Raw genomic sequence first — 140,982 nt, 5'->3', positions numbered from 1 at the left:
CAAAGGCCCCACCTGACATATACAGTCTACACAAACACAGTCACACACTCCCTCCCTCATGCTCACACATGCACATACAGCCAAAGACTTACAAAAATGCATGCCGGACACCCACTCATGCTCCCCATACACACCCTATTCACTCTGGTCCCGGTGCTGCTGCACATGTGACCCTTTCTGCTGGGGTGCTGATGAGCCGGCTCCCCTGCCCAACGCTGAGCATAGCAACCCACCACCCCAGACCCCAACCAGACGGCCAGGTCTCCCTCCTAGCCTCCAGCCCCAGGAAACCAAGCAACAACAGAGGTGTGCTAAGACCCCTAGTCTCCCTCTGACTGTTCCATTATAGTGTTGTGTGTTGATGAGGTGTAATCCTTGGCTGTGGTGAGCGGGCAATGTGGGCATTGTCTGGTCTATGCCAGCTGATGCCAACACACCACCCCACTTAAACCCACAGTCCTCGGTGTCTAAGTGCAGTTTAAAATTGGAAGTGGGCACCGGCACTCGGGAGGAGGCTGATAAATCCCCCTGCCAAGTGCCGTTGAATGTGCTCACTCCCAAGGCCCTAAGTGTGTGTTTGTGTGGAATGTCATCGGTGGAAGTGTTTAAGGTACAAATAAAATTGGGGGGCAGGTTGCTACAGGAATGCGGAAATGGGGTCCATACCTGCACTCCCTGACTTGTCCACCCCCCAAGGTCATATGTGTATGTCTGTGTGACGATGTGAGGGAGCAGGAGGAGAGAAATATGCGGGGATGGGGAGGACTGGCTGGTTGGGCTTAGCCCTCCAGGGAGCCAGCTCCCCCACTGGCCCCAATAGGCACCTCCGTTGTCAAATTGCCACCCAGGGCATAGAGACCCCAGCCCATCTTGCCAGGGCCCAAAGCAGCAGCATTACAGAGCCTCACGGAGTCCGGCACCAACCCAGCCCCACCCCAGCAGAACATCTATGCCCATCCCTGCATTTGCAAAACTTCCAGAATATATAAGACATAGGACATCCAGATAAGGTTGGGTCCTCCCCCTCCTGGACCTCCCCCTCCCCTGTGATGGAACAGCAGAGGAGCCAAGGTCTACCCGAGGCCCTTGAACCCAGGCCAGGCACTGCTGCATGTTCCTGCCTCCTTCCTGCCAACATACATGTCAGGACCCGACCCCCAAGGCCCCGCCCAGATCCCCACACGGGGCTGGCCACCCCCACACCCCGAGCCCCCACCCAGACCCACCCAGGGGCAATGCAGCTGCCAGGCAGTGACCTATGGCCGCCGCCAAGACCTCCAAGGGGCCCCACTCACAACCGCCAGTAGTCCACCCCCCGAGGCAACCCAAGCACCTCCAGAGGGGGGCAACGGCCCCCCAGTCCCAGACACCCCCCAGTGAACCCACCTCCAGGGAACATCTGGATACTCCAAACTCAGACCCCCCACCCCCCCACCCACATCATCCCGCAGGACAACATCAACGGTCCCCCATCATCGCTATGTGATGGAACCGATCAAAGGAGCACAGAGAGATTGATTTGAAGTGGAAGCAGAGGCTAAATCAAGTGCAATATGATCTAACAAAAGATTTCTATACTGGTTAATGCAGAGAGTTTCTCTATTTTTCCAATTCAAGAGGATAGTTTTCTTAGCGATGCATATGGCAGTCAGAACCACGTGAACCAAAAATGTTTCAATCGGGACATCGTCCAGGTTTCCCAGTAAACAAAGAGAGGGGGAAGTTGGGATATGACATTTCAGACATTTTGACAGATCCTCACGTACTCTACCCCAAAATTCCTGGACAGGACCACAGTGCGTGAATGTAATTGTCAGGAATGTTGTTTGTGCAGTGTGTACATGCGTCAGATGACACAAACCCCATCTTGAACATCGGATGACCTGTATAGTGTACTCTGTGTAGAATTTTGTACTGAATTAATTTTAAATTGGGGTGTCCGATCATTTTAAAAGTTTTTAAACAAGTTTGGGACCAGAAGTTCTGGTCAAAGCTAACTGATAGATCCACCTCCCATTTTTCAAAAGGGATTGCAATTTTATCATCTTTTTTGGACAGTGTGTCATATAATTTCAAGTGGTGCTCGCTGCAGAACCACAAAGGCGGAGCTGCACCAGAAGGTGGAGCTGCACCAGAATCAGCCCTGCCCATTCCATCAGAGTCAGTCCAATTCCTTCCAGTTGTCAGACTTGATAGCATTCTGGAACCAAAGAGGGTGTTATAGCTAAAAAATGCAAGATTGAGGATAGAGTTGAGAAGTTAATTGAACAGTTTTTGTAAAGGTTCCATATAATTGAAAATCTAACTTTGGAACTTTTAATCATGTTATATTGTCATTTCCTCATAAGAAGCATGCCAAAGCAATTTTTAGCCTCATTCATGCATTTTCCTCCCATCTCAGCTTCAATTTGGTCTCCTCCCCCGAAGTGGGTCTGGTCTTGGTTCTCAAATCTGGATATTCTGTGAATTTTCTGACAAATTATTTCTGAAATGACCTCTACTGAGACACCGCCGAAAAACCATACAACCCATCTCAGAGACACACTAGGCAGCACAATTAGATGTAACGCCGCATGAGTTGTAACAGATGTGGTGGTGTAGTGGTTATGGAGTCAGGTTTACATGCAGTTTTGTGCAGGTTCGCCTCCCATTATTGTAAGTTTTAGGTAGTGTACAACCTCTTTTCTTCATTTCTAGCTACACTTGCCAGTACTATGTTTACAACAATTTACTGGTATACAGTTTAACATATAATGACTAATGTGTTTTTTTATTTATTTATTCGTTTATTTAGCCAGTGTGAGTCCATTTGTGAGCAGAGTTTCAACTAAAATGCTGTTTAGGAACGACCAAATTCAAAGAACTTTTACAGACATAAATATTTTGCTGAAAATAAACATTACAACTAAAATATAAACAAATTAAATGTTTCAGCTGGCTAAATAGATTGCTGACGACCCCACCGAGAATCGAACTAGCATCAGCTGAGGGGAAAGCAAAACGTAACTGAGACGATCTCACCACTAGACTACCAAAGCCCATTCAAAAGTCTGTAATGCTGTTATACACCATTTCTGTTAGACCGGCTGTGGGCAGATATTTGCTGAAAGAAACCTTTTCATTTCGAGATATATTCAGTCTTTGTCATGTAGCAAGTTATATTTATCTTGTTTAATTGGAGCATAGAACATAGCATTAACGACTGTAAACTAGTAACAGCCGTAATTCATGTGGGTCAGGTCAGTTTGCGATAAAGTTGAAAACAAAAACGGAAGTCAGTGGGCTAGGCTGAGTTTGCGTGAATGGGCGGGGCTGACTCTGGTGCAGCTCCACCTTATGATGCAGCTCCGCCTTTGTGGTTCTGCAGCGAGCACCCTCTCTATAATTTAGACAGTAGTTTGGGGGGTTTGAGATTATAGAAGTCAAATACCCTTGGTGGTGTTTGTAATTCTATTTTATTGAGCTTAAATTTTTGTTTGACCACAGATTTAATTTGGTGATATTCTAAAAAGCTATTCTTATCTATTCCAAATTGGGAGACTATTCGATTAAATGGGATGGAGTCCAATCCTTCATATATATGTTCCAGTTATAGGATTCCTTTATTTTTCCAGTCCGCAAGGTTCATCATTTGGTTATTTTGCAAAATGTCAGGATTATTCCAGATAGGTGTACGTCTGCATGGTGCTAGTGAAGACTCTGTCATTTTTAGATACTCCCACCATGCTGTCAGAGAGGTGCTGATACTAATACTTTTGAAGCTTTCATGTTTTCTCATGCTTGAGCTAATAAATAGTAAGTCTGAAAGCTCTATCATATTGCAAAGTGTCTGTTCTATATCTAGCCAGGACTCACCTAGTGGGTTATCTTGCAACCATCTTGGTATATATTGCAGCCTGTTGGCTAAGAAATAATAATAAAAGTTGGGTAGATCCAGTCCTCTGTTTTTGGTCTTCTGAAGCATTTTTAAGCTAATTTGTGGAGGTTTATCCTGCCAAAGGAATTTAGTAATTGAGGAGTCCAGAGATTTAAACCAGTCAGCTGGTGGTTTGTTTGGGATCATCGAGAATAAGTAATTTATTCTGGGTAAAACCATCATTTTAATTGTAGCAACCCTCCCCATGAGCAATATCGGTAAGGATTTCCATCTTGCAAGATCATCCTCCACTTTCTTTAAAAGTGGGATGCAGTTTAGTTTGGTTAGATCTGCCAGCTTGGGAGAGAAATAAATTCCCAGGTATGTGATATTCCCTGACTCCAATTGTATATTAAGTAAATTGACAAAAGACAAATTAATTGGTAGAACTGTGGATATTAACCAGTTTATAGAGTAATCTGAAACTCTTGAAAAATAGTTTATCAGTTCTATTGAATGGGAGAGAGAGGATTGAGAATTCTGGAGAAAGAGTAAAACATCATCTGCATAAAGACTGATCTTATGTTCTATTTTCTTACACTCTATCCCTTTAATATCTGTTGTTTGCCTAATTGCTGCCACTAGTGGTTCGATAAAAATAGCAAACAGTGAGGGGGAGAGTGGGCATCCCTGCCTGGTCCCCCTCTGAAGACAGAAGCTAGCTGATATTTGGTTGTTTGTCCTGACATGCGCTGTTGGTGAACTGTATAATGTTTGTAGCCAGTTTATGAAGAAGTTCCTAAAACCAAATTTATGTAAAAATGCGAATAAGAACTTCCAGTTAACTCTATCAAAAGCCTTTTCTACATCTAGAGATACTAATTTCTATGTTTCTACTGTAAGAGAAATCTATCAAATTAAGTAATCTACGCGAGTTTGTGGATGACTGTCTAACCCTAATGAAACCAGTTTGGTCAGGGTGTATTATGAAGGGGGTTACCTTCTCTAATCTTTTTGCCAGGGCTTTACAAATTATTTTGAGATCAACATTAATAAGAGAAATTGGGCGATAGCTGATAGGAAATGCAGGGTCTTTGCCTGGTTTTAACAAGAGACTAATATTGGCTGAGTTCATGTTTGGCTGTAATCTGCCACTCTCTTCGATTTCCCTCGCCATTCTGAAAAATGTTGGAGCCAGAATGATCCAGAATTCTTTGTAGAACTCTGCTGGAAACCTGTCTGGACCTGGAGCTTTCCTATTAGTCATAGATTTAAGGGCTTCCTGGAACTCAGCTGATGTTAGTGGCGAGTCCAGGACTGTAGCTTGGCTGTCTGATAATTTGGGAAGTGTTATCCTGTCAAGGAACTCATTGATCTCGTTATCTGATGGGTTTATCTGTGGTGAGTACAAAGTTTGGTAAAAGTCTCTGAAGGTGTTGTTTATTCTTTCAGGGTCATTAACTATATTCCCGGTTGAGTCTTTAACAGCAGATATGGTAGTTTTCTCTTTATTTTTAATTGGCTAGCCAAAAATTTACCTGATTTATTACTATGTTCAAAGTTTTCTATTCGTAGTCTTTGTGCTAAAAATCGTGTCTTTTTGTCAACAATTCCAAGAAGTTCTAATTTAGCTTTACGTAATTTGCTCAGTAACTCTTCTTCTGTGGATGCCTTTAAAGACATAATGATTTCTTCTAACTCCTGATTACGTTTGTTTTCAGTTTTTTTCTTATGTGACGAGAAAGATTATTTTACATCTCATCAATGTCTTTCCTGCTTCCCAGAGAATAGATGCTGATGTTCCAGGCAAGTTACAGTATTATGTTCTCAATATAAAGCCCACTCCTTTAAAAAAAAATAAATTAATAAAACCTTCGTCTTTAAGCAGTGATGTATCAAACCTCCAGTTTTTGCTTGGTGGGATTGTCTTCTTGTTTGCCAGAGTTAATGAAACCGGGGCATGGCCGCTGACAGCTATGGGGTGTATCTCGGTGTCTGAAATGTCAGCCAACAATGAGCTGCTGACTAGAAAATAATCCAAACGTGAAGGAGAGTGATGGACATGTGAGAGAAAAGTAGACTCTCTACGGTTGGGATGAAGAGATCGCCATGCATCACAAAGCCCATAATCACTCATGTACTGTTTAACTATGTTAGTGGATTGCCAATTGCGCTGAGCCCCAGCTGTACTGAGCCTGTCTGTTAAAGTGTCCATCCAAAAATTAAAATCACCTCCAAGTATAAGTGGACAGTCCAAGTGTTCGGAGAGTACAGAGAAAAAAAATATGAAAGAATGGAGGGTCATCAATATTTGGACAGTATATGCTGACGATAAATAAGCTTTGGTTTTGTAAGAATATTTTTAACATTATAAATCTACCCTCTGGATCTGAAATTGTGTCCAATACTGTGAAATTGATGTTTTTGTGTATTAAAATAGCTACACCCCTTTGCCTAGAGTTATAGCATGCAGAGAACATGCTGGGAAACTCAGGTGTTTTGAGTTAATCTGCAGATATGGCAGATCTATGAGTCTCTTGTAATAATATTTCGTCTGCTTGCACTCTCTTTAGCTGATCAAAAAATTTTAATCTCTTCTCTCTAGAGCCAGCTTCATGTACGTTCCATGAGACAAACTTTAGTGCACCCATAGATGTTTGTGTGAGTAGCTATAATATGACACCTTCATGTGTATGAGATAAAATAAGTAATTAAACACATACATTAATCTTATAGTAAATAATAGAGTAAATAATAAGGGTATTATTATAATAATTATTATCATTTGCAACATTAAATATAATAAAAATAATAGTTGCAAAAAAACAATAATAATTTTTTTTATTATTGTTATTTTTTCCTACAAAATTAATATAAAAATCTTAATGCTGATAATGATAAAGTTTAAATAAATAATAATAAAAAACAAATAACATTATTATTATTATTAATAATAATAATAATAACAAGACAAGCCCAACAGTGTTTTGACTGTGCAATGAAACGCCTTAGGCTACTTATCCATGTGACTACGCATGGAGTCTGTGTGTGTGTGTGTGTGTGTGTGTGTGTGTGTGTGCGTGTGCGTGTGTGCGCGAGTTGTGTGCTGCAGTGTGGAAAGGGAAAAAAATTGTGCCATGCAGATGTAAAGACCCAGAAGCAGATAAAAAAGGGAAAGAAAGGAATTATAAAGGTTAAAAAGAGGAAAAAAGAAGAAAGAAAAGAAAGTGTTGTGGGTGTGAGGTGGTGAGGGAACAGGTGAACATTTCTAAAAGGATCTAGCAGCTATAAATCCTGACACGTTCAAACCCAGTGAGTGCTTTTAATAATAATAAAGTTGTACCTGAAGTTTGTCTAATAAAGCCGGTCTGTTACTCCTTGTTCTTTGGAGATCTTACCGTCAACAAACAGTTTATCCACGGAGATCACAGCCCGCTTCCCATCCTGGATGAACTTCTTGTGCAGCGGGAAGAGAACTCGGTGGCGATCCAGAATTTCTTTAGGAAACTGGTCGTTTACGCTGTAGTCTTCACCTTTAAGCTCTCTCCCGTGGCTTTTAACAAGATCTTTCTGCTTAAAGTGTTCAAATTTAGCCACAATGGGACGAGGTCTTCTGCTGTCTGTTCTTCTGGCTCCAAGGCGATGTACCCGATGAAAGGTGATGTTTTAAACCGTTTCCTCAGGTATCCATGTGGGTGTGGAGAAAGTTCTTGATGGTTTGTTCGCAATCCTCCGCTTCTCATCCGGTCTGCTCTGGAAGGTCTGCGAACACCAGGTTATCTCTCATGCTGCGTGATTAGAGATCCAGAACTGTCTTCTTTAGAACTTTGTTGTCCTGGGAGATCCGATCAGGGGCGGATTTAGCAATTTGGGGGCCCAAGGCGAACACAGACATGGGGCCCCTTACACTAAATTTTCAACAATCTTACCTTTAATTGGATTTGCAAAACTCTCCCCTCTTCTGACACGAGTTATTTTCACTTTTTATTAGTCCTCCTCTTTTTTCTTGTTTTTCTCTCCCTTTGAGTGCCTTCAATATTTGCTCTGCTTTCTTCTTCCTTTCAGTGATCTGCTCCTGTGCTTAACCTTAGTTTTTTTTTCTATTTTCCATTTTGGTCTGTTTTCCTCCCTTGAAACATTTTCCATTGTCTTTCCTTTCTGCTTCCTTTTGATGTTTACATCAAAAAACGACGTCACTTTCAGAAGTGAAAATAAAAGCTTTTATTAAGCATGATGCTTCTTTCTCTTATTGGAGCCACTAGGATAACTCCATTTCATGCTAAATGTTTTGACTATCGCTTTGAGTGTGTTACGAACGCCCCTGCCTCTCTTCTTCTTATTATTTGTGGTCTTATGGCACTTGGCAAACAACAATTTGGTGCATTACCGCCACCAACTGGATTGGAGTGGAATGACCACCAATCACTTCCTGTTTGTGCATCGCCGTCTTAATAACGCTCTTATGACCATAATTATAACAGGGCCGCCTGGTATGTTTTTAATCTTATGGTTGTAAAATTGCAATAAAAAGTGCAAAGTGTGTGTAACTCTTCTTTTTTCAGAACAACCTCAGCTTTTAGTGTATGGTTTGTATTTAGAATTTATTTATTTAAAATTCAGCTTAAAAGTGAAAAAAAGCAAAAAAATGGATTAGAATTTTTTACATTTATTACTGAACAGGAACTTCAAAATTACTGGGCAAACAATTTAAACTTTGAACTGTAATGCATCTAATCCTAAAAAAGTGTGAACCTTGGTATCTTTTTTAGCTGTTTTTAAGACCATTTATTTTTGTAAACTTTCAGACGTTTTTATTTGATGTGGTAGACCTTAAAGCAGTTTCTCTCCAGCTACAGGCAGAGTCCCACTCTGCACACCTCACACTGCCATGGGGTGCTTCTCTGGCACACCGTGCACTGCTATACCAAAAACTTTTGTTTTAGCAAAAAAAATTATTTATTGTAAAAAGATAAATAATGCTGGAATGAGGCTGAATCTTACAATTAGCAAATAGTTGAGGGTTGTTCAAATAAAAAAATAAAATATAAAGACGGAACAAACATTCATACCCTGGTTCACCGGAGATCTGTCCTTCTTCATGGTCACTGTCTTCAGATATAAGCCTTCTGGGACACCTAATAGATCGTGTTGATTTTCTTTGAGGCATTTCCATAATTTCATGCTGGTTTTTATGCTGATTAGCTTCCCCGTTCCGTTATCCGCTTTCACCGCGGTGCTGCGCTCCGTTTCAATCAGGCTGTACAGCAGGATTTCCCCTCATAGCGATATTTTCCCTAACTCTGATTGCTTCATGCTATAGATCGTTGGAAAGCTGCTTTTATGTACTTTTAGGAACCGTTAAAATTATTTGAATCTGGTCAGCCATTCAAAAGTTATAAAACAGAGCATTTTGGATGACAAACTCAGCACGTCTCTGAATCTGTGTTGTGATTCGTTGCGCTCAAGACAGGGAATCCCGGTGGCTACCATAATGTATTGTATATGCACAAAAAGCCCCATTTTTAATCTTTTCAGCACTTTTGGAATTTTAATGATATCTTGAATGGTTCAGGAATTATGATAATGAGATGTGCGCATGTCCAATCCCGTCTGCAGCCACAGGTTGGTAATAAGAATATTGTGGCATTAACAGAGGGGTGCGGGCGGTCAGGGCTAGGGGGCCCCCCAACACAAGGGGGCCCCAGGCAGCCGCCTACCTATGCCTAATGATAAAACCGCCTCTGGATCCGATCTAATCCTGCAGTCAAGGAGGAAACCGATTACCCTATTACATTTAAATTTCATGGTTAAACAGTACATGTTAAAATCTAAGCTCAGCTCGGCAGTGACCTAAAATACATAAATATAATTTTACTTACCGAAAAAAATGAAGTGGAGACTCCTTGGACGCTCTATTAGTGCAATTAATGCCACAGGAAGTCATTTTGTCCAACAATTGCACAAATAATATCCAAAAAAGAATACACAAACACAGAGACTCAAAATCCCGGAGCAGTTTCCAAGCCAGGCCGAGGCTCTACTGAGGCCTTTCCCCGGAGCTAGCTCTGCAGATTTGCTCGCTTCTGACACCAGCCCCTAGTGGATGAGGGTGGAACTGCAATTTTTGGTACTTCCGGGTTGGCCTCAATTTTTGAGCCACATTGTGGGAGCTTGAAGTCACTCCACACAAAGCTATAGAGACAAGTGTGTGTGTAAGTGTGTGTGTGTATATACACACTCAACAAAAATATAAACGCAACACCTTTGTTTCTGCTCTGATTTTTCATGAGATGGACTTAAAGATCTAAAATTCATTCCAGATACACAATTTTACCATTTCTCTCAAACATTGTTCACAAATCAGTCTAAATGTGTGATAGTGAGCACTTCTGCTTTGCTGAGATAATCCATCCCACCTCACAGGTGTGCCACATCAAGATGCTGATCCGACATGATGAGTAGTGCACAGGTGTACCTTATACTGCCTACAATAAAAGGCCACCCTGGAATGTGCTGTTTTGTCTCACAGCAAAATGCCACAGATGGCACAAGCATTGAGGGAGCGTGCAATTGGCATGCTGACAGCAGGAATGTCAACCAGATCTGTTACTCGTGCATTGAATGTCCATTTCTCCACCATAAGCCATCTCCAAAGGCATTTCAGAGAATATGGCGGGACATCCAACCGGCCTCACAACCGCAGACGACATGTAACCACACCAGCCCAGGACCTCCACTGTGCACTACTCATGATGTCAGACCAGCATTCTGATGTGGCACACCTGTGAGGTGGGATGGATTTTCTAAGCTAAGCAGAAGTGCTCACTATCACACATTTAGACTGATTTGTGAACAATGTTTGAGAGAAATGGTAATATTGTGTATCGGGAATGAATTATAGATCTTCAAGTCTGTCTCATGAAAAATTGCAGCAGAAACAAAGGTGTTGTGTTTATATTTTTGTTGAGTGTAGATACCAGCCTAAGTGCTGTAAAGACGTGATCATGGGCAACAAAATAGTTCACAATCAGTAAAAATCCCTGTTAAACAGTAAATACAATACATTCAATAACAAAAAATAACCATTACATTCAGCCACCCCACAGAAACAAAATCCAAACTAACTGAAGATGCTTAAACTGAAATGATTATTTCCGCTTTTGTGTTTCTCATCTTAAATATTTTGAGCAGGTTGAAGTTTTCAAAGGTTATTTGACTCACAAGGCAAGAATGTTGGTGAAGGTCCTCGGTCAACCACGTCATCTTGTCCAGTAACAAAAAGGCAAGTGGACTGTGGTGGGGGTTTTATTCTTCAGACATAGCAAAGATCCATTTCATGACATATCTTTAAATTATTATTTTTTTAATGATCAAAGACTGAAAAAATGTTATGGATTGTCAGAAGGTAAACAATGCTTTGAGTTTTTGGACTCCAAATAAAAAAAATGGAATCAAATGTAAAAATGCTAGTACAAACTGTTTTCCTTATTACACATGCAAAGACATATTCACACCAAGACAAAAACATGGCGTCATGTCTGCATCCCTGCCCCACCTTTATCCACAGCACCAAAGCATCTCTCTCTCTTTTTTTTATGTCTAATAGGCTGTCTCATAAACCATAAATACAGGTTCAGGTCTGAAATTTTCTAGCATGTACATGAAATATTACTCTGTGATTTGGTTGGATCAGATGGCATGGAAAAGACTAGGGCAGTGTTTTGTACTTATAAAGCTGCAGCTGTTAGTGTCTTACTCCCAGACCGAGGACATGTTGTGCAGCCGAATGGGAGATCCTGAGATCCCACAGCTGTCTAGGGATGGAGAAATTATACTGGCAGGATTCTTTTATTTCCACGTCAGTTGGAAGACCAAACAGAACACATACACACAGAAACCCTCGCCACTGGAATGCATCAGGTAACAAATACAAGAAACATGATCATTCACCTTTTTCTGTCTTGTGACTTAATGCTGTTTTATGAATTTGTTCCATGAATTATTACATCTGCATCAAAGTAAATTGTTTTTTTACTACAACGATTTATTTTTCTTTGACTAAAGCTTGAATTTGCGAGGGTTCCAGTATGCTCAGGCTATGCTTTTTGCCATTGAGGAGATTAACAACAGTACAGAGCTGCTGCCTGGTGTTTCTCTGGGATATCATGTTTATGATACTTGTGGGTCTGTTACCAGAAGCATAAAAATTGCACTTGCTTTGATCAATGGTAATGAAAATACATCTTCATTGTCAGATGAGTCATGCATCAGACCTGTCCAAGTACAGGCTATAGTGGGAGAAAGCTCTTCCTCTCCCAGTACAGCAGTAGCTACTGTTATTGGGCCATTACACATCCCACTGGTAGGTAGATTTGATTCAATCAAAACCATACCATAAAGTAATTAACAATGATCCACTAATATGAAATGACATGATTTATTGCACGTTTAAATGATTTATTTGGTATTTTAACTCATTTTGCAGATACAGATTAAGTGTGTTTCTTTCAGATCAGCCACTTTGCCACATGTGCTTGTCTCAGTGATAAATCCAAATTTCCATCCTTTTTAAGAGTGATACCCAGCGACTACTATCAGAGCAGAGCTCTGACCCATTTGGTTAAATATTTTGGTTGGACTTGGGTTGGAGCCATTAGAACCAATGATGATTATGGCAACAACGGCATGGCAACGTTCACAGAAGCTGCACAGCAGTTCGGCATCTGTCTGGAATATTCTGTTGCTTTCTTTCGAACAGACCCAAAGGAAAAACTACAAAAGATTATTGACACTATTAAAGCTTCAACTTCAACAGTGATTGTTGCTTTTCTCTCTCCTCGGGACATGGAAGTGCTTATCTATGAGTTGTCCCTTCAAAGCATTACAGGGTTCCAGTGGGTTGGAAGTGAAGCCTGGATGTTTGATTCTAAAATTGCAGCCCTGAATACGAATCACGTCTTGGATGGAGCCATTGGTCTTTCTCTTCCCAAAGCACATATCAATAATTTTAGGGAGTTCATGCTGGATGTGAAAACACTCAATTCCTCAAATGATAATTTGTTCACAGAGTTCTGGGAGGCTTTATTCAGCTGCAAGTTTAAACAATCCCAATCAGAAATAATCCAGAAAGAATGCACCGGACAAGAGGATGTGACCGGAGTGCAAAACAGCTTTCCTGACATGTCGCTGATGCCAATATTTAATAACATCTATAAAGGAGTGTATGCAGTGGCCCATGCTCTACATGTTATTCTTCAATGTAATAAAACATGTAACAACAATGTGAATCTAAATCCATTAACGGTGAACGCTGCTTTTATGACAAAATTGACATTTAAATAAAAGTTCTAATTATGAATAGAATTTAATATTGTATTTTTTATTTTAACATTTTTTTTAGATTTTGAAGCACATTCAGAAGATTCACTTTAAGACAAAAGAAGGAGAAGAGGTTTACTTTAATGAAAATGGAGATCCACCTGCAAAGTATGAGATCATCAACTGGCAGCCAAGAGAAAATGGCTCTGTGGATTTTGTGACCGTCGGTGTTTATGATGCATCGTTACCTGCAGACAATCAGCTGAAATTCCTAAACAAGCCTTTAGTTTGGACACACAATTCAACTCAGGTTGTTAGCAAATGTTTCACTTCAGAAATGAGTTTTTTATTTTATTTTTCAATGAAATAATTGTGACTTCACTGACATTTAAACGAAACCTGTAAAGATAACATAAACATCTTTTTAATGTTGCTTTTATTCATGTAGGTCCCCGCGTCAGTTTGCAGTGAGACGTGTCGACCAGGAACACAAAAGGTTCTGCAGAAAGGAAAACCTGTTTGCTGCTATGACTGTATAAGCTGTGCAGAAGGAGAAATAAGCAACATTACAGGTTAGGATGTATTGTAAATTTTAATCATAGTATTATTCAATATTGTAGTATGGCTGTAATGTTGATTTATTTTGTTACATGAAGTGTTTTTATTGTTTCTAAAGTATCATTTGATTATTCATCTCTGATTATTCATATCTAACTTAAATATGAAAACAGTATCTGAGAGAAAGTTATTGACTGATTTTAATATTTGGGAAATGTTTAATAATGTCTCACAACACCCGTTTATTTCCCATAAAGTACCTGAGTTGTCATGATGTCTGCAAAAAACTTTGTTGCATTTATACAAACTGAAAATAATTAAACATTTTATTAATTTGCAGATTCTGTCACTTGTATGAAATGTCCTCTTGAGTTCTGGTCAAATGAAAGAAGAGATGCTTGTGTGGTAAAGGAAGCCGAGTATCTGAAATTTGAAGAGATTATGGGAGCCCTGCTGACTGCAGCCTCCTTGTTTGGAACATGTCTGACTGCTGCTGTAGCTTTCATTTTCTTCAGATACAGAAAAACTCCTCTAGTCAGAGCAAACAACTCCGAGCTGAGCTTCCTGCTGCTCTTCTCCTTGACTCTGTGTTTCCTCTGCTCTCTGACCTTCATCGGACGTCCATCAGAGTGGTCCTGCATGCTTCGTCACACAGCTTTTGGCATCACCTTTGTCCTCTGCATCTCCTGTGTTCTGGGAAAAACCATGGTGGTTTTAATGGCCTTTAAAGCAACACTTCCAGGGAAAAACATCATGAAATGGTTTGGGCCTACTCAGCAGAGACTCAGTGTTCTGGGTTTAACTTTTATACAAGTGATCATATGTATCCTCTGGTTGACCATTTCTCCTCCGTTTCCATCACATAACTTTAAGGAGTTCAAAGATAAAATCATCTTGGAGTGTTCTCTGGGCTCAGCTGTGGGCTTCTGGTCTGTGCTCGGGTATATTGGTTTCCTGGCTGTGTTGTGTTTTATTTTTGCTTTTCTAGCACGAAAACTGCCTGATAATTTCAACGAAGCTAAATTTATCACCTTCAGCATGTTGATATTCTGTGCTGTATGGATCACTTTCATCCCAGCTTATGTCAGCTCTCCTGGAAAGTTCAGTGTTGCTGTAGAAATCTTTGCAATTCTGGCGTCAAGCTTTGGACTGTTGTTCTGTATCTTCATTCCAAAATGTTACATCATGTTGGTTAATCCAGAAAAAAACACCAAGAAAAATGTGATGGGGAAAGGAGCACCAAAATGATTTTATCCACAGGAATCCTTTATTTCATCAGTCAATAATGTGATCAATCATTTGAATAAAGTCTATCTATCTGTGCTTCTGTCTGTGAAATGTTTATGGTATAACCACACAGGCTTGTGTGTGTACGGGGGTCCCAAGTTAAAATAGAGCCATTATCTCTAATTCATAATGCTGTCATCACGTTTCACCTCATGGCCATGTGTTCCCACATGACTCAATAAATCTTTATACCTCTTTTATAAGACAGACCATCGCGTCATTACAGAGTGATACATCCGAATTTGTGGGTCTCGTAAATGTGGCAAGGAGCAAAGGGGAAAAGTGATAAAACTTGATTCTGATGCGCTTAGCCTCGTAGTAATATTGCCGCATGAGGCCCTCGCCTCTGACGGCTAAATGCGTGTCAGCCCTGCTAATCACTTTGGAGCGACTGTGGGAGGCCCCCCCGCAAAAGAGGGTGTTCGCGTTAGTGACGTATACTGCACGCCGAGTGCCAGCCAGAAGGTATAGAAACTAGTGGTGGGCATAGATTATTTTTTAATCTAGATTAATCTCACTGTAATCTTGGAATTAATCTAGATTAATCTAGATTAAAATGTCTCATTCAAATTCTGCCAAAGGCATATGTGTGTGCTACCTAGATAATGAATAAAAGCAAGTATTTGAGAATGGAGGCGTATTTCTTGTTTCAATAATGCATCACAGACTGATTAAGCAGTTTTACTACGATAACTGATGATGAAAATAAATAATGATCAATAAGTATTTGTGTTTAATAGCTGTTTATTCAGTTCAATAAATTCTGCACTGTAGGTCTACAGAATAGGTCATGATTAACCATTTGGTCAATCAGTCCAAGCTCTGTTTCTCCTTCTTCCACCAGTCACTCAAGCAGACCAGCTTGTTCACATTGTCTGGTGACAAACTAGATCTTCTCTTCTGCACAATATGGCCTGCTAAAGAAAAAAGTATATATATATATATATATATATATATATATATATATATATATATATATATATATATATACACACATACATACAAACATACATACATACACACACAAACTATCTGGCCTGGGGAGGGGGTTAAATTTCTGGGGTGCCCTTCCAATGCCCCCCTTTAGTTTGCATGTAGGATCGCCTCTGGTGAATTGGAGCGAGAGCTGGAAATGATGCCACAGCTCACCTGTATGAGCAGAAGTCAACTGTTGCTGTTGTTGTCTCTGAAAACGGCAAGGGGAGTTATACTAGCTCAACTTTTCTAAACAAATGTAAAAATTTCTGAGTAAAACGTTTATTATTACAGGTGAGTTTGAGTCGATGCCACATGAACAACGACCTGTAGAAACAATTGATCACTTCATCACAATAAACAGCTGCTAAAAGAGCTAAACTTAGTTGGAAACCGCACCTGTCTGAGAAAGTATTGTCTCGGTTTTCTTACATCCGAGCGGTGCTTCGGCCGCGGACAGTGAAGTGTGGCCCGGCTGGAAATGTCGGAGGTAAACAAAACAAAATAAAAAGAATGAAAGTCAGATTTATGGATTAAACTCTGGTGAAAGTACATAAATTATTTACTTGTCCCGCGCGATGAGAAGGGAGAAGCGCTGCTGGTGGCGAAGGTGCGACTGTTCGGCTGCATGGAGAACATTAAACTCCGCAAGCCTGGCGTCCATCCATACGTACAATGATCTGCGCCGAGTACACATCTGCGCCAACCAGGTATCCATCCGCGCAATGTGAAAGTCATCATAGCTTACTTAGTATAGACCCAGATCCCAACCCAACTTTGAGAATAGATAACCGGCGTCTTTTTTTTTATCGCGCGATAAGAGTCTGGCTTTGCCGCAGCGCGATAACGCCGATAACGGCCCACCCCTAATAGAAAAACATATAAACATGGCCTCTCACTAGGATCTTTCAACTACCTACAACGTGGCAAACTGGACGGACGCGGATACCATGGAGCTTTTGGCCGTGCGAGCACACGAACAGATTAGTCGCCTTTTTATGGGGACGGTGAGACAGCCAGCTGTTCGACAGAGTGGTGAAAACACTGGCTGAGCGGGGTGTCAAGCGAGAAAACAAGCAGGTGACATCAAAGCTAAAGATCCTGAAAAAGAAATTTCATCAATCTGTCTGACGCTGAATGCGCGACCCTGTACGTCACATGTGGGGGGGCCACCCAGTGACCTCCCTATATCCCGTCTTGGTTTGAGAGATGCCTGATGGCAGTATTGTCATGTTTTGGAGGGATGTTAAAACGCAAAATGCAGAACCCAGGATGACACGAGGCAGGAGTGGATACGAAGAAAAAAATCATTTTATTGTAGGATAAACAAAATTAAATCCAATTAAAGGCAGGGAGCCAAAATCCAAAAATCCAGAACATGAGAACCAAAGCCCACTTAGAGCACAAACTGGGGATGGGACAGGAAGCTCACACAGAGCACCAAAACAACGCTGAACAAACAACAATGGACCGACAAGACACTGAGGCAAGACAGGGCTTAAATAAACTGGGGCATGATGGGAGGCAGATGAGCTGCATGTGTGTGGGGAGAGGACCAGGTGTAAGCAATATTTAATCAGGGAGGGAACTCACATGACCTAAGAAAAAACCTAAAAACAAGAAAAGCAACCACATAACAAATATTCTAAAGGGAAGGAGAACTACAAAGACTGGTGGGACAAAACATATAAAAGAGACTAATAAAATGAAAGGCTTAAACTATAAACACTGCAGAGGGATGACTGGCTGCAGAGGGGTGACTGGAGAAGACCAAGGTCTGCTTTCCACAGGAGCCGTCAGCAGCACGTTACTGCAGCAGCACGTCTTGCTCACGTAAACTGCTGCTTGGCCCTTCCCACGAGACACAAAGCAGCAGGGGAAGCAGCTGTCACCGACAGAGCACAAAGTCACGCGACATTTGCAAAATCACGCGTGACGTCGTTAGTAAACACAACAACGGGCAGGAGAAAAGTACAACATGGCTCCAAAAGGTTTGTGTCTTACGTTCTGTCCATTTCATAGTCGCCAATATGTGTATGTTAAGTCAGGGAATATGCCAATCTGCTCAAAGTTCAACTGAATAATGTTAGTGGCGATCCGAGGTACTGTAGGAGACGTTTTAGGGCTGCTCCCTCCGAGCGTATTTCTGGTTTTGGAGTAGTTCATAGCGGGGGACTACAAACCCAGTCTAGAGCCATAATTAATAAATAATTAATCAGTTAATACAGTTGTACATGCCTAATAATTTTGTATTTAACTGACATGAGACTCATTTAAGTTCATTGTGTTTTACGTTTAAATTCTAGTGGCTTTCAGTAGAAGGAAAGTGCTTGCGCTTGCTGTCCTGCTTCCAAAATTGCAGAGAAGACGAAAGTGTAGGTTCTGGGTTCATCCCCTCAACCAGCGGAGGAGACAGCAGGGTGATTTCCATCATCTTGTTGAGGAGCTGAGGCTGGACAGCCAACGCCATCATCAGTACTTCAGAATGAGTGCAGCACAACTTGACAACATTCTGTCCATCATTGGCCCTGAACTGACAAGGCAATCAACGAACTACAGAGCTCCCATAGAGCCCAAACAGAGGTTGGCTGTTGCAGTGAGGTAAGAAAAGTAATCAAAGCACTTCTTTCTCACCAGTTTTTATTTTCTAATGAAAACCCAAAATTATTTCATAAAATCAAATAGAACTTGTATTATATAATAAAGTTACAAATATACAATGAACTTTGTTTCAAAATATCAAAGAACTTAAGAACCAAAGGCAAGAAAAGACAAAAAAAAAAAAAAGAAAGACAAAAAAAAAAAGACAAGAAAAAAATGAACAATTAACTCTGTATATTACAGGTGTGTAAAATGACCAGCACTAGTGCTTGGTCCTTCCATTTCTTCCTGGGCTTGAGTCAGCAGTTGTGTGTATGGTCCGACTGTTCTGTTAAATGTGGGTTGGGTACTCTGAAACTGTTGGAAACCTGAGGATCCAGGGGCGTGACTGTGGTGACATGTAATGTTGGACAGTATTGGAATTTGAGGGGGTCCTGTAAAATGGAGAGCAGTCTGTCACCTATGTCATCACATGTTTGCTGTGACATCCTGGGGGCGTTTAGCGCCTCGGTGAGCAAACATGGGCTCAGTGGGGCTTCGTGGCCTGGTGGACGTTCCTCTCTCTGTAGAAGTGAGTGGAACGGGATAAATGGATGTATTCGGCTCCTGGGACGTTGGTTGTGTGCAGACTGTCTCCTCAGCTTCAACCAATGATGGGGTGCTTTTCCGATCCTCCACAAAAAGAGGTGATGGTTGACGCATGCTGCCGATGGACCTACATCACATAAAACAGAAAAAGATCAAATAGGAAGATCAACAGAAAAACATCCTTGTTAGTAATAATTTCAAACATACTTTCTTGGCTGGAGGTGGGGTAACAGAAAGGGCATAGCCACACTGTAGTTCCATTCCTTCTGCGAACCTCCAGCTGATCCACTGGGCAGGGAACCCTTTTTCTTGCTTCTTACAAAAGAGTCCCTCAGCACTTTCCATCGCTGCTTGCAGCTGTCAACTAAAAGAAAAAGGAGAAAGATGTAAAAAGAACAACTTATTTTCACACCCAAATTCTATTTTCTTTTGTCTTCACAGGTTTTTGGCATCAGGGGACTCGATGACAAGTCTAGCATTTAGCTACAGACTTGGCCTAACCACTGTGTCAAACTCTGTCCACATGGTGTGTGCCGCGGTTGTGAAGCTAATGATGCCAAGATTCGTGCCCATCCCATCGGAGGAAACCTGGAAGGAGGTGGCTAAAGGCTTTTGGAACAAGTGGAATTTTCCAAACTGCCTAGGAGCTACCGATGGGAAACATGTCATGATACAGGCTCCACCACTGTCTGGAAGTCAATACTTCAACTACAATAAGACCTTCTCAATAGTGCTTCTTGCAGTGGTTGATGCTGACTACAGGTTCAGGATAATCCAGGTGGGGTATTCCGGAAGAACCAGCGATGATGGTGTGTTTGCCGGATCAGAAGTGGGAAAAGGAATGGAGAACGGAACCCTTCAGGTCCCAGCCAGTGCCACTCTACCGGGGGCGGCTCACCTGGGTGCTGTGCCATTCGCCATGGTGGGAGATGCAGCTTTACCCTTGAAGACCTATCTCATGTGACCTTACCCAGGGAAAAGTCTAAGTCATGAGAAAAGAATATTTAACTACAGACTCTCAAGAGCGAGAATGGTGGTGGAAAATGCCTTTGGCATTCTGGCCTCAAGGTGGAGGATATTTTATCGGAGGATTAACCTGTCTCCAGACCACGTTGACCCACTGGTTGTTACCGCTTGCATCCTCCACAACTTCCTACTTAACCCAGCAGACAACCAAATACTGCTGAATGAGGCAGAGCAGCAAGGGAGAGAGATGGCTGCAGTGCAAAACATGGGAGGAAACAGAGCCGGAAGAGCTGCGTGGGATGTCAGAGGAATCCTCACCACCTTCTTCAACTCCCCCGAAGGAAGTGTGCCATGGCAGGACAGGATGGTTTGAGGTGTTTAACCACAGCCTGCTGTATAATATGGCATTGTAATTATTATGAATACAGGAACCTTCCAGTGACCCTTTTGAGATGAAAAGTAATATTTTGTGACCATTTATGAGTTATAAATTGCTAGGACTGTAAACTTGTTAGTTGATTCTTTGTTGTATTTGGATACTTTTTCAGAAGAATGTGTTGAGTTTTTTTATTTTTATTAAAGAACATTTTTGTTGCAACGTTATGAAACATTGTGAAGTTTTAATCTATCTTTTATGGCTTTCTCTTCATTTCTAAGTGCCCTTGCAATGTTCTAGCACATGAATGAAGTAGCTTGTGAAACACAGTGTTGGCCTTGTCTTTAAACAAAGGCTGAAACGTCATGCTTCAATCACTTCTCCCAGGTTCCTAGGTCTGTGTTGGAGTTTTATAAATGGTTGAAACCTCAATTTACAAGTATCATACATGTTCTTACGGTACACAGGAATAGTTGGTTGAAATAATTAAGGTTAAACAGCTACAGCTACAAATATGACACTGATATAGAAAATAATAAGTACAAAAATATAGGCCTGGTGTTAATGGTGTATTAAAAATGACAAACAGTATTTATTTAGGTATTAGTTAATTGTAGTTTAATTAAAACGTCAAGACCCATATATTTTAGATAGCACGACTGACAGAGGTCCATAAAGAAAACAAATCACTTAATAATTAGCATAAACTCACCATCTTGCCCCAAAACTGCAGATATGTCACTCCATGCATTATCCTTCTTGACGTTGTCTTTATAAAAACTGTGACTGGGGTCAAACAGGATTGGGTACTTCTCCACTTCTGTAATCAACCTTTCGTCGTCCGTTATGGAAATACAAACGAGACCACTAACCAGGTGACAACTTCTCTTTTAAAGTAAAGCAACCGGAAGGTAGTACGTTACTTTATTCTGAAAATCTCGGGAGCTTCTCTCTATTTCCGCGTCCAATTTCCTGTCCTTCCTTCCCCCAAAATGTCGAACTTGACCCGTTTCAGAGGCGTCGCGCGTAGAAAATAGGCCCGGCGCGTAAAGGCCGCGACATGCTGCTCCTGAGATGCGGCCGACTCGCGCTGCTGACGGCTCCAGTGGAAAAGGTTCTGTTGACCACAGCGGTTCCTATCAGCAGCTATGACGTGCTGCTGCAGTAACGTGCTGCTGACGGCTCCTGTGGAAAGCCGGGGTCAAGGAACACAGGACCTGAGAGATATATTTGGAACGCTGAAGACCAGGGGACAAATGAGGAACACAAAGAGACACATAAATGAAACGCAGACAAAGGACACATGAGGGCGCTATGAAACACAAAAGGAGAACCTGGAGTGGGAACTGGAGGGGCTGGGGAACAAAGGGACACAGAACATGACAAGTAAATTCTAGCTTCAGCTTTGCTACTATAAATGCCAAAATCCTCCCCAGAGAGCTGCGGTAAATCCTGTTTTGCAAACGCTATGGTCCTGTAAAAACAGCTATTGTGTGTGTGAGAAGTGTGTCTGTGGTTTATTTATATAAACAGTTTTTGAAAAAAAAAAAGTTTTTGTGTATTTCTGTTTTTCTCAAGCACATCTCACAGTACAAAAATCAATGGAGAGCTCTTATACTGCACAAAGTATTCTTCTGCCCAACATATACTTTCTAAATCACACCTATTTTATCACCGCCTCATATTATATTGATTATCTTTGCTTACAACAGAAAAAAATGAACTGCTTCCCTTGAACCATTGTTGAAATGTCTGAACAATCAAGAACCCCTATATATGGTGAAAAACTCACTGGCTTCATAGAGCGAGATTTTTCTGTTTTATCAGGATGGGTTCTTAAAAAAAACACTTTCATGCATTGACTGGCAAATGAAATGGTAGCTAATAAGAGAAACACAGCACTACTAAATAACACTGTACAAAACAGTTTACTAGACTAATGCTCTCAGACTAAGAAAAGCTGAAACTCGTCTAAACCACAATCCCAATTCAATTTGAAACTGTTGTTTAAGTCACCCAAAAAAAAAAATTAATGAATCAATCAAATAATCTGAAAAGATAAAGATGTGACTCCAAGTTAGATAATACATGCCTCACTATACACAACTTAATCAATTTCCCTCTGGGATTAATAAAGTATTTTTGAATTGAATTGAATTTGAACTGCCCCCTGAGATTTGGTCCAGGATACAAAAAAACAAAAAACAAATGCAAGCTCATGAGAACTCCAACCTGCACTAGGAACAAGCTCAACATTCAAAACGATTTTCTAAAATCCTACTGCTGCCAAAGTACCAACTTCTTAAATTACTTTTGCAAACAGAACGGGTCATTGGGCAGCTAAGGTAGCTTCACTTTCTGTTTCGCTGCTCACTCCACAAAAAAGTTAGCTAGAAGTTGGTTGGTTGGTGATGAAAACAATTGTATAAATCTCCAAGTGCTTTCAAGTAGCATACGTTGAGAGAAGTAGTGCACAAACACACCAGTGGAGGACTTGGTAGTGATGTTGTACAGTCTGAGTAGTGACCAACGATGTGTGATATGTTTTTGAATCGGCCCAGGTACTTGTTACTAGTGGAAATACCTTAGAACCAGGCTGAACTGGGTAGGTTCTGATAGAAAAGATCCATTACTGAGCTGAAATAGTTTGGTTCAACAGAAAGCTTTTCAGTGTGCTATTTATCTCCAGCGGTCAATGGGCAACCAGGCGGGGTACACTCTGGACTGAGAGCCAGTCCATCGCAGAGTAACAACACATTTCAACACAAAAAACTACGCACATCTTGTGGTTTTGAGGTTAAAATTTTCTTATATGGCATAGTCCACATTTAGAAAAAGGAATTCTCAACCATTATTTTGAAGATTTAAATTTGAACCCTCCCACTGTCCTCAAGGGTGACCTTGCCAGGAAAGTTGACCATTGAGCAGGGTTGATGGTTTATCTCTTGAGGTCCACGTGGCAGGGTGGTGTCATGTAGACAAGGGTGACTTGTTCTGTCAGCATTGTAAGTTGGCACCACTGTCAGATTCAATCAAAGGTGTCACAAGTCACTGTTGTGCAAGTCACAAGAAAGTCACAAGTATTTCCAGTAAAGTTTCGAGTCTAGTCCAAGTCAAATACAACCAAGTCCAAGTCGAGTCCAAAGTCAATGATGTGGAAGTCCAAAAAACCAAGTCAAGTCCAAGTCCTTAACTTTGAAATTTCAAGTAATAATCAAGTCACCTGTCCACTTTCAATTTAATGGCAATGATGATAAATAAATTCCAGAAGTAAAGCTTCTCAAAGCTTAATTCATGTGCTCAAACAAGCAGGAAGTGCAACTGAAACAGATTATAAACAAAGTGCTGCTGCATTTAGCAGTACACCATCAAACCCAGAACGAAGAGTGATTCATGATTTTTATCCATGTCGTGCCACTCTTGTGCTAAAATATCAACAATGCTCAAGTCATCATCAAGTTAACAGATGCAAGTCGATTCAATTCAATTCAAGTTTATTTATATAGCGCCAAATCACGACAAGAGTCATCTCAAGGCACTTCACATAATAAACATTCCAATTTAGGAAAGTTCATTAAGCCAATCAGAAATAATGTTTCCTATATAAGGAACCCAGCAAATTGCATCAAGTCACTGACTAGTGTAGTGATTATACAGCAATCATCATACTAAGCAAGCATAAAGCGACAGTGGAGAGGAAAACTCCCTTTTAACAGGAAGAAACCTCCAGAGAATCCTGGCTCAGTATAAGCAGCCATCCTCCACGACTCACTGGGGATCGAGAAGACAGAGCAGAGACACACACGCAATGTGTGATTCAAGTCACAAGTCATTGGCGTTCAAGTCCAGGTCAAGTCATAAGTCTTTATAGATTTTATCAAGTCAAGTCAGAAGTTATTAAAATAATGACTCAAGTCTGACTCAAGTTCAAGTCATGTGACTTGAGTCCACACCTCTCTGGACTCAAGAATGCCACATGGGCAGTCTGGGCCTGGCAGTGGCGGAAGCTGTGGTGCTAGTTGAGTCTTTGTCCAGGTGCTGAAATAACCATTAGCACATGCTTTTAAGATAATTGTAGTGGGGCTTCATTACACAAGCATGGAACGGTGGGAGAGGATTAGGATTATGTCATGTCATTCCTCCTGCCCCACCTTGTAAATCTGCCCAGTAGTTTTATTAATAATTCATGACGTGATGGTAAAGTAATACCATTTCAAGTCTGCATGGTTGTTCAGGAGATGCAAGCCATTGCTCACTACCTGAGATGGCATAATGTCCTCACAGAAGCGGTCAGAGAAGAGAATTGTACTCTTACATCTACTGTTGATGATTTCTGTGTCTCAGTTTGAGGAGTCATGCAGACGGAGAGGAGATCCTGAGATCCCTCAGCTGTCTAAGGGTGGAGACATCGTGTTGGGGGGGATTTTCTATTTTCACAGCCGCTGGAATATCAAACAGAATTCCTACAAACAAAAACCCCAGCTACTGGAATGTATTAGGTAAAATGCAACACGTACTGTCTTGTTTTGAAATGAATGAATGCTTTTATTGAGCATTTTATTTGTTCTGTTTAAAAATGACAAATGCTGCTTTCATAACAGTATATTATGTTCTGATTCAAGTGTGAATTTCAGAGAGTTCCAGTTTGCTCAAGCTATGCTTTTTGCTATTGAGGAAATCAATAACAGTACCGAGCTACTTCCTGGGGTTTCTCTGGGATATCGTATTTATGATTCTTGTGGCTCTGTTGTCAGAAGCATAGCCGTTACACTTGCTTTGACCAATGATGACAACGTTGTTTCAGCCTCTGAAAAACCATGTAACCAGGCTGTGCACGCTATAGTGGGACAAAGCTCTTCCTCTCATAGCACAGCAGTAACTACTATTATTGGACCGTTGAATATCCCACTGGTGAGTCTATGCTGCATGTCTGAAAAACAGTAAACATCAAAAATACGTTTCAGCTGGCAAGTGCAAATGATTACCTTCTAATAGATACGATTGATTGTACATATATGGGTGCTGTATTATTTCCTTTCTTTCTTTTAGATCAGCCACTTTGCTACATGTGCTTGTCTCAGTGATAAATCCAAGTACCCATCGTTTTTCAGAACAGCACCCAGTGACTACTATCAGAGCAGAGCTCTGGCCCATTTGGTCAAACACTTTGGTTGGACTTGGGTTGGAGCTGTTAGATCAAATGATGATTATGGCAACAACGGCATGGCAACATTCACAGAAACTGCCCAGCAGCTCGGCATCTGTCTGGAATATTCAGTTTCTTTCTTTAGAACGGACCCAACAGCAAAAATCCAGAATATAATTAACATTATCAAGACTTCAACTTCAAAGGTGATTGTTGCTTTTCTCTCTCCCGGGGACTTAGAAGTATTTATACAGGAGTTGTCTTTACACAAACTGTCATGGTACCAGTGGGTCGGCAGTGAGTCCTGGATCTTCGATTCTCACATCGCCACACTGGATAAACGTCACATTCTTGATGGAGCCATAGGCCTTTCCATCCCCAAATCACAAGTCAGTGGCCTTAGAGAATTCATGCTGGATGTAAAACCACTGAATTCATCAAATAATAAATTGTTCGTAGAGTTCTGGGAGACATTGTTCAGCTGCAAATTCAAACAGTCGCAATCAGAAAAGATACAGAAAGAATGTACCGGACATGAGGATCTGACTGGAGTGGAAAACGGCTTCACTGACATGTCACTGATGCCCATATTTAATAACGTCTATAAAGGAGTGTACGCAGTGGCCCACGCTCTGCATGATATCCTCAGATGTAATAGAACATGCAACACCAGCGTGACGCTGGATCCGTTAACGGTGAGCATCACTTTTTAAAATATCAAAGTGAAACATAAATGTCGCAGATTGCATAATTCTTCATTTGTGAAAGATTTCACACAGCATGGTGTTCATTTATTGTAAATGAAGTTTTTTTCTTTTAGATTTTGCAGCACATTCAAAAGATTCACTTTAAGACAAAAGAAGGTGATGAAGTTTACTTCAATAAAAACGGAGATCCACCCGCAAAGTATGAGATTATAAACTGGCAGCCAAAACAAAATGGCTCAGTGGATTTTATAACAGTTGGTCTTTATGATGCATCGTTACCTGCAGAAAAACAGATGACTTTTCTAAATAAATCTTTAAATATGGCACAAAATGTACAGCAGGTAAAACACACTGCAGTCATTTCTAGTGTTTTTCCACACTTTTTCTTTTATCATTCAGCCTGTTTTTGTTTCTGCAGGTTCCTGTATCGGTTTGCAGCGAGAAGTGTCCACCTGGAACACATAAGTTTCTGCAGAAAGGAAGACCGGTTTGCTGCTATGAATGTATAAGGTGTGCAGAGGGAGAAATTAGCAACATTACAGGTTAGCATGTTCCAGAAAAGTAGGTTGACTTTTTGTAATATTTTAAAATAAGAACTTTTTGAAGTTGTAGAGTAGAGTTGAAAATCATCCATCTTTTATCTGCACCTCTTACATCCTCTTCAGTATCCTGGGAACTGGTACCTAGCTGTGATTGGTTGAGAGTAACAACATTTCCACATGAGAGAGGTCATGGATCCAATCCAATACACTTTAATCATAAGACACATTTTAAATTACAGGGCTGAAATAAAAATGCTGCACTGTCCACATAAAACCTAGACAAATAAAACAAACACAGCTGGCAAATGAAGTACAGGTGTGTTATGAAAATGACAGGAAAACATGTAAGATTTTTAAACCACAAGGACAATAGTTGTCCTATAATAATGTTTTATTCAATGGTATAGTGCAGGGGTCACCAACTCTGGTGCTTGATGGCTACCATCCTGCACATGTTAGCTGTTTGCTCCTACACACCTGATTGAAATGAATGAGTAATTAGAAAGCCTGTGCTGAGTTAAAAGATTAAATTACTCCATTCAGGTGTGGAAGAGCAGGAAACACAAAGAGCTAGCAGGATGGTAGTACCTTGAGGAGTGGAGCTTAGGAGCTGCTGCTCCAAAGCCACAAATTCCTCTGACCTTCCACCATGAAAAGCAGAAATAAAGAAGCTAAGGATGCCTTTTTAATTTGCAACCAGTTTTCAGACAGGAATTGTTAGTCACAGGGCATGAAAAACAAAAATAAAGATTTAGATGATGTGCACAATGACAGTTCACCATTAACTTGCAGATTCAACCACCTGTCTGAGATGTCCCCTTGAATCCTGGTCAAATGAGAAAAGAGACACCTGCATAATAAAGGAGGCTGAGTTTCTGACATACGAAGAAATGATGGGATCACTTCTTACTGGTGTCTCCTTACTTGGAACATGTCTGACTACTGTTGTAGCTTTCATTTTCTTCAGATACAGAAACACTCCTCTAGTCAGAGCAAACAACTCCGAACTGAGCTTCCTGCTGCTCTTCTCCTTGACTCTGTGTTTCCTCTGCTCTCTGACCTTCATCGGACGTCCATCAGCATGGTCCTGCATGCTTCGTTACACAGCTTTTGGCATCACCTTTGTCCTCTCCATCTCTTGTGTTCTGGGGAAAACCATTGTAGTTTTAATGGCCTTTAAAGCTACATTTCCAGGGAAAAGCATCATGAAACTGTTCGGGCCTACGCAGCAGAGACTCAGTGTTCTGGGCTTCACTCTGATACAAGTGATCATATGTGTCCTCTGGTTGGCCATTTCTCCTCCGTTCCCATCTCAGAACTTCAAGGAGTTTAAGAATAAAATCATCTTGGAGTGTTCTCTGGGCTCAGCAGTGGCCTTCTCAGCTGTACTCGGGTACATTGGACTTCTGGCCGTTTTCTGTTTCATTTTTGCTTTTTTGGCTCGAAAACTACCCGATAACTTCAACGAAGCTAAATTCATCACCTTCAGCATGTTGATATTCTGTGCCGTGTGGATCACTTTTATCCCAGCCTATGTTAGCTCTCCGGGAAAGTTTACTGTTGCTGTAGAAATCTTTGCTATTCTAGCTTCCAATTTTGGATTACTAATTTGTATCTTCATCCCAAAATGTTACATCATATTAGTGAGACCAGAAAAAAACACAAAGAAGAATATGATGGGGAAAGGAGCACAGACATCCTTTTGAGAAGATAAACCATCTGATATTTTACAATAACAGTAATTGAAAACCAAAATACACCATTATTTTCTAAATAATTGAACAACTAATGACAGAACAACATCATGCTAAGCCAAAGGTTTTTTGTGTATTGAATGATCATTAAAACAAATCATCAAAACATGTTTTCTGTGACAACTGATTCTGGTTCCCATGTCCTTCTGTTACTCCTGGACCTCTCTGCTGCCTTTGACACAGTGGACCATGACATCCTACTTAGGAGGTTGGAGATAAGTTAGGGGGTAACAGGGATCCCACTTCATTGGTTCAGATCATATTTGTCAGATAGACAATTTAGTGTTCACATTGACAGCTTTTCCTCTCCATCAACTCCACTTTGCTGGGGTGTGCCTCAGGGTTCGATTCTAGGGCCACTCCTATTCTCGATTTAGTTATTGCCATCGGGGATGATTCTGACTAACCTTGGAATAAGTTATCACCTTTACAATGATGATTGCCAGATTTATCTGGCTTTAAGTAAACTTGACTCAACACGCCTCCTTGTCAACTGTACTACTGCAGTTAAAGGCTGGCTGTCGGAGAACTTCCTTTGCCTTAACGAAAACAAGACCGACGCCATTCTTTTTAATACAATAAATCCAAAGCATGCACCTGGTGACTACCCTCTACCTTTTTTAAATCTTAAATCCTGTGTATCCAGTCTGGGAGTGAAATTTGACTCTGATCTGTTAATGATTTCACAAATTAACTCTACAGTCCGGTCCTGCTTTTTCCAACTACGTCGCATCTCGCGCTTAAAGTCAATAGTCAAACGACCTCAGCTGGAGTCTAATGTTCACGCCTTTGTAACTACACGTTTAGACTATGCCAACTCACTACTTGTTGGTGTCAGCGCCTCAGCAATCGAGCGTCTACAGAGAGTGCAAAATGTGGCGGCTAGGTTCCTGACAAACATCTCGAGACGCTGTCACATTCACCCATCCTTGCACGCTTGCACTGGCTGCCTGTTAAATACCGCATCCAATTTAAGGTTTTGACCGTTGTCTACAACATTCTGAATGGTCAAGCCCTGGCTTATCTTTCAGAACTGATAAGGCCTTATGCTCCAACCAGAAACCTGAGGTCTGCAGATCATTTGCTTTTGTGCGTCCCAAAAATGAGGTATAAATCTCGTGGAGAGCGGGCCTTTGCATTCAGTGCTCCTACACTCTGGAATGCCCTCCCCCTTAGTGTTTGACAGGCCCCAGAACTGGGTCGATTTGTCGGTACTGAAGGCCTTCTTCTATCATTTAGCTTTTATTAATTTATCTAGTTTTTAGTGTTTTTACATTTTATTGTGGCTCAGAATTTTATTGTTGTATGTTTCTTTTACAATTTTTTAGATTTTACCTCTTACCTCCTATATGACTTTTATCTGTTATCTTGGGGGTTTGTCCTTTTTACTGTACAGCACTTTGGTCAGCTGTCATGCTGTTTTTAAATGTGTTATATAAATAAACATGGTATGGTATGTTCTCTGTGGAGAAAATGTTATTCCTAACCCTAAATCTGATTCATCTTTACCTTTGTGTGATATGTATATATGTATATATATATATATATATATATATATATATATATATATATATATATATACATATATATATATATATATATATACATATATATATATATATATATATACATATATATATATATATATATATATATATATATATATATATATATATATATATATATATATATATATATATATATACATATATATATATATATATATATATATATACATATATATATATATATATACATATATATATATATATATACATATATATATATATACATATATATATATATATATACATATATATATATATATATATATATATATATATATATACAATTTGTATAGCCTTCACAAAATATGTATTTACTATGAAATTAATTTAAATGTGACCATAGAAAGTCATTCATACATTTGCAGTTTCAGTCACCCCATACCTTTAGTGCCTAAAATAAGAAACTCTGTGCCCTGGGTGTTTGTACTTTCCTCAGTTTTCTCATAGATGAGTTAATTTACTGAAGTACATTTTATAAACACAGGCTTATCACTGTGTCATTAAAATTAAACAATCCTTTGAATAGAAAACGTATGTGAATAATGTATTTTAATCTACATCTCTTAGATAAAAAACTACTTTTAGCTCACCCCTTCACACACACACACACACACACACACACACACACACACACACACACACGTGTTTTGTATGAACCTAAGAGCAAATAAAAAAATGTCAGTTTGGCTATATGGTGTGCTGTCCTTGTACTGAAATCTCATGGATTTCCAGTGAAGTGTAAAACAAGGACAAAAAAACATGTTAAAATTCACAGAAAAGGGCGATCAGTGTTCATTACTGCCCTCTGGTGGCCAACACTTCTTGGAGCATGCATTAAACAACTCAATGCACTATGTTATCATTTGGCCACAGTAAAATCAGATCAAATCAAACTTTATTTATATAGAAATTTTTATGCATAGGATGCTACACAAAGTGCCTACAATATTAAAATGACCCATATAATCCACATTCCCTCCCTTTCCCACACTTAAAACAATTGTGACAGTTTCACCCCCAATCCACAAACCATTCCTAGACACACACACACACACACACACACACACACACACACACACACACACACACACACACACACACACACACACACACACACACACACACACACACACACACACACGTCCACATAACACATTAAAAGACCACAGTAAACACTAGGCTGAGCTCAGATTGGACAGGTAATGAAAGACACGCCATCAAGGGAGCCATCTGCCTCAACAGCAGCAGATCGACGGCAGCAGCCAAGTCACCAATCCAGGGCGCCCGGGGAGGGAGTGTGGTAAATACCCTAGGAGCGCCCCAGCCGCCGCCACCGACCAACGGTCCCGAGGCAGAGGGCTCCTCAGAGGAAATACTGGAAGGATTAAAATACGTAACATGTAAAATAATAAGAGCTAATATGGGAAATATGTAAAATGCATGATGTAAAATATACAATAAAATGTGATTATACAAATAAAACAACATACATGTGTAACACAACAGTAACTAAAAATCAATAAATAAGTAAAACAAGCAATGCAATAAATAGTAATCAGTTAAAAGCTAAACTAAAAAGGTGGGTCTTGAGCCTGATCTTAAAAACATGAACGCTCTCTGCAACCCTGAGATCCTCCGGCATCCCGTTCCAGAGGCGAGGGCCGTAATAACTGAAAGATGCCTCGCCGTGAGTGTGTGTCCTGACTTTAGGAATGACAAGGAGACGGCTGGCAGAGGAGCGCAGGGACCGCAAGGGTTCTTATGGTAAAAGAAGTTGTGAGAGATAAGACAGGCCAATACCATTAAGACACTTAAAAGCCAGGCTCCTTTCCAGCAAGAGTTGGACTCCGCCAAGGCTGCCATAGGTCACTGATTTGGTTTATAAATGTTATGGGCAGGATTACTCGGCACAGCAAAGGTGCTAAAGGGATACATTTTGATTGCTTAATTATCAGGTTTTCTGCTGAATTTTTTTCAAAAAAATAGCTAAAGACCCTTAGATTTAAAGCTGCTTTTACCAAAACTTTTTATTTTCTTCTTTTTAACTCAAATTTTGAATCGTTCATCTGTTTATGAAATTTTATAATTTTATGACTTTATTTTTTCTGATGTTAATCTGATTCTGTTTTGAGAGCATTTTGATTTGATGATGTTAATCTATTTATGATTTTATGACTTTGTTTTAGTTTGTTTTGATCTATGAAGCGCTTTGTGATTTTATGTCTGTGATAACTGCTACATAAATAAAATTTATTTACTTACTTTTGCAGATGATGTAGTCCTATTGGCTTCATCAGAGTGTGATCTTCAGCTTTTGCTGGAACGGTTTGCTGCTGAGTGTGAAGTAGCTGGGATGAGAATCAGCTCCTCCAAATTTCGAGACCATGGTCTTCAGCCAAAAAAGGGTAGAATGCCTTCTTCGGGTCTGGGATGAGGTCCTGTCTCAAGTAGAGGAGATTAAGTGTCTCAGAGTCTCGTCCATGAATGAGGAAAGATGGAGCACAAGATAGACAGAGGGATTGGTGCTGCTTCTGCATTGAAACGGGCATTGTACCAGTCTGTCGTGGTGAAGAGAGGACTGAGCCGAAAGGTGAAGCTCTTGATTTATTGGTCGATCTACGTTCCTATTGTCATCTATGGTCACAAGCTTTGGGTAGTGACCGAAAGAATGAGATTGCAGATACAAGCAGCTGAATTTAGTTTTCTCGGCAGGGTGTCTGGCCTCTCCCTTAGAGAAAGGGTGAGAAGCTTGGTCATCCGGGAGAGGTTTGGAGCAGATCCGCTGCTCCTCCACACTGACAGGAGCCAGTTGAGGTGGCTCAGGCATCTGGTTAGGAAGCCTCCTGGAAACCTCCATGTGAGGTTTTCTGAGCATTTCCAACCACATGGAAGCACATCAGGACATGCTGGAAAGAATATATGTTTCAGTTCAACTGGAAATGCCTTGGGATTCCCTGGAGGAACTGGCCCAAGTGGGTTTGGACAGGTAAGTCTGGGCCTCTCTGTGTCATGGCCTGTGCTGAGTTGACTTCTGTTTTGTGCTGAGTCCTTCTGTGTGCAGGTGGGTGTGTCCGGAAAGCAGCTGCTGTAGATCTGCTCATCAGTGGTCAGGGGACTTAAGGAGTGTCAGGACAACTCATCAGTGCCGGATGATGACTCAGTATTGGGTAGTATTCTAGCCAGTACTTTGCCTGTCTCTAGCTCGTTTTGGTCTCCTGTGTACCTCGCTTCCCTCGCACCGACCTGCCCTGTTTCCTCCGACCTCCTCAGGTACCTCTCGTCCACCAGTCTACTTCCATCATCAAAGTAATAGACTCATCGGATCAACCCTGCCGGCCAGCCCCGTCGCTTGCCCCTGACCGCCTGCTCTCCAACCCTCACCTGCCAACCTGGACACCTTGGACTCCGGTGCTCAGCTCCCAGCCATTGCCTCTGCCTCTCACCCGACCAGCTCAGCCAGCCTTGACTTAACCTCCTCTCAAGCTCCCCCAACAACTAGGAAACCGTAAGCCAACTCTCATTACGCTTTGTGCCCGCTGATCTGCAACTACTCACTCTTGTTTCTGCTTCAGAACTCCATTGGAACCACCCGAACCCCGACTTTCATCTACACTTCCACCGAACAAAAATAAATATTTTTTTACTTACCTTCTGCCACTCGTGTAATTCTGCATGTCGTGGGTCAAAAAACTACAACCCAACATGACACTCTGTTTAGGCTACTGCCCCCAGATAAGTGGACAAAGATGGATGGATGAATTAATGAATGAATGAATAAATGATGGATGGATGGCCTATTCACCAGTGATTTGTAATTTCCTGCTTATAGGCTTATGTACAAAATATGGCACATGGTACAGTAATCCCTCGCTACTTCGCGGTTCGTTCATCGCGGATTCGCTGCTTCGCGGATTTTTTCTTTGGAGCATTTTTCAGGGGTAATTCGCAGATTTGCGGTATTTTTCATTGATTCGCGGTATTTTTCTATGCGAAATATCAAGAAATTCTTGTTTTTTTCCCATCAATTTCATCATAAAATGCACTTTTTGTAATAAAACTAAAAAAACCAAGTAAAAAAAAATTTTTTTCTTGAGTTTTACCCACAAAAAGAGAATGTGATCATACGATAATTCAATATAGTACTGTATGTCAGACAGGTCGGATGGATTCGGGAGTTGAGCTTGTAGGGAGCATGGTTTCACAGACGCGGAAGTGATAGCGTCGGTGAAACGCTGGCTCACGATTAATCTAAGAAACCCCCGAGCGTTCGAGCGTCAACAAAGCAACACGGAAATGCCGGGCTTTCCAGAAGTAAGTAAGATAACTTACTGTGAGCTGATAGTTCGTTGGATTGATCGGTAGGTTGGAAACTCTGATCATGAATCTGAAGAAACGATGACTGAGTGGTGAGCTGGAAAGGCGACTTCCGTTTATAGCCGCGGTTTGTGACGTAGGTGCGACGTGGAGGGAATCCCCGCGAGGGGCATGCTGGGAGTCCCTACTTCGCGGATTTTCACCTATCGCGGCCAGGTCTGGAATGCATCTACTGCGATAAACGAGGGATTACTGTACAATCTAAATCTGCATTGCTTAACTGAAAAATCAAAACCTGAACTGAAAATCAAATGTTTGTGAATAATAGTTAGAGAAAACTAAACAAACAAAAAAGTAAACATTATAGTATTTTATGAAGAAATGACAGAAGCGCCCTGTGATTTTTATCTTGAGAGGCGCTATATAAAAAATAGTTTATTCTTCTTCTTACATTTGGCTTGAAGTTCATCATTTAGCAGATATTTGAATTGTTTCACATCAGAAAATAGAACAAAAATAAAAAAAGAACAGGGTGTAAACTAATGGGAGAATCCCCCTGAAGCCTAATCTGACGACCATTTTTTTTTTCATTTAGTTTTATGAACATGTGATCTCATCCCACGTTTTTGGTCCACAGAGATGAAACATCCCTGTTTACCGTTGCACCCTTTGCTACATCAAGGTGCATATATTTCAGGGCAAGTCTTTCATCTCCATTAGGTTAGATGCCGTCATTCTTTTCAGCGCATCGACTCTTTCACTCAGCATGACATTCACACAGAGGTGGCCAGAGCAGGGATGGGCTCTGTTACAGTTGCTATTGGTGGCTTCTTTCTCTCAGGCTGAGGAAAACGAGTGCAGGCGTAGAGGAGACCCAGAAACCCCACAACTAGTTAAAAAAGGTGACATTATGTTGGGTGGACTCTTCTCTTTTCACACTAATTGGAAAGAAAGGCAAGATACTTACAAGAAAAATCCACAACCACTACAATGTATGAGGTAAAGGAAGCACATCGGTCTATTTGTAGTAAACAGGCTTGGTTTTCTTGATATTTCTTAAGTTTCATTCAGAATAGTTGTTTATGGAGCCTTCAAATGTTTTTACTTCCTAAGATATTCTTTAATTTTCAGTGACTGTGATGCTAATTATTGACCACTGTCCAAATCTAGTTTAAATTTCAGAGAATTCCAGCTAGCGCAGGCATTGCGTTTTGCCATCGAGGAGATAAATAATAGGACAGACCTGCTGCCGGATGTTTCTCTTGGTTACATCATTTATGATACCTGTGGCTCCATAGCCAGGAGTGTAAGAGTTGCATTGGCCTTGGTTAACGGTAATGAAGCTCTGGCCTCACCTTCTAAAGTGTGTCCAAGACCTGCACAAGTGCAGGCCATAATGGGAGAAACCTCTTCATCTCCAAGCTCGGCCATTGCTTCCGCCGTTGGACCACTTCACATCCCACTTGTGAGTATGACTACTGTAAATTACACGGATACATGATTTAAAATGTCATTTATACTATTGTGTCTGAAAACAGACATAGCTGATGATGTCTTGCATATTAAATTAAATATAACTTTGTGTTGTTTTTTTTTTGTGCAGATCAGCCACTTTCCACATGTGCTTGCCTCAGTGATAAAACTAAGTACCCCTCGTTTCTCAGAACCATACCCAGTGACTACTATCAGAGCAGAGCTCTGGCCCATTTGGTCAAACACTTTGGTTGGACTTGGATTGGAGCTGTTAGATCAAATGAAGATTATGGCAACAACGGCATGGCAACATTCATAGAAACCGCCCAGCAGCTCGGCATATGTCTGGAATATTCTGTGTCCTTCTTTAGAACGGACCCAGTAGACAAATTACAACACATTATCGATATTATTAGGACTTCAACCTCAAAAGTTATCGTCACATTCCTTTCACACATGGATTTAGATGTGTTGTTACATCTGCTGTCTAATCAGAACTTGTCAGGGTACCAGTGGGTCGGCACTGAGGCCTGGATCTTTGATTCTCAGACGGCTGCAGGGGATAAAAATCGCATCCTGGATGGAGCCATAGGCCTTTCTATCCCAAAAGCACAAGTCAGCGGCCTCAGAGAGTTCATGATGGATGTTCAGCCATTTAATTCATCAAATGATGGCTTATTCACAGAGTTCTGGGAGGCGTTATTCAGTTGTACGTTCAAGCTGTCACAATCAGAAGAGACTCAGAGAGAATGTACCGGACACGAGGTTCTGACTGGAGTGGAAAACGGCTTCACTGACATGTCACTGATGCCTATATTTAATAACGTCTATAAAGGAGTGTATGCAGTGGCCCACGCTCTGCACGATATCCTCAGATGTAATAATACATGTAACACCAGCGTGACGCTAAACCCATCAACGGTGAGCTAAAGGTTTAAAAGGCATTTATTACATATAATCCCAACATATTTATATAATTTAGAGTTATTCATTAGTTACTTTTTTGGGCCAAAAACTGCAATGTTTTCTGTCATAACTTTAAAAATCTTTGTCTTTTTTAGATATTACAAAATATTCAAGACATTTACTTTACCACAAAGCAAGGAGACGAGGTGTATTTCAATAAAAATGGAGATCCAGCTGCAAAATATGAGATTATTAACTGGCAACCGAGAGTAAACGGCCATGTGCAATTTGTTACAGTTGGCCTTTATGATGCATCGTTACCTGCAGACAAACAAATGAATTTGTATAATAAAACTTTAATCTGGACACAAAATTCACAGCAGGTTAAGCTAATATGATATTTAATGCTCTGTGTTTATTACTGTACAAACAATCATATTGATGTTTTTTTCTAATAAAATGTTTAGTAGAAGTTGTGTTGTTCATATTATATTATAATGTTTCATATTATCTTCTATTGTATTATAAGATATTTAGACATTTATTTAAAGAGGAGTAGCCTCATCATATCATAACATAGCATAACACAACATAACATATCATAACATATCATATTCTCTTGTCCATGCAGGTTCCCGTGTCAGTTTGCAGTGAGAAGTGTCCTCCAGGAACACTTAAGGTTCTGCAGAAAGGAAAACCAGTCTGCTGCTATGACTGTATAAGATGTGCAGAAGGAGCAATAAGCAATGTCACAGGTGCATTAGCATCCACACATATGTTAAATGTTGGTTTAGCAGAAAATTTATGTATTCTTAGAATGTGCAAATGTCAGGGTTATCTTTAAATAAAAACATTTAAATTATCTCTACAGGAAAACGGCAGATTTAAATGAGCAAATGATTTATGGGGCTTCTTGGAAGGAAAGAATAAATATTTAATGACAAGACAGCAGTTCTTTATGTTGTTTCTACATTCCACCCACCACTATTCCATAAATTTAATCCTTTCATCATGTCAGGAGCGTGTATCGAGTCTGGGCTGAAAAACAGTTTAATAAGGAAAAATAAAGAATTAAGAGTTAGTGTTAATGAGCCAAAAGTTGTTCATCACAGAATAATGAGCTGTTTAATTTTGAAAGAGCATCGTGAGTCTAAAGAAATCGGATTTTGTTTTTTTAAGGAACGTCTTAGGATGCAAAGGACTTGCAGCAAAGAAGCACAAACTGTAGAACGTAAAGATGTAAAGTCTCTGCCATCTATCTCTCTTGAAAAGCGAACCCATAATGTAGGCTACACGTTCCTTCATAAAGCATTCACTCAGAGTTGCAGTGCAAACAAATGTAAGCTTCTAGGCTAACGCTTGTTTTTATTTTTTGCAGATTCAGTCACCTGTCTGAGCTGTCCACTTGAATCCTGGTCAAATGAAAGAAGAGATGCATGTGTGACAAAAGAAGCAGAGTTTCTGTCATACGAAGGGATCATGGGATCACTTCTTACTGCAGCCTCCTTGTTTGGAGCATGTCTGACGGCTGCTGTAGCTTTCATTTTCTTCAGATACAGAAAAACTCCTCTAGTCAGAGCTAACAACTCCGAGCTGAGCTTCCTGCTGCTCTTCTCCTTGACTCTGTGTTTCCTCTGCTCTCTGACCTTCATCGGACGTCCATCAGAGTGGTCCTGCATGCTTCGTCACACAGCTTTTGGCATCACCTTCGTCCTCTGCATCTCCTGTGTTCTGGGGAAAACCATGGTGGTCCTAATGGCCTTTAAAGCTACACTTCCTGGGACAAATATTACAAAAATGTTTGGGCCTACTCAGCAGAGACTCAGTGTTCTGGGTTTCACTTTTATTCAACTCATCATATGTATCCTCTGGCTGACCGTTTCTCCTCCTTTTCCATCGAAAAACTTCAAGGAGTTCAAAGATAAAATCATCTTGGAGTGTTCTCTGGGCTCGGCTGTGGGCTTCTGGTCTGTGCTCGGGTACATTGGACTTCTGGCCACGTTGTGTTTTGTTTTTGCTTTTCTGGCTCGTAAACTGCCCGATAATTTCAACGAAGCTAAATTCATCACCTTCAGCATGTTGATATTCTGTGCCGTGTGGATCACTTTCATCCCAGCGTATGTCAGCTCTCCTGGAAAATATAGTGTTGCTGTAGAAATCTTTGCTATTCTAGCTTCTAGTTTTGGATTACTGATTTGCATTTTTATCCCAAAGTGTTACATCGTGTTACTCAGACCAGAAAGAAATACAAAAAAGAATATGATGGGGAGGGGGACACCAAAAGCATTTTGAAAATCATAAACACAATGAAGTGTAACTCCCAACAACACATGGTGGTATATGTGTTTTTTATTTTTATTTTATTTTTGTAATCTTTACAGAAATCTGTTAAACTCAATATCAACAAATACTGCTTTGCTTCATTCGAGTCAATAAACTTCATAATGAACCTCAGCAACTTAATGTTAATCCCATCATTTGTGTGTGTCTTTGTGCAATTGCCACTTTCTTTTTGAGCCAAACATGTTGGTGCATCCAGGAACAGCTTTTAAGTGAAAAACATCACATTTATTGATTTTATACGTGGAAAAATCATACACCATAAAAATGGGTAAGCATGCTATGTAGCTGCAGTGTAAACATGTTAAGGTTGTTGCAACAAGTCAGTAGAAAATACAAAGGGGGTCCCTGCTGAGTCTTTTGAGGGCAGCATTGCTGATTTGAGGAATTCCCTTATTTGGTAAGTTCGGAAGTCTGACTGTTGCACTGCTCTCGGGGGTACTGTTTTGCTAATCTCATTCAACTGTTAGCCAAACATTTAGAACATAAAAACAATCTTTAACAACTAAAAGAAACAAAAAATAGTTTAGAAAATAGTCTTAATTTAAAGAAGACATGTTAGGATTTTTTTAACCCTCCCTCTGTCGTTATGGGTGACCCTGTGAGGAAAGTTGACCATTGAGCAGGATTGATGGTTTATCCCTTGAGGTCCACGTGGCAGGGGTGAGGTGGTGCTCACTCCTCACCCCTGCCACATGGACCCAAGGAATAAACCATCAACCCTGCTCAATGGTCACCTTTCCTCATGGGGTCACACCCATTAGGACAGTGGGAGGGTTGTAGTTAGAATAGTTCTATGATCAATAAAAACATGTTAAATACATTCTTTGTATAAAATCACTCTCACGTGAAGTGATTTCAATAATTTTGTTCTGGACATTTTCAGTATCTTCCAGAAGGAGTCATTTCAGGCTTCTGCCACGGCTGGAGCTAGGCACTCCCACCCACCCCTCACTCAGAATGCTATAAGCCGAGAAGCTTAGATATCTGGGAGGGGCTCGGAGTAGAGCAGCTGCTCCTCCAGCAGCAGCTGCTATTCTCAATGTTATATGGGTTATATGGTAACTTTCCTGTTTGTGTTATCAAACTGGCACTTGTTGAAACGTTTAGTTTTATGCACATTGTTTATAAAACCAAACATTTACAGAAAAAAATTGGAAGTGTTTTTTTTTCCACATTTGGAGTGTTTAGAGGTAGTAGAGACACACACTCAATTAATCAATCAATCAAAGTTTATTTGTACAGCACTATAAATGCAACAATGTTGCCCAGAGTGCTTAACATAAAAAATGAAAAATACAATAAAATGACAACAGTCAATAAAAAAAACATAAAACAAATACAAAAATCAAAATCAGACAAAACGAGTCATAAAAACAAGACCATCCTGTCAGCCAAAGGTGTTAAAAGCTTTGGAGTAAAAATACGTTTTCAGTAACGTTTTCAAAATAGCAACAGATGATGCTTGCCTGGTGACTGGTAATATTATCCAAAGAGTAGGTCCCGCCACTGAGAAAGCCCTAAAACCTCTTCTCTGTAGCCTCCCCTCAGAGACATTCAATCCAAGTTGGTCAGCCAACCTCAGTCCATGAGATGGAACATAATGCACGAGAAGCTCAGATAGATAGACAGGTGCAAGGTCATTTAAACATTTATAAGCCAGAACCAAAACCTCCAATTGCACACGGAACCTAACTGGAACCCAGTGCAGAGACGCAAGAACTGGAGTGACACGATCCAATCTATAGGTGCCGGTCAAAAGACGGGCTGCAGCATTCTGAACTTGCTGCAACCTAACAATACACCTTTGGTTAATGCTGTGGTAAAGGCTATTGGCAGCACAAAAGGATGCAAAAAGGGTGTTCTGTATATGATGTTTCCTTTAAAGCTGCAATATGGAGTTTTCTCCTTTCAGGAATGACGTATGTTTTTTTTTTTAGAAATCTGTAAAAGTGATTGTGATATAATGTAGGCAATACATCTATTCTTTTTTCTTAAGCCTGCCCCCATCCTGTCTTGTAGAGCTCCATGCAAAATGAACTGAGCGCTGGTCAGCGTTAACCAATAGTGTTAGTTGGCAACATTTCTCATGGACAAGTAAGTCTTTAAAATATAAATAAATACAAACACAGCATAACATGAGCATTATAATTGAATATTTGTCAAATAATGTGTTTTAGCTTGGTTTTGTGAGCTGGAGGAGGGCATTTCTGTGCTTTTGGCCGGAGGTGAAAACCAAGGCTTGGTGTGATACTTTTGTCAGCCACTAGATGGCGCCATCCAATAAATGAAAGTAACCAGAGTTCTACTTTAAATAATTAGAAAAGAAGAGCAAAACTACACTGAAAACATTTAATCTGAATAATACTAAGATAACCAGAATAAAACGTTATTGTGCAAGAAGTCGGTGCCCATAAATGCCAAGTCTCAGAAGGATGTGACATGAAACAATATCTTTTATTTCTTTTTAGTTTTGCTAGGGTGGAAGCAATACACTTGCATACTCTGTAATAATAAATCTCTCTCTAAATGGCAAAGTTAACGAAAAGAGTGTTTTTGGACTCGTGTTTTCACAAGAGTAAGAAATCCCAGCCTGTCACCATGCAACTCCCCCTACCTCACCTTATGGCTCCACAGAGAAAAGAAAATAGCTGTTCCTTTAATATTAATAAGCTGCTCCAAAATAATAAATACCAGATCAAGCTTCTCATTTGCATACATGACATGCAGAGAGACTGCAGGCAGCATGACGTCCACACAGCGGTGGCCAGAGCAAGGTTGTGCCCTTTTACAGCTGCTGTTATTGGTTTCTTCTTCTCAGTCTGAAGACAAAACATGCAGGCGGAGAGGAGATCCTGAGATCCCTCAGCTGTCTAAGGAAGGAGATGTCATGTTGGGGGGAATCTTTTCTTTTCACAGCAGCTGGATGAACAAACAGAATCCTTACACAGAAAAGCCATTGCCACTGGAATGTATCAGGTAAAATAGATCACAGAAATATATTCTTAAATATGTTTGAATATCATTCACCTAGATAAAAATGTTTCATTTGTTTTTTAAGGGAACTGTTTTCATTTCTTGTTGTCTGAATCAAGTTTGAATTTCAGAGAGTTCCAGTTCGCCCAGGCTATGCTTTTTGCTATTGAGGAGATCAACAACAGCACAGAGCTACTTCCTGGTGTTTCTCTGGGATATCATATTTATGATTCTTGTGGTTCAATTGCCAGAAGTGTGAAAGTTGCTCTTGATTTAACCAACGGTAACGACAATGTGTCTTCCATCTCCGAGGGGCCGTGTACCAGACCTGTTCAAGTACAGGCTCTAATGGGAGAAACTTCTTCCTCCCCCAGTACAGCAATAGCCACTGTTATTGGACCGTTTCATATCCCACTGGTGAGTGATATGTGCTCATTCTGAAAGGTGATTATAAGAAGAATAAACATTTAAAGTGTTATTTTTGCAGGTAACCGTTTTCTCTCAACTGGATTATGGGTTATTCCTTTTTGTTTTCCTTCTTTTAGATCAGTCACTTTGCTACATGTGCCTGTCTCAGTGATGAATCCAAGTACCCGTCATTTCTCAGAACCGTACCCAGTGACTACTATCAGAGCAGGGCTCTGGCCCATTTGGTGAAACACTTTGGTTGGACTTGGGTTGGAGCTGTTAGAACAAACGATGATTATGGGAACAACGGCATGGCAACATTTACAGAAACTGCACAGCAGCTCGGCATTTGTCTGGAATATTCTGTTTCTTTCTTTAGAACGGACCCAAAAGAAAAAATACAAAAGATTATCGACATTATCAAAGCTTCAACATCAAATGTCATCATTGCTTTCCTCTCCCACATGGACATGGATGTGCTTATACGTGAATTGTCCCCGCATAACTTAACAGGGTACCAGTGGGTCGGCAGCGAGTCGTGGATTTTTGATTCACAAATTGCAGCAATGGATAAGAATCATATCCTAGATGGAGCCATAGGCCTTTCCATCTCCAAATCACAAGTCAGTGGTCTAAGAGAGTTCATGCTTGACGTGAGGCCATTAAAGTCATCAAACAACGGTTTGTTCAGAGAGTTTTGGGAGGCGTTATTCAGCTGCAAGTTCAAACAGTCACAATCGGAAAAGATACAGGGAGAATGTACCGGACATGAGGATCTGACTGGAGTGGAAAACGGCTTCACTGACATGTCACTGATGCCCATATTTAATAACGTCTATAAAGGAGTGTATGCAGTGGCCCACGCTCTGCACAATATTCTAGGTTGTAATAAAACATGCATCTACCAGAATAAACTAGATCCATACTTGGTGAGCCATTTTTAATGCAAAACACAATTCCAAAATATGCAAATTACCTTTTATGCAATGAAAATGTTTACTGTGCGATAAACTAACCAAAAGGTTTATCGTAGGTTTTGCAGCACATAAAGATGATTCACTTCCAAACAAGAGACGGAGATGTAGTTTACTTCAATAAACACGGAGATCCAGCTGCAAAGTATGAAATTATTAATTGGCAGCCAGGAGAAAAAACTAGTGTGAACTTTGTCACGGTTGGTCTTTATGACGCATCGTTAACCGAAGACAAACAGCCAAAATTTCTGAATAAATCACTAATTTGGGCAGGCAAGTCAGAAATGGTATGACCACTTTTCATTGTTTTATTTGTCAATACATCTGACTCATAAAGAAAACACTACACTGGACAACGATCTGCTGCTTTTCTCCATGCAGGTACCTGTATCAGTTTGCAGTGAGCAGTGTCCTCCAGGAACACAGAAGCTTCTACAGAAAGGAAAACCTGTTTGCTGTCATGATTGTATCAGATGTGCAGAAGGCGAAATGAGCAACATCACAGGTTTAAACACTTTCATTGAAGATTTGTAAATAAATCATTGATTAAACAAATCAGACTCATGGCACCTTTAAGAAAAGACATTTTCTAACTTATTGCTTTTTTTAGGCACATATAGTAAAGCCTTTTGATGTGCCTACCTACAACATCTGTGTTTCAGGTTGCCAGTCCTTTTAACCCTTTGATACATGAATTATGAAATCTTCAACCATGATTTTTTAAACAATTTTTTCATTCATCTTTAGGTGTGAGTGATACACATTTCATATTTACCTATTTTTTGTAACATTTAATTTACAAATAATTTATTACATGTCTACCTCAGTGGGCAGCGTGCATTCTGAACATGAAATATGTTGGCTTGACTTACTGAAGTACAAATGGAGGGGCTCAAATGCAATAAAGTCTTCAACAGCTGTGCTTAATAGCAAAAATAAATAAATAACAATTTTGAGTACCTGTCCACTGTAGTGACCATTATGCATCAAAGGGTTAAGAATAGTAGAGGTCTGATAGGTTTTTATAGGAAACAGAATTCTTACCCATCCGAACCATAATGAAAATGCATTATAACAATAACTTTCACCTCTGAATTCATGCAAGTTGGTTCAAAATAAATGTGCCTTTCAGCCCCGTGTGTTTATTTAGGCACATTGCAACAATATCTAATCGATAGATCGTTTTCAAATATTTAATTCTAGCCTAATTACATCACTCATTAATTAACATTTCTTTTTCATACATTCTGTTTTTGAAGAAAACATCTGTGTCTCACCTTTAAAAAGCATTAAAGTAAATGGATTGAAGCGAAATATAAGGTTAAAGATCTTGGAGGTATTGGGTGGTTTTTGGTTTGTCTCTAAGGACATCTGCATTTTTTTTCTGTTGTAAATGAGGTTGCTAATCATGTGCCGGTTTGATCCTTTAGGATTTCCTACAGCCATTGACTACATTTACATGCAGCCAATATCCGGGTTATGATCGGGTTAAGGTCGGTATTCGGGTTTCTGAGTTCATCAGAATAACCCGTTTACAAGCACAAATAGAAAGAGTTACCCCTAACTTGCATAACCCGATTTAAATGCGGACGTTGGGGTAGCGTCAGGACGTATGGACTACGTCCAGACGCAATATGCGTCATTTCCGGTTCTTCTTGTTCCGGTATCCGTGAAAACAACAACATGTTTCCCAGTTCGGAAGAGATAGCGACCGCGTTTGTTTGCGCTTTAGTTTCCTCGTCACTCCAAAAGTGTGGTGCTGTGCCGCGACTCCCCATGTTGCTCCCAACTTGTTGTTTACTTCCGATGTTCTGTCGCATACAAGATGTCTCGCTACTCAAAAGACCAAGATTTCTTGCGAAAAGAGCATGCGCAGAACACACACGTCGATGGGGATATCCCGATATGCGTTTACACGACCAAACATTCGGGTTAGAAAAGGGTTACCCCAGGTGTAGTAACCGGGTTTTTAAAAACCCGGTTATGAGCATATCCGGGTTTTTGGCAGTGTTTACATGGCCGTGCGGAACCGGGTTATTGTGAATATTCGGGTTTTAAAAGGGTTACTGGCTGCAAGTAAACGCACTGATTGATTGTGAACCTTGTATCTGTCTTTAATGAAGTTTCTTTGACTTTATTTAGAGATCAAGAATAGCTGCTTAAAATGTGGTGTCATAATTATCCATGTCCTGGTCAATTGAGGCCAGAGTTTCCACAGTCTGAATGCTAACCAACTGAAACCCCCACAAAGGAATGCAGACAGATGCTGTGAAAACCGACCCACCCCCACCCCCGCCTTCGGATTGGTGGACTTCAGCCTGGCGAGGTCATCAGCTGGAGGAGTCAATGTGCTCTTCGCTTCTCCCAAGATCTCCCTCCCATCTGTGACTGTACAGTAGATGAGCGCCTTAGATGGCTGCTCTCGCTGGGGGAAACAGGATCCCCCCCCCCTTCCTATTGGACACTTATGTTGTGTTGTCTGTTGCATTTATGTTTGAGGTGTTTTTTTGCAGTGCAAAGCTGCCCTCCCGGTGGAGGGTAACTCTGAAGTGCCTTTTTTCCCCTCCGCCTGAACCAATCCTCATGTAACCCTCTTATCTCTATTAAGGCAGCACGACTCAGGGTTGCGAATGACCACAGTCATCAATTCTTGTCATGTGTCTTGCCCATGTATGTCTGATCTCTGAATTGTGTGTAGTGAAACTCTAATTTCCCTTTGGGATCAATAAAGTATCTTTTATTGATAGATTGATTGAGATCAAAGGCATGCTAATTTCTAATGGCAATGTTGTGTCTCCAGTCAGCATCGTAGTAAGTATGAAGGGATTGTGCTACTTTCTCAGGGAGGGAGATCCAAATTGTAAGACAGTCTGAACCATGTAAAGCTGTGATTGTTTATTTCAATCAGCTGCCAGTTTTTGAGCTCTCGCTTGAATAATTAAATATTCCCAACACCGCCTAAGAGGGACGATGGTGGTAGAGGAGCAAGGTGTCCGCCTCGTAACCGGAGGGTTGCAGGCTCAAGCCCCACTCAGTCTGATGCTGTCGTTGTGTCCTTGGGCAAGACATTCCACATTGCATGCTGGTGGTGGTCGGAGGGGCCGGTGGCAGCAGTGTGCAGTAGCCTTGTTTCTGTCACTGTGCCCCTGGGCAGCTTTGGCCACAATGTAGCTCATCACCCCCAGTGTGTGAATGTGTGTGGGTAGATGAAGGATTGTGTTGTAAAGTGCCTTGGGGGGTTAGAACTCTTGAAAGCACTGTATCAAATACAGGCCATTTAGAGCAGACCTTATTAGAAGACGTAAGTTTACATCTGGCAGATCTATCTTAGGGTCACTTCTAATGTATGGCTCAATATTTATTTGCAGACTCCATCACTTGTGTGCGATGCCCCCCCGAATCCTGGTCTAATGAGAGGAGAGACGCTTGCATAAAAAAAGAAGCTGAATTCTTGTCATATAAAGACATTATGGGGATCCTCCTCACCACAGTCTCGTTATTTGGAACAAGTCTGACGGCTGCTGTAGCTTTCATTTTCTTCAGATACAGGAAAACTCCTCTAGTCAGAGCAAACAACTCTGAGCTGAGCTTCCTGCTGCTCCTGTCGTTGACTCTGTGTTTCCTCTGCTCTCTGACCTTTATTGGCCAGCCCTCGGAGTGGTCCTGCATGCTTCGTCACACAGCTTTTGGCATCACCTTCGTTCTGTGTCTCTCCTGTGTTCTGGGGAAAACCATGGTGGTTTTAATGGCCTTTAAAGCAACGTTACCTGGTGAAAATCTGATGAAATGGTTTGGACCTACACAGCAAAGACTCAGTGTTCTGGGCTTTACTCTTATACAAATTGTCATTTGCATACTCTGGTTAACACTTTCTCCTCCATTTCCAATTAAGAACTTTAAGGAATACAAAGATAAAATCATCTTGGAGTGTGCTCTGGGCTCAGCTGTGGGCTTCTGGTCTGTACTCGGGTACATTGGTTTCCTGGCCATGTTGTGTTTCGTTTTTGCTTTTCTAGCTCGAAAACTGCCCGATAACTTCAACGAAGCTAAATTCATCACCTTCAGCATGTTGATATTCTGTACTGTATGGATCACTTTTATCCCAGCGTATGTCAGCTCTCCTGGAAAATATAGTGTTGCTGTAGAAATATTTGCTATTCTAGCCTCTAGCTTTGGTTTACTAATTTGTATCTTCATCCCCAAATGTTACATCATGTTACTAAGGCCAGAAAATAACACAAAGAAGAACATGATGGGTAAAATGCCACAAAGGCCTTTTTAACAATTGGTTAGAGAAGTTCTTAATCTAACCATGCTTTTATATCATATTTTATTAAGAAGTCTTTGAGATAACATATTTCTTGTCACATCACAAGCATCAATAAATATTTAATCTCTAAACTGCACTGGCTGACACTGTGCTCTTTATGACTCATCACATGTTTTGGCCCTGCTTGGAAAAGGTATTTCATAGTGGGGGGAATAAAAAGGTATTTTTTGCAGCTACCAACTTTGCAAGTTAGTCTCTTTCCACAGTATTTCTCTTATTCGATGGCACCATCTAGTGGCTGACAAGCATATCACACAAAAAGTCTGTTGCTCTGTTTTTTTTAAGATGGCGACTTTACGTTTCTTGTTCTTCTGTATTCGACAAACCGCTAAAACACGTTGTTTTACAAGAATTATTCTCATGTCATGTTGTCTTTACATATATTTATTTTTTAAAGACTTTCTTGTCCGCGAAAAATTCATCAAGTCTGCATCAGCCGAGGTATTCCTTAAATTTGAAGCAGCTAAGCAGTAGTCTAACGCTATTAGTTAGTTCTGGTCGGCGATCAGTTTCCTATTGCACGGAGCTCTGCAGGGCAGGGCGTGTGCTTAGCAAAAAAATAAATAAATGAATAAAATTAAATAAAAGACATTTTGCTTACATTATATCACAGTACATGATAAGATAATCACTTTTACAGATTTCTGAAAAACCATACATTATTTCTGAAAGTAGAAAACTCCGGAAAGACACTTTAAAACAAAAGATAAATAAGTTGAATTGAATAAACACATATGTTTGTTTAAATTGTGTCTTTTGTTTTAAAATATGCATTATAATTTCTACTTAACTGAACAATATCTGTATATTTATAAATGTATCCACATATATCTATAAATTCTTCAAACTTACCAATTAATCACCCATTTAAAGTATTTTAATGAGATTTTAATGCAACCTACAAAGAATACTTTTAATAGACTTTTAATGAATACTAATTCATTCATAATCTTCAAAATTTTATTTTAAAGAGTTAGTTTTGTTGTACCTCTACGCCTATGCCTGGAAAACACACACCAAAAACACATCTCTGTTATTTATTTTTATTATTATTATTATTTTTTGGTTTCCTGATAAGCCCCTCCTTACACCAGCAGATGGAAACTTCAAAGCAAAATTAAAGAGTTTTCAACACTTTCAACTATTACTTTTAAACTGGTTTTAATGATTCTTGAGGTACCATCTTCAGAGTGGACAGCACTTTTCAACCGTCTGCTGACCAGAAAACCACACTTCACAGTTTTGTAGAATGGATAGAGTTGAAGAGTCTTTAGCCCAGGTGACACGCTTCTGACTTCTCCCACACTTCTCTTGTTCAAGAGTAACTGTGACAGGTGAAACCATGTCTTGCATACAACAGTGCATGGTGGTTCTTGAAGCATGCAGACTCCAGCTGCAGTCCACTCTTTGTGAATCTTCCCAAGTTTTTGAATAGGTTTTGTTTTACAATCCTCTCCACGGGTGCAGTTTTCTCTAATGCTTGTACACTTATTTCTACTACATATCTTCCTTCCCTTCAACTCTCTATCAATGTGCTTGGATACAGAGGTCTGTGAACAGTCAGCCGTCTTAAGCAATGACCTTTTGTGTCTTGCCCTCCTTGTGCAAGGTGTCAATGGTTGTCTTTTGGACGGCTGTCAAGTCAGCTGTCCTCCCCATGATTGTGTAGCCTACAGAACTAGACTGAGAGACCATTTAAAGGTTTTTGCAGTTGTTTTGCTTTAATTAGCTGATTACAGTGTGGCACCAGGGGGTCTTCAATATTGAACCTTTTCACAATATTCTAAAGGTCCGAAATACTGAATTTGGGATTTTAATTAATTGTGAGTTTTTACCAAAATTAAAGAAAAATCATTTGAAATGTATCAGTATGTGTGTACTGAATGCATCTAATATACAAGTTTCACTTTCTGAATGGAATTAATGAGATAAACAAACTATATCATGAAAATCAAATTTTATGACCAGCACCTGTATAATGAACTATTTTATATTCCCATGAGATCGAAACAAGAAAAGTAAGGACATACAAAAAAGAATGTTTTTATTTATTCAATTTTTTATTTTATTTTCTTAGGCAGTTTTTCATTACTAGACAATAATTTTGGCCTATTTGTCTTCCCTGGAAATAAAACAGATCCAGTCCACCATCATCGACAAATAAATATTGGACAATGGGTTTCCATAGACTCCAATAACACGTTTTGGAAGAGAAATGGGAGGTGGCCACCACCGCCATTTTGACCGTGTCACAGGTTCCATCAAGCCCAGACAATTCCATAAAAGGGAAAAGAGGTGGAGCTGAGGGTGGGGCTGTAAGGCTCGGATCAACTGACGACACCCGGTCGAACTAGCTACAAGCTAACCTGAAGCTTACGCGGAGGTGGGAGCTAAGCTAACGGAGATAGCATCCTAGCTACAACCGGAGTTAACTGTGCACAACACCAGAGCTTCTGAGTCAGAGATACGCCGGGCTTGCCGCTGGGGAGAACTGGGTGGAACACAGAGGTCTCCGAGAGCTCCACAAGCCGGCAGCCTCACAGCAGACAAGCGCCGCTGCGATTTGAGATGCGCAGAGCTGCCGCTGGGGAGAACCGGGTGGAAAGGTTTCCATCCAGAGCTCCACAAGCCAGCAGCCCGCGCAGCACACAGAAGATGCGCCGAGCTGCGGGGGAGGGGAGAAACGGGTGGAAAACATCGGTCTCCCGAGAGCTCCACAAGCCGATAGTCGGAACCCAGCTCCACCAACATGTTATATTTCAACCCATTTTCTAAAGTGCAGCATTATGTTAAATGCACTGGGGTTTTACCCAATTACATTTAAATTTCATGGTTAAACAGTACATGTTAAAATCTAAGCTCAGCTCGGCAGTGACCTAAAATACATGAATATAATTTTACCTACCAAAAAAATGAATTGGAGACTCCTTGGATGCTCTATTAGTTCACTTAATGCCACAGCAAGTCATTTTGTCCAACAATTGCACAAAAAATATCCAAAAAAGAACGCACAAACATTACTACAAATGGTCTAAGTTGAGAGACTGAAAATGACCGAACAGTTTTCAGGCGAGGCCGAGGCTCAGACTGAGGCCTTTCCCCGGAGCTAGCTCTGTGGTCACGTGGGTCTGATGCTCATTAATTATAAAGATTTTTAGGCTTTTAATACACTTTAAACAGAAGAGTGAGAAAAAAAATTCACCCCCCTCAGAGTTGTCATGAGTGTAAACTAGATCATTTAAACCAAAAACATGTTTTGGTACCAGGCTGTAAACATGTTTATTTCTGCTGTGAAATTGGTATTTTTAACATGGGAGTTAATGAGGATTTGCTCGCTTCTGACACCAGCCCCTAGTGGACGAGGGTGGAACTGCAATTTATTTCATTTCCGGGTTTGCTTCAATTTTTCACCCGCATTGTGGGGGCTTGTCCACCGTTGCTCCACCTTGTAGGTCCACAGAGAGAAAAAGACATTTGCTGCATTGAGGCTATGCCTCGTTTTCCTGAAAACATAAATCACTGTGCAAATGTTCTCCTTCTACATATCTGGTGCCACCCACAGAGTGACTCTCTCACTCAGCATGATGTTCACACATATGTGGCTAGGGCAGCGATGGGCACTTTTACATTTATTGTTGGTGATATCTGACTCTGTGGCTGAGGACTCTGAATGCAGGCAGACAGGATACGTTGAAAACCCTCAGCTATTTAAAGATGGAGACATGATGTTGGGTGGACTCTTTTCTTTTCATTCGAACTGGATAGAAATAGAGGAAAACTTCATGGAAAAACCAAAACAACTTCAGTGCATAAGGTAAACTATGCTGCAGTAATCTATTTATGACATAAATATCTTAAAATATTAAACTCCTGGGTGCAACAATACGATGAAAAATGTACATGAACTTAAAATAAACTGTTTATATTAATGATGTTATATGCTGCATGTCATTCTACTGCAATGTTTTTATTTTCTGAAGACCCCATTTATTGTACCAATTATTTGAAATTGTCTGAATGAAGTTTAAATTTCAGAGAATTCCAGTTAGCCCAGGCTATGCGTTTTGCTATTGAGGAGATAAATAATAGCTCAGATCTACTACCAGGGATTTCTCTGGGCTATAATGTGTATGATACCTGTGGCTCCAATGCCAGAAGCATAAAAGCTGCTCTGGCATTGATTAATGGTAATGAAAACGATCCTGCAACCCTAAAGGCATGTACCAAACCTGCACAAGTTCAGGCTATAATGGGAGAAGCCTCCTCCTCTCCGAGCATGGCGATATCCACCGTTATCGGACCTTTTCATATCCCACTGGTGGGTATCATGGAAACCGTATAGAAATGCATTATTTTGTTAGTCAAATGTGTGAAAAAGATCTTAAAATAATATATTTATTATATTTCAGATCAGCCACTATGCTACATGTGCTTGCCTCAGTGATAAATCGAAGTACCCATCGTTTCTCAGAACCATACCCAGTGATCACTATCAGAGCAGAGCTCTGGCCCACTTGGTCAAACACTTTGGTTGGACTTGGGTTGGAGCTATAAGATCAAATAATGATTATGGGAATAACGGCATGGCTATTTTCACTGAAACTGCCCTAGAAGTTGGAATTTGCTTGGAGTACTCTCTGCCTTTCTTTAGAACAGATTCATCAGAAAAAATACAAAAGATCATCGACATTATCAAGGCCTCAACGTCAAAAGTCATTGTGGCTTTTCTTGCAAACATGGACTTGGATGTCATTATTCACAAGCTGTCAGCCAACAACTTGACGGGTTACCAGTGGGTCGGTACTGAGGCATGGAATTTCGACTCTCAAACTGCAAAAGGGGATGCAAATCACATCTTGGATGGAGCGATAGGGCTTTACATCCCTAAAGCACATGTTAGTGGGCTTGCAGAATTCATGCTGGATGTGAAGCCACTTAATTCATCAAATGATGGTTTGTTCACAGAGTTCTGGGAGGCTTTATTTAGCTGTAAATTCAAACTTTCGCAGCCTGGAGAGCCTCAGAGAGAATGTACCGGTCATGAGGATCTGACTGGAGTGGAAAACATTTTTACTGACATGTCACACATGCCCATTTTTAACAATGTCTATAAAGGAGTGTATGCAGTGGCCCATGCTCTGCATAATATTCTTGAGTGTAAAGAAACATGTAACAACAGTGTGAAGCTAGAGCCACTCATGGTGAGCCTGATAATGTAGTTTCTTCACCAATTCTCATCTGCTGTGAGATGAATGTCATTTAGCCTCTCGCAGTTTGAATAAAACAGATAAATTATAAAAAAAAAAAATCGCCTTCATAAACATTTTCCAGAGACTTTAGAGAAAAAATATGAAATTATTTTAGACAAGTTTAAAAGTTTTTCAGACAGATTGACAACTTAAAATTGTAAGTTAGCCAAAAAATGTTTTGCTTTTATCATATTATTGAGCTAATATAATAATATTTTATTGTGTTATAATGCATTTTGATGCTTTTCAGATTCTACAGCAAATCCGAAAGGTTGCCTTTAAGACGAAGGAAGGAGATGAGGTGTACTTTAATGAGAACGGTGATCCAGTAGCTAAGTATGAGATTATCAACTGGCAGCCAAGAACAAACGGCCACGTGGACTTTGTCACAGTCGGTGTTTATGATGCATCTTTACCTGCAGAGAAACAAATGAATTTGCAAAATAAGTCTTTAATTTGGGCACAAAGGTCTCTTCAGGTAATCTGCACACTAAAAACAAATACTTTAGTCCATCGTTTTCATGGTTAATAATTCCAGAATTTGATTTATTGAAATGGAAAGACAACTTTTAGATGGACGATATTTATCACTGCATTATCTTTCTATATTTAAAATGTTCATGCAGGTTCCTGTATCAGTTTGCAGTGAACAGTGTCCTCCAGGAACAAGGAAAGTTCTGCAGAAAGGAAAACCTGTGTGTTGCCATGACTGCATTTTGTGTGCTGAGGGAGAAATAAGCAACATTACAGGTTTAATATTCTTTGTTTTACACTTTGATCCGGTTATACGTTAATGAATAAATGGGTTGTTTGTGCTCAGTTTTTTTTAAAGAAGGCTTTCACTTATGAAGAAAGATTTCAAATTCAAATGTTTCCTTAAAAAAATCACAAAAATGTAACAGCATGTGCATTATGTCGAGCTAAGTAAACAAATGTCAAATTTTGTAAATGGAAACTAATTTAGAAAATGCATTTTAACTGTTCGTACATTTAACAAGCAAAGAAAGTGATAATCGGTGCAATATTATTTCTTAGGTCTTTGATTTCCAAATTTTCCATTCTAGTTACTTTAGTTGTTGTAACTAAACTCAACAGATTACTAAAAACAGAGGGATTCCAATATTTATAGCATTCCTTAGCATTAAAGCCATACTATGCAACTTTTTCATATTTTTAAATCATTTTCTTTAGCGAGTTTGTGCTAAAATGAACCTTTACAGGGTTTATGACATTTCACTCAGATATATCACGCTTGCAACATCAGAGGGCCGGTCCGGTCCCTGTTGGAGCTGACATGGCACTGCTGTAGACTACGTCCAGTACGTTTCCTGCATGTTTTAGATCATGACCACAGCTGATTTGTTTGATTTAATAATAAATCACTCCTGTAGAATCTAATGAAGGCTGAGGAGACATGTTTGCCTTTTGATTTTACTAAACAGACACTAGGGGGTGCTAAAGCAAGCCAAATAGCAAAGTACCCATTTAAAGATGATTACGGTTGTTTTATATCCATCACAATATTTTGGTTAGATGATCTTGATTCAGGATCTCATGTTGCCATCTTGTAAAACATGCTATAGATCTATTGGGACCAGGACATATTTAATTTTAATGTTCCTGTTCTTAAGTTATTGACATAAACAACGTTGCTGTTTGTTTGTTCTTATTTTGAACTTTTTTTCAGATTCCATCTCTTGTGTGGGATGCCCCCCTGAGTTCTGGTCAAATGACAGAAGAGATGCTTGTGAAACAAAAGAGGCTGAATTTCTCTCATATGAAGAGATGATGGGATCACTTCTTACTGCCGCCTCCTTATTTGGAACATGTCTGACTGCTGCTGTAGCTTTCATTTTCTTCAGATACAGAAAAACTCCTCTAGTCAGAGCTAACAACTCCGAGCTGAGCTTCCTGCTGCTCTTCTCCTTGACTCTGTGTTTCCTCTGCTCTCTGACCTTCATCCGACGTCCATCAGAGTGGTCCTGCATGCTTCGCCACACAGCTTTCGGCATCACCTTCGTTCTCTGCATCTCCTGTGTTCTGGGGAAAACCATGGTGGTCCTAATGGCCTTTAAAGCTACACTTCCTGGAGAAAACATCATGAAATGGTTTGGGCCTACACAGCAGAGACTCAGTGTTCTGGGTTTAACTTTTATACAAGTGATCATATGTATCCTCTGGCTAGTCATTTCTCCTCCTTTTCCATCAACAAACTTAAAGGAATACAAAGATAAAATCATCTTGGAGTGTTCTCTGGGTTCAGCTGTGGGCTTCTGGTCTGTGCTCGGGTACATTGGACTTCTGGCCGTGTTGTGTTTCATTTTTGCTTTTCTGGCTCGTAAACTACCTGATAATTTTAACGAAGCTAAATTCATCACCTTCAGCATGTTGATATTCTGTGCTGTATGGATCACTTTCATCCCAGCCTATGTCAGCTCTCCTGGAAAGTTCAGTGTCGCTGTAGAAATCTTTGCTATTCTAGCTTCTAGCTTTGGTTTGCTAATTTGTATCTTTGTTCCAAAATGTTATATAATGTTGCTAAAACCAGAAAGAAATACAAAGAAGAACATGATGGGAAAGGGGACACCAAAATCCCCCTAGAGCAGAAAAGCGTGTTTTAGAAGGCATTTCAAATGTTCTTCATCTTTCTTTTCAGGAATCTGTCTTAAAATTAGTTTTTCATGAGTCATTGTAAATGTGCAGAGGAACTAGAGCTCTAGTTGCTTTTTTTCACTGACAAATATAAGTTTAAGGTATCAATATTTTTTTGTAGTGCATGCATTTTTTTATTTTTGACATATGGTTGAATGAGTTTATTTTCCTTGTATTACTTAATGCTGTCTGTACTGTAATCCATCCATCCATGGTGCCTATCTCCGCGGGTCAATGGCCAATCAGGCAGGGTGCACCCTGGACAAAGTGCCAGTCCATTGCAGGGCAACACAGAGACACACAGGACAAACAATTAACCTAACAGTCATGTTTTTGGACTGTGGGAGGAAGCCGGAATACCCGGAGAGAACCCACGCACGGACAGGGAGAACATGCAAACTCCATGCAGAAAGATCCCAAGCCGGGAAGCGAACCCAGGACCTTCTTGCTGCAAGGCAACAGCTCTAACCACTGCGCCACTGTGCAGCCCCTTTACTGTAATCATATGAGTTAAACACTTTCTTTAAATTAAAAAGTTGTCAAGATTTAGCTCTTCCAACAGAAAGCAAGAGCAAACAATGCATCCTAAAAATGTGTGTTCGGTTTGAGATGGTAATGTTCCATCTCATGTTTCATTTGATATCATAAAGAAGAAATTTATCTTATCTCAACATGTAATAAATGATGAATGACTTTAAAATATCATGTGTATGGTAAAATGCCCTGTGTTTTTATAGCGCTGGTCCAGCATGGGATGCTGGTGCTGGGGTGCTGGACCAGCATACTGGATCAGCTCTTGGGCCATTCCCATCTGTACCGGGTCGGCCCGGGCCGGGTAGCGTAGGTTGTTTACATATCTGGGTGGCCTGGTATTTTTCCGGGCCAACCAAGGCTCATTCTCAGCCCTCTTCTCGAGGGGGTCTGCTTCAGGCCGACCAGGGCCAACACACCCACTGCTGACGGCAAATTCACACCTTCCATTAGAGCAAGCCTCTGATTGGTGGGTAGAATCAGCCCACATGGGCTTAAGACAAGGATGTGTGGAATCAACCGGGCCAGGCTGGGGCCGACCGGGGCTACCCGGCCCGGGCCGACCCGGTACAGATGGGAATGGCCCAATTGTTTGCTGGTCCACCAGCTAAACCAGCATGAAAACACAACGTATGCTGGTCTCTGCTGGTTTTTCAGCAGGGCACAGAGTCACACCATTTCTGAGTAGGAGGAAACTATAGAGTTTCTGAGAGTGACAACTTGCCACAGTGCATTGAAACAAAAAGAAAACTACTAGGTCAGTTTTGGAAACTTTGAATTTAATTAAAAAATTTCAGTTACGAACTATGACCTTAACTTGTTCATTTTGAAAGGTTTAAACTGAACTTTGAACTAGTTAGTATAGAAAAGGAACTATCCAACACGTTCTCACACCCGAAGACGCTAAAACTAGCAAAAGGTGACCAAACGTTTGTTTCCGACGCGGTGGCAGCCCCAATGTGTCGGGAGGCGACGCGCTGTGCCACAGCGTCGCTTTTCGACGACCGCGGTAAAACGGAGATTTTACTGACATTTAACCTCTAACCTCCAGCGATTTAGCCTTCTCCTCGCCCCCATCCTAACCTTAACCCACTTGCACACGCAAAACTTTGTTTTTAGTTGTATCGTTTCTCTCAAACACGGTTAACGGGAAATTTAGAATGACAAACTGGGTTAAGGTTATGATGGGGGCGAGGGGAAGGTTTAATCGCTAAAGGTTTGAGGTTAAATGTCTGTGAAATCTCCGTTTTACCGCGGGTGTCGGAAAGCGACAAAAGAAAGTTTGGTGTTTTACTACAAAACTACCTTAGCTTTATAATTGGAATAAAACTGTATCTTAGACTTGTGTGCAGCCTTTATGTGTGATGCATGAAAAAAACAGTTGCGGACATCTTTAGTGTTCCTCCATCTTTACAGTCCAAAGATAAGGGACTATGCTTTTTTTTTACCTTTACCTTGTGCTACTACCAACAGTATAAATATGAGTGCATGTACACTGATACACCTGCGATGCCAGCCAGCGGTTTGACTCACTCAGCATGACGTTCACACAGAGGTGGCCAGAGCAGGGATGGGCACTGTTACATGTGTTGTTGGTGTCATCTGTTGCTGTAGCTGATGAACACACATGTAAACAGATAGGAGACATTGAAAACCCTCAACTACTTAAGGATGGCGACATTGTGCTGGGTGGACTCTTCTCTTTCCATACGAACTGGAAAGAAATTAAGGAAAACTTCATGGAAAAACCAAAGCCACTTCAGTGCATAAGGTAAACTACAATTCAGTTTTCTTTGAAGGCCGAAAATAATTTACAATATAGGTGCAAATAATATTACAAGATCTTTAGAAATATAGTTACTGTATGTCCACATTTAGACTATCAATTTCACTTTATTGTGTTTATTTCCAGAGGACAATGATTATTATGCAATTTGTTAATAATTGTCTGAATGAAGTTTAAATTTCAGAGAATTCCAGTTAGCCCAGGCTATGCGTTTTGCTATTGAGGAGATAAATAATAGCTCAGATCTACTACCAGGGATTTCTCTGGGCTATAATGTGTATGATACCTGTGGCTCCAATGCCAGAAGCATAAAAGCTGCTCTGGCCTTGATTAATGGTAATGAAAACGATCCTGCAACCCTAAAGGCATGTACCAAACCTGCACAAGTTCAGGCTATAATGGGAGAAGCCTCCTCCTCTCCGAGCATGGCGATATCCACCGTTATCGGACCTTTTCATATCCCACTGGTGGGTATCATGGAAACCTTATAGAAATGCATTATTTTGTTAGTCAAATGTGTGAAAAAGATCTTAAAATGATAAATTTATTATATTTTAGATCAGCCACTATGCTACATGTGCTTGCCTCAGTGATAAATCGAAGTACCCATCGTTTCTCAGAACCATACCCAGTGATCACTATCAGAGCAGAGCTCTGGCCCACTTGGTCAAACACTTTGGTTGGACTTGGGTTGGAGCTATAAGATCAAATGAAGATTATGGGAATAACGGCATGGCTATTTTCACTGAAACTGCCCTAGAAGTTGGAATTTGCTTGGAGTACTCTCTGCCTTTCTTTAGAACAGATTCATCAGAAAAAATACAAAAGATCATTGACATTATCAAGGCCTCAACGTCAAAAGTCATTGTGGCTTTTCTCTCTCACATGGATATGGAAGTAATTGTATACGAGTTGTCCAAAAACAACTTGACGGGTTACCAGTGGGTCGGTACTGAGGCATGGATCTTTGACTCTCAAACTGCAACAAGGGATAAAAATCACATCTTGGATGGAGCGATAGGGCTTTACATCCCTAAAGCACATGTTAGTGGGCTTGCAGAATTCATGCTGGATGTGAAGCCACTTAATTCATCAGATGATGGTTTGTTCACAGAGTTCTGGGAGGCTTTATTTAGCTGTAAATTCAAACTTTCGCAGGCTGGAGAGCCTCAGAGAGAATGTACCGGTCATGAGGATCTGACTGGAGTGGAAAACATTTTTACTGACATGTCACACATGCCCATTTTTAACAATGTCTATAAAGGAGTGTATGCAGTGGCCCATGCTTTGCATAATATTCTTGAGTGTAAAGAAACATGTAACAACAGTGTGAAGCTAGAGCCACTCATGGTGAGCCTGATGTTAACATGTTACTTATTTTCACCTGCTTTTAACATAAATGTGATTTAACTATCCAAAACACAAGCAAAGCACATTTTAGTAAATATTTTTGTCATTTTTCTGAGCTAATGTGATGTGATGTTTTAAATGGTATAATTTCTGATAAATCATAGGTTTTACAGCAAATCCGAAAGGTTGCCTTTAAGACGAAGGAAGGAGATGAGGTGTACTTTAATGAGAACGGTGATCCAGTAGCTAAGTATGAGATTATCAACTGGCAGCCAAAACCAAACGGCCACGTGGACTTTGTCACAGTCGGTGTTTATGATGCATCTTTACCTGCAGAGAAACAAATGAATTTGCTAAACAAGTCTTTGACTTGGGCACAACGGTCTCTTCAGGTAATCTCTCATCTCATACAACTGATTTTTCATTAGTGTTTTATTATGAAATCAAGGATTTAAAATTGTTGAAATAAGAAAGCGAAAAGCTAGGATGACAATTTTCATCATTCATTTTCTTCTTCTACTTTTTTTCACGCATGCAGGTTCCTACATCAATTTGCAGCGAGAACTGTCGTCCAGGAACACGAAAGGTTCTGCAGAAAGGAAAACCCGTTTGCTGCCATGACTGTGTATGGTGTGCAGAGGGAGAAATTAGCAACATCACAGGTTGGTGCTGTTTAGTTTATGCAATGTCTTTATGATCATAAAGAAATGAAGAGCAAATGTGTGTATCCAAAGTAGGGTTGTCACGGTGTGAACATTTAACCTCATGGTTATCGTGACGAAAATTATCACGGTTTTCGGTATTATCGCGGTATTTTTTTAAGCGTTTTACATTTTCAGACAACTAAATAAACTTGTATATCAGGAAAATATTGTCCTCAGTTTATGTCTACATTGTGCCTAAAATTTTTTATTTGATAATTATGTTGTTTATTTGTTTACATTTGTCCCCTTTAGTCTTTAAAATACAATATTTGCCCATAACTTATTTTTGTCTGTTTGATGTCATCATTTTAACAATATTAGATCAGATGATACTCGGTACTCAAGTAGCCTTCTAATCAGATACTTTTTTACCCTTACTTGAGTAATAAACCCTATATAAGGAAAATATTGTCCTCGGTTTGTGTCCTTCCAGTGAGAGTTGGGAAAATGTCATCAGGCAGTAATCATTGTTAAATTCATAATTATTCTCGGAGAGAGACCAACTCTTATCTGCCCCTGGGAGCCCCGTAATGCATAGCGTCATTTCAACATGGGGGTGTCCGCGACACGGTTTATATGCAGGTAGCAGCGCTGCGGCTGCTTTATATAGCGACTCGTTGTGTTCTCCCTCAACCCAAATCCTCGGATCACGCATTTTAGCTAAAATGCTAACGTTAACTTGCTTTGCGTTAACTGTAGAGTTGTGGGTGATGGTCACGCAGATGTGTCATGAGATTTGAAGCGTTGCTGCCTTTCACAGACACTTTTTCCTGCAAGTGCTGCAAACAGGATAGCCGTCTTCTATCAGCTGTCCCTCGGCATTCTTCAAATATCCAAAAGATGCCCGTACTTCCGACTTTGTCTTCTTTGATGGATAATGAATGTCTTGCACACTGCCATCTCCTCCTTTGGCCGTTATTTCAGCTTTAGCTTAAAAGTTTTGGTTGTAAACAACAAAGTACGCATGTGCCTTCGGCAACTTTAGCAGATGACACGGTGGCTGGTAAGGGTCACCGCGCCTACACCACAGCCACGGTAATCCACCGAGATAAAATATTTTTAAAAAAACAAGACGGTTATTATTATTGTCAACTTTTTTACCGGGGTTTACCGCTACACCGGTTACCGTGACAACCCTAATCCAAAGTTAGTTAAAAAATACGTAATTCAATTAACCACTTTGGGTTTGTGGAAAGGCTTTTAAGAGCATAGTTCGAAAACTTTATATGCATTCTGAAAGAGAAGTTCCACCAAAATGTAAAATGTTGTCTGTTGCCATATTCTCCATAGATAAGTAGGAAAAACAACTACTAACCAGCCCGGTCATTTTCTTAATCCATCAGTACTCTTTTAGCTTTAGCTTGGCATAAAACAGTGTAAGTGAATGGCACCGACTAGCCTTGAGTGTGAAAAAAAATCATTAAAATGACTCAACAGTGATTCTGCTTTGTGACCTCAATAATCATATTAACTGCAAGTAAATAAACTATGTAACACAAATTAAACACAGGCTTCATTTTAGTCTTAGACTTGGGACTACATTATGACAAAGCCCAGCTGTAAGCTTCTGCTGTCCTGTGGGGAATATGTCAACAGACAAAATGTTACTATTGGGTGGAATATCCCTTTAAGTCTGAAAACTTTGATTAAGTCATCCTGTTCTATAATAAAGAGGTTTCTTAATGGTAGGTTTTAAAACTTGTTTCGCCCGCTTTGTCAGACGCCATCACATGTGTGAGATGTCCCCCAGAATTCTGGTCAAATGAGGAAAGAGACACCTGTGTGATGAAGAAGACTGAGTTTCTGTCATATGAAGAGATTATGGGAGCTCTTCTCGCTGCAGCCACTGGATTTGGAACATGTCTGACTGCTGCTGTAGCTTTCATTTTCTTCAGATACAGAAACACTCCTCTAGTCAGAGCTAACAACTCAGAGCTGAGCTTCCTGCTGCTCTTCTCCTTGACTCTGTGTTTCCTCTGCTCTCTGACCTTCATCGGACGTCCATCAGAGTGGTCCTGCATGCTTCGTCACACAGCCTTTGGTATTGCCTTTGTCCTCTGCATCTCCTGTGTTCTGGGGAAAACCATGGTGGTCCTAATGGCATTTAAAGCAACACTTCCAGGGACAAACATCATGAGATGGTTTGGGCCTACTCAGCAGAGACTCAGTGTTCTGGGTTTCACTTTTATACAAGTGATCATATGTATCCTCTGGTTGACCATTTCTCCTCCGTTTCCATCTGAAAATTTGAAAGATTTTAAAGACAAAATCATCGTGGAGTGTTCTCTGGGCTCGGCTGTGGGCTTCTGGTCTGTGCTCGGGTACATTGGACTTCTGGCTGTGTTGTGTTTCATTTTTGCTTTTCTGGCTCGTAAACTGCCCGATAACTTCAACGAAGCTAAATTCATCACCTTCAGCATGTTGATATTCTGTGCCGTTTGGATCACTTTCATCCCAGCGTATGTCAGCTCCCCTGGAAAGTTCAGTGTTGCTGTTGAAATCTTTGCTATTCTAGCTTCTAGCTTAGGATTGTTAATTTGTATTTTCATCCCAAAGTGTTACATCATGTTGATGAAGCCAGAGAAAAACACAAAGAAGAACATGATGGGAAAGGGACTTCCTAAGGGTTCCTGATAATAGAAAGTGACACAATATTAAAGGTCTTTTTTTCACAATTTTCTTCTATTTATGAAATACATTATTGAACCTCCTTGAGTCATTATATTTGCTTCGTCTACTTCATCAACAAAGTCAAATTGTCATGTTCTGTGTCCCTTTTGGGCCATTTCCATCTGTACCGGGTTGGCCCGGGCCGGGTAGCCCCAGTCGGCCCCAGCCTGGCCTGGTTGATTCCACACATCCTTGCCTTAAGCCCATGTGGGCTGATTCTACCCACCAATCAGAGGCTTGCTCTAATGGAAGGTGTGAATTTGCTGTCAGCAGTGGGTGTGTTGGCCCTGGTTGGCCTGAAGCAGACCCCCTCGAGAAGAGGGCTGAGAATGAGCCTTGGTTGGCCCGGAAAAATACCAGGCCACCCAGATATGTAAACAACCTACGCTACCCGGCCCGACCCGGTACAGATGGGAATGGCCCATTTGTTCCCCAGCTCCTTCAGTTCCCACTCCTTGCTCTCCTTTTGTGTTCTCTTACCGCCCTCATGTGTCCCTTGTCTGCATCTCTGCTGTGTGTCTTAAGTTGTAGCTCCAGTCTCTTGTTCCCCAGTTCATTGTAAGTGTGTACGAGTTTGTTGTGTCAGTATGTGTATGTGTTTGTGTGAGTCCTTCTCTTAGCCTTTAGGTTTAGTTTTGTGTTTTATATAGTTTTAGGTTTTTCTGCCCTCCACTGGTTCTCTTCCCCATCCAGATAATTGTTGTCACCTGCCTTCCCTCCAGCCTCACTCCACACACCTGCTTCCTGTTTCCCTAATTGCTCCTCCCTGTCTATATAAGCCCTCCTTGTCTCATTGTTCTTGTCGGTCCATTGTTGTTTTATGTCAGCGTTGGTTTTGTCTCTCCCTCCTGGTCTCTGGGTCTCTGCTCATGAAGTGAGCTTTTGGATATTGGCTCCCCACCCCTTTGGATTTACTTGGTTTTTGGTTCACCTTAAAATAAAGGATTTTACTTTACATCATCTCCTGCCTCGTGTCATCCTGGGTTTCTGCAATTTGGTTTCTACCATCCCTCCAAAATGTGACACAAATGTCTTGAAAGATTTTGCATTGATTTCCAGTTTTCATGAATCTAAATATATTGTTGTCTTATTCAATTCAGTGTGCTAATCAGTCTGTGTTCTTACATTTTAAATGTGTTTGTGCACTTTATCATTGGCATCGTAAATACAGTTTATGTAACCCAAAAAACACCCGCTTAAGCCTACTTTATTTTGCAAATGAGAAATATATTGTATGGATTTACATTTTTATATTGTGCCTCTCAAGACAAAAACCACAAAGATTTCTCAAGGACAAAAAAATTACATGACTAAAGATATTTTTAAAATTGGAAAAGTAAAAAGTGTGATTAAAAAAGTGAGGTAAATGAAAAAAAATGAATGTAGAGAAGGTAGTGATGCAGAATCAATTGAAGTCCATGCAAAAGACACCTAAATACAATCACCGCAGGTGTTTAAATACATCTAGAACATCTGGAGAAGTCATGAAAATATTGAAGTGCTGCAACACCACCCTCATTACTGTAAACAAATCCCCGACTCATCTGTCCATCTCTTGCACCAAAAATTGGGGGAAAAAAATTAGAAGAAATACAAAAATGAATGAAAATATGTAAAATGGGATCCTGAGAAAGGCAGAGTTGTTAGAAACAGCAGCATAAAAAAGGTAGTGATGAAGAATCAACAGAAGGTCATACAAAAGCCTGTCTGAACAGATTCATTTCAGATGATTTTTAAAGGAGACCACTGAGTCCACTGATCTCAAGCTCAGGGGGAGAGGTCCAGAGTCTGGGAGCCACAGCAGCAAATTTGGTCTTTAGCCTGGTGCGCTGCACAACCATCACTTTAGGATGGGGAAGTGCCCAGGTGGGTCATAGCTCGGCTAGGCTGGGATGATACTGACATGTAGAGGAACTCGATTTTTCAACTTGAGTGCCTTAGCTTGATCAGGAGAAGGCCAGTTTGGGTTGACTTCTTCCAGACCATGGTGTATACATGCGCTTCAAAAGTCAGAATTTATTCTGACTGTGGCAATAATTTGGTTTTCTCTAGCTGCATGTTAACCCGCTTTGTGATGGGTTCATGTGCTTCAGCAGCAATGCTTCATGGATGAGAGTCTGAATAGTTTTATAATGGAGTGGTTGAAATGTGCCCAGTGATGGGGTGGTGACCTGTCCAAGTGTCACCAACTTCTCGCCTGATGGCCACTGGAGATATACAACCAGCTCCCTGCAACCCTGGTGAGGACGGAGGGATGATTTTTTTTCTTTATGTTGGAAAAAATGTAAAAAAATGAGAGAAATAAAAGCTTTAGCAAACCAATACCCCCCTCCCCCCCCCCAATAAATAAATAAAAGATACATAATTTTAAAAAGATGAGTTCTTTCCACAGTAGGCTACGTTCAACGAACTCAGTTTAAATCTATTTATTTATTTTTTGTTCTTTTGGGCCATCTTAGTAAACCAGGTCCACGGAGACTGACGTTTTTGTGTTATGTGCTTGCTGCTCCTAATTGCATAAATATCAGTGAACATTTGGAGCTTGCACTAATATTCCTGTGACGCCACCCAGCTGTTTGACGTTTCTGCTCAGCATGACATCTGCTAAACTAGCAGATCAGAGTTTGGGGCTCTTCTACCTGCTGCTGATGGTATCACTTACTCACAACGAAGAGCTTGACTGCAGACAGATTGGAGACACTGAAAAGCCCCAACTGGTCAAAGAGGGTGACATTATTTTGGGTGGACTTTTCTCCTTCCACAACAACTGGAAAGAGAAACGAGAAACATACTCATTTAAACCTCTGCCACTGCAATGTACAAGGTAAAATGTTTTCTTTTAAATCTGCTTTTAATGAAACATTCTCACATTTGTTGGAATAAATAAACTTTCTTATTACAATGCGTATTAACAATTTTCACTGCCTTTATTTCCAGAAGACACAAATTATTGTGCCATTTATTTATAATTGTCTGAATCAAGTTTGAATTTCAGAGAATTCCAGTTAGCCCAGGCAATGCGTTTTGCTATTGAGGAGATAAACAACAGCTCAGACCTTCTGCCGGAGATTTTTCTGGGCTACAAAATATATGATACTTGTGGCTCCAATGCCAGAAGTGTACAAGTTGCACTGGCATTGCTTAACAGTAATGAAAATGTGTCTGCTCCCTCCAAAGCCTGCTCAAGACCTGCACAAGTGCAGGCCATAATGGGAGAAGCGTCTTCATCTCCCAGTACAGCAATTGCTACCGCTATTGGTTCATTCTATATTCCACTGGTGAGCAGGACTGTTGAATATGACTCATGTTATTCTTTCTGATGTCATATTTTGTTTACTTTGATCCACTTTAAAAAATTCAGACATTTTTATCTGTGAACATTTATTATTTTTCAGATCAGCCACTTTGCTACCTGCGCTTGTCTCAGTGACAAGACTAAGTACCCCTCGTTTCTCAGAACCATACCCAGTGACCACTATCAAAGCAGAGCTCTGGCCCATTTGGTGAAACACTTTGATTGGACTTGGGTTGGAGCTGTTAGAACCAACGATGATTATGGCAACAACGGCATGGCAACGTTCATTGAAAATGCACAGCAGCTCGGCATCTGTCTGGAGTATTCTGTTGCTTTCTTTAGAACGGACCCAATAGAAAAAATACAAAATATAATTGACGTAATCAAGGCCTCAACCTCAAAGGTGATTGTTGCTTTCCTCTCTCAAGCTGACATGGATGTGATCATACATCATTTTTCCAAACACAACTTGACAGGGTACCAGTGGGTCGGTACTGAGGCCTGGATCTTTGATTTCCAAACCGCTGCAGGGGATAAGAATCACATTCTGGATGGAGCTATAGGTCTTTCTATTCCCAAAGCACATATCAGTGGTTTTAGAGAGTTCATGCTGGATGTGAAGCCTCTCAACGTTTCAAAGAGTGACTTCTTCACAGAGTTCTGGGAGGCGTTGTTCAGCTGTAAATTCAAGCAGTCAGGATCAGAGGAGATTCAGAAAGAATGTACCGGACACGAGGATCTGACTGGAGTTCAAAACACTTTCACTGACATGTCACTGATGCCCATATTTAATAATATGTATAAAGGAGTGTATGCAGTGGCCCATGCTCTGCACAACATCCTCAGATGTAATAAAACGTGTAACCTCAGCGTGCAGCTTGATCCAAAAACGGTACGTTTGAGGTAAACATTAACCCTTTGATGCTTAATGGTCACTACAGTGGACAGGTACTCAAAATTGTTATTTATTTATTTTGCTATTAAGCACAGCTGTTGAAGACTTTAATGCATGTGAGCCCCTCCATTTGGACTTCAGTAAGCCAAGCCAACATATTTCATGTTCAGAATGCACGCTGTCCACTGAAGTTGACATGTAATAAACTATGTGTAAATTAAATGTTACAAAAAATATGTAAATATGAAATTTATTTCATTCACACCTAAAGATGAATGAAAAAAATTGTTTAAAAAATCATGGTTGAAGATTTCATAATTCATGCATCAAAGGGTTAATAAAATTGTGAAAAAATTCTTAAAGAAAATCAAAGAAACAAAAATGTTTTCATGTTCTTACACTTGACTCAGTACATTTGTAAAGTATATGTTTGTTTCATAGATTTTACAGCACATGCAGCAAATCTACTTTAAAACAGAGAGGAGAGGAGGTTTACTTCAACGATCACGGGGAGCCACCAGCAAAGTATGAGATTATTAACTGGCAACCCAAAGAAAATGGTGTTGTGGAATTTGTCCCAGTTGGTCTTTACGATGCATCGCTACCTGCAGACAGACAAATGAACGTGCAAGCTGGGTCCTTAATTTGGGCACAAAAATCTCTGCAGGTGAAAACCGTGAAACAGTAAATGATGACGCATTGTGGAATTGTGCTGAAAACAAAACTCAATATGCATTTTAATCCTGCAGGTTCCTGTGTCGGTCTGCAGTGAGAGGTGCCCTCCAGGAACACGTAAAGTTCTGCAGAAAGGAAAACCCGTTTGCTGCTACGACTGTATAAGATGTGCAGAGGGAGAAATTAGCAACATCACAGGCTAGTATTTATAGTTCAGAGAAAAGGGGTTTGTGTTCTGATTTATGAAAACAGATGATCTATTAGGGAGAATTGGCAATCATTTAGTTTGTCTTTGACACTTTTTGATGCGTTATTCTAAGAACTAGGAAATAATCAGTTTCCAAAAATATGGGAGTCATAAGTTCCAAACCAGATTTGAATGTGTTTTAGGAAAGTGACACAAAGCTAAACCACAGTAAATTAAATTGAAAATTAACGTAAAAAAAAATTATAAAAAACAACACCTAGTTACATGCAGGGTAATTCACAATAAATCCAGCTAATGTGGATACATTCATATGGCTAAATAATTTAAGTAAGATGGCACAAAAACATCATCGATAATAGAAAATGACTTAGCAAGTCAACTTTTTAAAATTAATTTACAGATTCCATCACTTGTGTGAGATGCCCCCCTGAATTCTGGTCGAATGAAAGACGAGACACCTGTGTGACAAAAGAGAACATATTTCTGTCATATGAAGAGATTATGGGAGCTCTGCTCACAGCTGCTTCCTTGTTTGGAACATGTCTGACTGCTGCTGTAGCTTTCATTTTCATCAGACACAGAAAAACTCCTCTAGTCAGAGCAAACAACTCAGAGCTGAGCTTCCTGCTGCTCTTCTCCTTGACTCTGTGTTTCCTCTGCTCTCTGACCTTCATCGGACGTCCATCAGAGTGGTCCTGCATGCTTCGTCACACAGCTTTCGGCATCACCTTCGTCCTCTGCATCTCCTGTGTTCTGGGGAAAACCATGGTGGTCCTGATGGCCTTTAAAGCTACACTTCCAGGGAAAAATGTAATGAAATGGTTTGGGCCTACTCAGCAGAGACTCAGTGTTCTGGGTTTTACTCTGATACAAGTGATCATATGTATCCTCTGGCTAACAATTTCTCCTCCATTTCCATCAAAAAATTTTAAAGAATACAAAGATAAAATCATCTTGGAGTGTTCTCTGGGCTCAGCTGTGGGCTTCTGGTCTGTGCTCGGGTACATCGGACTTCTGGCTGTGTTTTGTTTCGTTTTTGCTTTTCTGGCTCGTAAACTGCCCGATAACTTCAACGAAGCTAAATTCATCACCTTCAGCATGTTGATATTCTGTGCCGTATGGATCACTTTCATCCCAGCGTATGTCAGCTCTCCTGGAAAATTTAGTGTCGCTGTTGAAATCTTTGCTATACTAGCTTCTAGCTTTGGATTACTGATTTGTATCTTTATACCAAAATGTTACATCATGTTGCTAAAGCCGGAGAACAATACAAAGAAGAACATGATGGGAAAGGGGACGCCTAAGTCATTCTAAAGCCTCATTTGCTCCGAGTGCCCAACGGATGCGGACAGGAATACGTGCGGCTTCCAGATGGTCTGCCATTTACACCAGATGCGGATCGCGAGCAGAACCCCTCTGCAGCACATTCCTGCAACTTTATACGGTAACAACTGTGTGTATTAAGAGGAGCTGGGTACACTGTCAACAGATATCCCTGTCATCAATATTAACTAAACAAGTCGGACAGAAGAATGCAACATGCAGGGTTTGAATTAGAGAGAAGCTAAAGGGATTGTTTTTTCTCCCATGACAAGGTGATGGGCTCCCTGGAAGGCCTCACATGACACACCAAGGGGGAACCTGAAAGATGATCCAGTTTCAACTTTTATTGCATTATATTTATGGAAACTCAGCGTACAGGGATTTATTTCAAACATACTATGTGTAACATCACCCCTCACCCGCCTTACGGGGCTAATACGGAGGCGATCTGACACAAGACACCACTGACCGAACAACCCCCCCCCCCCCCACCCCACCCCCCACCCCCACCCCCCTCTCTCTTATGGATTTTTTTTATGGAGGTGATCATGCGCTCTGCATGGATCCAGATCTATATCAGCTCCACACTCGGTGTAAATGAGGCTTAAAGCCGTTGGTCATGTTTTGGGCAAGGCTATTTTATTTCTCATTAATGAATCTAAGTTTCAGTCCTAATTTTCTTTATGACCAAACTTTCACCTCTATTGTAGTCTTTTTTGTAATAACCTATGATAAAAAAGGAATAAACGTGGCTAACAACTCGTGTTGTTTTGATCTTTATCCCTCACGGTTTTGTTCACTGAAGAATTAGACTAATAGTAAAAAATATGAAGTTAAATTGTGGAAGAGGCTTATTTTGTGTAGTTTGTAAAATCAGATTTCACCCATTTTTTAAACAACCAAGTGGCAAAAATCATTTAAAAATAAACAAAAAAAATTATATCTGAAGATTGAGGTTCACTGCATCGGTTTTTCACAGAGAGCAAACACTAAGTGGTGATATTATTTCTATTAGATCAGGCGGACAAATCTGTCAGTTGTTACACTTCCTCCTCAGGGGGCTAGTGGTGGGTTGTCCACCCTGCGACTGGGAGATCGGGGTTCAAATCCCAGTCAGGTCATACCAAATACCTTAAAAATGGGTTCCAATTTGCTTGACACTCAGCTTCAGGGGGTAGGATTGGGGGGGTCAAACCACCAAATACCTCCCGAGTGCAGCCACAGATCCCCACGGGGATGGTCGAATGCAGAGATGAATTTCACCAGTGTGATGATACCTAATGGAACTTTAACTTTTACCATCCCTTAGTCACATTTTTTTTAGCATATTTGTACACAAATTTCACAAACACTGATCAAAATGATAAAGGGTCCTGATTCTGTTCCAGCAACAGTCAAACAGGCAATTCCTCTTCACCTTTGTTGCTAGATCATTATAACTGACAACTGATGGTACACAACGTTAAATAAAAAACTAAATAAGTAATTTACAAAGGCTAGCGATTCCCAGTTTTATATGTGGTAACAGGACTTCCCTGATTAACAGTTCAACCACTGCTTCTCATAATGAGTGAAAAGGATTTACAATACATCAATGACAATACCCCCAATTAACACACACACACACACACACACACACACACACACACACACACACACACACACACACACACACACACACACACACACACACACACACACACACATCTTTACCAGTCAAACTACAGGTAAATCTGTGTTTAAATGAAATCACCAAATTCCAAATTTCAGCCCAATAAAAATGCTGCAGTGGTAAGCTAAAACTTTATGGAAATTATGCACAAATAAAATGAGATAAAACTACTAATGTCAAAAGATTTTTTTTGCCAGAGATTCACTGTCATGTGAGACACTAACAATAGCATAATATTGCCAGAAATATTGGGACGCCACTAAAGATTAGCAGTATTAATGGATTAGATTTATGTAAAGCTTTTCAATACACACAGACTGTTTTCAGGCAGGCTATTGTTCATTCACTCACACATTCACACGCTGCTGGTGATGTGATGGTAAACATATGTGTAAAGGACATTTACTGGCCTGCATTAAGTCCTGCAAGCTGGTTCTTCTTGCACAGCAACAGAGGCTGGCTGCATAAATGAGCTCCTAAAAAAACAATCAAACAATCCCATAACCACACTTCTGGAGCTTATGAAAACCATTTGGATAAAGAAGGGGATGGATAAAGCATGTTGACACCCATAGAGTTTGCCTATAATGGGCCATTCCCATCTGTACCGGGTCGACCCGGGCCGGGTAGCCCCAGTCGGCCCCAGCCTGGCCCGGTTGATTCCACACATCCTTGTCTTAAGCCCATGTGGGCTGATTCTACCCACCAATCAGAGGCTTGCTCTAATGGAAGGTGTGAATTTGCTGTCAGCAGTGGGTGTGTTGGCCCTGGTCGGCCTGAAGCAGACCCCCTCGAGAAGAGGGCTGAGAATGAGCCTTGGTTGGCCCGGAAAAATACCAGGCCACCCAGATATGTAAACAACCTACGCTACCCGGCCCGGGCCGACCCGGTACAGATGGGAATGGCCCATAAATATCCACGAGACCCACCTATACATGATGACTGAGGTCAATTTAGATTATGGCAAGAATACTCATGGGGAAAACCTGACCTTTGTCTTCTATAGCTGTTGTTTCTACGTTTGCTTTAAGAATTGTTTGGTATTCGGTGAGGGTGCATTTTAATACTTCTACACTTCGAGGCCAGGTGTGAAGCGGCCTGGATGAGAATCAGCACCTCCAAATCCAAGACTATGGTTGTGGGTTGGAAGAAGATCATTTTAATTCTCCGGGTCAGAGACAAGGTCCTGTCCAAAGTGGACGAGTTTAAGTGTTTTGGGGAAGTAAAAATGGAGTAAGAGATCAGTCGGTAGATTTGCGCTCCATCTGCGGTGATGCTGCTGCTGTACCAGTTGGTTGTGGCGAAGAGAAAACCGAGTTAAAATCTGTGGTCATAAGCTTCCGGTGGTGACCAGATAATACAGATCCTAGATATAAGTGGTCAAAGTGAGTTTTTCCTTTGTCTGGGCTCTCCCTTATAGTTAAGATGAGAAATCAGGTCACCTTAGGGTTCAAAGTTTCTGCTGCTCTTCCACATCGAGAGGAGCTCGTTGGGGTGGCTCGGACATCTGCTTAAGTCTCCTGGATGCCTCCCTGGTGAGGTTTTTTCTGGGCATGTCCAACCAGGAGATCTAATGGAAGACCCAGGGCACACTGAGCAGACCACCGTCTATTTCTCGACTGGTCTGGGAACACCTTCAGATTACTCTTAAGGCTCTTGCCCAAGTGTCTGACTTCACGACCCAACCTCAGATAAACGAAGGAAAATGGATAGATGGATGGATATTGTATTTACATTTCTTTAATTCTGAATCAAACAAATATCTTAGTCTAGATTGTACAAAATTAGAAAATATTCCTTTCAGTAAACACACAGAAGTATTTTCCTCTTCGTTTAGTCATTCCATTTGTCTTCCCCGCCCTGTAGGCTGAACCACGGCTGTTACAGCTCAAGCTAAAGCATTACGTATAAATGCTAGTGCGTGTGATCCTGGATTGACTCTTTCACTTTTCACCATGTCCACACAGAAGTGGCGGCACCAGGGATGGGCACTGTTACAGTTTTTGATGGTATGCGGCTCTCACACAGAGGAGCCAGCCTGCAAACAAACAGGGGATCATGAAAATCCCCAACTATTTAAGAATGGGGACATCATGTTGGGTGGAATCTTTTCGTTTCACAGCAGCTGGAAAAACAGTCAGGATGAGTATAACCAGAAACCACAGCAACTACAATGCACCAGGTAAATGACACTACTAGATAGATCAAACATTTATCATAGCTGTCTTGAAAGCCTCACTATTCTGTTTATGTAAATTAATGGTTTAATATCATGTTTAACATGTCTGAATTAAGTTTGCATTTCAGAGACTTCCAGTTTGCTCAGGCTATGCGTTTTGGAATAGAGGAGATCAATAACAGTACAGAGCTCCTGCCAGGCATCACTCTGGGCTACAATGTTTATGACACCTGCGGCTCCATTGCCAGAAGTGTAAAGGTTGCGCTGTCCTTGGTTAATGGTAACGAAGGTAAAGCGTCACCTTTAAAGGCATGCTCAAAACCTGCACAAGTCCAGGCTATAATAGGTGAAACGTCCTCCTCTCCAAGCACAGCTATCGCTGCTGTTCTTGGGCCATTTCACATACCAATAGTGGGTATTATTAGTGAAATCAAAATGTTGTGGGGTTATCAGGGAGAAACAGGCATTTTAATTGCAAGAATTTATGATTTTCTTTTCAGATCAGCCACTTTGCTACATGTGCTTGCCTCAGTGATAAATCCAAGTATCCATCGTTTCTCAGAACCATACCCAGTGACTACTATCAGAGCAGAGCTCTGGCCCATTTGGTTAAACACTTTGGTTGGACTTGGATTGGAGCTGTAAGATCAAATGATGATTATGGCAACAGCGGCATGGCAACGTTCACAGAAACAGCACAGCAGCTCGGCATCTGTCTGGAATATTCTGTTTCTTTCTTCAGAACGGACCCAACAGGAAAAATACAGAAAAGCATAGACATTATCAAGGCGTCAACCTCAAAGGTGATTGTTGCTTTCCTTTCTCCCATGGACTTAGATGTGCTACTGCGTGAGTTTTCTCAAAACAACTTGACAGGGTACCAGTGGGTTGGTACTGAAGGCTGGATCTTTGATTATCAGACAGCAACCATAGATGTGAATCACATCCTGGATGGAGCAGTAGGCCTTTCTATTCCCAAAGCACACATCAGTGGCTTTAGAGAGTTCATGCTGGATGTGAAGCCCCTCAATTCACCTAAAAATGACTTGTTCACAGAGTTCTGGGAGGCTTTATTTAGCTGTAAGCTCAAGCAGTCACAAACTGAAGAGATTCAGAGAGAATGTACCGGACACGAGGATCTGACTGGAGTGGAAAACGGCTTCACTGACATGTCACTGATGCCGATTGTAAATAACGTCTATAAAGGAGTGTACGCAGTGGCCCGTGCTCTGCACAATATTCTGAAATGTAATAAAACGTGTGACACCAGCGTGACGCTAGATCCCTCAACGGTGAGCCTAATATCGACAGAAACTGACTGTTGGGATAAAATAGAGAAATAAAACGTCTGATGGCTAAACAAGGTTTTAAACAGGGTGTGTCATAAAAAAGCTGAAATAATAATTATGTTTGTAGATTTTACAGCACATACAAAAGATTCAGTTTAAAACTAAAGAAGGAGATGAGGTCTATTTTAATGAAAATGGAGATCCGCCTGCAAAGTATGAAATTATCAACTGGCAGCCAAGAGAAAACAACACTGTGGAGTTTGTCTACGCTGGTCTTTACGATGTGTCGTTACCTGCAGACAAACAGCTGACTTTGCAGAATAAATCTTTAATTTGGACACAAAACTCGGTGCAGGTGAGCTGAAAAAAGAATGCTGCAGGAGTGAATGTAAAAACATGAACAGGGAAGACATGACTTGGCTCCGCTGTTCGTGCAGGTTCCTGTATCAGTGTGCAGCGAGAAGTGTCCACCAGGAACGCGAAAAATGCTGCAGAGAGGAAAACCTGTTTGCTGCTATGACTGTATGAGATGTGCAGAAGGAGAAATGAGCAACGTTACAGGTTTAGTATTATTCATGAACTGTTTGAATGTAAAAATAACTCCTCCAGATGTATAAAGCAACTTTTGAGTCCAAACAAATTTCTTCAAAATGCTTCAACAGCATGATTTTAAATCACATGCAATTCTTCTATTATGTATTGTATATGTGCTTCACCCACGCTTAATATTGAATCTCTAACCTCCCAGTTAGGAATCTTATTATTTATTTAACCTCCATTCTCCCCTAAATGGAAAACATGCAGGGGTTATTCAGTTATGGCTCTGGAAAGGCCATTGCTTTTGCATTTTTTAGTTGTTTCCCTGCTCCAACATACATGCCTCAACAGTTGGATCACCTGTTTATCGTGTCCTCAAGTTAATCACAAGCCTGTCATTCACCAGTTGATTCAAAGCAGGTGGGTTAGTCCAGGTAGGCATGAAAACCTACCTTTGAGGACCAGGATTAAATAGCGCTGCTCTACAAAATGTTTCCAAAAACAGTAACATCAGTCAGACTTTCACCCAGCAAGACACCAAATGCTTGCATTGAATCAGAAATGGTACAATAATTAAATAATAATAAAATGTCCACATTTACAGTGGGGCAAAAATGTATTTGGTCAGCCACCGATTGTGCAAGTTCTCCCACTTAAATTGATGACAGAGGTCAGTAATTTACATCATAGGTACACTTCAACAGTGAGAGACAGAATGTGAAAAGAAATCCATGAATTCACATGGCAGGATTTTTAAAGAATTTATTTGTAAATCAGGGTGGAAAATAAGTATTTGGTCACTTCAAACAAGGAAAATCTCTGGCTCTCACAGACCTGTAACGTCTTCTTTAAGAAGCTTTTCACACCGCCCGGGCAACAAAGGAGTGGCTCCGTAAGAAGTATTTGAAAGTCCTGGAGTGGCCTAGCCAGTCTCCAGACCTCAACCCCATAGAAAATCTGAGGAGGGAGTTGAAAGTCTGTGTTGCTTGGCGATAGCCCCAACACATCTCGAGAAGATCTGCATGGAGGAATGGGCCAAAATAGCAGCTACTGTGTGTGCAAACCTGGTAAAGGCCTATAGTAATCGTTTGACCTCTGTTATTGCCAACAAAGGTTATGTTACAAAGTACTGAGTTGAATTTTTGTTATTGACCAAATACTTATTTTCCACCCTGGTTTACAAATAAATTCTTTAAAAATCCTGACATGTGAATTCATGGATTCTTTTTCACATTCTGTCTCTCACAGTTGAAGTGTACCTATGATGTAAATTACTGACCTCTGTCATCATTTTAAGTGGGAGAACTTGCACAATCGGTGGCTGACTAAATACTTTCTTGCCCCACTGTATTCCTACAACTTGTGTTTTAATGTTAAAGGATGGGTTAACTTTATGACGTGTTTACATAGAAAGGTTTAAGGGTTAGGCAGGAAGTCTCTCAAAATTGAGAGAATTCAGAGCGAGCAAACTTCAATGATGAAAGATTTTTTTCCCCCTTTTTTCAGATTCTATAACGTGTGTGAAATGTCTTGCTGAATTCTGGTCGAATGAAAGAAGAGATGCCTGCGTAAAAAAGGAAGAGTTGTTTCTATCATATGAAGAAATTATGGGAGCTCTGTTCACTGCAGCCTCCTTGTTTGGAACATGTCTGACTGCTGCTGTAGCTTTCATTTTCTTCAGATACAGAAAAACTCCTCTAGTCAGAGCAAACAACTCAGAGCTGAGCTTCCTGCTGCTCTTCTCCTTGACTCTGTGTTTCCTCTGCTCTCTGACCTTCATCGGCCGTCCATCGGAGTGGTCCTGCATGCTTCGTCACACAGCTTTCGGCATCACCTTCGTCCTCTGCGTCTCCTGTGTTCTGGGGAAAACAGTGGTGGTCCTAATGGCCTTTAAAGCTCTGTCTCCAGGCAAAAGAGTCATTAAAATGTTTGGGCCTACACAGCAGAGACTCAGTGTTCTGGGCTTCACGTTTGTACAAGTGATCATATGTATCCTCTGGTTAACACTTTCGCCTCCATTTCCAATTAAAAATTTTAAAGAATACAAAGATAAAATCATCTTGGAGTGTTCTCTGGGCTCGGCTGTGGGCTTCTGGTCTGTGCTCGGGTACATTGGACTTCTGGCTGTGTTGTGTTTCATTTTTGCTTTTCTGGCTCGTAAACTGCCCGATAACTTCAACGAAGCTAAATTCATCACCTTCAGCATGTTGATATTCTGTGCCGTTTGGATCACTTTTATACCAGCCTATGTCAGCTCTCCTGGAAAGTTCAGTGTCGCTGTTGAAATCTTTTCAATTCTCGCTTCTAGTTTTGGACTGCTGATTTGTATCTTCATTCCTAAATGCTATATAATGCTACTAAGGCCAGAAAGTAATACAAAGAAGAGTATGATGGCCAAGAGGCCACCAAAGGCGTTCTAACAATTGTTTTGTCAGATTTTAGTAACGTATGTTGACCCTTTACATCTATGCTACCTGATCACAAGGGTCCACCATAGTGGACATCTACCATGAATTGCGGGAGTGTTAAATTGAGTGTTTTTGTTTTTATGTTGTGTTTTACTTTGCATCTGTACAGCACTTTGGTCGGCTGCCATTCCGTTTTTAAATGTGCTTTATAAATGAAGTTGGTATGGTGTGGTAACACATTCTCACGCCTGAAGCATTGAAAAATGACGCTGGGTGGATCAAGTGTTTGTTTCCGACCCGTTGGGACTTGTCAGGAGCTGGAGTGCTGCGCCAGAGCGTCGTTTTCCAACAGCCCTGGTAAAACGGAGATTTGACTGAATGTTGACCTTTACCCTCCTGATATTTAACCTTCACCTTACCCCCATCCTAACCTTAACCCTCTTGTGCATGCAGAACGTTGTATCTAGTTGTATTGTCCCACGGGAACTTTAGAATGAGCAACAGGGTTAGGGTTAGAGTGGGGGTGAGAGGGAGGTTAAATAGCAAGAGGTTAAATTTAGATGAAATGTGCATTTTGCCGGATTAGAAAGAAACACTTGGTCACCCAGCATCATTTTTTGATGCTTTGGGTGTGAGAATGTGTTGAATGGAGAGCAAAGGTGGCGATTGACTTTTTCCTTTGCTGGTGTAGCATGGCTTCGACTAGTTGAAGCTCAGTTTACTTGCGGGAAGGTTTAGCACACCCATGGGGCTCACAGAGAGTGCTATTGATATAGTTAGGTATTAGCTAGCTTACAAACGTTAGCTTACGTTCTCCCTGCTGCTGTTCAACAAATTATGGACGACCTTGCCAGAATTTGTCTCACTGGATTTATAACATTATGTTAAAAACTGTGTTTTACTTTATACTGAAGCAGATTGTAAAAAAAGGGGGGGGGGGGGGGGGGGGGCTCAGTTTTGTTGCTGGCTGGGCACCAGGTTCACCATCTTCTCTCACATCAGGGCTAGAAAAGATATCTCATAATGGCGAAGCTCATCATGCTAAATATACAACTTAATTTTCGCACACGTAACCCTACACGGGAATATTGTTATTACCATCAAGCAATTCACTATAGTTATGGTATTGCACGTCCTCCACGGTGACATCTATGATTATCAATACTAAATAAGTTTGCCCAGCCAAAAAAAAAAAGTCACACACTATTATTGAATTGGATCACCTTTAGCTTTGATTATGGCCCACATTCACTGTGGCATTGTTTTGATAATCTTCTGCAGTGTCACAAGATTTATTTCCATCCATTTTTGTCTTAATTTTTCACCAAGATCTTGCATTGATGATGGTGGAGTCCCATCGCTGCATAAAGATTTCTCCAGTACATCCCAAAGATTCTCAATGGGGTTATGGTCTGGACTCCTTTGATGGAATAACCTGGTCATCATTTGGTATATTCAGGTAGTCAGCTGACCTCATTCTTGGAGCACAGCCCTGTTGCTGAACCTAGACCTGACCAACTGCAGCAAGCCCAGATCATAGCACTGCCCCCGCAGTCTTGTACAGTAGGCACTAGGCATGATGGGTGCATCACTTCATCTGCCTCTCTTCTTACCCAGTTTTCAATAATACGTTGGACAGTTCTTAACGCAGTTTCAGTTGTTCCTGCAATCTAAAAGCAATATAAGGCCATAAAGTGGCTTGTTATAATTAACTTTGCAGGAATTTCAATGCCGTAAACTGTTTGTCTGCCGTCACTCATAGCTAAAAGGGCCGTCCCATCAGCGGTGTGATGTCATGTGCAAAGGGTCAATGTACAAACCAAGTTGTTTTTTTTACGTTCATATTTTGGCGAGAAGTTTAAGAATACATTTTTCATTTCTCACATCAGAAGTGTTGAGGAACTTTAATGTCTAAACTGCATTAAACGTATGCTCTTTATGAATTTCTTGTTTTTGCCATAGTCTGTTTGATTATTGTAGTTATTTAAACATTAATCAGCTGTGGACTTCTGTCTTTGCTGTTTTAATTTAGCTTTTCTAGTTTAAGAAATTACCTGATAAATTAAAGGAAGCTAAATGTGTCACCTATATCATGCCGATATCAGTTTGGATCACTTTTATTACAGCATATGTTGTCCTAACTGGTGAATTTAGGATTGCCATAGAGATTGTTACCATAATTCCCTTTATGTGTAGATTATTAATCAGTATTTTAATCCCAAAATGTTATATTATCTTACTGAAACCTAACAAAAAACTAAAATAAATATGATGGGAAATAGGAAACTTCAACCTTTTTCAAAATTGACAGTAATTGGGTGACATTTTAATGTCATTTTATCATTAAATAACAATGTTAGGCCAATAAGTAGCCATATTTGAATCCCTAATTTTAATATATTTCATATTTTAGTTCTTTTTAAAACACATAAAGGTTTTATTTACCTGCAACGTTTCGTTTGGGGCTGCAAACGTCGTCAGGCAGCCAGTCAGCCTGATGAAGTTTGCAGCCGCAAACGAAACATTGCAAGTAAATAAAACCTTTCTGTGTTTAAAAAAAAAACTAAAAGATGGAATTAGAATTTCAACACAGCAAGAACACACCAAAGATGTTTAATATATTTATTTTGTGTTATGTCTATTTCCAATATTCTATATTAACCGTATCCAAAAGACACATTTCTATTAAATATTGTATATTATAGAGTGAAACGGTTTTTGTTTCTTGTTTTGTACAAAATTAAATTAAAATGAAAAAAAAAACTGTGGGCCAAATCAAATCTTATTTGGTTGTTTATTCTGGTTGCCTGAGGTTATGTTTTGCTGAAACAAACACACCCAGCCCGGCGTGAATGCAGTATGTATAAAGTCCTGCTGTGACACGTCGGACTGTTGACTCGCTGAGGAGAACTATGTCACCGTTGGAGCTTTTCCTTATGGTTTTCCTGATGGGAAAAGGAAGGTCTGTATGTCGACTTCAGGGCTCGGCACAACAACCTGAACTAGCTCAGGATGGTGACCTCATTATTGGAGGCATTTTTTCATTTCGCACGGACCAGGATTATTCCACCAACTCATTTCAGTCTGTTCCAGAAATCAGAAAATGCAACAAGTAAGGCTGTCTGGTGTTTGACACTATTGCTGATCAATATCATTGTTAACTGATTTATCATGCCATGTATTCACACTGTTGAGCTGCAGATAACATTCTGTTGCTTTTATTTACAGTTTCAATTTGAGAGAACTCAAATTTGCTCAAACAATGATTTTTGCTATAAATGAAATCAACAAAAACCCTGAAATCCTGCCAGGTGTCAGACTTGGCTACAAGATTTACAACAACTGTGGGACAATGGACATACTGAGAGCTGCGCTGGCTCTTGTAAGTGGACTGAGAGGAGAAATAAATGATGATTTCTGCACAAAATCTGAAACAGTGCAAGCTATCATAGGGCACTCGGGATCAAGCCCAACTATTGCCTTTGCACAGGTCGTTGGAAGGTTTCAGATACCGGTGGTAAGTCCAAATTAAAGGGTCCATTAGCTTTTCCAGTCATTGTGCTTTGTAAGATTTCTGCACAAACAATTTAAACATCTTTTGACATGTTCTCATACACCTCAAATGAAATATTCAATATTTTATTATAGATCAGTCATTTTGCTACCTGTGCTTGCCTGAGCAATCGAAGGGAGTACCCTAGTTTTTTCAGAACCATCCCCAGCGATTACTACCAAAGCAAAGCTCTGGCAAAGCTGGTCAAATACTTTGGCTGGACCTGGGTCGGGGCAGTTGCTGTTAGTAATGAATACGGCATGAATGGCATCGCAGCATTCATCCAAGCTGCAGAGGATCATGGCGTGTGTATTGAGTACTCTGTGGCATTTTCCTCGTCGGATCCACCACATGTTCTAGACAGAGTAATACAGGTCATCAAGCGGTCCACTTCCAAGGTGATTATGGCTTTCATGACTCACAGGGAAATTAAACTACTGGCTGCTGAGTTGTACAAAGAGAACATAACAAGACTGCAGTGGATCGGCAGCGACGCCTGGATCACAGATCCCTCGCTGACAGACAGCGAAGGGTACGCCATCCTTCTGGGCTCGCTTGGCTTCACGGTTGCCAGAGCCAACATCCCAGGGCTGGAGCAGTATCTGATGCAGCTCCACCCCTCACAGTTCCCCAACAGCCCGTTTGTCAGAGATTTCTGGGAAGATGTGTTTGAATGCTCTCTGAACGGCACTGTGAACACAAAAAGAAAGCCATGCAGCAGCCTTGAGAGCTTGCAAACAATTAATTCACAGTTCACTGATTTTTCCGAGCAGAGATTTTCTAAAAATGTCTACAAGTCCGTCTACGCTGTGGCTCATGCTCTGGATAATCTGATGAAATGTGATGGTAGTGGGACACCCTCTAAAGGGAACTGTTATGATCCCAAACACACGCAGCCGTTGCCGGTGAGAAATTCCGTTTATTGTGATAAAATAAGATCAGGAATATTAATCACTTTTATTTCCTAGGTGCTGCAATATCTCGCCTCCGTGAATTTCACCACTGTGGATGGAGAAAGAGTTTATTTTGACAATAATGGTGACTCACCAGCAAGATACGAACTTGTTAATTTACAAATAACAAACAAAGGAACACTAAACGGAGAAACTGTTGGCATTTTTGATGCTTCGCTTCCAGATGATCATCAGTTTATTCTGAACAGCATCCCAGTCGTCTGGGGTAATGACTTGACTGAGGTAAACCAGAGAGAAATGCTTTTCTAACAATTGCATTAAAATGTATTGAGTTTCATTTATTTAGCATTTAGTTTTTTAGTAAAGCTTCTTTTATGCAGCTATCATGAGATTATTTTTGTGTGTATAAGGTACCGGTGTCAGTCTGCAGCGAGAAATGTCTCCCGGGAACATTTAAGGTCCTCCAGAAAGGAAAACCAGCCTGTTGTTACGACTGTGTTCTCTGTCCAGAGGGACAAATAACCAATTTAACTGGTGAATAAAATAAATAAATTCAGAAATCTGGAAAAAAAATCAATGATTTTCAGCCTGAGAAGTCCTAGTTCATTGTTACCATAACTTATTGTTTTAAATAATATTTCTAATTTTATGTTACAGAGTCACCACAGTGTTTGAAATGCCCTCCGGAGTACTGGTCTAACCAACACAGAGATGCCTGCATCCTAAAACCAACAGAGTTTCTGGCATATGAGGAAAAATTGGGGACCCTACTGGCACTGTTTGCTCTGCTGGGGATTTTTCTAACCATGATCACAACCCTAGTTTTCTACTGCCACATAGACACCCCACTAGTACGAGCAAACAACTCTGAGCTGAGCTTCCTGCTGCTCTTCTCCTTGACTCTGTGTTTCCTGTGTTCTCTGACCTTTATTGGCCGGCCCACAGATTGGTCCTGCATGCTGCGACACACGGCGTTTGGCATCACCTTTGTACTCTGCATCTCCTGTGTTCTGGGAAAGACTATTGTGGTTTTAATAGCCTTCAAGGCTACAATTCCAGGCAGTAATGTGATGAAATGGTTTGGGCTTGCACAGCAGAGGCTCGTCGTTCTGGCCTTAACCCTCATACAGGTTTTGATTAGCATACTTTGGCTAATCACAAGTCCGCCTTTCCCTTTTATGAACATGATGCTGTATAAAGACCGTGTCATCCTGCAGTGCGATCTTGGTACGGTCTTCGGGTTTGGCGCTGCGTTGGGTTACATTGGACTTCTAGCTGTGTTGTGCTTTGTACTTGCTTTTCTGGCTCGGAAGCTACCCGACAACTTCAACGAAGCTAAATTCATCACTTTCAGCATGCTGATATTCTGCACAGTGTGGCTCGCCTTCATCCCAGCATACGTCAGCTCTCCTGGGAAGTTTGCTGATGCTGTGGAGATATTTGCAATTCTGGCTTCAAGTTATGGACTCCTGTTTTGCATCTTTCTGCCCAAATGTTACATCATTCTGATTAAGCCAGAGCAAAACACTAAGAGACACATAATGGGAAAAGGCTCCCAATACTAATATATACCATAAAAACTCAGATTTCACTCATATTTCACATATGTAGTTAAAATGAGCATTTCATTTGTTTTACAATTGTTGCACTATTTGCATCACGATTAAATTACAGTTTGTTTTCTAAAATTGTTTACATTTCATGCTGTGACTAAAAGTCCAATAAACTGCTCATTTAGCACACATTTATCATTTTTGGCATTTTTATGAACATTATGAATCCAATACAGCGTCATTTCTCATTTTTTTGGTTGGAGGGAGATAATCTTCGCAATGGAGTCATATAAGCATGCATTCTTCTTCTGTGACTTTAGAATAGCCACGGAACTTGTTTGTTCTATAACTGTGGAAGAATGACAGAAAATCTTTTCAGGCATATCCCGCAGGAACATTCAAACTCCACTAGGAAAATGGAGGTGTGAATCCCGTCTAGGCTGCATGGTGGTACGGTTCACATTAGTGTTGCCTTATGGAAGGTTTCAAGCTCAACACAAAATGGGAACTTTCTGTGTAGCGTTTGCATGTCCACGCATGTCTGTTTCTATGGACCAAAAGTTCTTTAGCTAAACTGGCAACTCTTAATGCTAAATATTTGTTTACATGTGCGGCGCTACGACGGACCAGTGACTTATTCCCTGCAACACTAAACAAGAACAAGTTTCATTCTCTGTTCAACGCCGGCCCTCAGCCTCAGTCTGAACTCAGTTGGAAGGTTTTACGTAGTAAAGTGCCTTGAGACGACCCTTGCTGTGATCTGGCGCTATATAAATAAACTGAATTGAAAATAAATGAAAACTTGAATTTTACACGCTCTTTTTTTCTAAGGCTGTTGCATACATTTAGTTGGTTTTGGCCAGATAATGAACTAGGTAGGTTTCTACTTCCCTTTTAAACCGTTTAAAAATGAGATTAGACACATTTTCTTTTTTATATATTTATTTTAACAGCTCTATGAGTATAAGTTTAGCACCTCAAATGTTAGTGAGTATAAAAATGAATCATAGATTATGTACAAAACGTGTTCAATTAAATAGATCCATTTTATGGAATCAAATGAATGAGGAGAAGGGATTGGTTTATTTTTTCCCTCTAACAATCACTGATTAGCATGTTTGGCTTATCGTCGTCTTCCTCCGCTTATCCGGGTCCGGGTCCGGGTCGCGGGGGCAGCATCCCAACTAGGGAGCTCCAGACCGTCCTCTCCCTGGCCACCTCCACCAGCTCCTCCGGCAGGACCCCAAGGCATTCCCGGACCAGATTGGAGATGTAACCTCTCCAACGTGTTCTGGGTCGACCCGGGGGCCTCCTGCCGGCAGGACATGCCCGAAACACCTCCCCAGGGAGGCGTCCAGGAGGCATCCTGACCAGATGCCCAAACCACCTCAACTGACTTCTTTCGATCCGGAGGAGCAGCAGTTCTACTTCAAGTCCCTCCTGAATGTCCGAGCTCCTCACCCTATCTCTAAGGCTGAGCCCGGCCACCCTACGGAGGAAACTCAGTTCGGCCGCTTGTATCCGTGATCTCGTTCTTTCGGCCATTACCCAAAGCTCGTGACCATAGGTGAGGATTGGGACGTAGGTAAATCGAGAGCCTGGCTTTCTGGCTCAGCTCACCACGACAGATCGGCTCAGCGTCCGCATCACTGCAGACGCCGAACCAATCCGCCTGTCGATCTCCCGATCCCTCCTACCCTCACTCGTGAACAAGACCCCGAGATACTTAAACTCCTCCACTTGAGGTAGGACCTCTCTCCCAACCCGGAGTTGGCAAGCCACCCTTTTCCGGTCGAGAACCATGGTCTCAGATTTGGAGGTGCTGATCCTCATCCCATGTTTGGCTTACCCACACATTAATGAAATATATGATTATTGTGTTATTTACTTGTTTAACAAATTCAGTTGTATTTCACAGTCCAAATGTGATCATAGGAAGAAAAAAAGTTTACAAAACATCAATAAACCACACACACACACACACCATCATCATCATCATCATCATCATCATCATCATCATCATCATCACACAGAAAAAAAGAAAAGTAAAAAGGTCCCCATCTGTTACACACATGGCTTTATTACCCAGCGGAGAGTCCCCACTGGGACAGGCCAGCAGCAGCAGGATTACAAACAGTCTCTAGAGATGAAACATAGCAACATATTGCTATATCCTTCTACAAGACAATATGAATAACAGGTGGCATGTTCCTTCAAGCAGAAAAATTAGGGGAGTTTTAGTCAACAACCTTGTCATAACATGTTGATTCATTACAATGTTTTGATGTATCTTTTTCTTGTTGTCCTTTTTTTTTTTTTGCCATATAGCCTCAGAGCCACATCTGCTGTCTTTAGGCAATCTCATTAAACTGCTACGTTGTATGGCAAAAATAAATCAACAAAATCCACCAAAAAACAGAAATTCCACTCTGGGAGTTTTCATACTAAAAATAAGATCTCTCTTTCTAATTAATCGTGTTTCTGAAGTAGAACCGAATTCTCACTTTCAAGAATCGTGAACACCTTCCTGGTGGTCAAGCCATGACAGGAGAAACTAGAAATCAGGTATGAAGACAACACATTCACAAAATAACAGATTTCCTTAATCAGATGCCTCACTTTACAAATATCAGAATGGTCTATTGACCCCATTTTTATTGATTAGAACTTTAAAAAGCTACTTTTGAAGGAAATAATTCTAACAAACATGCAGATGCATCGCCTCATGACTTGTGAAAACACCTTAATTCAACAAAATTCACTCCTTGTCAGTAAGGAGCTACTGAAGAAACCCCTTCAGAGTTTATGGCCGCAGTTTGACTAAGAGGGGGCCGCAGGTGAGATGCACCTGGGACAAAGCTACCAGTCCACCACAAGGTGAACACATGCACAGTTGAGACAAACAGCTAAGCATTCACACATACATGCTCTCTCTCTCTTTCACACACTCACACACACACACACACACACACACACACACACACACACACACACACACACACACACACACACACTTATAAGGCCCATGTTGCTGGACTGTGGGGGTAACCAGCATATATATATATATATACGGTATATTAATCTTTTATTTCAGTCTAAATGTATAAAATAAACACAAACAAAAACAACATACATTAACATATTGAAAAAAAAGAAAAAAACATTTGAATGAAAAGGAGCAGATAGAAGAAAAAATCTTATAATTTCTGACCCTTTTTACGAAATAAAATTATCCGTCAAACAAACACAATATAACCTCAGTCACTTTAATAGTATCATGTCTAATCTTTGACATTATAATTCACCTTTTCATAATTACTAAATACATTAGATTTTATAAATTTTTTAAATATAGCAAGTGAAGTTGATTCTTCAAATTCCCTGTTGATGGCATTCCACAATCTTTCACCTTATACAGAAATGTTGCATTACATTATTCAGAAAAGCCAGGCAATGCCCTATGGGGTGCCATTTGTAAAGTCAAACAGTCATAATCTAACAGCAATATTTTTGGTTATTTAGCATATCATAAGAGAAAAATTTGGGAGTTCACTTTTTCAAAGTCATATTTTCACCATGTTATTTATACATTTATGAATGTTAAAGTTTCCAAATAAATATTTAGTTAGCAAGTTAAATATTTAATTTATAGTTAAATATTTATTTTGCAAACTAAATATTTAGGTCTGATCTAAATGTTTAGTTTGTAAAATAAATATTGAATTCACTAACTAAATATTTATTTTGGAACTAAATATTTAATTTGTAAAGTAAACATTTAATTTGTAAATTAAACATTTAATTTGTAAATTAAATATTTATTTTCCGAAAAAAATATTTAGATCCCAGCTAAATGTTTATTTTGGAGCAAAACATTTAGTTTGCAAAATCAGTATTTGGGAAGTAAATATTTAAGTCTGACCCAAAAATATAAAATATAGTGTGGAGCCAAATAACATCGTTAATAAACATTTAGCTGGTACTTAAACATTTAGCTAATATGCAAATTTGCTTACCAATAAGTGGAAGTTGGTTACCAAAATAAAAGCTGGATCTCTCTAACCTCTTTATAAACTCTTGCTCCGAACCAGAACTTGTTTTAACTCTGGTTCTATTCTTCTTCAGCCAACACGTCGGGCATGTTCAGAAGAATAGAACCGGAGATAAAACAAGTTCTGGTTCAGAGCAAGAGTTTGTAAAGAGGTTAGCGAGAACAAACATTATTCACATTCTGCTATGAAGAAAAAATGTATTATTATACAATTCAGACATTTTTTGAAATTTTTAAATACAATTTATTTACAAAGAAAACTAATCATTTGTAGCTCTGCAAAGTGATCTAAACAAACAACAAGACCACCATCTGCTACACAAATCCAATTTTCAATCTGCATCACACTAATTCCAGTGCAATTAATAATGACCTTTTGACCTCCGAGCTTGGATTTCCAGAATATATCATTCTTCAACACAAACATAATGTTTAAAGAGCAATTTTGGTTATGAAGAATGCCTCTAAAATATTAAACATTTATTTTAATGTTCATATTTTTAGCAGGAAAGTTGCTTTAATTTTGTTTATGTTTACTACACGCTATCAAGGCTGAATGTAGGCTACGTGCATTTCCTTTTCCTAACTCCACCAAGAGAATTAATGTCTCGACAGAAGTTTTCTGTGGAAAAACACACTCAAGCTCCTGTTTCAGGATGTAGAATTAATCATAAGTGTGTGTGTGTGTGTGTGTGTGTGTGTGTGTGTGTGTGTGTGTGTGTGTGTGTGTGTGTGTGTGTGTGCAGAGCTGCCAACTCTCACGCACTGAGCGTGAGACGCACGCATTTGACCCTCTTCACACGCTCTCACGCCACACCTCCAATCTCCCCAAACACATCACACACAGTGTGTAGGGCTTACGGAAAAAAACAGATGATATTAATTATAACATTAGCTACTGAACAACATGCACACAAAAAACGCTTAAGTAATAATTTCACTGGTGTTATTTCACACACAGAATCCCGTCTAAATAATCCAAGCCGATGTGTGTTTTCCGCTCTGGTTGTGAGACGGGCGGAGCGGCGGCGTCGCCAGCCGATGCTGACGGAGCTTCAGTCCCGAACATTTTTCTTTTGTTTTCACTCATCAGCCACAGATCGCTCGCTACTCTCGCTCACAGCCAGCTGGGCTTCCTACCGTGGTGGCTCACCCACACGTTCCCTCTCCAACATTAGTAGGTGACGCAGTGAATTAAAACATTAGGAATCCTAGTATTTTAATTCACCGCTTCACCAGTGCATTTTTCCTGTTTGTGAGTCGAACCCCTCCTCCATAACCAGGTTACTGGTATGGAAGCCTGGAAAGACCAAAATTTCTCAAACATTTTTCCTTACTGGCTGACATGCATTAATATAATAGAATAGAGTAAATGTTATTCGTCCCACAGTGGGGACATCCACTCATTACAGCAGCACACACACTTAGAGACACAGATTACAGGTAAAACTGATTCCAGCCATGTTTGCTTTGATAACTTCAATAACTTCATGCTGATGACCCAAATGAACACAATCCTCTATTTAGTGGATGCAATTATATCATGAAGTTAGCTTAACATGATAGATTATTTCTTGGCGGGAAATAATAACTGGTAATATTATTAATGACATGATATTTCCCACCCCTAGATGGAAATTTAAAACATTAAAATTAATTATAATTAAAAGTTCCTGTAACTCTTTACTGCTGATGATAGATAGATAGATAGATAGATAGATAGATAGATAGATAGATAGATAGATAGATAGATAGATAGATAGATAGATAGATAGATAGATAGATAGATGAATGATGTGAAGAAGTTCAGGAGAGTTGGATGTTAAATTGTCCTCACCAAAAGAAAATTTGTATTAAACAAAGGTCAGTTCCCTCTGTAAAGTCAGAGGTACGGAAGAGGATTAGGGCCACTGAAAAGAAAAAAAAGAAAAGAAAGAGAATTCTGACTTTTTTCCCCCTGAATTCCCTGTCAGAATTCCGAGATTAAAAGTCAGAATTCTTAGAAAAAAGTAAGAATTCTCCTTTTCTTTTATTTTCTTGTCAGTGGCTCTAATCCTCTTCCGTACAGAGTAGAAATAAATAAATAAATAAAATGCAGAGCACGAAAAGTCGCAATATTAATACCCCTAGCAGAAAATGGACAGATTTCGATTATTATTTCCTGATATTTGGACATTTTGCCTTGGATTGGCTAATAGAAACACAACTCTTCTAGGGACTCTGTTTGCTCTGCAACGTTGATGTTTTATCTCCGCAAATAACACAAGCCTGAAGAAGTTGTGCCGTGTTGTGGAGTTGCTAATGCTAGCGGTTAGCTTCTGCCAGCCAAGATGTATTCTTCTGTTTCCTGGATGATAAATCGTCAACAACTTCTCCAAGTGCAACATCAAGATGGCTAAGTCAATTTTTCAATGTGACATGAAATAGCTGACATCACCTCGCAAGTGCTGCCGGATGCTAATGCTAGACAAACAAACCAGTTGAAAAAACAGAGTGCTTGGACATGAAAAAAAAAAAATTGCCAAAGCACAAATGAAAATTGTAAGAATTTTCAACACACGATGCCAAACATGTTCATTAAGTCAATCATTTGATTCTATATGCAATGCGATTTGTAAGCCTCTGATAAACAGAAAAAAAAATGTTCCACTGAGAACCATCCACCAAGGTGCCTCCTACACCTCAGGTGCAGAAGAAGATATAAAGCCACATCCTTAATGGGAAGGTGTCCACCAAGGGCAAAGCTCTGCAATGACAGCAGCGACATTAGTCTTCTTTACTCTGCTCACATGGATCTTGTCATCTGGCCCTTGGCTTAGCCTGGACCTGTGTACAGCAAATCCTCAGAAGCAACAAAATGAAGAAACATGTAAAAGTTTGGTCACTTATAAAAGTGACAAAGCAAAACAAACACTCACATGTGAAAGGTGAGTATACGGCTGCTAGATACTCATTTTGTTCTTCTTTTTTGTCACATTTTCTTCATGTAACTCACTTATTTACGTGCTCTGCTATGTTGGTGATCCCCGTGTGGCTTTTCAGGGTATTTAGGCTGTAATTTCAATTTGCAGGAATTACTTGGGTGTATTTATCCAATTAGGAGAGCATTTTAAGGACTATTACTAAAGCCCTGGGAGGAGATTATGGAGTCAGAAACAATTCTAGCTCATTGGTTTGTAATTACACATAAATGGTTGATGCCGTATTCTGGTGCTTCTGTTGTACTCACAGAGTCGATCTCCATCCTGCAGTGTTAGTATGCTTCTCTTGTGCTGTTGCATTTGAAAATGCCCATCCGAAATAACAGCGTTCGTTCCTAACTGCTAACTGATTGTTATGATGCTGACAACATGGATGAGACAGAGTTTATGACAGATGAAAAAAAAATCATGAAATAATGTTTGTAATTTTAGATCCTCTGAAATGGATGCTGACCATGAAAAGTCTCCGACACACGAGAGATTCTCAATAGATGATTTTCTCATTTCCACAGTGCTGTTGGACTGCACACACTTTCACCCATGTGTGAACCTGATGCAAAGATGTCAGCACACTGCTGAAAGCACACACACGTGCAAATGTGAAGTTCTGCAGTTTAGGGTGTGTTTCCGGTCTAAAACCACTTATCTTTCACTCAAAACGCAGGTAAGTGACTTCTAAGGTGACACGCTTAAATACAATTAAATGTCAAATGCAAAATCACCAAAACATCAAGTGCATTTATCTTTTGTTATCTTTTTTATCATTTTTTCTCAGATGAACTCTAATAACAGCACAGTGTTGACTAAGAGAGATGTGAATTTATCATCTGCTTGGTTTACTCACAAAACTACCGTTGTTGTTGTTGTTGTTGTTGTGCATCACTGGAAATCGATACACTGCATAAGGATTTTTAAGCCGTGCAATGAGATGAAAATCCTGCAAAATGCCGAGTGTAGACATGCATGTTCAGGATGCTATATCTTCATGTTGTCTGGCAATGGAGTTAAATCTGTCTCCTCTGAACTATCAACCAAATCTTTCTCCAGAGTCTGCATTGCACAGGTTTGTATGAGGCCATTATTTTTTCAATGGAATGAAAAAGAACCAACAGAGGAAATCTCATAAAAAAGAGAAGAGAACCAAAGAGAAAGAAGATATTTTTTTTAAGGACACAACAATGCATTTGAATGGCTGTGATTACTGTTGATGACCTGACATGTCTTTATTTCCTCCATAGATGAGGTCAAATCCAACATACAGTTCAAACGTACATTTTACACACACAGGTAAAATCAGAACGCACATCAATCATTACAAGACGAGTCCTCTTTCATGCCTTCAATCAGTTAGATGACCATTTTCTCTCTTGTTCACAGAAACCTTCAAATGTCCAGTTTGGAAAGAGAAAATAAAGAATTTAGAGTCGTCAGTCTCCACCAAATGTGTTGGAAGGTTTTTCCTGGCAGCAGCACTGATGTTCGCAATCTACAGAAGAAGAGTAAAAATATCAAACACGGTGATTCCTGTTCATAACATCAACTCTACACTGGTGATGCTTTTCACCTTGATTATGCACGGTTTGTCACCATCCACATTAGGTCATTGTCCAGCTGAGTGTCTGGGATGGATTGTTTATCTTTTCTGTCCCCTGAGAAAAACTACACATGTTTTAATTGTCTGTAAGTTTCTACATACTATCATGAAAATCTATTTTTCCTTTCAACGCCTGTACAGAGCTCTGTCTATTCCCATGTTGTTTCTCTGGGTGACTTTTATTGTTGCTTTTACCTCTAGCAACTTGAAACCCTGGCCTAGAAACATCCATGTGGAGGAGTGTAGTGGGTCCGTGACGAGGTCCTGGGTTTTTTTAGAGCACATAGAGCTTGTGGTTTCTTTGTATTGTGTGTTTATCTTCATTCCATCTTTGTTACAATTCATCCTGACAAAACTGAACTTCTTGAGTTTTGTTTTTCATCTACAACTGGTGACATGCCAGCAAAACTCAAGGACACCAACAAAGTATGTACTTCTATTCAAGATTAACAGGTTAATATGACTGAATCAGGATATGAGAACATTTAAATGTAAATGTACTAAGTAAAAGTGAAATAAACAGTTTAATTTGGCTTCTTCTTTTCATGTTTTACACACACACACACACACACACACACACACACACACACACACACACACACAGTTTATATATATATTTTTTTATAGATAGATAGATAGATAGATAGATAGATAGATAGATAGATAGATAGATAGATAGATAGATAGATAGATGATAGATAGATAGATGATAGATAGATAGACAGAAGATGGATAGATAGATAGATAGATAGATGGATAGATGGATAGATGGATGGATGGATAGATAGATGGATGGATAGATAGATAGATGGATGGATGGATGGATGGATGGATAGATGGATGGATAGATGGATGGATAGATGGATGGATAGATGGATGGATAGATAGATAGATAGATAGATAGATAGATAGATAGATAGATAGAAGATAGATAGATAGATAATTATTATTCAATCATTGATTGATTTAATTAAAAAAATTGTTACAAGTAGCATTAGCATAGGATACCCTTTTGTAGATAAAGTCGCCATGTTGTGAACTGTGACTGACCCTTAGGGGTACAACAGCATGCAAACGCCTCGGTGTGGTACAGATCTCAGTTTTGGGTTCATGGATTGATGATGGTTTGGTCAACAGAATAAAATAAAACAAACATTCACAAAATGCTTATTTTTTTTGTTGGTGGTGATGTTTTTCACAATGCCTGGTGCTGCTTTTAAAACCCAGACAGGACTGTTTGAAAGCACGCAAATTATGATCCTTTTAGATTTCACTGCAACCACCTCAGGTGCCTAGCTCACCAGACTTCAGATATGAAAGAAGAAAGAGAGACATGCACTCCCTTCCAGAAGGAATGGCGATTATCTATGGCTACTGCATTCTATTCCATGTTTACCCCAGTACAAATATCTCACTCCAACCAGTTACACCCCTACTGGACAATTATAATAATCAGAAGCAAAACAAATGTATATAAAATCAGAGCATTCAGACTAAAATTAGAGTTTTACATGGTTGGTGAACCATCAATCTAAACAGGTCGGTGCCTAAACTATGGTCCGGAGCCCATCCTATACATGTAAATATATAGTCTGGCCATGAGCCATTGATGCCACCCAGTCATGGGCTGAAATGTACAGTTGTCTCTGCATTCTATTGGACAGCGTTAGGGCCAGTCAGAGCAAAAAAACCACATGACACATTCATAGGCCCGGTGCTGGCCACGTGAGTGCCCTAAGCGGAATTTCTTTTTGCGGTCCATCTCGTTAAGATGGTTGTCGGGACCGGGAGGGGGGTGGGGGTTGGGGGTTGGGGGGTGGGGGGGGTGCTCCATAAGGGATGATGTTAGGGGAGGGAGCTGGTGAGTCTTCAGCTGCTTTTTGAAGGATACCACTGAGTCCACTGATCTCAGGCTCAGGGTGAGAGAGTTCCAGAGTAAGGGGCCACAAAGCAAATGATCTGTCACCTTTGGTCTTTAGTCTGGCACGCTGTACAACAAGTAGGGTTTGGTCACTGGACCCCAGGGCCCTTTTGGGGTGTAGGGACTGAGAAGATCACCATCGTAGGATGGTGCTTGTCCATGTAAGGCCCTAAAGACCAGAACCAGGATCTTGAAGGTAATCCTAAAGTTGACTGGCAGGCAGTGAAGCTGGAAGAGGAGGTGCCATGGGTGTGTTTGGAGGATTTGGTCGGAAGCTAGCCACAAGCACTCTGAACCACCTGTTGATGGTTCAGGGAGGTTTTACTCAGACAAATGAACAGAGAGTTGCAGTAGTTCAAGTATGATGAAGTGATAGGAGTAACAGGAATGTTGAAGTGCAAGGAGTAGAAAGTACAGATAATTGTGTAAAAAATGTCGGAAAGAAATAAAAAGGCCGCTAATAGAGAATCACTCCGGTGAAGTATAGATACCCAAAGAAGCATTTGTACTTTTTTACTTGACACTTTTGACAAACAATATACAAGTCAGACTGTACATAGTTGTACATACATGTACATAGTTGAGTCCCATTAAAACAACACAATTTTTATTTTCACCACGTTAACTCTCTGGAGTCTGTGGTATTAGCCATTTTGACAAGTTTTATTGTTCACCATCATATTTCACTCTATATTTTATTGTTTATGCTTTGTTTGGTATCATTCTTTTCAGCACAACCTTACCTATGTGAATTTAGAGTCATTTCTTTGTTTTATCATACTGTGTTAGCACACTGAACCTGAAAGTACACAAAATATATATATATATATATATATATATATATATATATATATATATATATATATATATATGTATATGCGAGTGGAAAAAAAATACATTTATTGCAGGGAAAACAACAAACATTTGTAATGAACCCTTTTCAGCACTCAGAATAAAACTATGCGGTGTGATATAGCAAACAACTGTTAAATACAAGTTTTTTTTGTTTTGCATTTATACAAGGCATGTCTCAGGGGTCTTCATGCAAAATTGCTGTTATGCTGAAAATGGAGTCCCACACTTTCTGCCACTTCCAAAAATGTCCAGCAGGAGACAGGATCAGGTTTAGCAAGCCACACAAGTATATGTATGTATTTACATTTTCATTACATACATATATTTACAAAGAGTGTGTCCAAAAGCCACAGTGTATGTGTGCCAAGCCTCAACGTAACACACACGGGAACATCAGAGGCGTTACAAATCCAGTGAGTGTCCTTCCTGACTTTGTCCACCCGGAAGCAGCAACGAGCAAACTATCCTGAAGCAGAAAGTCTTCCCTGCCTGCACCTAGCAACTATTTATGTGTGACTTTGTGACTGAGTGAACCGATTAAAGTGGTTTTGTGATTGGGTGATGTGGTTTGTACCTCAGCCTATAGAATGAGCTTGGTCTTGATTTTCTTTCTAACCCCGGTGTGTAGCAGCTGTTTGTAAAACTTTGTTCTGCATCTACAACAGATCAAATGTGCAAAAGAGAGTTCAGCTATTGCTTTCAAACTGGTTCAAGTGGTTCTGCACTTAAAAGTTTTGTGGTTCGGGTAGGAACACTAGTGGGAGGCATCTACCTGCTTTACGGCAATAGCTGACTACTGTGCTAATATAAAGACTAAACGTTAGCTTTTTCACTTTGCTGACTGTCAATAAAAAGTACAAGATGAAAGAGAAGAGGAATAATTTTGTGCTCTCTGTTAGCATCATGGCAGAGCCTGAAAGTAAAAGTAAGAGAGTGTAAAGAATGGGTCGTTTACATCTTACTTTATGTTTCATAAAATGCGAGGTTCTATAGAAATATGAAATATCAATCTGATGGATCTTTGACTATTTTAACCAGAAGATCAAAAGTTTTTATTGCAGGGATTAAGCGACACTTCATATTAACTCCAAGGAAAGAAAGAGTCAGGTTTAAAATAGTTAAGAAATTTATTTCTACACAATTTAAACAAGTCTAACTTTAAACACTCTGTGTACTGATGGAACTAAGGTGGAGAGAGACGAGATGAATGATGGTGTGTGTGTGTGTGTGTGTGTGTGTGTGTGTGTGTGTGTGTGTGTGTGTGTGTGTGTGTGTGTGTGTGTGTGTGTGTGTGTGTGTGTGTGTGTGTGTGTGTGTGTGTGTGTGTGTGTGTGTGTGTGTGTGTGTGTAATGTTATTCAGAACCAGCAGATCCGGAGAAGCAGTTAGGTCTGAGTGGGAGTGAATGTTTCGCTCTAAACTTTAGTAGGAGATTTATAACACACATGAAACGCCATCTGTCGGTCTACGTACCCAGGGGAAGCCTCCATTAGATCCAGAATGGCGAGGTCCTCGTGGGCCCTCCTTGGAACCGAAGCCGGTAGAAAATCAGCGGTGCCGACCAAACTAGTCTGGGAATGCTTCCAGATCACGACAGGTTATCACTGGCGTCTCCGAGACCCTGAAGGGGTTGTGAGCTTCAGCTTTTATTCTGAAGGAACCGTTGCGGTCAGGTGTAACTTGCAACAGATTTTATCCAGCTTGTCGAGGTTCTTTTTGGCTGAAGAGGAAGTCCGGATGGCCGGTCCGAGACTTCTCTAGAACGCTTTAACTAAAGAAAAGGTGGCGTGGGATAGTTTTTATAACTGTCATATTTTGGTTTATTGGCGAATCAGAATTTGACATGCAAAAGAGGGTTTATACAAACACCACAGATAACCCCGCCCAGCCCCAGAAACGAAGTTTCTGATTGGATCAGACAAAAGGAAATATGTCATGTGACTTTAGCATTACGTGTCATTAGTGTCTAGTGCAAATGTCCAAGATTATAATTACTTGTAAAATACTACTGATCACAGGATTACAATATCAAGTAATAACATTGTCATTTCACAGATTGATTGAACATTCGGCTCACATTATTACTGGTAATTAACAAAGTTGTTGATTATGTATTTATCAAAATAGTCCTTCGTCTTCGCTTGGTAACAAAGGTGAAGCAGTTCAGTTGAGCAGAGTGCATGAAAGACCTTGGCCACTATCTCATGTAGATTTGCCTGTCGGAGACTTTATGTCTCTGCTCGAGCAGACGCAGCAAATCATGACCTTTAGGTCAAAAACAGGACATTCATGATGCTACAAGAGTAATGTCTTTAGAGGCAAAGCAGAGACCTAACACCAGAGTGAACATCTGCGTGATCTACAGTCCTTAGAGGGAGGTGGAGGAGGCTACAAAATCACCGACTGCTTTTGACCTGGCTTTGTTACTACTGGACTTGTAAGCAGTAATATTTTTTGCCCAACAGTGTGGATCTTTTTACTTTGTGGCTTATTATAGTGTTTGTTGGCTCATGTTAGCATAAGCTAGTTGTTAGCGCTTGCTACAGCAAGCTGTGGCAGAGTTGTTTATGGCAGCTGTAATTCCACTCTCAACCAGTAGGAGCAACGTAAAGTTTTTTACGTTGCTGTAAGACAGACAGACAGACAGGCTAAAATAATATTTCTGTGTTCAGAAAGGATTTTCATACATTTATCTGTAAACAGGAAATTGTATTTATTATTTTTATACATCTAAGAGCATTTAAAACATTTCTATACAACATATTTACCCTACTAATGTGAAGTCTCCCAAAAAGCCTCATTTTTTTAATTTTCTTGCGAGTGTTTGTAAATGCAATCTGATTCAATAATGCACGAAACCACAGCAAGCTTTGAGACTTGAGGATTGTCTGGGGATGGCTTCTTACTGTAGTTGAAACCTATAAAATCCACATCATGGAGCACTGTGGCTGCAGTGAAGGGCAGGGTGGCTTATGATGGGCTGGCTTACCATAATCCTGTTAACCCTGCTTGTTAGGATAAAGTCAGAAAACCAAACATGTGAATTGATTGGGAGGACAGGATTTTTAGAATTTGCTAAAGAAGGGGATCTTAACATCGCTGGAGTTTTCTCTCTGATGAATACCCAGACACTGATAGATAATGACTACCGGGCAGTCCCTTATTCATATTGTCAAACGTAAGTGAATTAACTCAAACTGCAATGTGCAATTTCTGCTTATTATTTTGTGCTTTCTCTGTAAAATGATCTGGTTATACTTTACACTGTTTGCAGCTTGAGTGAAAGAGAACTGAAGCTTGCCAGGACGATGATTTTTACAGTGGAGGAGATTAACCGGGATCCCATGCTCCTCCCTGGAGTAAAACTGGGTTATAAAGTGTTCAGTGGATGTGGGACTGACAACCTGATTCGAGCAGCGGTTGAGGCTGTGACTGAAACTGGCTCACGGGTCTGCAGTAGTGGGAGTCTGGCCGTTTTAGGTCACTCATCCTCCAGCGTGAGTGACGGCATTAACACCATAATAGGCGCTCTATCTGTACCACAGGTGATAAGAATATACTCAGCTCTTTTTAAATGTATGCACCTTTTTTGTCTTAATGTGTTTTTATTTTATTTTTTCAAAGCTGAGTCACTTTTCTACATGTGCCTGTTTAAGCGACAAAAAGCGATACCCAACGTTCTTCAGAACCGTTCCAAGTGACAGCTTTCAAAGCACAGCTCTCGTGCAGCTCATGAAATTCTTTGACTGGCGCTGGGTGGGGATCATATATTCCTTCGGAACATATACAGAAGAAGGTACAGCGGCCTTTGTTAAGAAGGCAAAGAAGATGGGAATATGTGTGGAGTTCAGCCTGATGTTCTCTCAGACATCTCAGAGAAGTTTTGAAGTTCTAGTGGAAACGCTGTCGAACTCCTCGTCAAGTGTGGTGCTGCTGTTAATGCCCTCATACGACGTCAGATCCTTTTTGTCAGAAATGGAGAACTATAAAATAACTGGAAAGCAGTGGGTTGGCAGTGAAGTTTGGGTAACACAGAAAGACCTATTTTCTGTTGGGAGAAAGCACATCTTACAGGGAGTGGTGGGCTTTGCCCTTCCTGATGCACCTATACAAGGACTTGGTGAATTCTTGCTGAGCCTAAAACCATCAGATGAACCTCAAAGTGCTATAATTAGAAAGTTTTGGGAGAAGGTCTTTAAATGCAGCTTCTCTTCATCCCAAACCTCTAATGTCTGTACTGGTGCAGAAGATCTACGGAGAGTTTCTACTGTATACACTGATGTGACATTCAGAGTGGAGAATAATGTATACCAAGCTGTGTACGCTGTTGCACATGCCCTGGATGCACTACTGCAGTGTCAAAACGGCTTAAATCCTTCCACAGGAAAGCCATGTGTGACCAAGAATGACGTCCAACCTAAATTAGTAAGTTGTGGGATTTTTACAAAAAGACAACATACACTTAAATAAAAATATCAATTTGTTTTGTCTAATGCAAAATGCTGTCGTTATTTTATTTTAGTGCCTAGACTAAAATTGGTGTCTTGTGTTTTTAAAGGTGTGGGAAAACTTAAAACACGTGAACTTCATAACAAAAAATGGGCTCAAAGTTTTCTTTGATGAAAATGGTGACTCGGTGGCCCTTTATGACCTTGTCAACTGGCAGATTGAAGATGACGGCTCTGTTCATATAATACAGATTGGTGAATTTGATGATTCTCTACAAGAAGGCGGGGGATTAAAACTAAAAGAAGACACAAAGATAGTTTGGGGTGGCAACAGCCATCAGGTATAAAGTATAATTTTGAGCATTTTAAAGCAAGAAATTCTTTTAAAACCGAATTTTTAAATTTTGTCTGCTCAGGTGCCAAAGTCTGTTTGCAGAGAACCGTGTCCACCAGGGACGCGGAAAGCTCTCAATAGAAATAAACCTGTATGCTGCTTCGATTGCATTGAGTGCCCTGAAGGGACAGTTAGTAATAAGACAGGTAAGTGAAGATTTCCCACAGAGATTATTTTTATGATAAATGCAACAAAAACATAAATAACAAATACAAAAGCTGCATTAATGCATCATTTGTGATCGTTACAGATTCCATTGACTGTTTCATCTGTCCGCCCGAATTTTGGCCAAATGAAAACAAAGACAAATGTCTTCCAAAATGTACCGAATACCTTTCCCACCATGAGCTCATGGGGTCACTTCTGACTGGATTGAGCACCGTTGGTGTGTTGTTGTCCCTTTTGATATCAATAATGTTTTTTACTCATAAGGAAACCCCCATTGTACGAGCAAATAACTCTGAGTTGAGCTTTCTGCTTTTGTTTTCATTAAAACTATGCTTCCTGTGCTCCCTGACCTTCATCGGTCGACCCACTCAGTGGTCCTGCATGCTGCGTCACACGGCATTCAGCATCACCTTTGTCCTCTGTATCTCCTGTGTTCTGGGGAAAACAATGGTGGTCCTAATGGCCTTCAAGGCAAGACTTCCAGGCAGAAATGTGATGAAATGGTTTGGACCGGCACAGCAGAAGCTGTGCATTCTTATTTTAACCCTCATACAAGTTGTGATCTGTACTCTTTGGCTAACAATTAACCCCCCATTCCCACAATTGAATATGCATTACTATAAAGACAAAATCATTTTAGAGTGCAATCCTGGTTCTGCTGTTGGATTCTGGGCTGTTCTAGGTTATATTGGACTTCTTGCTGTTTTGTGTTTTATTCTTGCCTTTTTGGCTAGAAAGCTGCCAGACAGCTTTAATGAAGCCAAACTGATCACATTCAGCATGCTGATATTCTGTGCAGTGTGGATCACCTTCATCCCAGTCTACGTCAGCTCTCCTGGCAAATTCACAGTGGCTGTAGAGATATTTGCTATTCTGGCCTCCAGCTTCGGCCTGTTGCTTTGCATTTTTGCTCCTAAATGCTACATTGTTATTCTGAAGCCCGACCAAAACTCAAAAAAACATTTACTGGGAAAAATGCCACCAAGTACAATGTAATCTGTATCTCCAAACTGATCCTATGGTGGAAGGAAATCTTTACAGCATAATTTGTCAAATAATTAATTTTTTTAATAGCATTTTGTGGTTTGTTAATATATATATTAAAGGTACAATATGTAAGAAATCCACTGGGAAAAAACACAAAACAATCTAATGTCTCACGTAAGGTTATGCTGAAACAGATTTCATTCTGAGCCGACGTTGTCAGTTTTTCTCCTTTTGAAAAAACCCAAGTGTGACGTAGTTACTGTTTACACTCTGAGTTTGTCCATTTTACCGATAGTTAACGCTGCAGCCTAGTATTTGTAATTTGATACCAGCCAGGAAAAAGCTCCAGAGCTGTTTAAAGAACTGAAGCCAGTAAAGCAGAGTGACCCAGAAGTAATTTCCTGCAACCCTAAGAAGCCACAAAATCCTTTTGTTTTACTCTAATATCAAGTGAAGCAGCCTAGAGGCTAACATTGAGCTAACAATGCTAACAGTGAAATGGATGCAAAGAGTCGACTCTACAGGTCTCTCAACAACTTGATATTACATGAATAATGAGTCAACAGTGAGTCGTTCAGAATTATAACAGAAAGCAAACAACACTTCCTCTAACGCTACATGTTTTCCGGAGACATGTTACCATAATAAGTGTAGTAAGTACTTCTAATTGTAAAACACCTGAGTGCCAACATCAGATAATACAACTAATCTGCTTATCTGTGTAACTCGTCTTTGTTTGTCAACTAGAATCTTCTAGCGCTGATCCATAACTGGCAACAGCCATGCAAATTATTGTATTGCTTAGAAAAATGGACAGCAGTGAAATACAATTACTGCTGTTTTTTTTAAATTAAAACATGGATAACTGGTTGGCTTTAAAATACCCACATGATCATAACCAACCAACTCATGTAGAAAATTGTAGAAGTAACAAAAAAAGCGACAAACCATGATTTGGGCACCAAAGTAAATAATTACTAGACCAGTTAGACGGGTGTTGCAGGTGATGACCATAGAATAAACTAAGAGCTTAGTGGCATGTTGGATTAGCTAGAGCCCTGATCTTTCCTACATACGATACCTTGAACACCATCAGATCTAGACACTAGAACACCCAAGGCAGTCATTTTGACTGGTTTCATAATTTAAAGTGTAAATCTTTAGTTCTATAGATCTCACGTTGTCCTTGATTCCTGACTTTTCTTATGTGTGCATGTCCTTTAATTCCATTTTAATGTATCAATAAAATAACTGATCAAAAAAGCAAATATGGTTGCTTTATCTTTATCTCCCAGAATTGTTATTCTGATGGTTCTATTATTTTACCCAGTAATTTTTTTCCCCACAGATAGCATCACAACGTTGGCTTGCTTTTAGCACCCCTCGTGTCCGTTTGTAGAACCAAAAGCAAAACTTATATCTCTGCTGTGCATTCGTCTTTTTAACATCTTAATCTAACAGTTGGCATGTCTCCTCAGCCTTCATTAGATTCTGCATGAGTGACTCATCACTAAATTAACACTTTGACACTTTTCATGATCAAAAACATGCAGGGAACGTGCTGGAACCAGACTGCAGCACCAGGTATGTCAGATCAATTATTTTCTAAGTCCAACAGAGCAGATGGCAGCTCTGAAGTTAAATATTCTGGCCACAGGAGGCAATAGGGGCTGGGTGGCCTTTCGTTGACCCTGTAAAGGGTCATTGGGTCCAGAAATATCTATTTAATATGATTTAATGCTATTCATATTTTATTATTGTATTTAATGTATCTCTTTAATTATGTTAAAACATACTTCTTATTAAAAATCACTTAACATTTGTGTTAATGCAACCAGTCTAATACGACTGTTCCTCATGGGAATCAATGAACAATCGATGAAGTGCGCTGCGTCTTAAGAGCTGTGTGCTCGTCTCATTTTGACAACGCAGCACAATCATGCAAAGTATTTGTCTTCTCTTTCTGTGTGTTCTCTGCATGAACACAGCCAGTGGCTGTAAACTCCTTGGTAAATTCCACATGCCGGGTTTGGTTAAAGAGGGTGACATTATGATTGGGGGAATTTTTCCAGTTTTTAACAAAGAGATAGGCAGCATTGCGTCGTTTCAAGGAGAACCTCCTGAAATTGTGTGTGCATTGTAAGTTAAGTTGTCTCAGGCTTTTGCAGAAGTGTATCTTTACTGTGGTATTTTGTTTCTCATTTAGGGTAGATATGTACTTTTATCACCTCAGTTACAATTGGTGTCCCCAAATTTCTTCAGGTTTGATCTGAGAGCTTTTCGATGGACCCAAATGATGATGTTTGCAATAGAAGAAATCAACAAAGACGATGGTCTTCTTCCAAACATATCTCTAGGCTACAGAATCCTTAACTCTTGTTCATCTCCTACTCATACTTTACGAACTGCATTAACTCTGGTCAATACACCAAGGGAGGTGGAAACACCATCAGGTTGCCCTCCAACTGTGTCGGCTGTCATAGCCGAGGCAGGATCGTCTCAGTCCCTGGCTGTCGCGGGAACTCTTGGACCATTTCGAATGCCAATAGTAAACATTTATTTTTTTGATGTGGAATATGTAATAATGTAAATGAAGGAGATGTTGCCTTGCATTGAATCTTGTTTTATGGTTTCTTTTCCAGGTGAGCTATTTTTCCACATGTGCCTGTCTCAGTAACAGAGCAAGGTTTCCTACCTTTTTTCGAACCATTCCCAGTGATTATTTCCAGGCAAAAGCTTTGGCAGCTCTAGTTAAACACTTTGGCTGGGAGTGGATTGGAGCCATACACTCAGACAACGATTATGGACGAAACGGCGTGCTGGCCTTCACACAGGAGGTTAAAAAGTTCGGGGTTTGCATTGCTTTTGTTGGAACCGTTCTTCGAACGTACCCAGCAGATAAAATTCTAAAAGTTGTTGCGATGATTGAACAATCATCTGTAAAAGTAATTTTGGCGTTCAGTGCTGAAGGTGACTTCTCTCCTTTGATGAAAGAGGTGGTGAAACACAACATTACAGGAATACAGTGGCTTGCTAGTGAAGCCTGGATAACTGCTCCTCAGCCTTCTACCCCTGAAATGTACCAAGCTTTTGGTGGAGCACTGGGATTTGTGGTGCAGAAGATGGCTATTCCAAATCTAAATCCTTTTCTCACTGCTATTAGTCCATATAAAGATCCAAATGCAGCTTTTGTGAAGGAATTCTGGGAAATAATTGTTGGCTGCAGACCTGTTTCACCTGAGATTGATGCAAGTGCTGATAAAACAAAAGGAACCTGCAGCGGCAATGAGACATTACTGAACTCCCAGGATGTCTTCTTTAATGTCTCGGAGCTCAGAGTGACTTATAATGTGTATAAAGCTGTTTATGCCATTGCACATGCTCTTCATCAGCTTGTTTTCTGCAAAGCTGCAGGAGAAGAAGCAGCCAGGCCCTGTGTGGATATATCTGACATTCAACCTAAAGAGGTGAGAAACGGTGGACATGAAGTCTGCAGTGTTTGTGACCGTCTAGAGATAGATGTGAAGAAAGTGCATCCCAGTATCTAAAAGGCAGTTTCCTTTTCTGCAGGTCACCTATCACTTGCAAAGAGTAAAGTTCATGAATAAGTTTGGGGATTACGTGTTTTTTGATGAAAATGGCGATCCTCCTGCTTCCTATGATATTATCAACTGGCAGCTGGAAAACGGGCAGGTGCGACACGTGACACTTGGTCATTTTGCCTCCTCTGCAAATGGTGAATATAGGCTCAGCATTCAGGAAGAAAGGATTGTGTGGAGGACAGGAAAAAATGTAAGTTTTATCCTTCTGTCTTTTATTTCAACGTTGGTACTCATGTTAACGTACTAAATATGAAATATTCTGATATACTTTGATAGATTAAACAACTTTTTTATTCTTCAGGTCCCAACATCAGTTTGCTCTGATGTTTGTAAAAAAGGAACCAGGAAAGCTCAAATGAAGGGGAAGCCCACATGCTGTTTTGATTGTATTCCATGTGCAGACGGAACTATAGCCAACTCTACAGGTAGTCCGACCTGACACGGTTGGCATGAGAAAGTTAAAACAGAGTCTGACATGTCATTATTTTGACATGAAAATATTTTATTGACATTTTTTAAATCCCTGAACTTAAAATATATATTTAAAATGTAAATAAGTCATTCTGATTTGAGTTTCACCATAATTTCTTTAACAGGTGCAGCAGAGTGCACGCCCTGTCTGCAGGAATACTGGTCTAATCAGAGAAAAGATGAGTGTGTTCCAAAGAAAATTGAGTTTCTGACTTATCATGAGCCAATGGGAATAGCTCTCACCATTGTATCCATCCTGGGGGCCTTCCTGTCACTGGTTACCGTGATGGTTTTCATCCACTACAGAGAAACTCCTGTCATCAAGGCCAGCAACGCTGAGCTGAGCTGCTTCTTGCTGTTTTCTCTTTTCCTGTGTTTTCTTTGCCCTCTCACTTTCATCGGCAGACCTACAGTCTGGACATGCATGCTGCGCCGCACAACGTTCGGTTTGACGTTTGCACTCTGCATTTCTTGCATTTTGGGGAAAACAATTGTTGTTGTAACTGCATTCAAAGTCACACAGCCCAGCAACAAAGTTGCTATAAAGTTTGGCCCTGCACAGCAAAGGGTGATAGTCAGCTCTTGCACTCTGATTCAAATAGTCATATGTGTGTTGTGGTTGAAATTCAGACCTCCTCTCCCTGATAAGGTTTTTCGATACAGCAACAAAAAGATTGTGTTAGAGTGTAACACCGGGTCTGAGGTGGCCTTTTATGCAGTGCTGGGATACATAGGGGTCCTTGCAGTAATTAGCTTGGTTCTAGCATTCCTTGCAAGAAAGTTGCCCGATAAGTTTAATGAAGCCAAGCTGATAACCTTCAGCATGCTGATATTCTGTGCAGTGTGGATCACCTTCATCCCAGCATATGTCAGCTCTCCTGGGAAGTTCACTGTTGCTGTAGAGATATTTGCTATTTTGTCCTCAGCGTTTGGTTTATTAATCTGTATGTTTGCACCTAAATGTTACATAATTTTGATTAAACCAGAGAAAAACACCAAGAAGCATGTTATGGGAAAGACTTAATAAAAAATATGAAAAAAATAAAAAGATCACTTACATGTCCAATTAAAACACAGTACTACATATTATACTTGTTTTATTCTTTTACTTTATTATTTATTTTTGATCTTATAATGAGATTTGGTGCATAAAATCATGGGTAATTTAGTTTGGAGTAACGGTTGAACATTTATCCCCCCCCCCAAAAAAAAAAGTTATGAATAACTAAGGCATCATGTGCAAGTTAATAAAATGCACTTCATGTTTTAAATTGTTTAGTTAATTGGTATTTATTTATTTTCATCTACCCTAAAATTAAGGTATAATTTCTTACCTGATTTGCTTAACCTACACGTTTGTATCTAAATGCTAAACACTTGTAATAGGATGTCTTACTAAGAAAGATGACAATTTCTTAGTTTTTCTGTGGTCCTGCTGCTGCAGTTATTTTCTTTTATGCTAAGTTTCAGTCTACACTTAATCCTCCTCTGTATTTGCCATTTCTGCTATACAGAACATCACAATAAGCAAAAATCTTTTACTTTGCATTGATATGTCTGCAAGCAATCATTATACAAGGGCATGAAATGTGTCTGACGCTCCCCCAACAGCAGAGTGCAAATGTAACCTAAAGGGTGTAAAAGTGCTTTTACAGCACCGCATGTATTATCCATACATGTGCAGCTGCAACAGCATGAGGTTACGACTCACAATGTAAACAGTTTATATTCCATCGACAGAAAGAGCTATGCTACTGATTTGCAAATAAAATGCTTATTAAATGCACAAAAGTACCAACAAACAGATCATTTGCATAGCAGATTATGGGACTGTGTTACATTATTGCTGCTTCACTACTACATAGGATTTGCTTTATGCTATCCACCTTAATCCCAGCCCCCAAGATCTCGGGCTTGAAATATGCAACCAACTTCCGGTTTGGCATTTGCTTACATTGTAGCTAGATGGATGATGCCGTCCGTTCACGCTAATCCACTTTTTATGGTCTTTAAAGGGATGTAAATATGTAGGAACACCAGCTGTTACAGCTCAAATGGGGTACCATTACAATTCGTCTGCCTAAAAGGGGCGGGAGATGATATGAAAATCTGACTAGCATTCAGTAGCATTTTAGCTACTTCTTCACTCTGCTGCACCCGACAGCGAGCCAATGAACAATCCTTAAAGCTCCGAGGCTTATCAGAACCTTCATAGTAAGGCTGGTTGTGTTTTGTTGAATGAGGTGGGACGGTCTTATTTACTTAAAGGCAGACATAGCCTTAAATCCCTCATCACTAGGCCTGGGTTTAAGTTTTTACATCAGGCGAAATCCAAACAGCAGGTTGCTCATGTATTATGCTGTGTTTCATTATTGTTTTCCACATTTTGATAATGTACAATGTTGAACGTTGAGCTCAATTTCAATATATTTTCTGCTCGTTAAGAGCATAATTAAATTAAATAATTTTTCGGATCTAAAGTCAATGTAAACGTTTTTGAATGATTTTATTTCAGAGTGAGAATGCAGTGAGACAGGAAAAAAACGGGTCTTACTGATGTACAGCTAACTGGAATGCAGGCACATGCTGTCATGGTGCGACGGTGGCACAGGAGTTAAGTGCTCGCCCCATAGTCGGAAGGTTGCAGGTTCGAGCCCCGCTCAGTCTGTCGCTGTCGTTGTGTCCTTGGGCAAGACACTTAACCCACGTTGCCTGCTGGTGGTGGTCGGAGGGACTGGTGGCGCCTGTGCTTGGCAGCCTCGCCTCTGTCAGTGTGCCCCAGGGCAGCTGTGGCTTCATTGTAGCTCATCACCACCAGGGTGTGAATGGGTGAATGACTGGTTGTGTTGTAAAGCACCTTGGGGGGTTCCAGGACTCTAGAAGGCGCTATATCAAATACAGGCCATTTACCATTTACCATTTCTTAATCCAAGGCGCATGTTCCAAACATCGCTCTTGTAGCCACACATAGTTACTACTGCCAACAGTGCAACATGTTCACCAGCTGCACTAGTACATTTTTCTGGGGTAAACAATTTTCAAAACCCTTTTGAAATGTTCAAATAAACTTCTAGGAGAAACAAAACTACACCACGCAAACCAATAGCTAGGTGCTACTTCCGGTACCTCATGGGCTAACGCTCGTGTCGATGTTTCTACATGAGCTGGCCCAGGAATGAAGTGGAAATGCCACCCCCAAAGTTTTGCATTTCTACAGAGATACCACTACTTACTTAAAGCCACAATGTGTAGGTTTTTACCATTAATATCTGGAAATATCCCAAAAAATGTTGAAAATGAATTAAATGACACCCAATAGCTGAAAAATAACGGTGGCTTTGTAACATATAACCATGAAAATTGGATCTAAACGACATGGGAGCGGGTCTAAGTGTCTGGGCGATGCCATCTTAGACGCCATGTTTCTTTCTACGGGAGCTTGTGAGGACAAAACGCATTTCTTTGTAGCAAACGGTTACAAAATCTTCGCCATTCATAAACATTGTTTTACACATTTACCTCTTCGCTTGTTGCCAGTGATGAAAGGGAGTCTAATGTGCTCATCATTTTGCTGGAGGTTGAACGATCTGATGAAGTACTTGTTTGAAAGTTGTGCTCCGAGGGATTTTTGACCCTAACGGCCATCTGTTTGTAAAGTCTTACTCAAACACAAAAACATAGCTCATTTACAACGATTTAGAAATGTACTCCCTCTTACTGCCAGGGAAAACGCACAACAACACTTTAAAAGCACCAGATAAGAACTGGGGAGACATCATGGCATTGCATTTTAAAATCACAAATCTGGCATCTGGGTCTCAGATAGTTCAGCCATTGCATCAATTATGTTATTGGTTAAAAACTAGAACGTGCCTGAAAGTGGCTCCTGAGAACCAGGATTGACCTCCACTACTGTAGCAGGTCCATAGCATCTATGTCCTAAGCACAATTACCTTTTTTAATTGTGACTTTTGTAACACTGATTTATTCAGGAGAGAGATGGTTGCATGTAGTGAATTAACCTTTTATAGCCAAATATGGCATTTAATACACATATTCCTGAGTTTTATTCTTCTTCTTCTGGCTCTTGGAGGGTGCAGGCGCTTTTTTCCTCCTCTCTTCCATATCTTATCCTCAGGCCCTTTGTCTGTCTTTGTGTGCTGGGTGCACAGCTGCTTCTGCATTTTTTCTGGAAATTGGAAACTGAAATTCACTAAAATGGATCTCGTCAGTTGGTCACTCAACGTGATTGATTCAATTTTTTCAACGATGAGAATGGGAGAAGGGGCTCCTGGATGCCCCTCCGCGACAGTCCCAGTTGGACACATCATGGACTCCTGGAAACAGTGGAACTTGCTTTGTTCATCTCAGCTGTCTGTGGAGGACTCTGAAGACGTTGATATTTGTCGTGTTGGTGACAGGTTTCCTGCTCACTGGCCTTGGAGGCTACCTGGCTTACCGGAAAATTAATGAGCTGTCGAGGAATATTGGCCTGATCCCGGAGCTCAGAGATGGATTGCACCGCGCTGTGAATTCTCAGACTCACATAATTGTCGAGATGAATCATAAGCTTGGGACTTTGGCGGAGATTCATTAATGGCACAAAAGATGGTGCCATCAAGGATAGTGGACGAATCAGCACGGACTGGGATAGATTAATGTCCATTATTAGGATTTTGAGAGGTTGAGGACCAACAAACTGTAAGACAGAGAGGAAATTATCTCTGTCTGGCCCCAAAACAATTTCTAATCGGAATCTGGCGCCCTTGAGCCAGCAAGGCTCCAACGAAAACTCCCCCCCTCAGAAGATATGTGGAATGTGCCGTCGCTATGGCAACTCAACTCTGTCTCCTTTCCCAGCCTGGGCGGGACTGCGGGAAGGCCGCTGAAGCGTCCAGGGTCACTGCAACCCTCCAACCCTCAATGCTCCTCCCCTATCCACACTGAGGTGACATGCACTGCTTCTATCGTGGCTGCAGGAACTGAAGTGGGGATAGTCCCAACCCACCACCCCACCTAGTGGACACTTATGTTGTGTTGTCTGAAGTCTGTTGCATATCTGTCTGAGGTGTTTTTTTTTTTTTTTTTTTTTTTTTTTTTGCAGAGTAAAGCTGCCCTCCCGGGGGAGGGTAGCTCTGAAATGCCTTTTTTTTCCCTCCACCTGAACCAATCCTCATGTAACCCCTCTGTTCTCTATTAAGGTAGCGCGACTCAGGGTTGCGAATGACCACAGTCACCAATTCTTGTCATGTGTCTTGCCCATGTATGTCTGATCTCTGAATTGTGTGTCCTGAAACTCTAATTTCCCTCTGGGATTAATAAAGTATCTTTGATGATTGATTGATTGATTGATTGATTGATTGATTGAGTGTGTCTTTGACAGGATTTGTACTTTCCTTGAATTTCTGCTTAATTGAACTCTGCTCATCTTCTGCCTCCTTGTAGAATGTATTAAATACTGAATGTGCCCATTAAATGTTTGTATTACTGCGGTTATATTTACCATTTGCCTAATTAAATATCCATTTAATTGATATTAAACTATATAAGGAGCAATCTTTAGAAACATTGTTAGTTTAATCTATTGTTTATTTCACTTTTACAATATGTCATGTGATAATTATTCACATTTATTAGCCACAATTTTTATAGTAAATTCAAACATTTGTTAAATGAATACAGGTCAAATACAGTTGTGGAGAACTGTGTTTGCCTGAACTGCACAAAAAAACAATGTATTTTTTTCCCTGTTGAACAAGCATTATCTGACTAAGATAGCTTCACCTCCAGGGAGATCTGTTCACATCCAACACAGCTGTTATAAGAGCTCCATGCATACGTTTTCACAGTGCAGCACAAACATGCAAATCTATAATCTTGTATTTTTGTGTGTTTTGCACATTGACATAATCTCTAGCTGTGAGCTGTTAGGCCAATTTGACATGCTGAGTTTGTCTAGAGTAGGGGACATAATAATCGGGGGAATTTTTCCAGTTTTTAACCGAGAGGTCAGCCACATGTCTACATTTGAGAGCAAACCTCAACGAGTGACGTGTGCAGGGTATTATTCTTTAATGTGTATTCTCTTTTCACGCACATGCGAGGTTGTTTCTAACCTTTTTGACGCGTGTTATTATGTGTCTTGTCCTGCATATTTTTCAATTCTTCGCAGGTTTGATCTACGAGCTTTTCGATGGGCTCAAATGATGATATTTGCAATTGAGGAAATTAATAGAGATTCTTCACTTCTTTCGAACATATCTCTTGGTTATGAGATCCTAGACTCTTGTGCATCTCCCACCATCACTTTACGTGCTGCATTAACCCTGGCTAGTCGATCTGAGGGGAAAGGATGGACTCCTCCTTGTCTTCCAACTATTTCTGCTCTTATAGCAGAGTCTGGATCCTCTCAGTCACTTGCCATTGCGACAACTCTTGGACCATTTCAAGTGCCAATAGTAAGAAGAAAAAACAAAATCATATTTTTTGCCCTCTGTGAAGCAACATCACATGGTATTTGAAATGATCTTTCCTTCTGCTTGTTTTTCCAGGTGAGCTATTTTTCCACATGTGCCTGTCTCAGTAACAGAGCAAGGTTTCCTACCTTTTTTCGAACCATTCCCAGTGATTATTTCCAGGCAAAAGCTCTGGCAGCTCTGGTTAGACATTTTGGCTGGGAGTGGATCGGAGCCATACACTCAGACAACGATTACGGACGAAACGGCCTGCTGGCTTTCACCGAGGAGGTTGAAAAGTTTGGGGTTTGCATTGCTTTTGTTGGAACCGTTCTCCGTACGTACCCTGAAGATAAAATTCTGAGAGTTGTAGAAATGATCAAGCATTCTAATGTGGAGGTGATTCTGGCTTTTGTTCCCGAGGGGGATTTTTACCCTCTGATGAAAGAAATTGTGAAACAGAATGTAACAGGATTCCAGTGGATCGCCAGTGAAGCCTGGATAACAGCAACCCGACCCTCTACACCTGAAATGTACCAAGCTTTTGGTGGAGCACTGGGATTTGTGGTGCAGAAGATGGCTATTCCAAATCTAAACCCTTTTCTTACGGCAATTAGTCCATATAAAGATCCAAATGCAGCTTTTGTGAAGGAATTCTGGGAAATAATTGTTGGCTGCAGACCTGCTTCACCTGAGATTGGTGCAAGTGCTGAGAAAACAAATGGAACCTGCACCGGCAATGAGACATTACTGAACTCCCAGGATGTCTTCTTTAATGTCTCGGAGCTCAGAGTGACTTATAATGTGTATAAAGCTGTTTATGCCATTGCACATGCTCTTCATCAGCTTGTTTTCTGCAAAGCTGCAGGAGAAGAAGCAGCCAGGCCCTGTGTGGATATATCTGACATTCAACCTAAAGAGGTGAGAAATGGTGGACATGGAGTCTGCAGTGTTTGTGACTGTCTAGAGATAGATGTGAAGAAAGTGCATCCCAGTATCTAAAAGACAGTGTTTCCTTTTCTACAGGTCACCTATCACTTGCAAAGAGTAAAGTTCATGAATCAGTTTGGGGATTACGTGTTTTTTGATGAAAATGGCGATCCTCCTGCTTCCTATGATATTATCAACTGGCAGCTGGAAAACGGGCAGGTGCGACACGTGACACTTGGTCATTTTGCCTCCTCTGGAAATGGTGAATATAGGCTCAGCATTCAGGAAGAACGGATTGTGTGGAGGACAGGAGAACATGTAACTATTCCAACGTTTTTCAAAAAATGTAACCACTCTTGGTAGAATAGATACTGTAAAGCATGGCTTTATTATCCTGGCATTACCAAATCTATCTCTCAGGTTCCCACATCGGTTTGCTCTAATGTTTGCCCGAAAGGAACCCGGAAAGCTCAGATCAAAGGAAAACCTGCATGCTGCTTTGATTGTATTCCATGTGCAGACGGAACGATCACCAACTCCACAGGTAGAGTGATGAGATATAAAAAAAAATTGTCACAAAGTGTTCTTGCTGCTTTAGATTCTGCTTTACTTCTTACTTCATTGCGTTTAGCTTATTTGCTGAAATGTTCAACGTTTGCATGCAAATGCTGATTGTTTATCCAACAGGTGCAGCAGAGTGCACGCCCTGTCTGCAGGATTACTGGTCTAATCAGAGAAAAGATGAGTGCGTTCCAAAGAAAATTGAGTTTCTGACTTATCATGAGCCAATGGGAATAGCTCTCACCATTGTATCCATCCTGGGGGCCTTCCTGTCACTGGTTACCGTGATGGTTTTCATCCACTACAGAGAAACTCCTGTCATCAAGGCCAGCAACTCTGAGCTGAGCTGCTTCTTGCTGTTTTCTCTTTTCCTGTGTTTTCTTTGCCCTCTCACTTTCATCGGCAGACCTACAGTCTGGACATGCATGCTGCGCCACACAACGTTCGGTTTGACGTTTGCACTCTGCATTTCTTGTATTTTGGGAAAAACAATTGTTGTTGTAACTGCATTCAAAGTCACACAGCCCAGCAACAAAGTTGCTATAAAGTTTGGCCCTGCACAGCAACGAGTGATTGTTTGCTGCTGCACTCTGATTCAAATAGTCATATGTGTGTTGTGGCTGAAGCTGAACCCCCCTTTCCCTGATAAAGTTTTTAAATACAACAAAAAGATTGTGTTAGAGTGTAACACCGGGTCTGAGGTGGCCTTTTATGCGGTGCTGGGATACATAGGGGTCCTTGCAGTAATTAGCTTGGTTCTAGCATTCCTTGCGAGAAAGTTGCCCGATAACTTTAATGAAGCCAAGCTGATAACCTTCAGCATGCTGATATTCTGTGCAGTGTGGATCACCTTCATCCCAGCATATGTCAGCTCTCCTGGAAAGTTCACTGTTGCTGTGGAGATATTTGCTATTTTGTCCTCAGCATTTGGTTTATTAATCTGTATGTTTGCACCTAAATGTTACATAATATTCATGAGGCCAGAGAAAAACACCAAGAAGCAAATAATGAGAAAAAATGCTAACAAGAAAGATGGCCTGAATTATGAAGATTTTTACAATAATCAAGTAAGCTCCAGTTAAGAAGCAATATCAACAATTCAATGCCATTTTCACACATAAGAAAAAAATGACCTGCCAATATTTTGTTTCGCACTATTTCCCTATTCTTTATTTAATAATCATCTGGCAAATACTGATGTAATAATTGTGAAATAGAATAAAGAATATACCCTATGTATGTGTGTGTTTGATTACATTTTTACTGGTCTTAGTGGTATAAATACAACAGAATAAAAAAGCAATTAAAACAATCAAAGTTCACAAATGGCTATTTTTGATGAATGTTAGATTTTAGCCATGAGTGTTAAATAGAAATATTTAACAAATATTTCTATTTAACATTCACAATATATTTTCTGCATAGAACACAGAATGAGGGTAGTCTAGAAGTGAAATGGAACATATATTCATTTATATCTATACCTGCTTGTTTGTGTTCAGGGTCCCAGGTTGGCAGTGCTAATTAAAACAGTTGAGAACAGGGAAATGATAGTAATGATATAAAGTTTTTTCTTTGTAACTTACTTATGATTACCTAGTTTTAGATATATGTCAATGTTGTTTGGCCCAACTGATTTAAAAACGTTGCTGCAATGGATCGATTGCCATCTAAATCCCAATCTTGACACCCACATTTATCAACAATCAATTCAACCACTGATTAGAATTTCTAAAGATTTCCAAAATATTTTGATTTCCGTTTTTAAAGAAATACTGAACTGTTTCCTGTCCCTCCACCCTACTGGTTGAAAGTGGAATAACAACTGTCATAAACACCACTGCAGCAGTTATCGCTAACAACGAGCTAATGCTAATGTGAGCAAACTAATACTAAAATAAACAACAAAGTAAAAAAAGAAACACTGTTGGACAAAAAAATGTCAATACTTACATGTCCAGTAGCAACAAAGCCAGGTCACCATCATTATTTGATTTTGGTAGCCTCCTTTAGCTCCCGCAAGCTAGTGTAGGCCGTCAATGTTCTAGCTCTTTGCTTTGCCTCTTTTACTTTTACTTCCAGGGTTCACCATAATGCCAACAGAAAAGCAAACTTCTTTATTTTTCCTCTCATGCTTTTTATTGACAATTGGCAAACTGAAAATACTAGTTGCTAGCATTACAGCTAACAGCCATAAAGCAGGTTAAGTGCATCCCTAGAACACCTACTTGCTCAGCGGTTTTTGATCAGCAGAGGGCTGCAGAGTGGTGTGAAAGTGGTCAAGTTTCTAGATCAACAATCACTGAGCTCAATGTTAAAGTTTAACATTTATACAAATGCCCATTGTTACTTCGTCAGCTTTTTGCTCAAACTAGTTTATATAATTTTAACATTGGTGTGAAAAAGCTAAACATTTTGTGCTTGAGCCCATTCGTATTGAATTAGGTTGAAAATTATTTAAATGAGAACAAATTAAAATACAACAGGAATTATTTTCAAGTTTAATTAAAGTTTATCTCTGCATGATATTTTTCCTGCTGTTCTTTTCAGGTTTCAACAAAATGATGTAACACTTGTGGACAAACAGACAGAAGAGAAGGCTGAGTGCTGAGGCCAAAATGGCAAAAACATGGACAGCTACAGTGTATTTTCCAGCTGTGCTAACATAAACTGGTATAAAAGTAATCCAGACTGCAAAGAATATCAAAATGCTGAATGTGATTAACTTAGCCTCGTTAAAATTATCAGGCAACTTTCGAGCCAGAAAGGCCATAATTAGGCACAAGCAGGCCAGAAGGCCGATGTAGCCAAGGGCAAGCCAGAAGCCAACATCTGAACCAGTCACACATTCAATGATGATTGTGGCACTGTGGTAATCTGTGTTAGAATTGGCATGAGGTGGACTAGTAATCAGCCAGATTACACAGATGAGTACCTTGAGGTAAAATAAGGGGAAAAAAAAGAGTTGTTACTTTTAATATAATTAAAATAAAAGACTGTTGAACTAGGATTATCATTACTACCTGGACAGATGTTCCCACAAGCACGCCTGCTCTCTGTTGCTTGGATCCAAACCACTTCTTGACATTACTACCTGGTAATCTGGACCTGAATGCCATTAAGACCACTGATGTCTTGGCCAGGAGGCACGAAATGCAGAGTGCAAAACTGATCCCAAATGCTGGATACCTGATCCGACAGAGCCAGTCTGAAGGCTCGCCAAGGAACAGAAGGCCAACCAGGAAACAGATGGTGAGAAACACCAAGAGAAGGAAGCTAAGCTCCATATTGTTTGCCCGAACTAGTGGCGTGTCTTTATGTTTGTAGAATATGGCAATGATTGCAAGGGAAATGCAAGCTCCAAGGACAGATACAACACACAGCAGGATACCCATAGACTCGCTGTAAGAGAGATACTCTACAGTCTTTGGGATGCAACGATCTCTGGCTTCATTAGGCCACCTGTCCTCGGAGCAATGTAAACACTCTACTGAATCTGGAGATGTAGAAGGAACAGAGGATTTAGTTCATTTTTATCCAGGAAAAAAGAAGCCCTGACATCTTTTTACAGGTGCTATAATGTTATACAATTAATATTATTATTATTTCTTTATACGTATTTAAACAAACACTAACAAGGAAATAACTATGTAAAAAGACAAAACAGGTGTGTTTTTGCTTACCAACCAGAAATATATCTCATGCAGTTAGTGTGGGACTATATATATATATCTGTATATATATATATATATATATATATATATATATATATATATATATATATATATATATATATATATATATATATATATATATAATATATTATATATATACACATGCATACCGGTATGCAGAAGTTAATAACAATGCAATTATGAGGAAGAGCAAGATGAGTTGAGCATATGCACAAAGACAGAACGTACCAGTGTTGTTACTAACTTCTCCCTCAGCACATGGGACGCAGTCATAACAGCAAGCAGGTTCGCCCTTCCTCCTAGCAACACGAAAACCTGGAGGACAGCTGTTGCTGCATACTGATCTGATTGACTGAGAGGAAAAGTTAAAACACGTCATAATCCTCCTTTGTAGAACAAAATATAATCCTTTCAGACATAAAATTACAACTATTTTAATTTTGCATATCAGATACCTTAACACATCTCAGGACTGAAAAAGTTTCATAATGGTTCATGTAAATGATTTGTATAACTGTCCATCTGCTGGCATTGTTTAATTGCAATTATTCTGACAGAAAAATTATAGTAAAGTAACAAAACTGCTACTCGCTGAACAAATAGTGCTAAAGATGAATAGCTTTGCAGCTAACGTAGCTCCCCAAATAACCATATGGCCGATACAATAAAACTGTACAGCGGTACAAAAAGAAGTATAAAAGCTTGTTAAACAGTGTTTTCCTAAATAGTTGGGAAGTAAAGTTGTTCTGGATGACCTGGTACTCTCTAGTCGTTAGCTTATCAATCCAGTCAAAACTAATATCTGTTTCTCACCACTGTGTTTGTGTTTTATTAAATATTCTACAACAGGTAGTTATTTTATTTTTTTACATTTTCACCAAATCCCACTTCAGTTGCTCTGAGCTGTCACTTTAATGCTGTGTTTCCAAAACATGGCAAAAAGCAGAGGAATTTTGGCTTATTATTCACAAAAAACATCTGATTTTTTTTATAAAAGCAAACACAACATGATGGATTTCAAAAATGTACAACTGATCACAGCTCATGAAAAATATGCAAATTAGTCATAACTTTGCTGATTTAACACAGCATGTTGCTTACAAGCAACAATAGTTTTGCTGACATGTCAATCAGCAGTGCACACAAGAGTCTCAGTGGTGAACATGGTCTCAGACCTGTCTGTGGAGAACACACCTGCTTTCCTGCAGGCCACAGGATCATGGACTCGTTTATGACCAAGCGGACACCATCGGGTAACGAGCCATCAAAGAAACCTACTTTCACCAAATTTAGAGACCCATCGGGTTTCCTCTGCCAATTCATCAGGTCATAATAAGCAATGGGATCTCCATTTTTATCAAAGTTGACTGTCTTTCCTAGCACTGAAAAATTTGCATGCTTCATGTAGTGGAGAAGCTGCAAGAAGAAAATATGGGAAAAAAATCAATGAATTCTGAGTCATAAGAAACAAATGATGCCTCTATTACTTCTATCCCCACCTGCCAAGGTTTGAATCTTTGAGGGTTTGCACATGTCTTATTGAGGAAAGGACCCTCTCCATCGTTGCAGTTACTCATGTCTTGCAAGGCGTGAGCAACCAGATAAACTGCCTTATAGACATTATAGGAAACTCTGAGTTGTGTCACATCAGAATAAGGAGAATAAACATCATTTAATAATTCTGTCCCTTTACATGACACTCTGTCCCGGTAGTTTTCCGACCCGTGACGGTGCGTGTTCACCGAACCATTAAGTTGACAGTCAAACGTTTCTTCCCAAAATTCTGCCAAGAAAGGTAGCTCATGAATGGACGATGGAGGTAAATCCATGAGATACTGCTGCAGCCCTGGAATCCCAGCAGCTTTCTGAATGGCAAAACCTAGTGTTCCCAGAAGGAGATTGTCAGATTTTTCCCAAAGTGACCTGGCAGTTGCCCACGCCTCACTGGCAATCCACTGGAAGCCGGTTATATTTCGTCGTCGGATTTCTCTTAGAATGCCCTGCATCTCTGCCTCGCCAGAGAAGTTTATGATGACCTTTGAAGATGTCATCTAATGAGTGAAAATTTAGACATAAGAAGTATTTCTTGATAGTTTCTGCATTATTTGCATTTAATGTCAAAATGTGCACACTGTGATATGCTCACTCATGCAAAAGAATGACACGTAAATTATACATTTTGGATAGTAAAATTAAATCCAATTACAAATTATTCAGATAAATTCTAATTCATAATTTGTGCAGCATAAAAAATGCATTTCTGTATTTCACTTTAAATGATTATGATTGAACATTCTCCTTACAACATCCTTCAAAATAAAGTTAAAAAAAAACTAAAGAGATTATAGTTATTTCATTTTTCTTTTTTTTCTTTTTTTTACCATAATTTCCCAAACTTTGAGCAAGCAAAGTACCTGAATGACTTTCATAAGCGTATCAAGATCCTGCTGGTTGAGCCCCACTGGGTAGAAGTGTGTGTATGCAGCACAAACACCAAAGTGCACGGATTCCTGAAGGAAAAGCTGGATGGCAGAGCGGGCATAATCAGATTCCGCACCAATGACTCCCACCCAAGTCCAGCTAAAGAAGCTGACCAGCTGGGCCAGTGCTTTTATTTGGAAGGCATCACTCGGCATTGTGCGCATGAAAGTAGGAAATTCCTTTTGGTTACTCAAACAGCTGCAGGATGCAAAATAACTCACCTAGAATTACAACAAACAGAAGTTGACCTTTTGCTTGTTTTATTGATATAAATGACAATCACTGAATGTCACCTGACATTATACTTAAAGCATTAGCAGTGCAGGACTTAACCTGAACTGTGAACCACATTTTAAAAAACAATTTTTGTAATATTTTCAGAAACAGTTTGAAGTAACATTTAAAATCCACATTTCATTTGTATGTGCAAATGTGCCTTCTTCTCTTTGTGAAAGCCAGTGTTGCCAGATGTACAATAATTATCGTATTTGTACCATAATTTTGGGCTCTGTACGATGTACGATCAATAGTTTCAAAAATCCTCAAATGTACGATAATTTCACATTGCATCTAGTAACACCGTCTTTTGCTGTGGCTTTCCCAAGTCCATTACATAATTTTAAACTGTTCTGAAGTCAGATTTCACCTCAGTGCTTACAGGTTTATGCTATTGTGTTTATTACAAAAACTGACTCTGGAACTAGGTGAGTAGGCTGCTTTGTCATTTATTGGGTCAGTTTTTCCACTGCTGTGATGTTTTGTCGCGTGCGTTTAACCTATGTAGAAATGACATAAATAGGACTGTGCAAATGTGCATATTGTGTCAATGCGTGGAGGTTGGAGTGGTGCCGACACACTCTGCACGTTTATAGGCATTATATTACTGGTTTTAAAGATGTTTATTTAAACAGGGCAATATAAAACACCTTCTTTGTTATATTATATTGGAGTGAGAAGTTGTTTATAGAACGTTATCATTTATTTATAATGTACGATAATTTGTACTGAAAAACGATAATTTAGGCCTCTCTGTACGATATTGTGGGATTTTGGATCTGGCAACACTGGTGAAAGCACAAAGACAAATTCCAACAAAGTTCAGAGCATCTCACCAGCGGAATATGAAAAGAGCCTAGACTTTGCAGCAGAGCTATAGATACCCCGGAACCAGCGTCTCCTATGATTACAGAGGATACAGTTCTGTTCACACCAGCGCAGCCTAAATCACTTTCACTCTTCTTCACGATGTCATTTTTGAAGTTCCTCTCTGGTTTTCCATTGACCAACAGGAAAGCTGATCTCAAGGATACGGGCACGTCGTCGCAGCTGTCACGGATGTGGAACCCGAGCTTGAGGTGTGGCAGGAGATCATGGCGCTGGTTGATCTCTTTGATTGCAAAAGTCATGGTCTGCATCCACCGCAATGCACGAGGGCTGAAACTGCAGAAAAGCACAAATCTGCATGTTAACAAATACAACAGTTCAGTAACATAAAATCCGGATTATTTTGCACAACAAATTGCATGTAACTTACTAATTGTATGTATTGGGCAATGGTTTTGATTTGTATGTTATATGAAAGGACACTGGACTGTAATGTAGAGGAAATAACCCCCCTATAACAACATCTCCATCTTCATAAAGACTGATTTCCTCCTCTTCACCCAAGTAAATGCAACTATCCAGAGCCGCAGCTGAGCCAGGATGTCTCTTAAGTAGAGACAGAAACATAATTAGCTTTGCAGCCAGTGATGCCATGCCAAGACTCGGCGGAAGGAAAAGCTAATAAAAAACAAAAACTGCAGCTGTCTATAACCTACACACGTACAGAAAATCACTCTCTGCACATTTGATTTATGTACTGTGGTTACATCACAGTCTGAGAGTACCGCCCAGGCTCGGTGGTTGTGACATCACTAGACACACGACATTATTGTATGTTTCAACAAATTAAGCATTCTTTATCATCAGATTGGATTATTGACTTGCTTTCATTTTTTCATACATTTACCTCACTTAAAGGGGTAATATGTTAGAATTTCACAATGAAATGTGAAATTTCTAAGTCTAAGGTTTAATGTCTCAGTAATGTTGGACGGTTACATTGGAACTGATTTCTGTCATGTCTTCTGTCCCTTGTCTCCCCACTCCACTCCATGTTTTCTCCCTCCTCCTATGTCCTTGTCCTTCCTGTCCCTTCCATACTCCATCTCCCTAGTCTCATGTCCCCCCATCTCCCTAGTCTCATGTCCCCCCATCTCCCTAGTCTCCTGTCCCCCCATCTCCCTAGTCTCCTGTCCCCCCATCTCCCTAGTCTCCTGTCCCCCCATCTCCCTAGTCTCCTGTCCCCCCATCTCCCTAGTCTCCTGTCCCCCCATCTCCCTAGTCTCCTGTCCCCCCATCTCCCTAGTCTCCTGTCCCCCCATCTCCCTAGTCTCCTGTCCCCCCATCTCCCTAGTCTCCTGTCCCCCCATCTCCCTAGTCTCCTGTCCCCCCATCTCCCTAGTCTCCTGTCCCCCCATCTCCCTAGTCTCCTGTCCCCCCATCTCCCTAGTCTCCTGTCCCCCCATCTCCCTAGTCTCCTGTCCCCCCATCTCCCTAGTCTCATGTCCCCCCATCTCCCTAGTCTCATGTCCCCCCATCTCCCTAGTCTCCTGTCCCCCCATCTCCCTAGTCTCCTGTCCCCCCATCTCCCTAGTCTCCTGTCCCCCCATCTCCCTAGTCTCCTGTCCCCCCATCTCCCTAGTCTCCTGTCCCCCCATCTCCCTAGTCTCCTGTCCCCCCATCTCCCTAGTCTCCTGTCCCCCCATCTCCCTAGTCTCCTGTCCCCCCATCTCCCTAGTCTCCTGTCCCCCCATCTCCCTAGTCTCCTGTCCCCCCATCTCCCTAGTCTCCTGTCCCCCCATCTCCCTAGTCTCCTGTCCCCCCATCTCCCTAGTCTCCTGTCCCCCCATCTCCCTAGTCTCCTGTCCCCTCATTTGTCATTCAGGATTTTTACTTTATTTATTCATGCAATTTCCATCCCCCAGCCTATTAGTGTTTTATTTCTCTTTAGCTTTCCTTTCCCCTTTTTCTATATCCTAGTACTGTCAGGTCCCTGTTTGTTTAGCCTCTTTTTGTGTCCTTGACTTTTGACCCCTGTGTTTTCTCTTAGCTGTTGTCTTTTATGTCTGTTCCTTCGAGACGTTTGAGGTCTGAGCTCTAGCTCCTTTTAGAGGTCCCTAGGACTCGTCTTTTCTGCTGTAGGTCCCAGACTATGGAACAATCTCACTCTGCCTATAAGGATGGCTGAGTCTCTGAATGAGTTTAAGTCTCTTTTGAGCAGAAACACATCATGTTGGCTTGTTTGTTTAATCATAGTTACTATGTTTTATTTGTCGTGTTTCTAACTGTACAGCACTTTGGTCACTTTTGTGTGGAACGTGCTCAACACATAAAGGTTGATAGAATGATTTATTTCCTTTGATCTAGAGTAAGTCCTTCTCTGTGCCCCACAGCCATTCCAAGTAGGTTTCTTTAGTTTCTGTTATCTTTTAGCCCCTTTATTCTGTTCCCAGTGAAGTTCTTCCAGTGTTAAGTTCTGCTATCTTCAGTAGCCACCCTTCCTGATTTATTTATATATATATATATATATATATATATATATATATATATATATATATATATATATATTTACCAGACTTTAGTTTTTAGTTCTGGATTGTTGTGTTGTATTGAATTATGTTATTTGTTTTTAGCTATAGTTATTAATGTTCATTAATTGACGTATTTTGCCTGCCTAATTACTTTTCACCTGCCCATCATCATCATCATTACTTGTCACACCTGTTCCTTGTCTTTAACCACCTCCTCTGTGTATTTAAACCTGCTCTGTTATCCATTAAAGGATTTTTGACTGCTTCAACTGGCTTCTTCTGGATTCACTGTGTTTGGTTCTTACAACAACTTTCATTAATTCCTGACCATTCTCAGTTGGCTGGAGGGCTGTCAACTTTTCTCCTGTAAAAAACTGAAGAGGGATGTAGTTAATGTTTCCAGTCTGAGCCCAGGGGAGCAGATTGGATTTTCAAACTGGGGGGGGACAAAGTTCCAATGTACCCTCCCCCAAACACATGCACACACACACACACACACACACACACACACACACACACACACACACACACACACACACACACACACACACACACACACACACACACACACACACACACACACACACACACACACACACACACAAACTATTGCAAGCACCTAGAGCTCAGTCAGTTTGTGTAATTTCATCCAACGGTTTACGTGAAAACTAACTATTATATACGTGTTTGAAGCCATTATGCAGTGGAACGCTGGCAACAAAGCTCTGCCTGATCAACACTATAAATGATAAATGATCCGCACTTGTATAGCACCTCTCAGAGTAAGGACTCCAAAGTGCTTTGCACTACAGTGTATCATTCATCCATTCACACACATTCACACACTGATGGGGATGAGCTACGATGTAGCCACAGCTGCCCTGGGGCGTACTGACAGAGGCGCCCCACTATTTAAATCAGTCATTTGTTATTCTCCCAATCAATTACTAACCAAAACCTCATGCTTTATGCAAAACATTAAATGATTTTCAGCATACCAATCTTTACAGAAAACATAAAAGCCCTAATAAACTGCACATAAAATATAATAACAAACAATATTCACTTATAACTTAGAGCAGTAGTTCTCAAACTTTTCAGCCTGACCAACAGATGTTCCTTCGTATTTTTACGTTATTAATACATTTTCATTATATGTGGAGAGTTTTAATTTATATATAAATACATAAATCTCTTTTAAAATTTTATATTTTACTTATTTATGATTATGTGGCACACTTGACTTCCATACATAACGCATCGGCATCTGCCTCTTTTTACGGCTTTTTTTTTACATTGTTGCTACGTCTGTCACGTTAGCGGTGTTTTACCATCATTTCTACATCCATCGCGTCCCAGAGAAGGTTAAACCAACATCAAACCCAACGTTTGGAGCTTGTAAACTCCACACACCTCTCGAGCAACACCAGCTGTCTGATGCTACAGTTTTACAGCCCCCAGCACGACTAGGAGATGATGTTGGTTAGAGAGCGTAAAGAAAGGTGGTTGTAAATAGGAACAAACCAAGACTCACTCTCTTAAAGGAGTTTATTTAACTAAAAGGGTCACTGCTTTATGCAGAAAAAAGGATAAAAAGTCACAAACACATACAGACATCCAAAACTGGAGTTTCCTAAATTAATGATAATAGTAAACACAAAGTGCCGGGGTTTAAACCGGGTAAGGAAAAGAGCAAGATTAACACAAAAAGCTCCACCAAAAGGGGTGAGCTAGATCTCTTTAACGAGAATGCCAAATAAACACAAACAAGCTCTAGAGACTAGGAAGCGTTTATCTATACCACACAGGTAACCAAAGTGAGACTGTAACGTCTGGTCGAGGAGGGAAAAAGGAGAGCAAACTCTACTGCACTTGTTCTCTTCTGCACCCCCCCCCCCCCCCCCCCCCCCCCCCCGTATCACCTGGCGCTCCCTTTTAACGAGGAGCATCCCTGACTTGGATCAGCTACACCTGGCTCATCTAGAGCCAGGAGCGCAGGTAAGTAAGTAAGTAAGTAAAAGTTTATTTGTATAGCACCCATTGGCCACTAACAGACGGCGTCTGTTACACCTCCCCCCATCAAAACAACAACTAAAAGGAAACAAATGACAGGAGTTGTTGCAACCGTAAAACTAATGAGAGCTCCCGCTAGCTAACTACACGCACAAAAAAACTAACTAACTAACTGACCCCTGGATCTCGGAAGGCGGGCAGATTAAATACAAAAATATCACGCTGGCCCCCAGCGCGGCGGAGTGTCCCCGAGATGTCCGCTTGCACAGACAACACTAGCCTTATATGAGATCCTCACATCTAAAAAAATAATAATATCTACTAGGGAGCCTCAATCTACATGACTTCTCGAAAGCGCGTCAGCCATCACGTTGTCCGTCCCTTTCTTGTGGCGGATTTCTAGGTTGAACTCTTGGAGGAGGAGGGCCCATCTCATCAGACGCTGGTTGGAATTGAACATGCGCTCCAAGAAGGTCAGCGGGTTGTGGTCTGTAAAGACAACTGTGGTGAAATGACTGTTGATGTACACATGAAAATGTTGCAAGGACCAAATTAAAGTCAAGGTTTCCTTTTCAATGGTGGAGTACACGCGTTGCGTCTGACTGAATTTCCTAGAGAAATAGCAGACAGGGTGATCAAGCCCATCGACATCTTCTTGAAGGAGAACAGCTTCTGCTCCAGCGTCAGAGGCATCCACCTCAAGTTTAAACGGCCGGGACAGGTCAGGAGCAGCCAGAATCGGAGCACAACAAAGCAGGTTTCTAAGAGAAAGGAAAGCCTGGTGACAGTCTGGGGTCCAAGAAAAGGGAATGTTAGTACTCAACATGTCAGTTAAAGGTTTTGCAACCATTGAAAAGTTCCTACAAAAACATTGGTAATAACTGGTCATGCCTAGGAACCGTCTTAGCTCCCTCCGAGTGGTAGGTGGAGGAAAATAGATGATGGCCTGGATTTTGTCATTAAGGGCCCTTACTTGACCTTGGCCCACTTCTTTTCCCAGATACCGGACAGTAGTTTTAACAAACTGGCATTTTGCGAGATTTAAAGTGAGATTAGCAGACTTGAGTCTATCAAACACCCATTGTAAGGTCTGAAGGTGAAGATCCCAAGAAGGTGAGTAAACCACAATATCATCCAGGTATGCACTGCAGTGTGGGATGTTAGATAAAACCTGGTTGACTAATCTCTGGAAAGTAGCTGGAGCGGTTCTTAAACCAAAAGGTAGCACTGTATATTGCAGGAGGTTATCAGGGGTAACAAAGGCAGAAACTTTAGAAACGAATGGAGTCAAAGGCACCTGCCAGTAACCTTTTAGCAAGTCAATATTTTTAACGAAACAAGCAGAACCAACACTGTCAACACAATCTTCAACCCGGGTCAGAGGAAATGAATCGGGTGCTGTTTTTGCATTGAGTTTTCTGTAATCTGTAACAAACCGATAAGTTCCGTTAGGCTTATTTTCCAGCAAGCAGGGCGAGCTCCAGGAGCTGGTGCTGTTCTTGGCCAGGCCAGGTTCCAGGAGGCAGTTTACCTCAGCTTTCATCAACTCCCGTTTCATGGGGCTAGCCCTGTAGGGATGTAAACGAACTGGGACAGAATCAGTCAGAGATATATCATGAGTGATAAGGTGGTTTTGGCTGGGAACATCAGAAAACAGTCCTGAGAAGGAATGAATCAAGAGAGAGAGCTCCCTCTGTTGGGAAGAGGTGAGATGACTCAAACTGGAGGTTAGGTTAAAAAGTGCTTCAGAATTACAGAGGCGAGGAGTAATTGGAGGAGATGGGCTCCACGGCACGAGATCATCTAGAGGGGTCTCAGTTTTCTGAGGAGCAACTTCCTCGGAGGCAAGACAAGGCTGAAGCACAGGATTATTTCGAACACAAAATAGTTTTAATCTATTGACATGACAGACCATGGTTTTTCTTCTCATAAGGGGTGTTTTAATCACATAATTGCACTCATTTTGTCTGGAGTGAATCTCAAAAGGGCCTTCGAATTTTGGAGCTAACGAAGATCCAACAACAGGTCTTAGAAGCAAGACCTGGTCCCCTGGTTGCAAAGTTCTAGTTACAGTTTTTTTATCAAATGCCCTTTTTATCTTCTGTTTTGCGTCTCGGAAGTGCTGTTGAGCAAAGAGATTAGCTTCTCTCAATCTAGATTTAAAGAAGTCCACATATAGTGGAATACTTGTCCCGGTTTGAGGAACGGGACACAAAAACTTTTCTTTCAGAGCCTTTGGGGCCCCCGAGGAGACTGACCAAACACGAGCTGGTGGGGACTGACTCCAGTAGACTCCTGAACGGCGTCTCTGGCGGCAAACAAAATAATTGGAAGTCCGTCTTCCCAGGATCGTCCGGTGGCGTGACAATATTTTCTCAGCATAGTTTTCAGGGTTTGATGCCACCTCTCAACAACTCCCTGGCTTTCAGGGTGATAACTGAAGGACTTCAAGTGCTGGATATGTAGTCTTAGTCACCTGAGCAAAAATGCACGAAGTAAAATTGGAGCCCTGATCAGACTGAATGGATCTAGGTAAACCAAACACAGAAAAGAAACCAGTCAGGGCTTTAATAACATTAGCTGTGGTGATGGAAGACAGTGGCACGGCTTCAGGAAAACGAGTAGCAGAACAAATGATGGCTAGGAGATATTTCTTTCCTGTTCAAGGGGGTGGAAGAGGTCCCACACAATCACAAACTATGTGCTCAAAAGGAGTTGTTATCACAGGAGTAGGATGTAAAGAGCAGGCCGTATGGTCTGGTTCGGGTTATCTACAGTTTGACACGTCGGGCAGCTTTTACAAAAGTCTGAGACTTCTTTCTTTAATCTTGGCCAAAAGAAATGGCGCAATATGGCGTTATACGTTTTATTTATGCCTAAATGGCCAGACCATTCACTCTCATGCGCCAACGATAAAATGTGGGAGCGGAACTTTTCAGGCACAACTATCTGTTTTATTTTTCCCCAATCAGCGCCTTCAGCAGAGGGCTAGGCCCAACATCAGAGCAGAACCTTGTTCTCTAGTTTATAAGCGGCTATGCTTTTTGAGGGCTTATCGTCACCCGCCGCGAGAGAAAAATAGGGCTGGAGAGTTTTATCTGCTTTCTGAGCTGCTAATGCATCGTAGCTTAATGGAAAGTTCACAGAAACCTGGGGTTTCATAAAAACAGCAGCATATGAAGCGGAGTTTTCATCGGACAGAAAAGGGTACAAAACAGAAACACGGAAGGTTATCTCTGGATCCTTTTTAGCTTGCGCTCAAGTTAACACACAGGCAGGGAAAGGGCTAGCACTAGCATGAACTTCTGGCTCCACTATGAGCTCAGGCAGAGGCACGACTAAGCCTCCAGCAGCGTCATTCCCTAAAATTAAGTCAACTCCTTTAGTTGGGAGTTCCTCCAACACCCCAACCACAAAATCACCCGAGACTAAAGGACAGGACAGTTTAATAGAGTGCATTTCAGCAGAGATAGCTCTCAATACCTTGAAAAAACACTGAGTAGCCTGCTTGGCTGCTTTCAGAAAAGGACAACACGCTTCTCATTATTAAAGTTTGCGAAGCTCCCGTATGTCTCAAAATGACTACTTTGGTTTTGGTTTCAGAACCCAGAAGAGACACATGACCCTCTGATAGAAATGGCTGATAGCAGGGGTTTGGCTTTTCTGAGTTAGCTTCCAAACAACAAGCTATTTCTGTTCTATTCTTATTTAGAGAATTTCCGGATCTACGGTTCTACAGTTTTAATGCGTAGCAGTCACGGATAACATGACCGCGTTTATGGCAATAGAAACACTCAGGATTCTCAGGATTAGGATTAGGAGATGGTTTAACACTGGGTCTGATTCCTCTGTTTGGTTTGGAACAAATCTCTCGGACGCGGTGAGTTAGAGAGAATCCGTCGGCCATTAAAGCAGCCTCGGAGAAGGAAGTAACCTTCTGTTCATTTAAATAGTGAACCAGTCTCTCAGGAAGATGTCGTTTGAACTCCTCTATCAAAATTAGCTCTTTCAGTTCGGCTAGCGAGGAGATATGAGAAGCAGCACACCATTTCTCAAACAACACTGATTTTGAGTGGGCATACTCAACATAAGACTGGTTTAACTGAGGTTTTTCAAATCTAAACCGTTGCCTGTAGGCTTCAGGAACAAGTTCGTAGGCCGTGAGCACAGAGGATTTCACCTTGTCATAATTAGCGCCATCTGTTGGAGACAGAGCGGATACCACTTGAAGGGCCTTACTTTTTAACTTGCAAGTCAAGAGCAGAGACCAAATCTCGCGAGGCCACTGGAGCATCGCAGCGATCTGCTCAAAACCTAGGAAGTAGCCGTCCACTTCCGTCTCCTGGAACTGGGGCAGCAGCGTGATGCATTTGCTGACGTCGAAAGGTGGGGTCTGCAACGGTGAACTGGCGGGAGCCACTGGATCTGGCCGAACTCCCGCCTGGGAAGCGTCCGAGCCATCGAGCTCCTGAGAGGAAGTCCAAGCGGCAACAGGAACGGGCTTCGTGTTCCGTAGCTTGAGATTGAGAATTTTAAGCTGGGTTTCGGCGTCCAGTCTTTTCAAGTCCAACTCGTGTCGTAACTTCCGTTCTAGAGCGCGTTCATCCGCCTCGATGCGGAGGCGAGCGAGCCGGAGCTTTAGGCGAGTTCTAGTGGGTGGAGAAGTAGGAGGACTCTGACCTGGTGATGGTGAGCCTGAGGAGGACTCTTCCGGTTGTCTGATTTTATCCTCTTCCTCCGCAGTCACCGGTGGAGACGAAGGGCGTGGGCCAGTCTCGGAAGGAGGTGGAAGGATCTCCTGTGCCTCCAAATATTCCAACACAAACTTCCGTAGAGCGTCTTTTGTCAGCTGTTTCGGGACAATCAGGCTGAAGTGGGCGGCTACCTCCTGTAGGTCGGCTTTTCTACAGCTCTCCAGCAGCCGGCGCGAAGGAGCCTCCACAAAAGCCTGCAAGTTAAAGGATGCCATGGTGGTGTCTGCTCCATCTCCAAGAGAGGAAAACAAGGTAAGTCCTGAAAACAACACAGAATTGAATGTAAACCTGGGGTATAAATGTATAAAAAGGACAAAAAAGTCCCGGACGAGCCCCCACACCTTTTACGATCCCCAGCACGACTAGGAGATGATGTTGGTTAGAGGGCGTAAAGAAAAGGGGTTGTGAATAGGAATAAACCAAGATTCACTCTCTTAAAGGAGTTTATTTAACTAAAAGGGTCACTGTTTCATGCAGTAAAAGGATAAAAGGTCACAAACACATAAAGACATCCAAAACTGGGGTTTCCTAAATTAATGATAATAGTAAACACAAAGCGCCGGGGTTTACACCGGGTAAGGAAAAGAGCAAGATTAACACAAAAAACTCCACCAAAAGGGGTGAGCTAGATCTCTTTAACGAGAATGCCAAATAAACACAAACGAGCTCTAGAGACTAGGAAGAGTTTATCTATACCACACAGGTAGCCAAAGTGAGCCTGTAACGTCTGGTCGAGGAGGGAAAAAGGAGAGCAAACTCTACTGCGCCTGTTCTCTTCTGAACTAACCCCCCCCCCCCCATCACCTGGCTTTCTTTTAACAAGGAGCATCCCTGATTTGGATCAGCTACACCTGGCTCAGCTAGAGCCAGGAGCGCAGGTAGTGATGCTGAGGCCACCCAGTGGCCACAAACAGACGGCGTCTGTTACATGCAGCAGTGTCAATCTTCCTGGCTGGATGAGTGAATTTCTTCATCAGAGTCAATATTCTGCTTCATAATCAGAGTCAGTCATTACCAGACAAAGTGATCAGTCAACAAAGACCAGACCTGCCGGCAATTATGCGTTTTATCTAATATTTGCGCTCTTCATGTTGCGCACATCTCCTCCTCTTCCCGACTGGGAGCCTCACGGCGGGAGGCGTTTTTCAAACTCTAAAAACTCCAAAACTTTGCTCAGCCTGACGGTTCCACATCTCCACTATCTTCTGATGTAAAGTAGTAACTTCATGAGGGATCATATTTGTAGATAAGACTTGTTAAAGTCAGCAATGAGGCTTTGGCGCTTTTAACAAGTAAGTCCCAACACTGACAACAATGTACTGAAACTAGAACCAACATGTGTAAACAGACAGATCGGTCCCGCCTACTTACACTGTTGGTCTTTTTTAAATACGCAGTAATTGTTGCTTGCCTTTTTTGCTTTATCCTGCATCCAGCAGCAACCACTTTAGTGCCTCTGGAGTCTGTGTTTGTTTACGTCATGCTGCATTCAACGTAATTGGGAAAAGGAGCTTCAAGCGCTTAACCTTCGATTTTGTTTTCTTTCTGGCCTTAGTTGCGGGGGACGGATCGGGGTCGATCTGAATCTAGGGGGGGACAAATCCCCCCGCCCCCACCCTATCTGCGTGCCTGTCTGAGCCTATGAGGTTGCTGAATCTGTGCTAACACTACAGCGCTAATACAACACCGCAAATCTCAACAGTTGTTTAAAGAACTGAAGCCATTTAATAAGAGTGACCAAGAAGTTACTTCTTGTATCAATAAAAAGCCATAACATGCTTTTTTTTTTTACTCTGATATTGGTTAAAGTCAGCTATAGCTATTATGCTAACAATGCTAACTGTGATTTTGAAGCGAATGGAGAGACATCTCCAAGGCGGATAGCTTTGGTAGGAAAGGAAGTTGTCCATAACAATATACATATAAATGACCACAGTTGGAAGACAAAGACTATAATTTAAAACATTTGAGTTCAGTTTCATGGAGACAGTCAGCATTGCTTAGTAAGTGTGATGAAGAAGAAGAAGAAGAAGAAATTATAATTTCTATAGCGCCTCTCAAGATAAAAATCACGAGGCGCTTCACAAAAACAAAAACAAAAACAAAAAATATAAAAATTGTAAAAATATAAAAAAGCATTTCGAAAATGTTTAAAAATATATTTAAAATGAGCAAGAATAAGCAATTGCGATTTTAAAGATAAAATGTTAAGAAAGAGAGTGAGTGAATTGGAAAGAGGGAAATCATGGATCCTGAGGAAGGTGGAATAGGTGGGGAGAGCAGAATAAAGAGAGAGTGATGAAGGAGGTCATACTGCTACCTTTACATTTTTAATAGCATGGCCACCAAAAGACACAATTTGAAGAAGACATATCTCAAAAGTGGATTGAAGCTAATTCTATGAATGTTAGAACTTTGAGGAAATCACTGTTTGTAGTGATACGTTTGATAAAATACCACCATTACTTTACTTCCTGAGAATTTGAATGAAAAAAAAAGTGTAAAACTACTTCAAAAGATAGTAAAGATTAAGAGTTTTCCTAATTTCTGAAGCAATATCTTGTCACATTAAGACTTAACTGTTTTCACTTTATTCCCTTTGTTTTCCTTTCTGCGTAAATCAATCTGACATACATGAGATGAGGCAGGGCCGCCCACATCCAATCACATCACACCTTTTACAGGATCACTCTCTATAATAACCATGTGTTGCTCCCAGTTCAGAGAAATTTCCAAACAGTATGAGTCTCCTCTTTTCACTCATGCTTTACTCTGTCCATGTCCTCTTTTCAACACAATCACCAGTTTCCAGCTTCATGCCTCGAGCTACTTCCGCGGCTGAAGGGTGCACTCTGAGAAACAGCTTTGAGCCAGGCTTTGTGGCCAGTGGGGACTTTGTTCTTGGAGGGATTTTTCCTCTTCATTATAACCAGGAAATGCCTGACCTTAACTGCACCTATAAACCACCACCAGTCAAGTGCAATGGGTGAGCTGAAGAGGGATTTTGACATATTTTTGCAACTTATCAATGTAAGACTTTGCAGTAGCTCTCTTTTGCAGCTTTGTGTTGTTTTTCAGGAAAATCCATTTAATTACGTGAACACTATTTATGTCAAGAGGTGATGAGATTTTCAATTCTGCTTTGGGAGCATGGAAACAGGATTTACAAAAATGTACATAGTTTTATAATATGTGTTATTTATATATATATATCTACTCATCATCAATGACAAAATAAAATGAATTTTCAGAAATGTAATGAAGTTATAGTGAAAGGATGTCTGTCTCTAATTATGTACAGTTTGCTCACCTATGCTTTAGATTTGATCCCAGGGCTTTCCGCTGGGCTCAGACTATGAGGTTGGCAGTGGATGAGATAAACCAGAGCCCAGAACTGTTGCCCAATCACACTCTGGGATATAAAATCTTCGATTCCTGTGCGTATCCTCTGACTGGCCAGAGAGCTGCTCTGGCTGTACTGAATGGGCCAAATGAGGAGGATTCTCCCATGTGCAGTGTGTCTTCTCCGCTCCTTTCCATAATTGGAGAATCAGGCTCTGCTCAGTCCATTGTTGTTTCAAGAATCCTTCAGCCTTTCAGAATCCCAATGGTAAATGTCCTTTTAGCTTACTAATCTGCACCAACATATGCCACTCTGAATCAGCTCTCTTTTTTTCCTTCTGAACACAGATCAGCTACTTTTCATCATGCGCCTGTTTAACTGACAGAAATAATTATCCCACATTTTTCCGAGTAATTCCTAACGATGATTATCAGGTAAGTGTAACAGGTTTGATATGTCAGGAAGTTGTCAGAAAATAAACAACACTAATGTTCCTCAATTTGCAGTATCTCAAGGCTGCCGACGTCTCTTTTAGTCTCTGCTATGAAATCTAAATGGTTGGCTCTCCTTTTTCTGTAAAGGTAAAAGCTATTGCTCAGCTGCTGGTGCACTTCAAGTGGAACTGGATAGGACTCATTCGAGGGGACCATGAATACGGTCGATTTGCAGTGCAAGGTTTACTGAGAGAATTACAGGGTAGCAGTGTATGCGTGGCCTACCAAGAAATGATTCCCCTGCTCTACAATTCCAAAAAGGCATTGGAGATCATGCAGGTAGGTTTTTTGTTTTGACATTGGTTTCATTTTTATGCTATAGGTTTGTATTTTCTGTCAGGTTTGGTTTATTTTTATTTTTTTATTACAGGTGGTAGACTTGATCCTATCAAACACAATGAATGTAATGTGGCCACAGGGACTATGAGACATGTACTTAACTGCATGTTGTGGATGCAGTAAGCAATAAATGCATATTGTAAGTTCATGAAGTTAGTGTGTCTACGTTTGAAAAGAGTTTAGAAACATTAGCTCATGAAGAAACTAATAGTTTTATTTTCACACTAAGGGATGAGCATATTTGTGAGTATAAGTGCACATTCCTCAAATTTACACAAAGCAGCTTGCAAACACTTCATTCAATCTTTGTTTATCCAAATGAGTCGATTAACAACTCATTCTCATTTACAACGGAGATCTGGCCAAGAGGCAGCAGCAAGACACATAGTTAGTTTTTATATCAAAGAAAAACAGGTAAGATAAAAATAAGATACAACAGTTAGACATAAGACAAAGGACTGTTCTCATATCTAATATGCACAAGCAGTCAAAACAGACCTAAAACAATCTAAGTACTCAGAAACAGGCACATTGATCAGAAACTATTGATTGCAATGACTTGTTGAAGGTAGATAATGGAATGTAGGTAGTGAGCTTCAGTGGTTTTTGCAGCTCATTCCAGTCGTTGGAAGCAGCAAACTGGAATGAGGAGCGGCCAAAAGAGGTGCGAGCTTTAGGGATAACTACAGAGATTACGTTACTGGAACGTAAACTGCGCTAGTTTTTGGAAGTGATGCGTAATGAGCAAAGATAAGACCGTGTTCTACTGATTGTTTTGTATGTGAACTGATACCAATGTAACAACCTGCGGGAATGGAGTGATGGCCAGTTAACGAGTGAGTTAAAATATTGTTCCTATTATCTTCTTGTAAAAGAAAGATTTGACTGAATAACTGACACTTGGATGATGTAAATATAATTTTAAATAATGTTTTCAATGAGTAAAAATTACCATCCGGCTCAAGATGATGAGTCACCATGTTTGAAATCTGTAAATTTAATTTGGAAGTACTCAAAAAAACTCACAACAGCTAAAAGTGAAGTAAATGTGTCAATATCATCTAGTGAAATGATTTTGGGCGATGGTGGCACAGGTGTTAAGTGCTCGCCCCGTGATCGGAAGGTTGCAAGTTCGAGCCCCGCTCAGTCATTGTCATTGTGTCCTTGGGACACAATGACAATGACAATGACAATAAGACACAATGACATTGACACAATGACAATGACAAGACACTTAGCTCACGTTGCCTGCTGGTGGTGGTCGGAGGGACCGGTGGCGCCAGTGCTCGGCAGCCTCGCCTCTGTCAGTGCGCCCCAGGGCAGCTGTGGCTACATCGTAGCTCATCCTCACCAGTGTGTGAATGTGTGTGTGAATGGGTGAATGACTGATTGTGTTGTGAAGTGCCTTGGGGGGTTCCAGGACTCTAGAAGGCACTATATCAAACACTGGCCATTTACCATTATCTTAACATTGTGGATTTTACTTGTAATATCTGGTACAAATGGTGTGTGTGTGTGTGTGTGTGTGTGGTAACTTAACTAATTGTCATAATGAACTGATAAGTAGGTACAATTGGGATGTTTACTTAGTGAAGTGCCTTGAGACAACTCTAGTTGTGATTTGGTGCTATATAAATTAACTGAATTGTTTTTGTTTCTCTGCAAATGTTTCTTTGTTTTATGTATTTCCACAAAGGTGATGCAAAGCTCTTCAGCAAAAGTAGTGGTGGTATTTTCAGCTGAAGGAGAAATGACACCATTCTTGAAAGACTACATGACACAGAACATCACTGGAATCCAGTGGGTGGCAAGTGAGGCCTGGATTACAGCATCTGTCTTTACAAAAAGTGGATTTTACCCGTACCTGGGTGGTACCATTGGGTTTGGAATAAAAAAAGGTTATATTGCCCAACTTGGCGACTACCTCCTGACAGTCAACCCTCAAAAATATCCCAATAACACTCTAGTGCAGGAGCTGTGGGAAGCTCTCTACGGCTGCAATCCCTTTCCATCGTCTTCTTCCCAGTTTGCACCCTGCTCGAGGAAAGAAGCGCTGTTGGAGCAGCATTCTGCCTACATGAACACATCCAGCCCTAGGGTGGCCTATAATGTCTACAAGGCTGTTTATGCTATTGCTAATTCACTTCACAACCTTCTTCTTTGCCAACCAGGCAATGGGCCTTTTGAGAACAACTCGTGTGCTCAAAGCGACAAAATACTCCCCTGGCAGGTAAAATCCAGTAGCCATTATTTTATGGTATTGCACCTCAAATCTTTAATTTGAGTACTTCATAATATGATTTTATTCTTTGCCTCTATTCCACTATTAAAGCTCCAGCATTACATCCAGGATGTAAAATTCAAAATTGCTGGGGAGATGGTAAACTTTGACTTGCAGGGTGACTCCGTACCATACTATGATATAATCAACTGGCAGAGAGGTACAAGTGGCAACATTGAGTTTGTCAACGTGGGGTTGTTCGATGGAACTAAACCCGCTGGAGAGGAGCTGGTGATCCAGGAGGACAGAATAATGTGGGCAGGTCATCGGAGTGAGGCAAGCTGCTCACACTGTGTTTTTACCTTCATCAGATGCCAACTGATGAAGTTCTGTAGGTTAAGGTGGAGGTAAGTAAGGTAGGTAGGGCAGGAAGGATCTCGTAAGCCTTTTTGCATTGATAATGAAGAATATAACTTCAATCAGGGTATACAGGATAGCCCAACAGTAATTATTAATACGTTTCCACATAAAGACAAACTGAATTTAATGAACATACAGACAATTTTGTTAAGAGGATAAAAAGGCCTTGCTAAATTTTACAGGAACTCCTTATTTGATGCATTGTACAAAACATGAAGAGTATAATTACCGTCTAATGTTTGGGTATGCCAGTAGTGACCCTGAAATCATGATAAGCCCTTTACTCAAATGTAATACATTTGCTGTGGTCTAAAGTAGGAATTAATGCCTTGAAAGTCACACTCTGGGGAAAAATGTTCCAGCGCACCTGTTTCAGCATGGAGATTTCAGCCAGAGGAGAAAGTAGCTTCAGGCGGTGGGATTTGGAGTCTTACTACCTGATATGTCACCTCTGATTGGTTAACAGCAATACGACTGTACCGCTGACTCCATTTGCTTTGCAATGTTGATGTTTTAACTCTACAAGGGGGCAGCAGTAGCTCAGGAATGTAGTTACACTGTAGTGTAAAGCACTTTGGAGTCCTGACTCTGAAAGGCACTATACAAGTGCGGGTCATTTATCAAATAACACAAGCCTAAAGGAGTTCTGCCATATTGTGGGATTGATAATGCTAACAGTTAGCTTCTGCAAGTCAAGACGTTCTCTAAAACAACAGTCCTCCCTGTCGCGAGTCAAGATGAGTGAGTCCATGAATGTTAAGGGACAGTGTGATGTAGATCTGTCAGGCTTTTCAAATCCTAGCATTTCACCATCTATTTTCCATCAGAAGCTAATGCAGGAGATAGGGGAAGGACATCATTTTGATGTTCAGCCTGTTTAAAAACTCAGATAATTAAAAAAATACTAAAAATAATAAGTAGAAAATGGTTTGTCAGTGAAGGACCTCTTAAAGTCATTTAAAAAGGGGTGTAAAAGTAACTGCAACTAATGTATATACATATATATATATATATTTATCATCGACGAGACACAATCGTTTCCTAGTTCATATCTAAAACATGTCAAAGTTGTGTCATATGGGCATGTTTAATTTGTGGAGCTGCAACTAAATGAAGACACAGAAAATGATTGTTTCTTCATCAGATGGATGTCACCTTATGTCTTTACACAGGTGCCAGTGTCTTTATGCAGTCCCAGCTGTCCTCCAGGGTCCAGGAAAGCTGTCCGTCGTGGGGAGCCTGTCTGCTGCTTTGACTGTTTACTATGTGACAGCGGCAAAATCAGTAATCAGACAAGTAAGACTAAAGCTGGGCATACACTGTGCAATGTTTTCACTTTTTTGAGACGATTTTCCACTCGTACAAGAATCCACGAGATCGGGGTGAGTTTTGCGCCGAGCGTCGTGTAGTATACATGGGTTACGAGAGGCGATTAATAACATGTTACCAGCAACTAAATGAAGTTGCAATCGTGAGCTCGCACAAACTTCTGGCGTGTTTAATATTTTGCTTGTCCCTCGTGAGGGTATCGCACTGTTGAAGCGGTGCTGCGACCCAAAAAGTTTCAGAACCGCTCACGGCGCATGCGCAATCCTGCATCAACACCGCTCGCCCGCTATTTCCCTAGTAACACACATTGTTCGTTTTTATTTCTACACGTTTTTTTACTCACAAAGATTGTCAAGAAAGTGTGTTTGTCGTGTTCATGTCAAATTAAACTGATCACAAAACACAGATTTACTTTCTTTATTTAGTTTTCCTCATCCAACCCCCATAAATCCCTGTGTGTCCTCCTGCAGCACTCCCGAAGGACAACAGGCAAGACAAGACGAAAAAGTCTGACGTGTTGTGTAAAACCTGCTATTTTTAGCATATTTTTAGGGCCGACGTGTTGCTACCAGACGTACAGTGTGAGCAGTCAGATCGTATCCGAGAACTGGGTCGTACAGTGTGAGCACATGACTCGTGAGATCTGCCCTGCAAGGAAGTCGTACAGTTAGAGCTGAAGCTGAGTGCTACGAGTGAAACGGTCGCACAGTGTCCGCCCAGCTTCATTATCCCTACACCTAAAATCCACATCATAATTGAATAGTATTTTGACACTGACATTGTTTTATTTTCTCTTGCTGGCTTTCTGCCCAACAGACTCCATAGAATGTCAGTTTTGTCCTGAGAACTTCTGGTCAAACCACGACAGAACTGCCTGCATTCCCAAGCAGGTGGAGTTCCTGACCTATGACTCCTTGGGTATTTCCCTGACTGTGATCTCTGTCATGGGCGCCTGCCTCACTATAGGCGTTTTTGCCGTGTTCTTTCACCACAGGAACACGGCAGTTGTCCGTGTGAATAATTCAGAACTGAGCTTCTTTATACTGTTTGCCTTGACTATGTGTTTCCTGTGTTCGCTTGTTTTTGTTGGCGAGCCAACATCTTGGTCCTGTATGCTCCGTCACACCGCCTTCAGCATCACATTTTCACTTTGCATCTCCTGCATTCTCGGAAAGACTCTGGTGGTACTGGCCGCCTTCACAGCCACCAGGCCAGGGGACAATATCATGAAGTGGTTCGGACCCAAGCAGCAGCGAGCTATAATCTTTAACTGCACTCTGGTTCAGGTTGTCATCTGTGCAGCCTGGCTCATCGATGCTCCCCCTTATCCGTCTCGAAACACTAAATATGAACGTTCAAAGATTATACTTGAGTGCAGTGTTGGATCTAGCCTTGCATTTTGGTTGGTTTTAGCATACATTGGACTGCAGGCTTGTCTTTGCTTTATTCTTGCGTTTCTGGCTCGTAAGTTGCCTGGCAACTTCAACGAGGCTAAGTTTATCACTTTTAGCATGTTGATCTTTAGTGCTGTGTGGCTAGCCTTTATCCCTGCTTACATAAGTTCTCCTGGAAAATATGCAGATGCAGTGGAGTCATTTGCCATTTTGGCTTCCAGCTTTGGATTGTTGTTCTGTTTGTTTGCACCAAAGTGTTACATTATATTACTCAAACCTGAAAAAAATACTAAACAGCACCTACTGGGAAAAGAAAAGAAGTAATACTTGTCATTCATTCATCGTACAACATTTTTATTTAATGTTTGTTTTGTGTGTGTTTCTGCTTGCCAATAATACAATAAATATGGGTGGTTACTAAATTATTGTCAATTCACTGTAATTTCTAAACATGTAGAAGTTTAGTAGAAAATGTTCCCACTTAGTCGAAAGCCTCCTTTCTACCGGACATAAACATGTTGTGAAACAGCTTCAAAATATACTTTTGGACACGTACACGAAGCAAAGGGATGCAATTATTACATTTTGAGTCTATTTTTTATGAGTTATGCTTCCAAAACATGTCAAACTCTGCAGTTTATTAAACTTGCACTGCAAGACGAGTTCTCGCGAGATTTGGAGTTTTCCAAACTCAGGAGAATCCACCTTGTACCGCTCCAGTTCAAACCGTCCGACCTCCAGTCCAAAATAGAGTGATCCAATCGTGCGTCAGCACTGTGCTGTAGGGTGGGAGTTAGTTTTGAAGATAGTATTAAGCCCCCGGCTAAGCAAAACAAATATGGCCGTGCCGGTTGACGCTCGTGTAGAAGTGGCTATTGATTCACATGTAGAGGAATTAAAACACCCTTTACGCGCATATTTTTCAAGCAAAAACCAGCAGACATCACCTGAAGACATTACATGATTGACAAGTGAGTGAATGAATGAAGCTTGAGCAAGTTGGTGTTTTCCAGACGCACTTGGTGTACGTCATTTGAGTTGTTACTGTGATTGGCTAAAGACAAAATATGGGAGCCAGTGCCAGCTGGGCACTACCTTGCGTGTCCTCCAATCAGCTCAAAATATTCTACCAGATAGCCCTCGCTATTTCAGACGGTTTCTGCTGCAGAGATTCCAGATCCAAATTTGTAGAATCGACACGGGGCGGGGCTTCACATAAAGATCTGGATGCTGCCAGGTTAGCAGTTTATATCAGGATAGACAGGAAGTCAAACATGACAAACTGTTCAGAAACTTTCAAAATAAAAGTCACTTGCAGATAAAAGGATGTCATTTCCAGTGAAACTCACGTAGCCGATGTAAACAGAACAGAAAATAAACAGCTGATCTTTTTGGATACATGCAGCTGTCTTTCTCCTTGCTTGTTATTGTGTGGACTTCTGAAATCAAGTGGTGTTGCTATTCTTCTGTGATTTTGTGACTTTGCGAGACCAGAGGCGTGGAATGCTTTTGCTCCCATTCTGCATCTGAAACACTCACGGTTGGAGGGAGCTTGTGGGTAAAACGCTGCTGTTAAGTTACACGCTGTTTTCAGTTTGTTACAAAATTTGAGAAAGTATTTGATGATTTTAAAATTAAAAATGTAAGAAAAAAACTATTTATGAGACCCACACCATTATTGGATTTTTATTTTTTTATTTAATGCAAATTAATTGTTACAAATGCCTAAAAAAAACAACAATCATTTCAAATGCAAGATGTGTAGCAGTCAAAACATTCACCAAATGTCGAAATGAGGTAATTCTGACTAAGTAAATGTTTATTTTTGGTCCATGTAATGGGATAACTCATAACTCTAAACTACAACTGTGTCCATGGCCAGACTTCAAGGAGTAAACTGCCCACCAAGTTACAGCCTCTCTGAGATTTATAAGTATCATTGGTGAAAGAAAAGCTTGTATGTGTACAGGGTTAATTTACATGTTATTTAATGAACCATGAGACATGAGATTCCTTAGGAAATATGAAATCAATCTGATGG

The 140,982-nt window shown here is 40.6% G+C and overlaps 13 protein-coding genes and 1 pseudogene across 13 annotated transcripts; 13 read left to right on the top strand and 1 right to left on the bottom strand.

Moving 5' to 3' along the window:
* Window positions 1-11,510: 11,510 nt before the first annotated feature.
* Window positions 11,511-14,980, top strand: LOC107380573 (extracellular calcium-sensing receptor-like). Its single transcript, XM_015951875.3, has 6 exons — window positions 11,511-11,776; window positions 11,921-12,218; window positions 12,368-13,159; window positions 13,257-13,484; window positions 13,623-13,746; window positions 14,073-14,980. Exons 1-6 carry the CDS (start codon window positions 11,511-11,513, stop codon window positions 14,978-14,980), a joined length of 2,616 nt encoding a protein of 871 aa, XP_015807361.3.
* Window positions 14,981-20,213: 5,233 nt separating this feature from the next.
* On the top strand, window positions 20,214-29,009 carry LOC107380574 (extracellular calcium-sensing receptor-like). Its single transcript, XM_015951876.3, has 7 exons — window positions 20,214-20,516; window positions 24,810-25,024; window positions 25,148-25,436; window positions 25,575-26,366; window positions 26,492-26,719; window positions 26,797-26,920; window positions 27,713-29,009. The coding sequence occupies exons 1-7, from the start codon at window positions 20,214-20,216 to the stop codon at window positions 28,624-28,626; spliced, it is 2,865 nt and encodes a 954-aa protein (XP_015807362.2). The 3' UTR covers window positions 28,627-29,009.
* A 6,313-nt stretch (window positions 29,010-35,322) lies between these two features.
* Window positions 35,323-39,227, top strand: LOC107380575 (extracellular calcium-sensing receptor-like). Its single transcript, XM_054743281.2, has 6 exons — window positions 35,323-35,555; window positions 35,727-36,025; window positions 36,160-36,950; window positions 37,091-37,318; window positions 37,567-37,690; window positions 38,314-39,227. Exons 1-6 carry the CDS (start codon window positions 35,323-35,325, stop codon window positions 39,225-39,227), a joined length of 2,589 nt encoding a protein of 862 aa, XP_054599256.2.
* A 2,923-nt stretch (window positions 39,228-42,150) lies between these two features.
* On the top strand, window positions 42,151-47,915 carry LOC107380576 (extracellular calcium-sensing receptor-like). The gene is made up of 6 exons (XM_015951877.3): window positions 42,151-42,254; window positions 42,371-42,668; window positions 42,797-43,588; window positions 43,693-43,920; window positions 44,015-44,138; window positions 47,002-47,915. Exons 1-6 carry the CDS (start codon window positions 42,166-42,168, stop codon window positions 47,913-47,915), a joined length of 2,445 nt encoding a protein of 814 aa, XP_015807363.3. The 5' UTR covers window positions 42,151-42,165.
* A 3,711-nt stretch (window positions 47,916-51,626) lies between these two features.
* LOC129163793 (extracellular calcium-sensing receptor-like) lies at window positions 51,627-55,912 on the top strand. Its single transcript, XM_070543841.1, has 6 exons — window positions 51,627-51,777; window positions 51,987-52,281; window positions 52,373-53,164; window positions 53,463-53,690; window positions 53,839-53,962; window positions 54,900-55,912. The coding sequence occupies exons 1-6, from the start codon at window positions 51,686-51,688 to the stop codon at window positions 55,811-55,813; spliced, it is 2,445 nt and encodes an 814-aa protein (XP_070399942.1). The 5' UTR covers window positions 51,627-51,685; the 3' UTR covers window positions 55,814-55,912.
* Window positions 55,913-57,933: 2,021 nt separating this feature from the next.
* Window positions 57,934-62,964, top strand: LOC107380059 (extracellular calcium-sensing receptor-like). The gene is made up of 6 exons (XM_054742507.2): window positions 57,934-58,166; window positions 58,354-58,648; window positions 58,740-59,531; window positions 59,696-59,923; window positions 60,070-60,193; window positions 61,956-62,964. The coding sequence occupies exons 1-6, from the start codon at window positions 57,934-57,936 to the stop codon at window positions 62,867-62,869; spliced, it is 2,586 nt and encodes an 861-aa protein (XP_054598482.2). The 3' UTR covers window positions 62,870-62,964.
* Window positions 62,965-65,390: 2,426 nt separating this feature from the next.
* LOC107380060 (extracellular calcium-sensing receptor-like) lies at window positions 65,391-69,408 on the top strand (annotated as a pseudogene).
* A 441-nt stretch (window positions 69,409-69,849) lies between these two features.
* LOC107380577 (extracellular calcium-sensing receptor-like) lies at window positions 69,850-77,600 on the top strand. Its single transcript, XM_015951878.3, has 8 exons — window positions 69,850-69,894; window positions 70,359-70,475; window positions 72,941-73,155; window positions 73,269-73,563; window positions 73,653-74,444; window positions 74,569-74,796; window positions 74,879-75,002; window positions 76,485-77,600. Exons 1-8 carry the CDS (start codon window positions 69,850-69,852, stop codon window positions 77,396-77,398), a joined length of 2,730 nt encoding a protein of 909 aa, XP_015807364.3. The 3' UTR covers window positions 77,399-77,600.
* A 2,719-nt stretch (window positions 77,601-80,319) lies between these two features.
* On the top strand, window positions 80,320-83,418 carry LOC107380579 (extracellular calcium-sensing receptor-like). The gene is made up of 6 exons (XM_054742501.2): window positions 80,320-80,498; window positions 80,615-80,903; window positions 81,035-81,844; window positions 81,908-82,135; window positions 82,264-82,387; window positions 82,511-83,418. The coding sequence occupies exons 1-6, from the start codon at window positions 80,323-80,325 to the stop codon at window positions 83,416-83,418; spliced, it is 2,535 nt and encodes an 844-aa protein (XP_054598476.2). The 5' UTR covers window positions 80,320-80,322.
* A 1,789-nt stretch (window positions 83,419-85,207) lies between these two features.
* Window positions 85,208-100,813, top strand: LOC107380580 (vomeronasal type-2 receptor 1). Its single transcript, XM_070543261.1, has 14 exons — window positions 85,208-85,244; window positions 85,735-85,790; window positions 85,897-85,971; window positions 88,551-88,634; window positions 91,214-91,391; window positions 91,677-91,706; window positions 91,816-92,016; window positions 94,120-94,220; window positions 95,474-95,553; window positions 98,082-98,352; window positions 98,432-99,232; window positions 99,366-99,596; window positions 99,672-99,795; window positions 99,900-100,813. The coding sequence occupies exons 1-14, from the start codon at window positions 85,208-85,210 to the stop codon at window positions 100,811-100,813; spliced, it is 3,183 nt and encodes a 1,060-aa protein (XP_070399362.1).
* Window positions 100,814-102,351: 1,538 nt separating this feature from the next.
* LOC107380581 (extracellular calcium-sensing receptor-like) lies at window positions 102,352-105,901 on the top strand. Its single transcript, XM_070543260.1, has 7 exons — window positions 102,352-102,388; window positions 102,793-102,943; window positions 103,067-103,352; window positions 103,447-104,271; window positions 104,375-104,596; window positions 104,708-104,831; window positions 105,003-105,901. Exons 1-7 carry the CDS (start codon window positions 102,352-102,354, stop codon window positions 105,899-105,901), a joined length of 2,544 nt encoding a protein of 847 aa, XP_070399361.1.
* A 3,245-nt stretch (window positions 105,902-109,146) lies between these two features.
* On the top strand, window positions 109,147-113,943 carry LOC107380582 (extracellular calcium-sensing receptor). The gene is made up of 7 exons (XM_070543259.1): window positions 109,147-109,298; window positions 110,795-110,938; window positions 111,050-111,335; window positions 111,429-112,001; window positions 112,359-112,481; window positions 112,683-112,806; window positions 112,956-113,943. The coding sequence occupies exons 1-7, from the start codon at window positions 109,147-109,149 to the stop codon at window positions 113,903-113,905; spliced, it is 2,352 nt and encodes a 783-aa protein (XP_070399360.1). The 3' UTR covers window positions 113,906-113,943.
* A 1,392-nt stretch (window positions 113,944-115,335) lies between these two features.
* Window positions 115,336-120,757, bottom strand: LOC107380649 (extracellular calcium-sensing receptor-like). The gene is made up of 8 exons (XM_015951946.2): window positions 120,534-120,757; window positions 120,112-120,439; window positions 118,933-119,220; window positions 118,018-118,569; window positions 117,713-117,934; window positions 116,747-116,870; window positions 115,847-116,319; window positions 115,336-115,758 (listed from the first exon to the last, which is right to left on the bottom strand). The coding sequence occupies exons 1-8, from the start codon at window positions 120,755-120,757 to the stop codon at window positions 115,336-115,338; spliced, it is 2,634 nt and encodes an 877-aa protein (XP_015807432.1).
* An 11,451-nt stretch (window positions 120,758-132,208) lies between these two features.
* On the top strand, window positions 132,209-139,325 carry LOC107380583 (extracellular calcium-sensing receptor-like). Its single transcript, XM_070543839.1, has 9 exons — window positions 132,209-132,387; window positions 132,723-133,011; window positions 133,092-133,178; window positions 133,326-133,517; window positions 135,274-135,543; window positions 135,604-135,807; window positions 135,910-136,120; window positions 137,398-137,514; window positions 138,364-139,325. The coding sequence occupies exons 1-9, from the start codon at window positions 132,218-132,220 to the stop codon at window positions 139,263-139,265; spliced, it is 2,442 nt and encodes an 813-aa protein (XP_070399940.1). The 5' UTR covers window positions 132,209-132,217; the 3' UTR covers window positions 139,266-139,325.
* Window positions 139,326-140,982: the final 1,657 nt, after the last annotated feature.

This window comes from Nothobranchius furzeri, chromosome 13 (assembly GCF_043380555.1).
Source record: "Nothobranchius furzeri strain GRZ-AD chromosome 13, NfurGRZ-RIMD1, whole genome shotgun sequence".
Taxonomy (NCBI): domain Eukaryota; kingdom Metazoa; phylum Chordata; class Actinopteri; order Cyprinodontiformes; family Nothobranchiidae; genus Nothobranchius; species Nothobranchius furzeri.
Note: the sequence above shows the minus strand (reverse complement) of the source record. Positions and strands in the feature narration are given on the sequence as shown.

Coding starts and splice junctions, on each gene's coding strand:
- LOC107380059 (XM_054742507.2), top strand. CDS start 57,934: ATGACGTTCACACAGAGGTGGCCAGAGCAGGGATGGGCACTGTTACAT. Junction 58,167..58,353: donor AAGCCACTTCAGTGCATAAG/GTAAACTACAAT, acceptor GTCTGAATGAAG/TTTAAATTTCAGAGAATTCC. Junction 59,924..60,069: donor GGGCACAACGGTCTCTTCAG/GTAATCTCTCAT, acceptor TCACGCATGCAG/GTTCCTACATCAATTTGCAG.
- LOC107380575 (XM_054743281.2), top strand. CDS start 35,323: ATGACATTCACACAGAGGTGGCCAGAGCAGGGATGGGCTCTGTTACAG. Junction 36,951..37,090: donor TGACGCTAAACCCATCAACG/GTGAGCTAAAGG, acceptor TGTCTTTTTTAG/ATATTACAAAATATTCAAGA. Junction 37,691..38,313: donor AGCAATAAGCAATGTCACAG/GTGCATTAGCAT, acceptor TATTTTTTGCAG/ATTCAGTCACCTGTCTGAGC.
- LOC107380649 (XM_015951946.2), bottom strand. CDS start 120,757: ATGGCATCACTGGCTGCAAAGCTAATTATGTTTCTGTCTCTACTTAAG. Junction 120,440..120,533: donor TTGCCCAATACATACAATTA/GTAAGTTACATG, acceptor GCTTTTCTGCAG/TTTCAGCCCTCGTGCATTGC. Junction 116,871..117,712: donor TGTGGCCTGCAGGAAAGCAG/GTGTGTTCTCCA, acceptor TTTTCCTCTCAG/TCAATCAGATCAGTATGCAG.
- LOC107380576 (XM_015951877.3), top strand. CDS start 42,166: ATGTTGGGGGGAATCTTTTCTTTTCACAGCAGCTGGATGAACAAACAG. Junction 43,921..44,014: donor GGGCAGGCAAGTCAGAAATG/GTATGACCACTT, acceptor TTCTCCATGCAG/GTACCTGTATCAGTTTGCAG. Junction 44,139..47,001: donor CGAAATGAGCAACATCACAG/GTTTAAACACTT, acceptor ATTTATTTGCAG/ACTCCATCACTTGTGTGCGA.
- LOC107380579 (XM_054742501.2), top strand. CDS start 80,323: ATGGTTTTCCTGATGGGAAAAGGAAGGTCTGTATGTCGACTTCAGGGC. Junction 81,845..81,907: donor AACACACGCAGCCGTTGCCG/GTGAGAAATTCC, acceptor TTTATTTCCTAG/GTGCTGCAATATCTCGCCTC. Junction 82,136..82,263: donor GGGGTAATGACTTGACTGAG/GTAAACCAGAGA, acceptor TGTGTGTATAAG/GTACCGGTGTCAGTCTGCAG.
- LOC107380580 (XM_070543261.1), top strand. CDS start 85,208: ATGGTCTCAGATTTGGAGGTGCTGATCCTCATCCCAT. Junction 98,353..98,431: donor GCGCTCTATCTGTACCACAG/GTGATAAGAATA, acceptor ATTTTTTCAAAG/CTGAGTCACTTTTCTACATG. Junction 99,597..99,671: donor GGGGTGGCAACAGCCATCAG/GTATAAAGTATA, acceptor TTGTCTGCTCAG/GTGCCAAAGTCTGTTTGCAG.
- LOC107380574 (XM_015951876.3), top strand. CDS start 20,214: ATGGTGGTGGAAAATGCCTTTGGCATTCTGGCCTCAAGGTGGAGGATA. Junction 25,437..25,574: donor GACCGTTGAATATCCCACTG/GTGAGTCTATGC, acceptor TCTTTCTTTTAG/ATCAGCCACTTTGCTACATG. Junction 26,921..27,712: donor AGAAATTAGCAACATTACAG/GTTAGCATGTTC, acceptor ATTAACTTGCAG/ATTCAACCACCTGTCTGAGA.
- LOC107380577 (XM_015951878.3), top strand. CDS start 69,850: ATGCGCTCTGCATGGATCCAGATCTATATCAGCTCCACACTCGGT. Junction 70,476..72,940: donor TTGACACTCAGCTTCAGGGG/GTAGGATTGGGG, acceptor ATGTCCACACAG/AAGTGGCGGCACCAGGGATG. Junction 73,156..73,268: donor CAGCAACTACAATGCACCAG/GTAAATGACACT, acceptor GTCTGAATTAAG/TTTGCATTTCAGAGACTTCC.
- LOC107380583 (XM_070543839.1), top strand. CDS start 132,218: ATGCCTCGAGCTACTTCCGCGGCTGAAGGGTGCACTCTGAGAAACAGC. Junction 132,388..132,722: donor CCACCAGTCAAGTGCAATGG/GTGAGCTGAAGA, acceptor CCTATGCTTTAG/ATTTGATCCCAGGGCTTTCC. Junction 133,012..133,091: donor AGCCTTTCAGAATCCCAATG/GTAAATGTCCTT, acceptor TTCTGAACACAG/ATCAGCTACTTTTCATCATG.
- LOC107380581 (XM_070543260.1), top strand. CDS start 102,352: ATGCAGGGAACGTGCTGGAACCAGACTGCAGCACCAG. Junction 102,944..103,066: donor CCTGAAATTGTGTGTGCATT/GTAAGTTAAGTT, acceptor AAATTTCTTCAG/GTTTGATCTGAGAGCTTTTC. Junction 103,353..103,446: donor GACCATTTCGAATGCCAATA/GTAAACATTTAT, acceptor TTTCTTTTCCAG/GTGAGCTATTTTTCCACATG.
- LOC107380573 (XM_015951875.3), top strand. CDS start 11,511: ATGTACATGAAATATTACTCTGTGATTTGGTTGGATCAGATGGCATGG. Junction 12,219..12,367: donor GGCCATTACACATCCCACTG/GTAGGTAGATTT, acceptor TGTTTCTTTCAG/ATCAGCCACTTTGCCACATG. Junction 13,485..13,622: donor GGACACACAATTCAACTCAG/GTTGTTAGCAAA, acceptor TTATTCATGTAG/GTCCCCGCGTCAGTTTGCAG.
- LOC129163793 (XM_070543841.1), top strand. CDS start 51,686: ATGATGTTGGGTGGACTCTTTTCTTTTCATTCGAACTGGATAGAAATA. Junction 52,282..52,372: donor GACCTTTTCATATCCCACTG/GTGGGTATCATG, acceptor ATTATATTTCAG/ATCAGCCACTATGCTACATG. Junction 53,165..53,462: donor TGAAGCTAGAGCCACTCATG/GTGAGCCTGATA, acceptor GATGCTTTTCAG/ATTCTACAGCAAATCCGAAA.
- LOC107380582 (XM_070543259.1), top strand. CDS start 109,147: ATGAGAATGGGAGAAGGGGCTCCTGGATGCCCCTCCGCGACAGTCCCA. Junction 112,482..112,682: donor GGCAGCTGGAAAACGGGCAG/GTGCGACACGTG, acceptor TCTATCTCTCAG/GTTCCCACATCGGTTTGCTC. Junction 112,807..112,955: donor AACGATCACCAACTCCACAG/GTAGAGTGATGA, acceptor CAACAGGTGCAG/CAGAGTGCACGCCCTGTCTG.